The following is a 136,307-nucleotide window of genomic DNA, read 5'->3' as shown; positions in this document are numbered from 1 at the left end:
TAAGAAAAAAAAACACTTTGGTCGAATTTCTTATATTATTATGTCAAACTCTCCAATATGTGCTGTATTTTCATGTGAGTTTATAAGTAGATGCGATTAATATTTAAAAACTACTCGTAATATATATAATTTATATGATTAGAGAATTTACACATATTTTTGTCTATAGAAAAAACTATTATCTAAAGGATCATATATATATATACATATCATTGCTTGTATTTATTTAATAAAAATTTTGAACTTATGTCTCTGTTTAAAATGAGTTATATTTTTTAGTGGGGTCGAAGGAGCGAATCCCTTGTAATATCTTGGGCCAAAGCTCAAACTGCAACTTAGAGAGGCCCTTACGTTCATATTATCTTCGGTTTTAATTTTAAACTCTCGTTTATGATTTATGTACAAAATCTTATAATTAAGACGGGAGGCAGTATTTAATATCCAACTGTATTTTTTTTTTCACAAAAATCATATTGACAAAAATAAAAAATACCCTACAAAATCGACCCCGGGAGGGTAACGGCGTATGTTTATTTCCGATTAAGTTCTGCAGCCTCTCGCCGCCCACCACGTGCACGGTCCTGGTTATCCTCCCGACGCCCTGTCCCTTTTCCTCCTCTTTTGACCAATTCAGCGATCAAGAGAGGAAATTTAAGTGGTCCTTATTTTCGCTTAAAATACAATATTTCTATCTACTGCATCCCTCCTACAATTCTGGCCGATATACCCACACAATCATTAGGTATCACATATCACCTTTTATTCTTAACGTGAGAATTACTTAAATAGTATGACTTATTATTCTCAAATCATAAATAATGTGACTTATTTTTAAACTTCATGTAGTACATGATATTCATACTATCTGCAGTCCGTGAATAGTATAATTTTTTTAAAAAAACTTTCCGCATTTTTTATTCGTCATAAATAATACAACTAATTTTTTTATATTTATGTATAAAATATGGGCAAGCATTGTATTTTTTTAAAAATAGAAAGCGAAAAGGAAAAGTCCTAAAAGAATGCTATATATATATATATGTGTATGTAAGTGTAACGACTATAACTCTTGACAAATGCTATATTCACTGAATGTAAATACTTTTCTTAATCCTCGTTAGTACACTGGTCTCATATGAAATCAATAGATTTTGCAATGAATGAGGCTAGGGCCTAGGGCCCGGCCCAGCACAAAGAGAAGAATTTCACCAAATAACCAAATCTTTTCGTGGTGCTGTGAATTATGTGCGTATTTAGTCATTCATCATGGTTGAATGTCTGAAGGAAATGGGGGTACCTTACCTGACAAGTGACAATTATTTGTCTTTTACTGTATATTATATAGTTGATCTGCGGGAGTGGGAAGGCTGCCTTTTTATATGGGCTTTCCGTTGTGGGCCTCGAGTTCAGCCATAACGGAGGTATTTGGGCCCCACTAGAGGTTGGTTGGAAGTGGCAGGTGGTGGGCCCTGGGTCCAACTCTGGCTAAAACTTAGACCCTTCAAACCAATCAAGAATCCTATGCTGCCTATGCTCTAGCCTTTAGCAACCAAAATCACCTCCCCGGATTGCAATGCAATATTGATTGCACTGATGCTGTTTGGTGGGCTTACGAAGAAAGGCATGATGGATATATCAGAGAGACTATATTACCCTTTATATGCTGAATTTCCATTAATTAAAATAAAATTTAAATTAGAACTTAATTTATTCTCAGTTATAGCATTCATCGCTAGCTTGTTAATTGAGGGGCAAGTGAGGGATATCTTCTAAAACATAGAACAGGCAAAGTTTCCTAAACTCACTTTTCTAGTATATCGTCCACCCAACGCTGTAAACAGAGTTCCTCTCATAGTTATTTGTTGCTTCTTTTTTTTTTGGTTATCTCTCATTTTCTGTTCGTGCGATGTATTTGTTGCATCACTTTAATTTAGTTTATAGTAGTCTAAATTCTGTGTGAATATTTGACTAATTCAACCCTGTCTCTCCTCTGTTTTATTTGCTTACAATATATAACCAACAACATTCATCAACAAATATATGATTCTAGTTCCTGCTTGTCATTCCATGCATAAGAAGGAGATCTTTAAGAAAAATATGAAGGCATATAGACCATATAAATAATAAATGCAACACAAGTGATGCACACACAAAAATATCAAATATATAGAGTATCCACATTCCAAAAGCGATCGAGCACTCATCAGTTTTAGACTCTCTTAATATATACCACCCCCGGGAAAAAGTTCCTTTTAATTCACTGGAATGTGTGGGAATCCAATCATGAGGTTTCTTGAGAGTTGAGATTCAGCAATTAATTATAACATGAGCTTTGTTAATCACTTCAGTTATCAACCCTTTAACCTGGAACAGTTCGGTGTATAGCTGTTGAGTAACTTTAAAAAATATGAGAATATTTTTTAAAAAAAATAAAAGATGCGATATAGTGTTGGGAAAAGAGGGGATATGGCGGCTCATAAAGGGAAAGGACCACATGTGATTAATGTTAAAATAATCCAACATCCTAGGAAACCCCAATATTCATGTTTTGCCAAACAACATTAATCTAATTTCTTTGTCCTCTCAAAGGTAGGACACTCCTCCACTACGCTCCACCGTCCACATGACCCTCCTCTCATAGGTCCGTTGTCAGCTTCCTAAACAAACCCAACCCAAATACTGCAACACTTCTCCCTTTAGTTCTGTCACCCACATATATATCTGTGTATATATTGCCCACCCTTTACATTTTAATTATTTTACTAAATCATCATCACCCATTTATTAATTGTGTTAATAAACGTTATAATAGCTAGCATTATTACTGTGGGCCATTTGTATTTGGCAGAATCAGAATCTGATGACATACTGTTACTGTGTTCCATTCCTTGAATGCAAACAAAGGGAACTAAACTGATATTGTACTCCACACACATATATATTATAGTTGTGAGAGAGAAATTACGAAACCCTAGCTAGTGGGTGTGTGAAATTGTGCATGTGAGATCATGGATTCCAGATAGATAGTTCATAGTTGTGTGTTTGCGTGTGAATGAAAGAGATTGAGATGTAGGAGCCTATTCTTGTTGGTACAAAAATATAGCCTCTTGCCATCCCAATATTTATGGCTCTCCTGGATCCACTGGATCTGCAATCATTGTACCGTCTAGATTCTTTCTTTCTTTTCATAAAATGCACTTCACTGTTCATCACCACGTCTTGATCGCGATCCTTCTCATGCATGCTCGTACACTGTTTCCCTTGTGTTTGAAAAATTGAGAGCCTCACATCAGAAAAATCACTGCAATTAACGTGTGGGTGTGTTCTAGTAAAAGCCTTATGGTGTCAGTTACCACTCTTGAGAGAATTTAATTGACTGTTACCTCTTTGGGTTGCGTCCAGTACTTGTTGAAATATATAAAGCCACTCTTGATTTTTCGAGTTATTCTCCCCACTCATCATTTACTCTTCTGCTTAGGTATAGGTTTTTATTTCTGTTTATCTTCTGCTTTTTGCAGTAACGGCTCATTTAATGCTGGTGACTTGCCTCAATTATTTTTTATGTGTGACAGAGTAAGCTTTAAGGAGAATATCCATAGACACGACTCAAACCAAGTTTTATTCGAATTTTTCGCAGGTGTTTTTCAACAATTTCTCTTTTCACTATATAGATGATCTCTCTTATAGGTGTTTTTAGAAAAATGATCATGACATCGAACCGAGTTAGCCAGAATAAATACAGACCTATTAGTCTGTTATGGGAGTTCATATATACATCTGCATAAAAAAATAAACAAGAAAAAGATATGAGCTGTACAAGGTGCAGAAACCTTTTACTGATGTTTCCTGTTTTTTTTTTTTTTTTTCGACATGATCTAGACTGTGTCCTTGGCTAAATAAATTTAAAAAAAAATTCTGAGCTGTGTGAGGGTATCTTCTTCGCTCTTCCCAATCAAAACTGGTCAGTTGGGAGAAAGTAGCTGTCATCAGTGGAGTCCACCATTTCAGTTTCTTCCTAACTTCTGATCATAAACCTTCACTTCTTAGCAAGTGGCCTCGTCCTTTATATATTATTGTTCTCACAGCGTTTTTGGCCTATTACTCCCCTTGATAAGCGTGCCACCTCCACTTTATAATTTATATATATGAAGTTTGAGAGATGACTGGTTACTTCTGAATAATACTATTTTTGTTTGCATTACAAAATAGATCTCATATTTAATAAGAGCGGAAATAGTATGGTTTTTCAAACATTTTTAAACAATTTTCAGCGCAAATATTTTTAAATATAAACAAAGAACAACATAAAAAAAGATTTATTTCTTTAAAAAAAAGTTTAGAAAGGGTAAAAAAAAAAATTAAAAGATCCAAAGTGATCACAATCACCAACGCTCTTTGAATTGTAATTTTCATTGAGGAAGTTGGGGACACCCTTGGCACAGGTATTGTCATGTTCATGTGCCAACCTATCATGTCTCAGATCGATATTTTATAAACTGTCTAGATTATGACCACTTACAGTTCAACTTGAACCATATGCTTTATTTCACTGTTATATATCAGACCGAGAAATAAAGGTTTGAGATAAACTGCAGATAGTAATAGTATTCTCCTTTCTTCAATTTCTTTTCCGAGACATCGACACAAACGTATGATGCTCAGTAATAAAAATTTATGTATATTTGAGAGGTCTCATGATGTCTCATACAATATTATTTAAAAATTAGTAGTAGGAGATGTGTCTGTGGTTGATAGCACTCAAACATAAATTAAATGAGCATAGAAGTTTTATGTAGCAATAAGGTTTTTACAATATTTGATCGACTTTACAGATAGAATATACCCTTACGATAATAAAAACAAGTGTGTTTGTCTTATTGATATCAAACACACAAAGCACGCAACAATTGACCATTCGTTCCCTGGACCCATGCAATAGCATATTTCCAATTTTAATTATTAATGCATGCATGGCCTTTTCTAACACATCAAATATCTAATAATAATAATAGTAATAATAATACACACTAAAGAGGAGTAACTGCTTACAATAAATTAAAAAGTACTCCTCCGATCCTTAATATAGGACCCAATTGTTGAGTTGGTTTTGGTCCTAAATATAAGACCCATTTCTCATATTTATCAATTTTCTCTAAATTACACCTATGGATACTCCATCAACCATAATCAAGTAGAAGATAGAGAGGAGTATTAAGAAAGATGATTATGGTATTTTAGGAAAAACATGTCACAATTTTTATAATTAACTAACTTACCTAACTTCCTTAATCTAATCAAATTAGTTAAATGGGTCCTATATTAAAGACCGGAGGAGTAATATTTTTGTTCAAATCAGTTGATAGATTCCATTTCATGCATGTTACTACTATGTATTTATTAACCGTATTTTTTTCTTGTAATTTTTGTAATTAATTACGCGCATTGGGATTGATTAATTAATGCACGAGGAATCTTTCCCTTCAGAACTTGAAAGGTTACCTAAAGTTTTGGTAATTACCTTTTTGATGAATCAAAAGCAAACTACGCTTTTAAGCGTTTACATCAGCGCATGAAAGACTCATAAGAAAATCAGGAGGTGAACTGAAGCAAACAAATCCTTCGGCAGCTTCCGGGGCTCTCTTTGCAAGACAATCCGGCCCTTATGTAGGATTTTCAATTTCGAAATAGAATATCATAATAATTTTATAAAACATGATAAAGAATTTCTAACCCCCCGCCAATTTGATGAACTGAAATCTGAATAGTAAATATCTTATTATTAATCTTTTTATACTTTCAAATATATATTTTTTAAAAAAATTATTATGCAAGTTCTTATACTTTCACGTGATTTTTAATCATTTTCTAACCTTATCTTTTTTCTTTTTATCATTTCCTTATGGTCTCATTTGAATTTTTAATAAGGTTCCATAATCTCAAGTAACTGATAAAAAATACTACAAAGACCTCATTAAAAATTAAGTGAAACTTAAAAAAACAACAAGATACTAATCAAAATGAGGAGACACTATAAAAAAAATTATTATTATTATTTTTCAAATGAGCTAATTTGCATCCATTGTTTCATGTAGATATCATGTTCATGCTATTTGGGTTGGCAAAAAATATCAGGCGAATTAAATTTCACTTGCAAGTTGCAATCAATCGTGAATACTAAATAGTACTACCTCTGGTCCTAAATAAGAGCTAGTTAACTAATTTGAGTAGATTAAGAAAATAAGTTAAGTCAGTTATTTATAATAAATAAATATTGTCTTTCCTAAAATATCCTTACTATCAAGTGTATTGACTAGAACTATCATTATTAGAAGGATTATCTTGGAAAAAAAATCCATCAACATAAGAGGCAAAGTGGATTGGGGTCTTATATTTATGACCAAAATAAAAATCAAATTATAGATCTTATATTAAAAATCAGAGGTAGTATTATGTTTGCTAATCATATATCCAGAGTTATCGTCACCATTCATAAATGCACATGCAAGCGTGTGTGAGGCACAGGAGAATATGTAATCTTCCCAACTACTCAGGAAAAAAATAAATTAAATGACACTTCTCTATTTCTTAATGTAGGACCAAATTAACTAATTTGAATGATGTTAGTTACATTGGTTAATATGATATGTTAGTTAAATTGTCACTGTTTCTTTCAATTCCTGCACCTTGTTCTCTATTGCTACCTCCTTGGAATCACACTACTCTGATACCAGAGTTATAGGTTCCACCAAGTATGATCCACAAAATAGAGCAATACAACCGAATATACACAGAAAAAATAGGTAAATACTGAGATTTTGATATTAATGGCAAAATGGCTGAATCAATGTTACAAGGACCCTCATTGATTTAGATCAAAATCCTATTCCCTAATATAATTGAAATAGCATAATAGAAGAACCAACCAAGCCGAAGCAAGGCCCAACTGGTCTCCTGGGAGAACCAATCCTCACCAAGTGTTTCACTCTTTCACACTAAAACATCATACCCCCCAAAAGAAAGCCTTTTGCCTAATATAAGTTAACAAAAGAGATCTACTACGATGTCACAATCTATAGCCCCCTACTTTTCAATCATCTAACTTTAATGTCTCTTGACTTTCCTTTTATAGGTTTGGCTAAAAACATTAACTCTATCAGTGTGCCTAAAAGAACACGACACCCTAGTAATGGTGTACTTATTATGATTGATAGGGTGCAACAAAATATACAGATTCCATCTTCTGGGTCTTCTAAAATTATTTGAAACCCTAATTCTTCCATCTCCTGATCCAGTAATTCTTCAACACCAAATTCTTTATTTGCACCATCAAATTCTTCAATAAATGCAATTACTATGAGAAAGCCACCGAGAATGTCTAGATGCAGGACTTGAATAGGTTCGTCTTCATCCATGGTTGTCTCATTTGGACTTATTCCATGAATGTCTATTTCAGACGTTTCAACTGTTCCTTCACTTGTTTTATCTGTGCTTGTTTCAACTGTTCATTTGCTTGTTTCATTTATGTTCGTTTCAGCTGTTCCGTCACTTGTTTCTTCTGACTCTTCTGTGCTCGTTTTAGCTATTCCTTCACTTGTTTCATCTGCCCTCATTTTAGCTATTCTGTCACTTGCTTCTTCTAACTCTTCTGTGCTCATTTTAGCTATTCCTTCACTTGTTTCATCTGCGCTCGTTTCAGCTGTTCCTTCACTTGTTTCCTCTGACTCTTTAGTTATTGTATCAATAACCGGGTCTTGAGAAGCCTCCTAGCCATCTAGCAAATTCCCATAACTATGGTACCTGTGTCTATATCAGAAACAATAGTCTGGATGGGCCCTAATACATGTGGTCATGTGCTTACATATGCAGCACCAATCCATATCCTGCTTCCAGGTTTCATGTTACCAAAAATTTGTTGACAAAAGAAAGAGTTCCAAGAACCACTCTTTAAGTAAAGACAAAAAAAAAAGCCATAAAGAATGACCCTTTCAAACCAAATATTGTAATGCAGAAGTAGATACATGTAATGGGTATTGATGAAAATGAAAAAGATGACTAAATACTTGTTTTTAGGGAAACATTCAAATTTCTCCCTCTCTATATATATCTGTATATAGCTATCGCAAAGAATGCACATAATGTATGTTTTATATATTCTCTCTTGTATCCAGACCCAATCAACTGTCAGGGAAACCGATCGGGTCTTGGAGAAGATCATAGGATTGTAGCGAGAAGACAAGAGAAGAGAAGACTTCAACCGATTAAAGAAGCTAGAGGATATATTATGAAAAAATGAATTGAGTCTGTTCTTTAGTCTATCATTACTGTCATATCCAAACCCAATCAAATTTAGGGAAGATGTAAAGAACAATGCAAAATGTTTAACATACTGATTGGATCTTGGAGAGTTGTAGAGGCTGAGCGAGAACAAAAGAAGACTTAACCACTTGAAGAAACTCGAGCATATATTGTAAAAAAAATGAATTGAAAGCCGGCACCATATAAATAAGAAAAGACACGTGACATAGAATGACAGCTACAATGACAAATGACAATAATGGCCGATGATAAATCACAGGATTTGGAATTTCTAGGCTCTTCCATGACATTGGAAGGGACTAGGGTTTTGATTTGGTTGGAGAAAAAAACACACACCAACAAGCAAATAAAACAATGACCACCAGAGTATTATCATAATGAGAAAACGACCAATATTCTTGCTTTCGTTTCTGATGATTACCAAGAGATTGCTCTTCTGGAGACATGTTGCTAGTAGCCAAATTCTCTTTTTCCTTAGGTAATTTAAGTCGCCATTTCATAGATGCGCCATATTTCTTTCTAATATTCTCTCTCATTAATTGCATCCTTCTCATTGTGAGATAGCTAAAAAAATGCCAACTTAAATATATATATAAAAAAAAACCTCACAATGTCTCTAGAGACTTACATCTTGACCAATTTTATGAACATCATAAGAAATTTTTCTCATTTTAAACTTATTTGTAAATGTTTATGAAGCCAAAATATTTCCCATCAATGCCCATATGCCTAATTGTAGAGAGAAGACCTTTGAAGCATCTAGAGGATCCTTGATGTAGCAATCGAATCTATTACCAAATATGATAATATTACTCAATAGTTTTGGTTTCCAATTTTCTTCCAAGAGATTGTTGTATAATCTTAGATGACAATGTGGCATGAAGAACAACCAAGAGATTCCAAAACTTGGATCTTCCTAGTCCAAGTAAAATCTTTTTTTCATTAATATTGCAAGACTAAGTTGCAAATTATTTGGTGGTATTTCATCCGATTCAATACTACCTATACCATAAATTACCATTTGCATCCTTGACTCTGATACCAAAAACCAACGAATATGTTCAGAAATAGGAGAACTTTGTACCTCGTCTCGAAAATCATGATAGAATTGAGAGCTCTCGAGTTCATTAATAAATTTGTTCATTTTCTACTTCAATAATGCTTTTTTTCTATCACAATCATCTTGTAGACTTGTAGGAGTCCATGATTCTACTTTTTCATTGAAAAAAGTTCAAAAATATTCATCAATGTTGACCTTTTTAGTTGATGTTGCCATGGCTTGATTTAATTTGTTTGAGTTGTTTCTGGCAGCTGGCTACAAGAATTAACAAAGCGCTAAAACAATCATAAAAACAAGCCATCCCTATATTACCTATCTCAATATTCGTTAACATTTCATTTCAGATAATATCAACAGTCATAATTATCTAGATAATTAAATTACTAGAATCTTGATAGTTAAAGTAGTAAACAGTCATCCGAAGCTCATTATAATATGAAGATATGAATAATCACTTTAATTTAATATAATTGGAAGGAAAATAAAAGTAAAGCATATAGATAGATGTATGAAGAGATAAATAAATTAGCTTGACACAGTGAGGGAGAATAACTTACCGGGTTTGGAAGATAAAAGAGAGAGGAGGGATAAGCTAACAGTTACGAAATGAGTTACACAATGAATAGGGGGAGCTTATATATATGTGGATAGGGATATCCTGGAAATACAAAATATTTATATCCTATCCATTTAAGATATATTAATTATCATAATCTCTCTACTATCTCAATCAATGAGATACTCCATCTCATAAAGTAATAAGATTTTAAATACATTTAAATCTTTATCAAATATTTACAATATCTTCCTTCCCAGCATATATTTACGATATTGAATAATAGCTTAAATTCTAATTTAATTCATAAACATGATTTAAATTTAAACACATTAAACTAGATCACATAATTGAAGATTATTTGGATAATATAAATTAAATCTTTATTTAACTAGTATTATACTTAATTAAGTAAATAACCTTATTACCTTGGCCGATCAATTAAATTTAATTGAAACTGGCGTCACAATTTACAAAATGAGATTAGGTATATATTGCTCTTTCACCGGTCAGAGTTTATGTGACATCTTGAGGGTGGGGGCGAAAAAATACATCTTGAGAATTATGTTAAAAGAATTTCTCACAATTTACAAAATATTTAACCTGTGGTTGAAGATGAAGAATTCAAAAAATATAACGGATGAAAAGAGCCAGTCAACAAGTGTTAAATAGATTTTCAATAGATGTTAAGATGTCAAATGGTATGTGGATCAATAAAACAACAGGAATCAAACTTAAAACTGATTATCATATAAAAAATAACAAGATAGTGTCAAAAATAGATGCTAAAGGTATAAGATAAAATACAGCTTAAATATCGGAGAGACTCCTTTTCCCGATAGATACAAAACCAAACATGCATATGAAGATATTTTTCATATAAGGTGTAAAATAGTAAACACGCAAATCAAATTAAAGATTGATTATTAATTAAAATGAATTTATCATTATAATATCACACAAATAATTAATGTAAGAAACATATCAGGAAAAAACGATTGAGATATAGGGAAATTCAGTTTTTGATCCTGCTAGTTTAGGTAAAAGCAAGGTTTGTTTCTTAAGGATTTCGTCTCTTAAGTTTAAAATTGTTAAATCATTATTATTTTTGTTCTATTTATGAGTCATTTTTAACATGTTTTATCTTAAATCTCACTAATTTTGTATTAAGATTCAATAATTTTTTAATTATACATTAGTCTAGTCCTTATAAGAAACACATTTTAAGTTTATAAAATTTTCCAGAGCCAGGCACTCAGAATTGGGCTCTATGGATCGGCCCAAACAATGACCCACATACCACATAATACTAGTAGATATGCACTCCACATAAATGACATGCTCACATCCAAACTACAGAACGATGAGCTTTACAAGAAATATGATAGGCTCTGTTTGGGTGCTCCAAAACCGTGGTTTCAGAAATACTTTTCCGCAAAACGAGATAACCTCCTCCACATATTTACTTCGTAATTCGTAAAAGCACTTCTGAAACCATGGTTTGGTTTTTATCCAAACACTCCAATGATATTTACATCATGTACCCGTCAACGCCTCAACATCTCAACTTCTGTAGAAGTCTGATTGGGACTCCTTGCCAAATGAGGCCCAAAATGTGAATGCCCCTCGTTGAAGTGTCTTCGCCGGATACGGTCACGCGGAAAAGAGGGCTAGCTGATGATTTGTTCTGCTCTTTGACTAAGCGCTTTTGTTTTTCACCTCAGCTGGAAAGTAATTATTAGAAGATCGAATAGATTTGATGCATTTGCATAAGGCTTAAATGTTCCAAACCAAACCATGCCCCAGACTCTTGCCTTTTAGATACTTGCCCACAACAACCGGAGGACCTTCTTCGTGCTGATAAATTAGGAAGTACATTATTAGATTACTTAAATGTAATTTTGTTTATTGGGCTTTAATCCCTCCCTTTTACCAAATAAAAAAAACTATGGCCTAGACTAATTTAGGACCCGAAGGTGATTTGTTCTTTTCTGGACCAAAAATTGAATGGGCTTTAGTCAATCCAACCGTAATAAAACACGGGTCTTATCTATAATTTCTAGGGGGTCACTGCCCATAGCTGTGACCAAGAGATTTCATCATTGAAACCAATGCTCTTTTTCAAGTTAAAATAAACCCAATTTGCATATTTTCCAAACAGGTTTTCTTAAAGCTGAGAACCCAGAGATAGTGATTATCAATTCATACAAGAATTACATTCTTTAAGTAGCTCAACCAACCAGGATCAATGATATGGTTTCTTTGACTGATAAATGGCAAAAGCCTGATGGGAGCTGGATAAAATGTAATGTTGATGGGGCAGTTCATTTGTCCTCTAGTAAAGCTGCTTGTGGAGGGGTTATGAGAAATAGCAATGGGGAATAGGTTGCGGGCTTCTCAAAATTTTTGGGAATATGTACTTCTGCAGAAGTTGAGGAATGGGCGATTTTGATGGGAATGAGGACAGCCAGGGACCTTGGCTTCTGTGACATTATTATAGAGTCTAATTCAAAGGAGTTGATTGATAGATTTAACCATCATCATCCAGATCTGACATGTCTATCTTCGATTTGGAAATTGATAAGCGACATGAGAAGCAAGAACTGGAATCTATATGCCCATTATATACACAGAGAGGCAAACAGAGTTGCCATAACATTGATGATCCCTCAATGTGCATGTTAGTGTTTTTGTTTTTTGTTTTTGCCTCATTAAGGTTTAGTTTCATGAAAATCTGAAATTCAATATGCAAGTAATATTCAAGATAGTTCATGGGAGGAATTGTAGTAGGAAAAAATGTAATAAGAGGTCAGGGAAGATGGAGGTAAAGATGTAGTATAAAGTTTAAGTGCCATAAACGTACCTTATGTGGGATCTTGGAGCGTAGGGACTTAAAGAATTGCAAGACACTGTAGAATGTAGGAGCAAATGCATGAGGTCAAGGAAAGATAAAAAAATTATAGAGCGAGCAAAAACTTGGAGAAACTAAACCATATTGAATCGAGACGACTAAAACTACTTGAGAGAAGGAGGTAAAAGGATAGTGTATAACGTAAACTTATCTCGGATCTTGGAGCGGACAGGCTTAAAGAGTCACATGACACTATAGAACATAGGAGTGAATGTATGAGGTCAGGGAAAGATAAAAAAATTGCAAAGCCAAGAAGAGTGAAAATTTAGAGAAACTAAAACCATATTGAATCAAGAAGATTGAAACTACTTGAGAGATGGAAGTGAAAGAGTAGTTTATAATGTAAACGTACCTCGGATCTTGGAGCAGATGGGCTTAAAGAATCGCAGGATACTGTCAAACGTAGGAGCGAATGCATGAGGTTAGGGAAAGATAAAAAATTATTCAAAATATAAGAAAGATTAAAACTGGCCTATGGGGTGTGGGATTTGGAATGGAGAATAGCGAAATTTAAAGAAACTAAAAAATATTTATAAAAAGAATCAAGAAGAGTGAACAGATTTAAAAAGGCTTTAATTTGTTTTAGGCTTGATATAGCTAGGTATTCAGAATTGGGTTCCATGGATCGGCCTAAACAATGAACCACATACCACAAAATACTAGTACATATGTAATCTGCATAAATGATATGCTCAAATAAAAAAGAAACCCTAGCTAGTGGATGTGTGTGCTCTTGCAAGGAATGGAAGTTGTAGTTGAAGACTTGCCTGAGGGAGATTGAGTCATTCAGGCTAAGCGAGTTGAATCTGCGAGTCTCCTGATACCACTTAGGGGTGTTAGCTGAGTCAGACCAAGCTAACATAGTATGATATCCAAGGCTTTAGTCCAGGTAAGACTACTTATTCTCAACTCATTAACGGGCCATGTTAGAACTCTCAGCTTTGAATACCAGATCTAGGATAATTGGAAAGATTGTCATTAAACACTCCTTCACATATCATGATCATATTTTATTTTTTGATACACAAGATCCTTTTAAAGAGGCAAGTGTAGAGCATACTTAGAATCTTTGGCGATAGAAGAAAGACATTATAAGTGAGGCTTTCAGAAGAAGAGAGAAATTTAGAGAGAACTCATGAGGAAAACACACTAGTATTATACAAGGAAGTTGATACAACTCCTTCTACTTCTAACTGATGGTAGAGTAGGGTTTATATAGAGGCTCGGTGCCATTATATGACAAAGTCCTAATAGTAGATATCATTATGACGTGTAGGTGTTATAATGATTTGTTATTTAATAATCACATCCATCCTAATAATGACACAACTACCAACTACTCTGATAATAACAACTACTTTACTTATTACAAGAAGACAAAATAGACTACAGGACGAATTACTTTAATAAAATAAAAGTAGATAGCGATATAAAGTAGTTTTCTGGCGGGTCCCCCTTATCTTCAGAGTGACACAAAAGGAGATTTTCTGATGATGGTATTCCCTAGTCTTTGTAGACAGGTTCATGATACCTTCTGGATCAGGGTCATCTGAGTCATAGTGTCTCCTTGTGCAATAGAATTCTTCGAGTTCTGCGAGCCGGGTCTCATCATCATCTTAGTTAGGATCCTGGGATTCTCCTACAAGGAATAGAAGCTGTGGTTGAAGACTTGGCTGAGGGAGATGGAGTCCTTCAGGCTAAGTGAGTTGAATCTGTGAGTCTCCTTTATAAAGGTCTTGGGAGGCTTCTGTTGGTAGAGGGACTTGTGTCCTATTTGGTGGAGGTCTAACAGTACTCATGATGAAATCTCTATGGAATTCTTCAAATATTATGCTGCTGGTTGGTGGTGAATTTAGAGGGAAAGGTCCAAGAGAAAGACATGAAGTGTCTTCCCCCATATCAGGTTGATTAAGTGCAGTTAATGTCTTCCCTATTTTTTCCATTAATAATCTTTCTTTTCTTGGCTATGAGGGAGTGGTGACCTAGAGAAGCAGACGGTTGTCTGTGTAAAGCCTTTGGGTAGCACCTATACCATAGTTTCTGAACAAAGTGTATAAATAGAAAAAAAAATTTCTTTTGTTTGGGAGATGGTAGCCGTCATCAATGGAGTCCACCATTTCAGTTTCTTCCTAACTTCTGATCATAAACCTTCACTTCCTAGCAAGTGGCCTCGTCCTTTAATTTATATATTATTGTTCTCATAGCGTTTTTGGCCTACTTTACTTGATAAGTGTGCCAACTCCATTGTATGCATATGAAATTTGAGAGGTGAGAGGTTGCTTCTGAATAATACTACTTCTGGTTTGCACTACAAAATAGATATTATATTTAATACGACTAAAAGTAGTATGGTTTTTTAAGCATTTTTAAGCACTTTTCAGTGCAAATATTTTTAAATATAAACAAAGAGCAACATAAAAAAAAGATTTATTTCTTTGAAAAATAAAGTTTAGAAAGGGTAAAAAAAATTAAAAGATCCAAAGTGATCACAATCACCAACGCTCTTTGAATTGTAATTTTCATTGAGGAAGTTGGGGACACCCTTGACACAGGTATTGTCATGTTCATGTGCCAATCCATCATGTCTCAGATCGATCAGGTGGTTTATTTATTTTTATTATTGTTCTTTTTGCAATATTATATAAACTGTCCAGATTATGACCACTTACAGTTCATCTTGAACCATATACTTTATTTTAGTGTTATATATCAGACCGAGAAATAAAGGTTTGAGATAAACTGCAAATGGTATTCTTCTCTTCAACTTCTTTCCCCAGGCATCGACGACACAAACGTATGGCGTACAATAATACAAATTTATGTATATTTGAGGAGTCTCATGATGAAGGAGGAGAGGAAATACGCAAGAATATAGGGAAGTGGGTACGGTGTCGTTTTCAAGGGAAAGAGATAATCAGAAGAGCAACCGAAGGAGGAAAGACGTCAGCCAACAGACACTGATTACTGATATAAAGGGGGGAGGCAGTGACCGTTAACAAAGAGCTCATAAATAGCTCTAAACCCTCTGGGCCCGATCCTCCCTCCACACTTGCACAGCCCCTGTTATGGGGTTTGAGAAGTGGTGAAGGACAAAGGGTGAGAGAGTGAGAGTGACTTGGGTGCCTCACTTGAATCATGTGTTGTCATTTAAAGCATTTAGTTACAGGCGAACATCATCACCGGCCTCTCCTGTCCCTTAAATATTAGGGTCCAATGGCCCCCGCCCCCTCCTCCAAGCTTCAATCATCCACTCACCCTTATTTTTCTCTGTTTTAAAATATAAAAAAATAGTATTAAGAAAATCAAAGTTTTACATAGTACAGTTTGTTAAAGCATAAATGGAATTGTTAAGAAACATGATCAGAAAAGAAGATAAAGATACAACATTCACAAACATGCGAGAGAACTTTTTAAGTAGTGATAAAAATTTTCTGCCAAATTACAGCAGATGGCTAAGAAGGATTGGTAGGAACCAAATGAAAAGGCCTCTAAACACATGTGACAATACCTATTCACCAGTCAATTATATATGTGTTCCTCTTGGCCAAAAGAACAAGACACACGCACTCCCTCTAATTAATAACTATTCACCAGTTGGGTTTGCACAGACAGACACTGTTAAACATTAAATGCAAACACTTATATTGGTAAGAATTCAAATTTTAATTCATTACATTACAAGATACTAGCATCTTCTATGTGTTTTGCATGTGTTCACACGAATTGCGTTAACTAGTTTTCTTACGGTTCCATCAATGTTTTGTTCGACATAAGCTATATAATGTGATCTGGGAACTCCTCCTAATAACTAATTAACTGATAAGAGTATAATTGGAATTGAAAGACGGACAACGATTGCCTTGAGTCGAAGCGGGCAATTTTTTGTACGAAAAAAAAAAATCGGTGGATTTTAACTTTTGGGGTGGAGTTTTGATTGGACTGAAACGGGCTAATTCTCATTTTGGGCTGAACTTGCAATTTTGAGGCCCAATTTTTTCTGTATATTACAAACCCACAAACATCAATTTTTCCTTTTTGGTTAGATCGGAACAGTTTAATTTTGTTACCCAAAAAAAAAAAAAGACCCCCAAGAACATTGAAAGCTATGCCAATGAAAATGTGCCGTGTGTCCCAAAATCTTGAGTTTGTGTAACTCTCATTCAGCTGGTTACAGAATATGTTTAGTCATATATAAATATCATAATTACAAACAAGTTGTGCAAGGAGTTTTTGTGATTTGATATGACTCGAAAAAAATAGCAAAGGCTTTCTAGAAGGTTAATTAGTTCACTGATCAATGTGCAGCCATGTACATATGAAAGGGTAGAGTCCAAGATTCCGTTTCCAGTGAGAGTGACAGGCAGATATATTAGAAGATATTTATATAAAAGTGATGATTTGTGGGCTAATTAAATTAATCTGACTTGGCAACGATTATCCACAAACATGGGCACTATGACTTATTCTATAATCATAATTAATTATTTAACGCAATTAATAAGAAAGTGACATGCTAGCTCTTGTTCGGCTTAGCTGCAATGCCCAGCCCTCTCCTTCATTCTATTTCTGCCTCGTCTCACGTCACCGACTTTTCACCCCCATCTGTTGTTTTCTTTCTTTAAAAAAAAAAAAATACTACCTCCGTTGTTAATTATAAAATCTTATTTATAGTTTATAAATAAGGTTTTATACATAGAACCGGAGATAGTAACTATTTTCTTTACCGATTCATTGGCTATTGATAGAGTATCACCCATTCTAGTCCTTATGCTATCATTGGTTCATAAACACAAGAGTTAGATAATTAATTTAAAATTTTTTAAAAAATTAGTTAAATTTGTCATTTATAATAAATAGGTATTAGGTTTTCTAAAATACATTTGCTAATAATGTGAATTAGAACTATTTTAATGAAATATCTTAACATTTGCAATTAATAGACATATTTTGAGAAGAAAATTATAAATTTTAAAAACAAAGTGATTAAGGTCTTATATTTATAATTAAAATAAAAATTTTAGCTACTTCTCATATCAAAGACTAAAAATAGTAATAATGACTTCTAGCATGTTTTATAATACAATGTGTCTTAACGCGAAACATTAATTTATCTTTAACTAAGGGGGTATTTAGATGGAAATCAAACTATAGTTTCAAAAGTGTTTTTACAGTTTACGAAGTAAATATGTGAAAAAGCTTACCTCGTTTTGCAGAAAAGTGCTTTTAAAAAGCAATTCTGAGGGTTGCCAAACATCCTATAAGTATAAAACCATAATTAATTAATTAAATTATTATAACTGATGAATTTCATTGGGGATAACTTTGATTTTTACATTAAATAATTAATTTTAACTGATTTTGTTAATTGATGTAAATCTATAATAAGTATTGGAATGAGTATTATTTAATACTTCTATAAATGAATATGGAAAACGAACATATCTAAACTTCTATGAATGTAAGAAGAAAAAAGTACTCCTCTGATCCTTAATAGAAGGTCTATTTAACTAATTTGATTGGATTAAAAAAATTAGGTAAGTTAGTTAATTATGAAAAATGTGACACGTTTTTTCTAAAATACTATAATCATCTTTCTTAATACCTCATCTTCCTCTTCTACTTGATTATGATTGAGGGAGTATTCATAGGGGTAATTTAGAGAAAATTGATAAATATAATAAATGGGTTTTATAGTTAGGACCAAAACTAACTTAACAATTAGGTCTTATATTAAGGATCGGAGGAGTATTTTTCTTCCTGAACAAACATATTTATTTATTTATTTATCTTTCTCATTTTCCTGAAATCCGTCGTCGCATCAAAACAGCTAGTAAACTTGAAACTCGAAAAGCGCCCAAAGATGGCTGGCTCGGCTAGCTAACTTAGAACAAAATTTCCTAGCATCAAGCTTAATTAAAGTGACTTTGATTATTAGACACATTGATGGGTATAACATATTTACATTTAATTTCCTTCAAAATCACAAGAAGAAAAACAGTTAGGGTAGTACAAGTCAGATTTATAAATCAAGATATCTAGAGATATACTATTCAGAAATTTATATATTATAAAAAAGTATGAGTTATATTTTAAGTTCACGCAATACACCGAAAATGTCTTAGTTTAAATCAATTCACACACCTAAAACTATGAAATTATATGTTAACTATAATATAGCCCAGGAAATTAAAAGATATATAGATAAATAGTTTAGATAACGAAATAATTTATTTTACATATATATATATATGTATAGCTGAACGTGTAATATGTTTTTACGCTACTAATTACAAAGTCAATTGACACTGCTTGTCCAAGAAATGCAAAACCATGACCTTGTCAAATAATTGATGTTTTCGGTCTCACCAACTCTACAAGAAAAATTCACCACTTCTGCATATGCTTCAGTATTACCTAACCAAAATTATTAATAATTAAGAGCCAACCAGAAGTCCAGAAGACATATTCTAAACCCAGGAAAAAATTATAAAATATAGATTGGCGACTCCGTAATTTACAATTTGATTTTTTTTTTTACGGACATTGAATGATATAGAAGACATGTCTAGTTATTTTCAATCTTATTCATTCTGCATTAATTATAATTACAATATTTCTATAATATATTTATTAATTCAATGTTTTATTTGTAAGTTTTTATGAATATTTTATTCATATTGGTGTGTTTGTTTTATTATTTATATTCTTTAATTTTTCAAATATTTGATACTCATTGGTTAACATTTTTTTTTTTCAACATCCGTCGAAGTGATTCCCGTAACACACCTGCTTATTATACTATATTATATTACCTCGGTTCTAATTATAAAGCTACTTGACTAATATGAGGAGATTAAGGACAGAAGTTAAGTTAGTTATTTGTAATAAATAGATGTTGTTTTTCTAAAATATCTTTACTAATCAAGTGTATTAGTTAAAACTGTCATTGTTAGAAAGACTACCTTAGAAAAAAAATATAAATATGAGAGACAAAGGGCGTGTTTGGATTGGCGTTGAACAAAACTGACTTCTAGTCTAACTAATTTTTGTAACTAAAATTAGAGTAAAAGTCAATTAGTGTAATGCGATTTATGTTTAGATAGACGCTTATAAAAAGTCAGTTGGAAAAGTTAAAAGTTGTTTAGATGATTAATAGAAAAGTAAGTTTAGTTGTAAAATGACTAAAAAAGACATTGACTTTATTGAATAGTAATGTTTGATATTTTATGTTTTTAACGTGATAATAGTTTAAAAAATATCTAAAATTATTATGATAAAAAAAAATATTTTATTTGTGAGATTATAAAATAAAATATTTGCTACTGAGAAAAATTTAAAAACACATTGTAGATAATTAATTAAATAGATATAATGAACAAATTAAAAAATAATAAATAATATAAATGTATTGCTTGGTGTTGGTAAGAAAGCAAAATAAATGTATTGGCCTACACAGGGATCGCGACAAGGGACATGAAGGTAAAACAATTAGTGGGTCCTACTCACTGCAATGCAGTTGAAGGCAAAAGTTAGAAAAAGTTTCATTGAGTAAAAGTCAGTTTGAAACGGTAATGGAACAAAACGCTATCCCAAACAATCTTTTTTTTGAAACAACTCTCTAACCCAGGTTTCACGCTTTCCAAGATGCGTTTCGCAGGCTAAACGGTAATCCAAATATAGTCAAACTGGATTGGGTCTTATATTTAGAATCAAAATAAAAATTAAACAAGATTTTATATTAAGGATTGAAAGTAGTATTATATCGGCTGGTAAAACAAATATGGGTTTTTTTTTATATCTGAAACAAATATTACCATTGTTAGTTTTTTTTTTTCAGACCAGTTAAAAAACTTTAAAAACCGGTTAAAAGTTTTCGAACGTTAGGATGATTATTGGCGATTAAAAAAAAATCAAATGAAAAAAGGAAAGCCAGTTAAAAATTTTCGAACGTTCAGATAATTATTGGTTTTTATTTCTATAATTTTATAATTGTTTGGTATGGGTTTAATAGTTTTGATTTTTAGTTTCTATACTTAAAATCAAATCAAATTCTTATAAATATATAGGGATCCAAATTAACAATTTGAAAATATAGGAGCCAAAATTAAAATTGCATCAAACAACAAGAAATAACAAAATATCAACTCAAAAAATATTATATATTATATTCTGGCTTTATAATGGATAAGGGCTGGTTGACCAAAAAGGAAAAGGAATATTGGGAATTAGTTCTTTTCACTTTGATGCCATTATCTCCGTCTCGTTAATTTTTATTTTCTTATTCGTTCTTCATGATCAGCCGAAATATTTAATTAGAAATTTTACCTAATTAAATTAGAACTTAATTTATTTCTATAATTACTTTCAGGTGTTCTTAATACTTTAGCTGTCACCGTCGTGTCAATATTTTATTGCTGTTGTGGGTTCCTTCTTGTTTTTAAGATTATAATTTATACAGAAATATGAACTGAATTTAAATATATTGTCATGAATCATGATAAACTCGTCTCAGTCCGAATTATTTGGAACAGGAAAATCAAAGAACATTCCTGCTAGTGGAAAAACTAGCTGGATAGAAGATACATATTTTAATCTCCTTTTACATTTTGAACTATCACGTTATATTTTAAAAATAGAACTAGTAAAAATGAAGAAGACATGGAGATAAATATCATCATCGCACGTAATTAATATGCAATTTTTAACAAATTAAACAGATCATATTTCCATGGTAGTATTATATATGAAAATAGAATAGAAACATTTAATTATCGTTCATAACAGTACTAATATTTTTTTTTTTGCCCACTCATGACATCACTAATATAAACATATGAAAATTTTAAAATTCTACATATATAAGGTTTTAAATATTTCCTGAACGGTCTTGTACGAAGAAATATCATTTTACGTAGTCGAATTGAAATTGATCAGGAAAAAGGAGGATTTCTAGAAAGTTAAATGAGCCTAGCTAGTTTGCTGAGGTGGAAGAGTATATAACAAGCATTTGTCAACTATATGTTTGAAAAAATTATAAAAAAGATCATGCAGTTTATAAATTACAAATAACGTGATTCAATTTATTTATAACTACAACAAATTTGTATTCAATTTTTTATTTTCTAGCCAAAAAAATTTTAGTATTCAGATGATTCAATTGGATGTTTAAAGATTTTATTCGAAGGTCAAACATTTAAAAGTTCTTTTAGCTTTAGCATGGTAAGAAAATTAAAAGTAAAGTCATTATAATGAGATGAAAAGGTTAATAGTCTTTCATGAATCACAGATTAATTTGAACGAGTTAAACAGGTTAACTAACCATATATTTTTTAAAGTTGTTTGTGCATAAACACAGATTTTCTTTTCTTAGTTATTCTTATAAAGATTTATGGGGACATAAATTGAATTGGTAATGCTTACCCACAGATATGTGGGTATTGCCTGTTGTTTCTTCTCAGCCATTAGTTTTTGTAGTTAAGAAAATGGCATGCTTTCGTAAAGAAAGAAAAAGAAAACAAAATGAAAATGAAAATGAAAATGAAAATGACATGCTAGCTCTTGTTTGGCAAGTAGAATACGATATACACAGTCACACGCTCGTTCTATTTTTTGCTCAATTATTTTTTTTTGTTGAGCAGATATTTTTGGCTCAATATTAATTGTCACCTAGGTTATGCTTTATTTATTTACTTACTTTGATTTAAATTATGATTTGCTGATATATAGCTTAAACTGTGAATAATTGATCTCGTGATAGTCTTATAACTAAATATATAGTCAGGTCCTGTTTGACATAGCTTTCAAAATTATTTATAAGCACGTTTTATATAAGTCAAGACAAAATTTCTTTTATAGACTTATCTCGTACTACCTCCGGTCCTAATTATAAGAGCTAGTTGACTAATTTGAGAAGATTAAAGAAAAAAGTTAAGTTACTTATTTGTCATAAATAGGTACTGTTTTTCCTAAAATATCCTTGCTAATCAAGTGTATTGACTAGAACTACCATTGTTAGAAGAACTATCTTAGAAAAAATATATATAAATATTAGAGACAAAGTAGATTTGGGTCTTATATTTTGGATCAAAATAAAAGTCAAACGAAATCTTATATTAAAGACCGGAGGTAGTATTTCTTAAATTATAATTAAAAAGTTGCTTATAAGTTGTTACAAATAGATCCCTAGGTAGAGGTCTCTATCGTGAAAGAGCCGAAAGAGATTCTGCAAAAGAGTCTCAAATTATCTGAATTGGTGTAAGTAATTAAATGGAGAACTAAGATTTCCCTCAAAAAATTTATGTCCACCTAGCTTTCAATATTTCCAGGGAATTAAGAGATGTAAAATCCCATGACTCATCCACTAATAATATTTGATAATATCAAATAGTACTAGCTCTAATAATTAGGACCGGAGGTAGTAGTAGATTAGAAAACATACATTTGATATACTCCTCCGATCCTTAATATAAGACCCACTTAACTAATTTGATTAGATTAAGGAAGTTAGGTAAGTTAGTTAGTCATAAGAAATGTGACACATTTTTCCTAAAACATCATAATCATTTTTCTTAATACCCCCTCTCCCTCTTCTATTTGATTATAGTTGAGGGAGTATCCATAGAGGTAATTTTGAGAAAATTAATAAATATAAGAAATGAGTTTTATATTTAGGACCAAAACCAATTCAACAATTAGGTCCTATATTAAGGACCGGAGGAGTATTTATGTAATAATAATTATAATCATGAATAAATAATTTGTGTGAAAATCGAAATCGATCAACAAGAAAAATACCCGTACTAGATGTAATTTGAGAATTTTGAAAAGTCTGGTTCCTGAAGTTGTTATTGTTGGTCTTCAAGAATCTATACGAGTTCTAAGGGAAAAAATTTGCTCTGGCTAATTGGAGACTAGCTAATAATTTATACATATCTACACGTGCGCACTTCAGAAATAATATATATGTTCAACAGTGAAATTCCACATTCAAAGATATTTCAAATAAATATGTTTTATGAGGTTTGACTTGAATAGATAAGAAAAAGGCACTCAATTTGGATGAAGTATATCCTTTGATAATTTAAGTTCAATTATTTCGAAGGGATAAATACGTAATATATTTGAATTTATAAATCCAACTTCTGAGATATATGAAAAGACCACGGGCAAAAAAACAAAAGATATATACGAATGTGCAGACAGTCCAAAGACACTTCTATTGTTAAATAGCCTGCCATTGTCATACTGATGTTGAAATACATATATAGAAAAATTAAATATATATTTGTGAATTTATCTGGTTCATCACACATGAATATATTTACTAAAAATACGAAGTTAATTGAATTTGCTCACACAATTAAGAGATGTAAAATCCCATGACTCAGTCGTATCATTAAATTAGCAATGTGTCACCAACTCTAAACGAAAACTTCACCCATCATTTATGCTCAATAATCACCTAACCCAAGTAATTAATATTAGAGACCCAACCAGAAGACTTATTCTAAACCTAGGCTGAAACATTATGAATTGGTGGTGGTTTTATGATTTTAAATCTGAACATTTTTCCTCATTGTTCATATCAGAAAAATTGTCATATTTTAATTTGGTATTGAACATTGATATCAAGAGAATTTTTTTCCAAAAAAAAAAAAAGAGAGCTTGCCTTTCTATCAGCACACGAACTTAGTTATTGTACGTAGAATAATTAATAATGCTCTCACTTAGGTGCGATAATTAAAAACTATACCATCTTCTTGTAAAAAAAATGGATCGTCATTTGGATATCCACCTTCTTGTTTTAAATCATTTTAATAAAATTCATTATACTCCTCTTTTCCTTAACGTGAGACTTAATTCACTAATTTACGTAGAGTAAATATGTTAATTAAATTAGTTAATATGATCTATATTTTCTAAAATATCCTAACTCTCTTTTTTAATTCTGTTCTTTTTTCTCCTACTTGATTATTATTAAAAAAATATTAATACAGTTAATTTGAAGAAAAAAATTGATAAACATGTAAAAATATTTTTATATAAACCAATATTAACTCCTCAGTTAAGTTCCACGTTAAGGAACAGAGGAATGAGAAAAAAAGTATCTTCTATCCATCGGCTGTTCTTCGCTGGTATTCATTCAGACGGAAAAACTCAGTCGGTGAATCACATGCATGCAAATTAATTGAAAGACAGCAACAATCTACACACACATGTATAAAGATGAATATTGATTAATTAATTAATATGAAATATGTGTGAAAAAGAAGAAGCTTCAAGAAGCGTCGATTACGCTGATGATGAGACACAGATTTGCATGTGCGTTCAACTACCAAACCGACACACAGTGGATTACAGGTCCAATCTTCAGACAAAGCCATATCCAGCTTGTACACTCTAGCTATGTTCATTTGATGATTATTATCGTCATCATCATTATTCTATACAGCGCATCCAGGCTGCTGCTTCTTCTTCTTCTTCTTATCTTGCAAGCATCAGCATGTATAGTTGAATTTAAGAATATAAATGTTCATATCCTATGGGCTTTATGTTTTTATTTTCTCCGGGTTTCGTCTTGTTTTCTCTCTCTGCTGCTTTTTTTATTTCTGAAGCCATTCTTATTCTTTCGTCATCAAAGCATGCTATACATTTTCTTATTATCAAATCAACAAACTCTTGTCGTCATTATATTTACCAAATATATATTCATATGGCCTAATTCTATTCAAGAAGAAATGACACAAGTTTTGAAATTAGAATGAAAATATGTTTAAATATTTTGGGCGGATTTCATCATGATTAAATTGCTCATTGTCCACGGGGCATAAACCTATTGCCAGATTCTTCAGTCTACGATATAATCAATTAATGTAAACAGAAGATCTAGTTAAGGATATCTCTCTTAAAGATATTTCTTTTCTTCTTCTTTTTTCGCGTGCATATTTTCATTCCAATTTCTTTTTAAACGAAATATATTATCTAACCTCTTTTGCTAGGACGTGCACGTATGTCTAATTTTAACAAACATGTAAAAAAGTTGTATGATTTGCTTTCTATTTTTAAAAGCAAAATCATAAGTTTTGAATTAAAAATAAATAAGATATCAGCATAAATTGAACAAAATACAGAAATATATATATATATATATATATATATGATTAGTTAAGAAAAGAAGAAAACTTTGGGATATAATTCTGGCAAAGAAAAGGGACATTCTAGCTTGGTGGCTTTGGGCAATTGACATTCTAACTTCCAGCATTACTATTACTATTACTAGTAAAAACTTAATGCACGTAGATCTTGACACGGTGACAGCTAAAGTATCAAGAACACGTGAAAGTAATTATATATAGTAATGAGTTGGATAACTTCTACATGTAAACTAAACAGGACTAGTGTTTCATGATTAACTAGTCCAAGATTCCCCAAGATCTGTGTTCACACCCACTTTCTCACACCTCCCAAAGATGCTGATTCACCCTTGAATTTTCACACTCAAAATTATTTTGATTTAAGACCAGATCAAGTAGATATCCTATCCACTCAGCGCAACGTCCTTTTATTAACTATTGTTTTTCTATAAATATGTCACCAAATAATCTGGGTCCTACACGGCATCTCTAACGTAAGTCTTCGGTCAACAAAGCCCACCTTCGTCCTCCCTTCTCTTCATATATATATATATATACACGCCTGAACCTCCCCACCTGTATCCTCTCTCATTCCAACATTTCATATTTCATTATATGTACACAAATAATACACACAGATCTTTAATTTCAATCACTCGGCTTCAGTGAGGTATAGCTAGAGATAGATATATGGGAAATTGTTGCAGAAAGACGTCGGCTGTGGACTGGGACGGCGACGACTGGGGATCGTTGAGGTCGTCGACGAGATCAAGCAAGGTGTTTGATGAAGTTCATGCATGGAGCGAGGTCGACGAAGTGGTCGTGCCGGAGAAGAAGCAGCTTCTGGGAGGGATGGGAGCTTCGTCGTCGTCTAATAATGGGAAAGTGACGATAAAGATGTCGAAGAAGGAGCTTGAGGAATTAATGGGACTTATGGGGAAGAAGGAGAGAGAAGGAAGAGCTTTAGCAGAACAAGTTCTGGTCCGCTTGTTAAGCGCTAGAGATCATCATCATGTTTCTGATCACCATAGGCCTTGGAGGCCTGTTCTGCAGAGTATTCCTGAGCTTGACTAATGTTAATCAAATGGCTTCTTCTCTGTTGTACAAAATTACAGTCAAAGCCATGAAAAAAATCCCTTCATTTTATTCATTTTTTATGCCAGGTTTACTTTCATCTCGCGTTTTCGTGTATGTCATTGTAACTTGGAATGGACATGTGCAGTGGTTATATGCTTAATATTTGTACCAGCTGGTTCACTTTGATTCATTTCTTTATCATCTTATTATCTCCCATCTTCTCACCCTAATTGCGACTGTTCATTCCATCTAAATGCTAAAACCAACTCGCTCACCGAAGGGATGTAGTTTTTTTGGTAGGGACGTGTATTCTCTTATTTGGAAGCAATCCTCACGCAGTACCTTTCCAATAGAATTTGAATATTTGTTCACCACGTTATGAGAGACTAGCCTCTTCTACTATATCTAACCTCCGTTGATTGAAGCGACGCCCTTTACTGCAGAAGCGCAACTGATTCAGACACACTTGGATTTCGCCTCTATTACCCTGCCTCGCCGGCGGCGGAAGCTTCTTTGCTAGGAATGCGGATTGCCCTTTTTAGAACCCACAATTATTAATCAAACAAACCTTAGCTTTATCGTCACTAGGAAAGTATCCTATATAATATCGCTGCCTTTAATATTCCTTATGCGACCCTTTTCCTTCCAGCAGCCATGATGTCCACTATAATCTGAATTCTGAGAGTTTTCGATAACTATTTTTCTCTTCTACAAGGTTTCCTTATTAAAGTTGTTTAATTTGGATATGTAATCTTGTTATTTCTATATAATCCATGCTACTTCTTTTGAGACAGGTTTCGTCAATTGCAGTTTTGTTTTCTCTTAATAATATATTTGCATCCCATCGGTTTTGAGCGTTGGTGTTCTTAGATTTAGACTTTATTTATGTGACACGCAGACCCTTTGCAACAGCCAGATTAAAGTTCATGGTCCGTTGAAGCCCCGTTTGGTTTGAAGATTTTCAATGGAATGAATACGGGAAATGGAGATGAGGAGATGAAAAGACGATGTTTGGCATGCATGAGGAAAGAAATAGAATTGTTTAATGAGTCATGTTTAGTGTAAGAGATAGAAGAAGTGAATGGAAAAATTAGGGCAAAATAAATAAAATCCTATGAAGCAACTTTGTCAGACCTGCTAATCCAGTTGCTGTGATTAACTATGGTTGGAAGAATTTTACTGCAGCTGCTACAAAGGTGAAATGTGGTGTGAGGATACAAAGTTCGGATAGCCCAACTATTTGGATGCAACCACCGAAAAAGTTGGATTAAAGTAAATGTGGATGGTGCCGTGTCAAACACCTCCAAAAAATTAAAGCTGGTTGTGGGGGGAAGTATTAGAGACCATTATGGAAATTGGATAGTGGGTTTCTCTCTTCAGCTAGGATCGTGCAGTGTTTTGGAGGCCGAAACTTGGCTGTTTCCAAGGGCTTGAAGTTGGCATGGGATTTCGGATTTAAGCATACTATTCTTGAATCTCATGCAAAGAATCTAATTGATTCTCTTAATCAGGAAAATTCCAATCAGTATTGCAGCCTTCTGATGATGCAGATACTTGAGATATTGAAGTTCGACTGGGAAGTAAAGCTCTGCTATATTCCTACGAATGCAAATGAAGTAGCTGGTAAATTAGCTAAACGAGGGATATCAATTTCCTCCTAGTTTGATACGTGTCTGAGCAGCCGGAGAATCCTTGTGGATAAGGATTGTTTGGGGGTTAATCCCAACCTAGTCTAGACTTTTCTGTTGGGCTAAGCCCTCCTTTTGTATGGTTTATGTAGGACCCAAAAGAAAAAGGAAAACTGATATAGGATCATGGGTCGTCTTGTGCACAAATGGCCCATTAAAATACAAAAGAAGCCCGTTGCTTTATATAAATCCAGACTGACAAAATCCCCGAATTCAATTTGAATCCGTCAAGTCCAGTTTTTTGTTTGTTCTGTTTTGACGAAAAGTTCAGACGCTATACAAAAAACAAGCAAAAGAAAATTAAAGTGACAGGAAATTTCATCTGGGGCAGACAGAATGATCAAAGAGGCGTTAGTCTCTCTCTCTGTTTTTTTTCTTTTTTCAAATGGGATGATTTGTGTCTTCCACAAGCTTCTAGGGAAGCTAACTAGATAATAATAATAATAATAGAAGCTCAGAATCATGGAATTCTTACCTAAAAATTGTAAAATAACTTAGAGTTATTTTATTTTCAATTATTTTCAATTTTTAAAGATTTTTTTCTCAAATAAAGCCAAGCCAAATCAAAGCCAATTGAATGGCTCTGTGTTAATCAGTGGTTTTTGCTCACTTTAATTAAAATAGCAAATTCAAACTTTTCTTGGCACTATCCGTTTAAATTTGGTGCATATTAAAGTCAAAATGCTTCAAATTTTGTCAGCAAGAGAATAAGGCGGGGGAATATATGCTATGAGCGGAGCATTTGCAGAATTTCGTAAAGACAAAAATAGGCTGTGCTAATGTCAAGTGTGAAGGGACAAAAGGAGGAGAAAGAACTTGTGCTGACCATTACTAAATTTTGATATGCTTTGCCTGAATTTTACGTAATTTTGACCAAGGAATTTTACGTAATCTATCATCATAGCATAGGAATAGGAATTATGCTTTCTGCAATCTTTACAACATTAATTAAGAATTGTACATTTGATTTTGAAAATAAAGTTGTTGAGATTCTGCTTCCTCTTGGCCCCTTTAATTTCATCCAAAGCATACGTTTAAAAAAAAGAATAATAAAACAACACTTGTCCAATTAAATCAATATCATGGGGTCCATAACCATTGTTCCTTTTTAATTAACAATATCATTCCACGTACAAAGAATAAATGCAAATGCCCCGACGCATCAATGCATATAAGAATTATAAATAGCTAGTTCATGCATATTAAAAAAAATAGTTATTTGTAAATAACATATGTTAACTGTTTTTTAAAAAATAATCCTTATTTTAATTATTTACATTAAAATACCTTTTCTGACCAAAAAAAAAAAGGTTAAAGTATACTTTTAGTTCTTTAATTTTATACAAGATTTTATTTTGGTCCCTTAACTCTAAAAAGTGTACTTTTAGTTCATTAACCCCGGAATTGTTAGTCTTAAATAATGATTTTTTATAATAATCATGATTGTTTTGAATATTAAACCTAATATGTTAGTATTTAGTAATTTTTTATTTAAATAATAATTTTTTATAATAATCATGATTGTTTTGAATATTAAATTTCATATATTAGTATTTAGTAATTTTATCAGTGTTTAGGAGCTCAGTAGCATCATTATTTGTTAACAATTTTAGGGTTATAAGACTAAAATTGTACTTTTTAAAGTTAAGAGACCAAGATAAAATCATATATGAAGTTAAAGGACTAAAAGTATACTTTAACCAACAAATTATTTATATTAAAAACTACTCATAATGTGCAGTCAATAAGAGTAGTTAAAAAAAAGAGAATAAATGCAAGAAAATAAAGAAGATTAAAATTTTATGCTTAAGATAAAAAAACATATCAATTAACTATATTATAAAAATGTTAACTAAGACAGGACAAATTAATTAATTGTTACTGCTTAATTGTATTATATTTTATGATAAAAACATATAGATAAATTATGTATAGTTTTTATGAACACTGTCCATCGACAAATTCATTCATCATTTTTAGGAGAGAATTCCAGCATCATCAACTACACTGCGCTCTTAGTATGAGATTTCATGAGAAAACTTGCTTCTCCGTTGAAAAATGATTAGTAATTAAAGTTTTATGTAAATAGATTTAATTGACGCAAGCATAAGCAATACAAATAGTCCAAAGTGAAGCAGCCAAATCCAATCAGTGCTTTGACTTCATGATTTCGACTCATCACTGACCTAGAAAAATTCATTCCACACTTCGAATTTGAGAAAACTTGATCTTGAGGAGGACTTTATTGTGGCATCTCAGCCCTGGTACATCATAATTCTGTTCGAGAATTTAAAAAAAAAAAACATCATGTTAAAAGAATTACCTCCAATTAATCTTGATAATGCTTAAATATAATCTATTAAAGATTAAACAATCATGTTAAAAAGGAGGGGAGAGAGAGCTGCTCACCCTTTTTATGAGTAAAACCGTTAATCTTAATCCAAATTTTGAATAGCCCAAATTCAATTTATTTTTTATGGTTAAATAACGTTTTAATTTTTAATAAAAAAATATTTTTTTCATTTCATCACATTTTCAAAATCTTTTTACCTCATTTCTTGTTATTTTGAACTTTAAAGTGTCAGCTGCCTTTTTTAAAATTTTGTATATTCGAAGTTATTTTTAAGTACTCCTCTGGTCTTTAATATAGGACCCAATTATTGAGTTGATTTTTGTCCTAAATATAAGACCCATTTCTTATATTTATCAATTTTCTCTAAATTACCCATATGGATACTCCATCAACCATAATCAAGTGGAAGAGGAAGATGGGATATTAAGAAAGATGATTACGGTGTTTTAGGAAAAACGTGTCACATTTCTTATAATTAACTAACTTACCTAACTTCTTTAATCTAATCAAATTAGTTAAATGGGTCTTATATTAAGAACCGGAAGAATATGTTCTTTTATAAAAGTGAGATTGTACTAATGAGTAATATGAGAACCGAAAGAACAATACTTTTGTGAGAGATGAAAACACAGTATTTTTGTGATAAGTAGTATGAAAATGAAAAGAAAAATACTTAAAATCAAGTTATTTATATTTATTTTGTCAATTTTTTTAATCACATATATTAATACATTTTATTATTTTTTATATGTATATTTATAATTAAATGATAATATTTAAAAGGAAGCTGTACGACTACATGTTATTAGAGAATTTATATATATATTTATAAGGAGATCGATGAAAGCGCTATTAAAAAATAATAATAATGCGAAGTAACAGTGGAGGGAAGTCTTCTAGAACAAGCAAGTCAGCAACGGATGGAGACTCTGACGCCGGGAATCGCCGTTGGCACAACTTTCCTATTAGTTACCGCCAAAACGGAAAACGAAAACGAAAACGAAAACGAAAACCCGTTTTGCAATTTACAAATGTGCAGTTGTTTCACTGTTTGACTTTCAAAAGCCTTGAAACGTGCGCTACACGTACGAGTCTCTTCAAGCGTGCTACGCCCGCGTGCAAAATAATCGCTGGCATACGGCGGTAGTAGTTTCCTGTATCGCTGAAAGGTGTTAATGGCGTTAATGCGGTAGCGCAGCTCCTATCTGAGTTCCAATTTTCATGGTGGGGTCTACCCTCTCTGTCTCTCAATCTGTGAAGAGACAGCTATTACTGAGCCTGCCATAGTCCCTACCAACTTTGAAACCTCTCATTCATGGCTTCTCCGTGTCCAGTCTCTTCCTTTTTCCCTTCTTTTCTTTCCTCCTTATTCACCCACTTCTAAGTTCTAACTCCTCTTCAATGCCATATACATTTTCGCAGGCCTTTGGTTTGTGGTACCTACTCTTTGCCTTTGCATTAACTTGCTGAGTTGTTTGGTTTCCCTAACTGGGTGTTGTAAAGTGGTGGGCTTGAAGGAAATGGTGTTGCTTAAACTTGCTCTTAATCACTTCATTCTTGTACAGCTGTTTCTTCTGGCTACTGGTAAGTGCTTTACGCTTGATCGCAGACTTTGTTGCTGGGTTTTCTTCAAATTCTTGTGATCTGTAAGATTTCTGAAGTGTCCGACTATTGTTGCGCTGCTGTATGCTGGCGAAAATCTAAGAGACGTGTTTTTGTTTTTGTTGGGAAAATTAGTGGATCTTCGTTTTTAAATTTTCTTTGGAGGACTCAGCATGAGTGTGGGTTGGGAGATAGGAGATACTTCAGGAAATATCATTTATTTCGAGTTACTTGAGTTGAACTCTACTCACTTGCATTTTTGAATCTTTGTTGAGTTTTAATTTCTGGATTCAGCTTTTCTTTGCTATCATCTAATGTTGAATATGGTAAAGTGGGATTGTTAAGAAGTAAGCAGAGTTAGGGTTTGGAACATTGTTTTCCCTACAGTAGAGAAAACTTCTTTGTCAATAGCTTCTGCTGGCTGACGTTGTAGTTATCCATGCTCGCATAATTTAAGTTGGGAACTAGTTTCCATTAAAATAAGCTATACAAATACGTAACATTTAGAGCGCTAAAAATTTGAAATGAAAACTATCACTTTAGTATGTGGCTTTCTCAATTAAGCGCTTAGTGCGGGGAGTTCATCTTCCGGAGTACCAGCCAAATTACTAAATGGCAGAGCCAGGGCCATGTGTTTGAAAATTTAACATGGATTACCTGAGCGCACTCCTTTTACTATAAAACTTCTCTAGTAGATCAACTAGCGCCTCTATTTTAATGGTGGCTTTTACCTATTCTGGACTTTGAATGTGGACTGTTTAGCCTTATCATTCGTTGTGATCCTGGTCCTCTGCTTCAGCTCAGTGAACTAGCATTCTGTTTCATACTTCTCATCTAAAAAGATATTGTGTCAATTATATTGAAGCATTGTGTTTTCTGCTGTTTGAGATATCTCTTTGATTGGGTTTGCACTGGAATGCCACATGAACCATTGGAACAGAAAAACCAAATTATCTGGAACATTTTATCTGCGAGCATTATTCACAAATGAGTTGATGACGTGCATCTCTGCTGAAAAGACTAATAGCTATGATTTAATTTTAGTGAAATTTGCGTGTCCCTTTGCCTCTGAGCTATGTTCTGATGCCCTCTTGTTTGCAAAATCCAGCATTTGATTCGTGGCTTGTATTATTTTGTAACTCTAAGATGACAGAAATATAAACATATATGAATCTTTACAGATAAGTTTATGATTCTATGTATGTTATTTTTCCTGCCAATTTGTCCTTGAGGATCAGAGAAAAAAGAGATTCCTTTTTTTTTTTCTTGCTCATGTTTGGTACAGGTGCCCATGAGCTGCATCGGAGTATCTTAGATGGCCATCAAGATCCTATAGAAATGGATAGTCATGTGGGTTCCATGATCCCTGAAATCCCTCCTCTGGGTGCTCCGCAGCCTCTTCTCCCTCTCCTTGCACCTTCACCATTAGTTCCGTTCACCAATACCTCAACCCCAAAGTTATCAGGTTCTCCTCTAAATTGTGAAGTTGTATTTTGGTATTTTAAGGCTTGAATGGAAATATCTGTTACATCTTGGATTTGATTATCTCTCTCTTGTCGTCTTTGTGTGTGACTGCCTGTTACAGGGTTTTGCCCTTTGAACTTCACTGCTTCTGAAAGCTTGATGAGCGTGACAGCAATTGATTGCTTGGAAAGTTTTGCACCATTGGTAGCTAATGTAATATGTTGTCCCCAGCTGGAAGCCACTCTCTCTATTCTCATTGGGCAATCTAGCAAGCATACAGACATGCTTGCCTTGAACAGGAGACTTGCTAAATATTGCCTATCAGATGCAAAGCAGATTTTGACTGCCCAAGGTGCCAAACATAGTCTGACACAGATGTGTTCAATTCATTCTTTAAATCTCACTGAAGCATCTTGCCCGGTCAAAGACGTAAATGAGTTTCATGACATAGTGGACACTTCTAAGCTTCTTCTTGCTTGTGAGAAAATTGATCCTATTAAAGAATGCTGTGATCAGACTTGTCAGAATGCTGTATTAGAAGCAGCTACAAAAATTGCATCAAAAGGATCTGATCTCTTGGGCTTAGATGGGCCACACGTCCTACCTGAGCACTCAACTCGGATCAATGATTGTAGAAGTATTGTACTTCGATGGCTTGCTAGTGAGCTTGACCCTTCTAATGCTAAGAAAATTCTCAGAGGAATATCTAATTGCAATGTTAACAAAGGTGAGTTAGAATAGAATGTTGCATCATGTTGATGCACTAAAGATTATATAGATTTTGAGTTGGGGGTGGATTCCCCAAACAAAAGATGTAATCAGTATGTGATTGACTCTAAACTTATGAGGTCAGCTTTTAGAGAAAGATTATCTCTGGAAAAAATATGGTTCGAGTATTTTTGGGACGTCATCATCCACTTGTGCATGTCAATTGTTTTGCTTCTACTGGTTGTCTTTTCCTATCTTCTCTAAGCACATGTATAATATTCATCATGTTTGTGATTTTGGTGGATACTGGCTGGCTTGTTAAATAGTTTCAAATGGTGTTATTGCTGCCTTTAATGTCATTATGAATCATGAATGCTACTGTATGGAGAGTTTAGCCCTTTGTGGTACTGAATTCCTTCACTCAGATCTTATATTATCTTCTGCCTCAGTTTGCCCTCTGGTTTTGCCTGATGTAAGACACGTCGCCAAGGCTTGTGGAGATGGGATAAAAAACAAGACAGCCTGCTGTGACTCCATGGGAGTGTACGTGTCTCACCTGCAAAGGCAGAGCTTCATCACAAACTTACAAGCTTTGGATTGTGCAGAGACTTTGGCCATGAAACTAAAAAAATCAAATATTGCTGAAGATGTTTATAGCCTCTGCCGTGTTAGTCTCAAGGATTTCTCCCTTCAAGGTTAGTTTTAATTCTCTGATTCTGTTGACTGGCGAAATGGAAAGACTTAATTCTCATGCTTATGTGTGTATATTTTAATCTAATTTTCCTATTTTTTTCTTTTCATCCTACCAATTCAACATCATGCGGAAGTCAACCATGTGGATGTTTCAGTTAATACTCAAGGTACCGTATTCAAATTACGATGCATTGTTACAAATAATATCTTAGCGTCTTGTTATTTCAAGGGAATGGGTTTGCCTGAGCTTAAGTCAAAATGCATTTTAGACTTGCTGACTTGTTAGAAAAGATATTGAAGTGTTCATTATTGTACAGTTGTGTATAGAGTTCTATGCCCATGTGACTTGCTTCGTTTTTTCTTCAAACAGAGGCTGGTTGTCTGCTGCCTAGCTTGCCTTCAGATTTAACATTAGATACGACCGGGATTAGCTTCAATTGTGATCTAAATGACAATATTCCGGCACCTTGGCCCTCTACATCTCAATTGGCGACTTCAGCATGCAATAAGAGTATGTTTAACATGTTGAAAGCACGGATGATTTTAAGTAGCAAACCTTTTTTTGGTTGGTTTTATTCCCCTTAAGAGAGGGGGTGAAGAGCAGACACGGAGTTGTTTTCTTGGAGAGGTTCTAATTATTTCACGACTTTTTAGAGGAGCTATAAATATTTCATAACTTTCTGGAATATAATTATTTACTAACGTTCTGGAGGATTTCTGATTATTTTAAAACTTTTAGTATCCATTTTCTGCAATTTGTTTTATTTATTGTGTTAACATTTAATTTTAATTTTTTGGATCTACAGCTGTCAACATTCCTGCCCTGCCTGCAGCAGCAAATGGCCAAAGCTGTAAGAGCACCTTGCAATGAGTTATTTATTCCGTAATCTAATGGAAGTCCTTACACATAGCTTATAGCTTATGCTGAAACATATGCTTGTTTGGAGTCCTGAGTAATAACCTCTTATAGTCAGATATATATAGACCTTAAAGGAAATATAGAGTAGATTGGGAATTGTAAGCTGGCTTGCTCACAGTGGTCTAAATTCACAGTTTGGTCCTCGGAAGATAGTGCTAATTTGATGTTGTCCCTGTAACGATGATGTACTGATAAGTCCTTGATTTCCTTGATTTTGAGGTCAATAATCTTTTGGTGAGCTAACAAAATGACTAAATAGAACCCAAATGACTCAATTGCGCATTTTCTCAGGAACTAAACTTATAAGTGATGATTTAAGCCTTTTAATGAAGACCAGATCTTTGTTACAGATGTATTTTGGTGGTCTTCTTCTTCTTGCTTTTCCCCCTCATGCCTGCTTAACTTCGTTTGGTGTTTTCGCAGGCCTCCAAAGTGATTATGTGCTGTTTCCTATGCTTTTCGCTTTCTCCCTTCTCCTCATGACACGTGGCTAATTACAAGGGCATCCTTGCTTAATGCAGCCTTCTTAGTCCTTCGAGTACAGTTATTTCTGGGTGAGTGTTAATCCAAAAGGTTAATTGTCATCCAAGTCTGACGGGTTTTGGTAGTAGAATATTAGTCTGCTGGGGAGAGAGATCTGTTTCTGATATTGTTAATTCATGATTCTTGCATGCTTGTGTAATAAAACTGTGTATAGGAAACTTAGGGAATTATAGGTTATACGGTAACTTGTTGAGATTGAGACGCAAACCTGTGACCATCTATTAAGTATTATTGTCATCTTGTGAAGTGCAATATCTCAATGAGGTTACAAATTTTTTCGTCTCCCTGAATTTGATCTAACTTCCCTAAGGACACATGAGATGCTTAAAGTTTTCTAAGTGTATTGGTTATTGAAGTTGGATCATGTTCACTTAAGCTTTCAGAGAGAATGACTCGGCAGAATAGTCCTCTCTCTCAATGCTTAGACTGGAGGTGTTCTAGGATTACGTTCAGGTTAAATTCTCATTCTCTCCTCAATGTGCACTCTTCCACGTAGGCTCAATGAATGTAAGATTTTGCTGTAAGTGCTACCTAGAAGAAAGAAACTCGTGTTTTATGGATTGTTTGTGGAGAAGTGTGAATTTCTTAATTGATGAAATCTCTTTGGGGGGCCAAATGTATTCATTACCTTTAAGAAGTTAACCGACCTACATGTGTTAATAAAGGGGGGCTCTTGCAGGATTTAGTTGGCCGACCAAATACATTTGTGAAATTGTGGATAGCATTGCAATTACTTTACTGAATTAAAAGCGTCCATCTGTCTCCAGCTACTGATGTACGCATTTAATGCAGACGAGTGGTCACTGTTTCTTGTTGCAGAGACTTTATTTTGGATTTCATTTTATAAAACAGAACTGTTGAATTTGATATTCAAATTTCAAATTCGTTTCTTTTTTCAAGGTCATGTATTCATTTCATGATTTCAGGATTCAAGTCTTGCCTTTTTACCCAAATCATAAGATTACTTTACTCTGTTACACACAGAGCAGTAATGTCTCAGGCCGAAAAAAGTGATGGGGCATTTGATATGTTACTTTCATGCAAGGATGCTTGAATTTCTCATTATATTTCTAGGATCTGGCCAATCTACACGAGTAGGATGATACCTAAAGGGACAATAGCAACAATAATACCGTAGCACATCACCACTTTTGGGCTTTAATCATATGAATCAACGCAAAATCTCATCACAAATCATCTTTAATAAACTGATGACATGTGGCCAATAACTCAATTAGCAAGCATGATAACAAAAAATAAATCCAGGAGATTAATCTCAATGACTTTAATATATATATCAAAAAATGAGGGGAATAATTACACCCTCTTGTTTTGATTAAATACCAAAGTGAAAATTCTAATGTGCATGAGTTTCTGATTCTCTCTAAATTCTTATCGGGCATCACTATTGCAAGTTTTTTCTTGACATTCTTGACTTGGGTTTCAAAAGACTAAAGAAAAAGTGCGTTACACGCACCATGTTTTTAATTTCATGAATTACAGCAAGCATAGCATGTGGTGATATATCAGTTGAACAGAGGAGGAGCTTTTATAACACAGACTTGTCTTCCTCTTGCTCCAAAGAACCTTTTCCATGATTTCAAGTGCCGCGCAATTCTCTTCCTCATCTTCCTCATTCTACTCCCAATCTTGACTTTGATCTTTGAGATTCCGACTCCCAAACATGACGAAGTCTTTCTCTGAGCATCTGCTTGCTCCAACGCTTTGTAAATCAAGAACTGGGCTCTTCTGTGAATTATCTCTTCTGGGTCTTCCTTCTCCATCTTGGAATAAGCCAATGACTTCTTCAGCAAAATGGCCATATTCTGATAAAACAGACAGGAAAATGATGTGAGGATGTACAAATGAAAACCACTTTGACAGTAATATTTATAGCAGAGTATGAGCTCTCTCACATTGTTATACAATTTGTCCTGCTACTACTTCTAAGTATTTTAATGAATAAGAAAATAAATAAAATATTATGAAATAAAACAATAAAATTTTATGCTAAATGTATATTTAATTTTCCACCGATGTGAGTATTAAACACTTCCACCAAATAGAAACTTCCTTAGAAAACAAAGGCTTCAGAAGAGCCTGCATTTCTTGTCCTGAAGGAAAAGGAAAGTTTAAAGCTTAGCTATTGTGGATATTTATAATTTCACACATGAAAGTGACAAGTTGGACATCATCTGCGTAAGCTTGGATTGAGAAACTGTCTCAGGCAGAGGATTTAGGTCCACAAACTTGGGGTCACATAATTTATTTGGTTAAATTAAAGTATATTGCATGCAAGGTGGCTTCAAATAAACGGGATTGCTAATTTATTACATGAACAATATTGCTAATTTAAACGAAGTTATGTTGACCCCAATAATTGCAGTTTATTTATTGTACTTGCTTATTTTATGCACAACTATTTGCATGAAGGTGGGATATAGAGGCAGCTGTGCTAATAAATGTGGTATGGATGGCCCTGCGTGTAGTATGATATATCACTTTCATAGGCAGAAGCATTCACTTGAGGCAGCTTTGGTAACTACACCTTTGTGAGAGGAATTTTTTGCCGTTAAGAGGTCGAAGGCATTTTTAACGCCTGGTTTTTTTTAAATTTTTTTAAAATAAAATTGATTATTTTGAATACATTATAATCATTCAATTAATGTAATCGTTTTTAAAACACAATTTAATCGATTTACTAACATGGGAAAAAAATGATCGGTTTACATTTTTGACCCCTTAAATTATTTAAATTAGTTAAACAACTATTTTTTTTAATCATAAATTGAACTAGTCTCATGTAGTTTGAACAATAATAATTTATTTAAAAAATTGTTTCCTTTTTTTTTTTTTTTTGCCCCAGTAGGTGTTATTCCCATCTGTTAATTTTAATCTAATTGTACCTCCTCTCACTCTCAACTGCAATAATTATAAGACAACTTTAACAAAAATGTCTTCGTAGAATTCAAGTGACGAGAAAAAACACTGAGAAAATACATGAAATAGAGTTAGCATAAAGAGATTTATCAGTGTGTCGAGGTCCTGACTACTAAAATCCCTCAAACTTCTATCAGCTCAATTTTATTGAGCCATCTATACACCGAAACCTTTGCGAGTATGAATAATAAGAGTAATACTAGTAATTTTATATAGGTGCAGAAGCGAATAATTGTTCTCAAAATGCAGACTTATGGCCAAATTAACACAATCATCGTCAGAATTCGTAACAGATTCCTTCTTCAATCTTTCCATGCTAACTTCTACATTAATCTGGATCAATGATTAATAATTTAAGAAGAATTATTACCTCCTCCCCATCATAAATGGCTTTTCCAGCATTCATTCAGTTGACAAAAAAAAAAAAAAAAAAAATCATTTACGCCCGCAATTGCTTTCCTTTCTAATTTAATTTTTTTGATACATACAACAAACAGCACACTACAAACCAGAGAAAGCATTAGACATTTGAAGAGTGTCCTCCTGAATGGCATCATATCCCATGAGATTCCACCTAAAGGGACGATATTGCGCATCCGATTTAACAATCAAAACAATCGGCTCCCTCTCTATATCATCTATGTGAAAATCATAAAGCCTGCCCAGAAACTTACGGAAAACATGCAAGGTTGCTACCACTTTCGTACAAACTGCCAGCTCCTCGAGAGAGGTGCAAGGCAACAACTTTAGCTCGAAGAATTTTTTTCCCCATTAGTGCAAAAATTCCTCTGCCTACGGGTGATCTAACCCCTTGGTAAATCAGAAACTTTTGACGTTCAACCTTTGAAAACCAGATACAATATGTAGGAGTGGATTGAATTCGCCGCTTGCTAGGAGGTTGCTTGCCTAAAATTTTTTGGGGGGGGGGGGGAATATAAGAAAGATAGTGTGAGATGACTGATAGAGCTTCCCTGTGGCCCATTAGGCCTTTTCCATGTACCATATCATTTCTTGCTTCCCAAGTGACATAAATAATACCAAAATCCCTTAGCAATGAAATCTAGTGTCACTCTGATAATTGAATTTCGAGTCACACCCTGCTCTACCTTCGGGCCACAGATTCGACAATTACATTTGGGAAGAACGTTCGCACATGTGCTTACTTCCCGTCAAGGATGCTTGGGTGCTCTAGCCAAAACCTTGGTCCAATGATATCACAGTGTTCTACAATGACTTTTCTATGACTCTCACAAGACTCTTCATTCTCTTGATGCTTGAGAAACTTGCCTCTCTCGCTCCAGAAAACTGAGGATCCTTGTCTGAACATTATAGGCAAACTACTATAGTCAATTTCCAATTCCTCAAGTCTTTTCTGCAATTGAGCCCCCTTCAAACTATTCTGGGATTCTTTCTTGCTTTTCCCCAAAGCAACAAGCTTCCAAAAACAAGAGTTATACTGATTGTTGATGTGGCAGTCCACTTGCCTCCACGAAAGATAGTCACGAAGAATCTCTCTTGATGGATAGCACACCGCTCTTCCATCAAAAGAAGGAGGGTACTTCAATTCTTTTTCCTTAAAAAAGTCTTTCCACTTCATTACATACATAGATGTGAAGAATGAAACTATAGCAGAAACAACTTTACTAGCTCTCCTTTGATATAGAAAGTACTTTGTTTGAAAATAAAGCTATACTCATCACTAACCCCGTAGGCAAATACTACATCCGGCTGAAACTCTTCTAACACGGCCATCGCACATAGGTTCATTAAATTAAGAGCTCTTGCATCATTCGGCTTCATGAATTCATGTGTTTCAGAAAACTTGTGGAAGTGACACCCATCAATTCTGACCACAATCCATGTGAATGGCATCAACTTAGCGTCAAATTCAAAGGACTTTACATACTCTGATTTTACATTATCAATCTCCTCCACAAACCCACCAAGCTCCTTTACTAGCGTACTCATATCATTCCAAAATCTTCTACTAGCAATCTTCTTTGAATGCACCGTAATGATCTTTCTCCTTGGTCTCTTGATGGGATCACCATTCGCCTTGTACTTCACAATATCTTCCACTACAGTTTTTGCAACAAACGAGCCTTGGCGAAATATAGGCTCAAGGGCAGCATAGTTGAGATTGAACTCATCATACAGGAGATCATTTTTGTCATGTTTCTCAGCACCCTCCAAAAAATTTTGTGCCTGCTTTTCAGTCATTCCCCGTTTGACAAGACGCCAAAAGCATTGATCATATTGATTCTTAACATGACAGATATTTTGCCTCCACAAAAGGTATGCCTGAAGGACTTCAATGGATGCACAACTTATAACCCTTCCATGGAAGGAAGGAGGGTACTTTAACTCCCGTTGCGGGAAGAACTCACTCCACTTTCTTACGTACGCAGATGCAAAGAAAGATGTGATTATGGATAAAACTTTACTAGCTCGCCTTTCATGGAATTTGGAGCTCTTCTTGAAGACAAAGCTGAACTCATCACTGAACCCATATGCTAGAACAATGTCTGCATACTCTTGAAGCACCGAAACAGCACAGGAATTCATCAATTGCAGAGCTTTCTCATCACATGGTTTCTCAAAATCATGAATTTTGGAAAGCCTTTCAAAGTTACGACCATTGATCCAAACAACAATGAGATTAGGAAACACCACCTCATCCTCAACTTCAAATGACTTCACATACTCATATTTACTGTTTGCCATTAAACAGAAATATTGCTTTCTTCACTCAAGACATTTATCAAACACCTTATGGGCGAGTTCGAAAGGGGCAAGAGTCCAGGTAACGATAAGAAATCAATCGCAGATGGGCAAAATTCTTGGGATATATCTTACTTTAGCAAATTACCAAAGAAGCAAAGAAGGTCCAGAGAATAGAATTAATTTGAGCTTCAATACATGGGCAAGGCTGAAGAAATGAAGACAAACAGCAACTCTTCAAAGTTTAACCTGAAAACATGAAAGAAAGAAGTGTGGCTTCAATAAATGGGGATCCAGAACACTTCACCAATCTACTGCTTGGTCTCTAAAAGTTTAGAGAAACATAGGCTTATGAAGCGTGATCAAAACCGAGAGTCATCACCGCCATTTCCACATATACATTCTTCACTCAGATGATTGACAAAATCAAATCATACAGTGAGAAGGATAAGAAATCTGAGAAGGGGCAGAGTTTCACAAACTACATAGATTCCCATTCCTCAAATCATCACTGTTAATGGAGAAAATCTGAGAAGGATAAGCAAGGAAGGAAACACACCTGAGCGAAGAATGCTTGACGACGAGTTGATTGCGAGACCAGGCCCGTGGGGACGCACACAAAGACGCCGCAAGAAAGACGACCATCGTGGTCTGCTGACTGGAAGCACCAATCTGAGGTAGAGCGGAGGTCGACTGGAAGGAGAGGCCTGATTCGAATTCGACTTTCGCGCAGTCGATAACGAAGAAGAAAGTTTGGCGCGCGAGGGCAAGGGGCACAGGCGGAAAATGACTTTTCTCCTCCAATTCTCTCCGTCCGTTGATTGAAAATTTGGGAAAACTACTTTTTCTCTCTCATCCAAAAAAAAAAATGATTCCTTTTCCTTAAGCTTATTTTTGTTCTTGATTTTCTCCCCATGGTTCATTAATTAAAAAAATGATTTTTGAATTTTTGCAATTTGTGTGTGCTATTTATTGATTTTCTTTTTCTTACTCTTGTTATTTTCCTTTACTCTTATTTTTTAAATTGATATTGCTAATTCCTTTCATTTATTTCTTTGGATGTAAAGGAAATAAATATGACATGAAATATAAGAAATTAATATATTCTCCACGTTCCTCGGAAGCTGAATCATAAGCCGGCGAGGTGTACACCGAATTGCCAATTCATAACAACCCATCACAAATTCTGTTTCGTCGGTGAAGTTTCAGTTAATTTCCCATCGCTGAGCCACGGACGCAAGCTGAAGAAGTGTATATAGAAAGCGAATCAATAAGCAATCAAGAATAGAATCTTTCACCGTTTCCTTGATCCGGGTTGATTAATCTCCGGTGAACCCCATTTCTCCCGAATGTCCCTGCGTTGCTCCATAATCAACATGTGAGTATTACTTGCTAACTGCATTTATCTATCGTCGGTACAATCTTTTCTTTCTCTGGCATTTGTAAAGAGCAGCAGCGGGAGGCACGCACATTATTTCCTTTTTCCCTTATTTCCGGCACGCACATTTTGAATCACAATTATGCATAGCACCATGGTATCTTCTGTTTCTTGAACTTTTACACGTATCAGCCATGCAATTTCACGATACATAATGTGTTGCTATGCTACATATTACAGTAATTTCTTTTCATATGGTTGAGAATACAGTCTTGGACATGCTCGATTCCCGTGTTCTTGCATGCTATCTTTTACTGTTTTTCCCGATTCTTTATATTGTATCCTCTGTTACTTTCCCCATTCTATTAGTTAACTTTCCTAAACAGGTAGTTTCTCCCACATTTTTATTTACTGTTGCTAATAGTACCATCTTGTTGCTGCAAAGGTAATTCTATCAGAAAAACATGGAATTTACTTAGCTTTGGCCAATAAATTCAGAACGTAAAGATTCAAATCATAGGAATGTGCCTTTCCAATAGCTGTCCTGAACGGCTGAACCTGCTTGTATTAAGTAAATCATGGTCCATTTCTAAATATCAGTCAGTGATAATTTGAGTTGTAAAATTGAAGTAGTCATTTTGTTTTCGACCTTTGTAAGTCTTGCCATACATGATTTCCAAATTGAGTCTAATTCTGGCCAAAGAAAATTTGTTTGTCCAAATGAGGCATTTATCTGAGGAGGTAAAATTATGGTTTCCTTTCCTCAAAAGTTGTTTTGTGAGAGCTCATAGACACAATTTTTGGCTAACTTTAGTTGACACTACTCATTCTCCTTATTGTAGCAGAGTCTGTGAACCAAGCAAAATCCTGCAGCCACTGGGGGGAATCAGTTCCTGGAACTAGCAGAGTTGGTAAGCACAGAGATGTGATCATGTTCTACTGTAGTACTTTACTAAATCTAAGTATGATTTTCTTATCAGGTTCTAGCGCAATCAATTTCCTTGTCTTATTAACCATTAATTTATGTAATCAGCTTATTTATGGAATTTATTGAAAACGTAGCAGAAATTTATAAGTTTTACATGCATTTATTGCTTGAAATGAAAGACGACATTAGGCAGTGTATGCTGAACATTTTTGAGCAAGATAGACACAGATGCACTGGCACAGAGAATAATGGACGCTAAAAGTGGTAGCATAAAAGACCTTTTTTATTAACTTCATGTTTGTATGCATATGCCATGTAAATTTCCATAAAACTTGCCTCAACCTGTTTTCAAAAATAGATTGAGGACTAAAATGTTGAAGTCTCTTATGTAGTTAATATCTTCTTGTTCATAGTCAAAATATGGAAAGAGATATGCTCTTTAATGCATATGATTGTGGTAACAAGCTACACGTTGGACTGATATTTCCAAATGTTGATTGCTGACTCAATTATTTTGAATCATGATCATTAATTGACCTTATCCAGCAAAATATTGTGAATATCTGGTTCTCATATCCACTTGATTCAATGTTGTTGAAATGATTTTCCCTCACTTGATCAATCGTTTAACTATTATAACTATGGTTAAAGAACTGGTCTCTGATAGGCTTGGCATGAGCCTATATTTGCAGGCTCTTATCTTATCATGCCTTGGCCATGCACATTACGGCTGTATGCAGTATGCAGACCTTGTTTTAGAGATATGAAACAAATTCCAGTGCTTTCTCTTAACTGCTTAGGCTTTCTAGTTGCATTGGTTCTTTGGTATGCTATATAAGCCTTTTTGACCAGCTGGCCTATAGTTTGATCCTTGCACCCTCACTCTCGTACATAAATTAAGTTTCAACATAACGTGAAAATGGGCCTGTGCAATGCCTTTGCTGCAAGCTCAAAGGAGTGAAGGAATTCCGCTTAAGGGTGCTTGTGAGAGAATAATGATAGAACCAGCAACATACTTGGGCTCTCTCACAGCCAACATTTTTGGGTTGGATTCTAGAGTATTCTAAAAGCATAATTGTGAATTGTAACTCCTTGGTAGGTTTTTCTCTGGCATCAAGCATCCTCTACTATGAATAGTCACTGGTTGAGAGTCTAGGGGTTTTGCACTGCGGTTACTTCCTAGGTTTTCACTTCCCCTTTCTTCTGCGATCTGCTTTAGGGTACTTGATGCTGATATGACGGCTGAGTGATCAATGATCTTTCAACAGCATAAAAATTAAGAGATTCGTAGTTCAAGCGTCTCTTATTTTATACCATTTTTATTTGGTAAGACGATTTGGTATTTTCTTTGTTGTACTTACAGAAGTTGCAAATTTACAATGAATGAGATTTCCTGGAGATCTGGTGTTCTTGTTTATGTCTTTAACTATGATAATTAACTCTTGGAGCTATTTAGAGAAACCCTATGAATATTATGGGAAATTTTATCTTGAATATCTGCATCTCTAAGAGAATGCTCAATGAAGTCATTGAATGGGGTACCTCTTGATGAATAACCTATCCAAGGATTTGGTTGTTGATAGAGTACAATAGCATTTTGCGATCTTTATAACCAACCTCAACTAGTAGGATAAGGCTTATTGCTGTTGCTGCTACTACTGTTGTATTCACACTCCAAGAAATTTTTGCAAATAATACATCATTAAAATTTTATTTACTACTCCCTTGTATTTATTTTTCTTTTAAATAAAATTGTGATGCAATGCATGTCATGTTTATGTCTGATGCAAATACAGTCTGCATCTTCTCTTATTCTTGTCCTCAAAAAGAGAAATAACAAAATAAGAAATCCCTAATGTCTATGCTTATGTTTGGAGGCTGGAATCAAAAGAGCTGTTATTGTTATTGATGTTTGTGTTGTTTGTTACTAACATCAATGAAATTAATATATGAATGCTGTTGTTGCTGTAGATTTTATTTTAATTATCTATTTCATTGTCTGGTTATCTCTCTCTCTATTTAAAAATCTCCATGGCTCCACTTTTCATTCATTTGGTAAGCTTCACCGAAATGTTGTCATTTGAATACAACTTTCTTTTTGTGGTTTCTTTGATCTCATGTTCTGAAATTTGGTGGTTGTGCGGGATCTTTCTGTGGCAGGCTTTAAGTATTTATTGCATTGTGAACCTATTGATACAAGACACCAGCCAAGAAATGCTGCTATTGATTCCATTGTGATTATAAGGCACATTAGATTGTTCATAGCTATCTTACCTTGTTGTTGAAGCTCTTCAGAGATAATATAATTGAATCAGACCTTATCTTGAGATGTAATTAAAGATCATAGTGGCCTTGCTCAAGTCAGACTTCTTTGTTTAAATCATCATTTCTTTAATTTGTCCTATCTCTTAAGATGAAATTGTGATACTGATGAACACGCAGGCAGGGCAGGGAACTCTCTCCCTAAAGCTAGTTATTGAGGTGGGAGAATCACCTTGCCAAGTATCCTGTAAAACATCCCATACTACTAAATGTAGAACTTGTGCATCCCATATTACCTTGGTTTCCATCAATTGATCACCCTCCGAGAGCTGGTTCCTCAACAACTACATTTTGCAATACTTCATTCAACTTCCTTGTTGGTCAAAACCCTTCGCAGGGAGCCTTTTTTAAAGTCGCCGACCATTTACTTTAATACCAGTTAATGGACACTGGTGGTGTGAGAACTCTCCCATATATCAAGGTGAAAGGACCAATCCACTAAACTCCACTGAACATCTCATCTTAATTTGATGCTTAGAATTTTCACATTACCTTCGTTTCCGTCATATGCCAATGCCTTTTTGAGCTGAAATGTGATATCTTGTCTCATTAAAAATTATGACTGCTGAGTGTTGAACTTTGTTATAGTCATTTGAGTCTACTCTTTATCACCTTTCCCATATTACTGACAGCACTAATTTGAGCCTTGGTGATGCAGCTCGTTTCTTTGTTACATGTGTAGCCTGGCAACTTTCTTGTAGATCTGCTGTATCTGTGCTATAGAAGATATTTTTTGTGTGGCTGTGATTCATGCCAGAAGTGCTACAGATAAATATGCACAATCAAAAATTGAGTTCTTGAGATACCATTGACCCAATCTCTTTAAACAGATTGATGGTTAATTTGCAAGGTGGACAAAGAAACTCCTCAAAAGATGAGAGGAACTTGAGGGATTGCATGATGATCATTGGGATACTGGTAACTTAGGCTAAAGCATAGACTCAAGATTTTTTGTTGAGCATTGATCGTTTTAGGTACTAGATATTGTGATTCATAAATCATTATGGCGGGGTGTGTGTGTGTGTGTTTTAATGTAAATTTGGTTCCATATTCTAATTATTACAAAATTGTGTTCTGATTTTTATTAAAACCTGTTTGCTGCATTTTCATGTGGCTCGTGCGACAATACACTCTGTGCACCTTTGTGCTAGGAGTGTGCTAGGAGTGTGCGACACATGATTAATAACTATGCCACCCCAAACCCCTCACCCCAACCAAAAATAAGTCTGCACAGCATAACCACTAGTTGAATTTAAACTATTTAAGTGCTGCTACTTTCTTTGAGAATGAACTAAAATAGAAGATCACCAAAATCATTGTTCTGCTTCATAGCTTTATATGTGCTTTATTTGATGTCGAAACCACTAGTTGCTTGAGCAACAGTTTGTTGATTTTTGCATAATATTGATGGGTAATAGAAATTGAATTATTCTGCTGTTTATTTTCTTTAACTATCCGCTCATAGTTTAAGCCTTATCTTAGCTACATGCCTATATTGGTTAACATATTTGCAAGAAATATGAAAACTTTATTCTGTCATTCACTGAGAGTAAGCTGAGGAATCTCAAATATTTTTTTTACGAATTAAGATACACTGACGGTGTTACTTTTTCTATTTTTTTATTGCACTATGCTTGTCATGGCTAATCTTGCTTCACTTCACTACAAATTGGGCAAGAAAAGGACTGATGAAGGTCCTTGAAAACCTTCTGCTGCTTATCACCCCTTCCTTAATTGCATTGTGATCCCTGTTACTTCATTTTTTTTTTTTTTGGCTTGCTTCTTCAAATTGAGTTACTATAATGTCATCTATAGCATCACAGTTTTTTATTCTTCAACTTTCATAGTTGTTCGGGAAATTTACTTAAAAGGCCCAACGCAATTTATGTATTTTACCGTTTTGGCACCATCTTAGTTATTCAAACAAACGGTACATGCCTTCGTGATTTTCTTCCCAGAAAAACATAAAGTAATATCTTATGGTAATTTCATGATTTGCAGGAAGATTTTTTCATCGACCTGTCTTAACATCTAATTCTGGAAGATGTACCAACAAAACCAAGGACCAGGCTCTTCAAATCCATCGAGTGTTCCAGCGAAGCGGAAACGTGGGCGACCCCGCAAAGAAGGAAGCACAGTTCAGGCAGACATCACGCCTGTAAGAAGTGTCCCTGACAATGTGATCATTCCCACCCAAACAGCGGGCACAACTGGTTGTGCCAATGAGGAAATGCTAGGGAAGGTGGTTACTGGTGTCATTGAGGGTTGTTTTGGTGGTGGGTACCTCCTTAATGTTCGGATAGGAGACTCTCCAACCTATTTACGAGGTGTCGTATTTCAACCAGGGCAATATGTTCCTGTTACTCCTGAAAATGATGTGGCTCCTCATCTTGAAATGATGCAAAGGAAAGATTTTCCAATTCCAGTTCTTAACCCACAGGCTCAGATGCAAAGTTCTATTCCCCCATCAGGTCAAGGTAGCAAACAACCCGTTGAGTCGCAACCTCTGGTGCCTATCTCTAAAGACCAAGTACTTCCGACTGACATCCATTCTGGAGCCTCAGTTTCACTCGAGAATCAATCTGCGTCTGTTCTAGTACCCGTGACTAACATTCCAACAAGTGACTCATCCATTCCCGCGGGAGGAATAGCACAGGCTTTATCAGATCCTGGGCATGGGAGTCAATCTGCATCAATCATGAAGATGGAGTGTGACAAAATTGTTGAACAGAATGCGAACAAACTTAATACATGCAGACAGGTACCAGAAACCGGTGCAGATGGGGGAACAGAAAAGGATTCTAAGCCAACAGCTGAAGACACCCACTTGCTTCCAGTGATTGAAAACATTGACAAGGAGCTGCAAACTGGACAGCAGGCTGGAAGTTCTGTCCAGCTGAATGAACAGGTACAGGATTTACCAAAGGCTTCAAACGTTGAACTCAACCTAATGCCTGCACCTGCTGGGCTTGAGCCCATACAATCTGAGGAGATTGAGGATGAACCAAAGAACTTTAATGTTGAAGTCAGCCAAACTCTTGTGTCTGCTGTACCTGAACCCATGCAAACTGAACGGATTCAGGATGAATCTAAGAGCTTCAATATTGAAGTCAACCAACTGCCTGTATCTGCTGAACCTGAAGCAATGCAATCTCAACAGATTCATGAAGAACCAAAGAACGCGAATATGGAACTCAACAAAATGCCTGTATCTGCTGATCGTGAAAACGTTCAGTCTGTTGACAAGCTTGAGGATAAACCTGACTCTCGAAAGCCTGTAATTGGAAGAGATGCTGTCCCATCCGACTCCAGATTTGGCTCTGAAGGATCCGGTTTGCCAGAGAACAGTGATTCCCAGAGCCATGGTCATACACGTGAGACTACTAAGGAAGATGACGTTCAACCTTCAGGTGAGACTTAAGTCGGTGGAACCTGAAAACCCCATTGGACCGCACATTGTCTGAAAACTATGGCTGAAAATGATCGAAGACAATTGGCATTGTAAGGAAAACAGAAGTGTGAGCCCGGAATAAATCACTAATGCTTGTACCCTGATAGTGTTAGTGGTATGGAGTAGGCATTTAGCTTTAGTTTCATAGTTATTATCAAATCTCTTGTACAGTTGGCTTATCATTTGGTTTACTCAGTTTTGACTTCCATGTTGGAAGACTTCGCGTTTTTTAATTTTCCTTCCCCGGTGATGTTTGCTGTTTCTTGTTGGTTTTTCTTGTCAGAGGAAAACGTACGATGTTTTGGATCAATGACTGATCTATAGATGATAGGACTTAAGAAGTGAGAACAGTCGAGATATGCATTGTTTCCCAAGTTGGATGATGTTTTGATAGGATCTCTCTCGTATAGAATTGTTAAGGAATGAATGCTAAGATAAGTAGGCTGCTATCGATAAAATTTATGGAAGTTTATGAGATACGTATCATGAAAAATTTTCTTTACCAAAAATTTTACTTGCCATTTCCTTTTACATCTTATCTTCGTTAAAAATATTCAACCCTATCTGTCCTACTTTTGTTAAATCAAAACCCATTCAATTTTTTTAATCTCCTCCCTTACTACAACCAAATAAAGGGACAACATCCCCACGGATCACGCGGATCTAAAATGGAGATCGTGCCTCCCGTGTCTTTTCTCTTGTTAAGGAACCTAGCTGATCGACCCATTTATTCCCAATACGTGCTCAGCCCAATCCATTTACCGCATACACAGCTGACTGAGGTTCGCGGTAGCATCTGAGGATCCAAGCGCGCAGTCCAGTCCTCAACGACCCGATGCAGGTAAGCAAAGCTAATCGAAGTAACGAAAACAAACATCTACGTTATAACACAATTCCCAAAGCATCCCTATCACCTCAGAGGTCAACGACAGAAAGCAATTCTTTTCCACCCCAATTCCGTACACTCATCTAGCGCAGGAGGCATGTCCACGCGTCGAATAAACTATCATTGGAAAACCAACATTCAGAAGCAGAGTTTGTTAGGCATCTAAAAGCCGGGCTTCCAGTCTAACATGCTGCTTTGTTATGCGCAAAATCATTATTAGAACATCCGCAGGTTGGCAAATAATTTTTGATGGATACAACTGGAGATGGCATATTAATTCTGATAACAAAGGAAAGAAGGGAAAGATAAGTCGGTTTTACACCGAGACACGAAAAGTTTTGGGGCAACAGCAGTAACCAACTCCTCAAGATTACAAAGAGAGAACAGGGGAGGGGGTGTTCTCAAATCTCAACTATATCCTAGCTGCTGCTGTTGCTGTGGTGGTTGGTAATTGGTGTACCCTGCAGGATAGCTTCCATACATGTTAGGATCCTGTGCGGTAGCAGGAGCATATCCATAGTTCTCGTACCCCTGAGCATATCCGTAATACCCACCAGCAGCACCATTCCACTGGTTTGGATCTGGCTGAGTCTGAAGATTTATGCATTGGTCAGAATCAGACAGGCATTTATGCTTAAGACACTGCGGAATAATGAAAGAAGAAATTTTGTTACCGGTTTGTTTGAAGGACTCCGGCCCCAAGAGAGACGAACATTCTGCCCACCCAATACTGTTCCATTTAATGTCCTCAGTGCCTCTTCTGCACAGCTCCTGATGCATGAAAATTCAAGACAGAGATGGTAAGGCTATATACATGGAATCAACGTTGCTAGACAACTTTCAGAAGCAAATTTCCACCTGTCAGCAAACTGAACAAACCCACATCGTTTGCCTGCGGGAATCTTAACATGTACTAACTCGCCATATTGGCCAAAAACTTGCCTAAGATGATCATCCGTTACATTAGGATCCAAATTCCCAACAAAAATCTGCAGTTCAAAAATTAGGTCACAAGGATGCAGGGAAGAAAGTAAAAATTCCATATTGCAAAGTAGTACGCACAGTTGTATTATTTGGATCATTCTCGTTCTGTGCCACTGGAGGATTCTGATATGAAGCTGCATGATAAGAGCAGACATAAAGTAAAAAGATGAATTGCATAAACGGGGGAAGGAAGCAGACATTGAGAAACACCATGATCAAAGAAAATTGATGAATACATCTAGTCACAATAAATACCATGCAAACTTACAAGTCATAATAATAACAAATAATTCCTAAAGAAACACAATCCTCAGCGTGCATGCAGAGCAATTGAGAAGAAACAAACAAAATAATCAGCTCCATATACGCCACAATTCATAGGAAACCAAAAATAGTTAATCAGCATTAAATAAGCATAGAATATTAGCCATTAACTAATCAAACCATAAAATAATTATCCAAATTAACTCGAAAAGAGTAATCTCAATAGGTATATCTGGTATAAAGACAGCAAGGCAAGATCTTTGGCGCTATTAGAATTTGAATTATTGGGGATAAATATGCCGTGAGGAAAAGTCACCTCCCAAATCAAACATTAAGACATGAATAAGGGAATGGGAGAAACATAATTCAGTTTATACAACACAACGCCACTACAAATCATTGATTGACCTTGCCTTCACATCTCTCAGACTTTCCACAGTAGACAGAGATAAAAACAGATTAAATTGGCTCATATAGATTGGCGAGAAGACAGCCGTGAAATGTTTGCGCAGACAAGAAATTGACGAGTGGAAATAGTAAACAGCAATATAAGCAAGCTTAAATTGCACGCTGCTGTGCTACAAATTGTAAGGGCAGAATGGCAACGGAACCTAAAAATAAAGAAAAATATAAAATCGCTTAATAAAAGAATCAATAGCCACTCTGCAAGATATTTGGAGCAATTCCACTCCGTCTGCAATAGCACTAAACAAATAAGTTATTTTCTCATGGACTGAGGACCGGAAGCTGAAATCAATGTAACTTGAATGAAAAAGATGAGCAAATGGGGGGGGAAAAGGTACACAGCGTACAACAGGGGACTGCTGCAAAAGAAACTTAATGACGTAGTCCTTCTGGCAAGCTATTAGGAATGAAATTAAAGGAACAAAGATAAAGTGGCAGACTGAAAGAAAAAAAGTATCCAAAGAAACTTAATGATGTAGTCCTTCTGGCAAACTATTAGGAATGAAATTAAAGGAACAAAGATAAAGTGGCGGACTGAAAGAAAAAAACTATCCAGAGTAGCCGTGCACTGTAATTGGCTAGAACCAACGAGTTAAATGTGCTAAAAAGAATAACTCGAAAATTGCAGACGGGAAGAAAATGAGACCAAAAATAATGGGCAAGACATAAACGGGAACTGACCTACACAAGGCCATGCACTAAAATGGTAACCATTTCAGCTGATGAAATCAGTTCCAGGCTCCGAGATGACAGAGCCTCTCGACACCCTGCTTTGAGACAATAGGAGTTTTATAAGATTTTATAGTTTATAATTAAAGATCATTTACTTGGCCCAAATTTTTAAACGAAATTACAGGAAGAAATGATTGTGGACTGCATATCTTCAAGAGCGAAACTGAAATGGACCATAACTTAGCCCGTACATGACAGGAGAATTAAAACTGTAAAACCTTAATCAAACCCACGTAATGTCAAATAACTGCATGAAGAAGAGTCTACAACTATTAACATCAAAAGAAACCCAATTTAACATTCTATACAAGAGCATATATGGTACAGAAATTGGCAAAAGAAAAGGCCACACAGAAGACAATTTTGAAAGAGACGCACCTTTAGGCTGAGTGCCAGGGTTTTTGTTAGTGGCTGGTCCAATCCGCATGGGTCTCGTTGAACATAATACACCTTGCATCTCAGTCATAGCTCGCATTTGTTCATTTTCATCTCCAAACCTAACGAAACCATAACCCTTTGTCCTCCCAGTGAGTCTGTCTATCACAACTTTTGCACCTTTAACTGAGAGATACCTAGCCCGAAACGTCTCCTGCAGCATGTAATCTGTAACATCTGCAGCTAAATCTCCAACGAATATTGTGTAATCTGGAGTATCATCGTGCCGCTTCTCACCCGAGCTAAAAGATGCCCAGTTCAATCTAAAGGTTTGCCCACCATTCGGCATAATGGTTCCATTATATGATTGCAGCACTTTCTCAGCCGCCGCGCGTGTGAAAAACTCAATAAACCCATAACCTTCAGATTGATTAGTTTGCTTGTTTCTAATAACTTTCACCGAGCCTACCTGCAGGGAAATTCTCTTCGATCAGCAATTTTTAAAAAAAGGCCGCCACGTTTCCACACATTGCAGGGATAAATAATTATTCGCCCAAAATTAATTTGTTATTTAACATCAAGTTAAACAGCGGGTACTAAAAAAATTCCTAGGAGGTTCGTCTCTCATCTAGCAGCAGAAAAAGCCAGGATCTAAACAAGGGAAAACCGTAATCTTGCAGCTAAACCCGCACGGCAGGCGCTGGAAAACTATAAGAAGCCTACCTGATAAAAAGGCGGAGAATCCTTACCTCCGCTACGCATCAATGATATCATACTCTACCGAAAAGCGACGACCAATTTCGCGGCAACTTTAATAGAGAAACAAAAAAAAAAAAAGAAACAAAAGAGAAGGAGGAAAGGATTTTACCTCGCCAGTGTGAGCAAAACAAGAGTACAGATAGCTCTCGTCCATCCAGAACTGCAAATCACCGATCCAAAGAGTACGGACCTCATCCGCGCTTGCGGGTTGGACGGCTTGAGTCGTCGGCGGTGGAACGACCGACTGTGGCGGTGGTTGAACAGAGGGTGCCCACATCGGTGGCGCCTGAGCCTGCGGTGGCATCATCATGTAGGGATGTTGCTGCTGCGGGTATTGCTGAGGAGGCTGTTGGCCCATGGTTGGGGGAGCCATGCCAGGACCAGGCTGCATCATCTTGACTTCAGAGAAGGTGAAGATAGAAGAAGGAAAGGAATTAGGGCAAAACAGAGACTGCAGAAGCGTCTTTTTATGGACAGGGGCTCAACCCCCAAAGGTAACCCTAAAACGTAAAGGCTCCCAAGGTTGGGAATCGGCAGACGTAACCGAAGGGGCCGAATGGAACCAACTAGCTCCGCCCCTTTCCTTCTCTTTATATATAGGGTTGAGAGTTGATATGTAAAAGATAAAATATCAATAATTTAACCATAATTAATAAAATAAAATAATTAAAAGGGAGACGAGATATATATATACTCCTCCGGTCCTAATTATAAGACCCAATTGACTTATTTGAAGAGATTAAGGAAGTAAGTTAAGTTGGTTATTTATAATAAATAAGTGTTGTCATTCCTAAAATATCCTTGCTAATTAAGTATATTGGCTAAAACTATCATTATTAGAAGGATTATCTTGGAAAAAAATGCATAAATATAAGAGACAAAATGGATTGGGTCTTATAATTAGGACCAAATAAAAAGTCAAATTGGGTCTTATAATAAGGACCGGAGGAGTATATATATAAATAATTAAAATGTCATTCTGTGATAAATTATAAATAAAACACGGATATAGTAGTAGACATAGATATAGATTTAAAATTTCTGGTAAAATATATAATTAGAAATTATTTTAAAATATACTTAATATTCTTTAACTGTTGTTTAAAATGAAGGGGGGGGGGGGAAGCGATTATCTTATAGTAAGGTGAAGATATTTTGTAAGATGATGGTATTTCGCCCAAACTGCAGCAAGTTGTAGAATTTACCTTCTTTTTCTGGCCAAAAAAATTACCTTTTTTTAACGGAAAAACAACATATTTATACTTCATCGTCTATGTTTATGGGCCCAGAGTTGGCTAAAAGAATTAAAAAACATCACGATAAAAAGTCCTTTCAAGTAAGAAAATACAGTTGTGGATACATAACTCGTTTATATTAGAAACAACTACAAGCATCCTAATGATTGGATGAATTTAATTTTCGAAAGAATGAATTAATAATAGTTATTTGTGAGGAAAATAAAAATAAGATGCAGATATTAATTGAAACAATTTAAAACTTTAATATGTTTTTGAGACTTCGATTTTACTTTTTTTTTTTTATTTTTAGTAGAAACCAGGTGGTATCTCCTAACTGATAGTTAGAGACTAATCCTCTCAAAACATAAAGATCACTGAAATGGGTTTTGTCTCTCCCAACAAAATCTTTTTCATACACATGGTTTGGTTCGAACCCAACATATCATGTTTAAAGAGACAATTACTAACAGCCCAGTATCATCAGTGTAATCAAACCTGTGTCCTTCCCTCATAAAAAAAGTTTTATGCGATTAAATTAAATTATAAAATAAACCGTAAGACTTGACTTTATTAATTCACTCTTTTAGAGCTTGACTATCATTCTCCTGTGTGATCTATATACATAAGTATATATAACTCTGTCTTCTCAGACTTATCAGTTAGATGCAGATCTGAAACGATTCATTGAAGATGAATAAAAATAATTTTTAATATTATTTATTTCCGGTGGTAAAATTGGGATTGTAGGCTTCGGTGGTAGATTCGCGTTGGACATGATTCCAGACCGAACACGGCCACGTGCCCTGCATTGGTGCCAAAATCAACGGTGGATATTATTCTGCGTCTGTTCGATCAATTGGCGGTCTCATGATTTTGATCTGGCCGTTGCGTATCATTTATTTACGCATCAATGAGATGACACTTCTGTTTGACTTTAAAAGAGAATAAACATCATGTTGTAGTCTTATTTCAATCCTGATCTTTAGCTTTGAGACTGAAATCGTGTCCACAGTCAATTCTTCTTTTCACACCATCATATGGTACTCTTACTATGCAAGAACTAATTAGAAAGTTATATTAGTCCTATATATAGGACTTATTTCATATATTTATTAATTTATTTTTAAATTAATTCTATTAATATTTTCCTAATAATAATCAAGTAGAAGATAGAAGAAAGATATTTAGAATGTTTTAGAGAAAAAAATACCATGTTAACTAATTTAACTAATATTTTTAATCTATTTAAATTAATTAACTAAATCTTATATTAAAGTTTACATGGGTATCATTTTTTAAAACTAAACAGTAATTCAGTTCACCCGCCTCATATGAACCGAAGGCCTTCTAAGATTTATATGCAAACAGACTAGATAGTAAATTTTTCTTTTTTTTCTCAAATTAGCAAAAAAAGTTATAATAGCACCAAATTTTTAAAAATACCTAATAACCTCCAAATTATTCATTATGTATAATAACATTTAAAAATTATTTTTTTTTTGGTACAAATGAGAGGGGCAAAATAACTAATTAGCGAGTGAGAACGGCTAGTTCTCTCAACAAAAAATTGCACACCTCACATTTGAATGAAATTTCATATTCAAATCCGATGTTGAAATGCTAAACTTATAGTTCCAAAGGAAATTTCATCATGCTATGAATTTGAGAAAACACAAGGCTATGGATTTACTAACCCTATATTTGGTACGAGGGAATTGGAGAGAAACAGAGAAAAAAAATTAATAAGCTCGATTTAAAAAATTAAAAAAGCAGAGTTATAAAATTTTAAATAAAAAAAAGATACAAGATAAAAAAATAAAAAAATAAATTGAAAAATTTTAATTTTATTTGTTTAATTTTTTAAACAGAAGTCATTAAAATGTTATCTAACCCCCCTCTCTTCCATTTTTCTCATACTAAACGTCCTCCAGTAGTATAAGTAAACCCTGCATCTACCAAATTTATTTACTTACTATATACCTATGCTGGCAACTTGCCAACTTGTGGTTCAAATTGAGGCCACAACCTCCCGGCAGAAAAAAAAGAATAGAGGCCATAACGCCCCCAACTTGGCAACCCACCCTAACAAAAGGCAAAGCCAACCGCCTTACCTTTTCTGACATCCATCCAAATATCATATCTAGCAGCCAAACACACAATACCAATATCAGAATTCAGAACCCTTCTTCCATGGAGCTGCCATCCCCTCTCCATCCTCTTCCCTGGCAATACCTTTTCCCTCCTCACCTCCTCCTTCCACACAACCTCATCCCTCCAAACTATGTTCACTGGACCCAAACGCCAGAATCTCACATTTTCTCTGCTGACATCCCTGGTACACATATACATATATACACACACACACACAAATGTCTTCCTTCACCCTTTTTCACAATTTTTTTTTTCCTGTGTTTGGCTCCTCGCATTAATTTGTTTGGTTATTTTGCGTGTGTTAGGTGTGAGGAAAGAAGAACTGAGAGTGGAGGTTGAAGATTCGAGGTACCTCATAATCAGAACTGAAGAAGCAGAGGAATCCACAGAGGCTCCTGCGAGGAAGTTCATGAGGAAGTTCAGGCTTCCAGCTAGGGTTGACCTCGAAGCCATCTCTGCAGGATATGAAAATGGAGTCTTGACCGTTACGGTTCCCAGATCTTTGAGGAGAGGCTTCTTTATTGACCCTTCTGCTGTGCCTGAGACAATGGAAGTTCTTGCTAGGGCTGCTTGATGAATTCCCAATACTTTGCTTCTTCTTTGTTCATATATTTCTGGGGAAAATCAGCAGCCTCTGAATTTGGATATTTTATCTGCTCACTGTTATTTACAGAAGTGACATTTAGTTTAAGTCCTCGTTTTATTGGCTTATCTGATTATTTCAAATTCGAAGCTTTCTTAGTTTTTTTTTTTTAATAATTTTTGATAACTGGGTGAGGGAAAATGGAAGAAAACCTATAACATCCATTGGTAGTTCTTTGCCAATCAGTGATCACTTTCTTTTTCAAGCCGTCAGAAAAATAAGAATGGATAAGAAATCTGATTTCCAAACATAACCTTCACGCCAAAGTAAAAGACCTTCCACGTAGATGCAGATATTTTGGCCGGCGATCCCGGTAGTTAATACTTTTGCTTTGTGTGTGTGGAAAGGAAGAAGCCTCCGCTGGCCAAAAAAGGAAAAAAGGGAGGCAGCCTCCAAATATTAATTATGACACAAAGGATATAAAATATTATCATGTGCCAGTTGCGTGACGACATTGACTTTGCCCGAGAATCACAAGATTTTTCGGTTGATCTAATACGATGAGACTTTTCCCATCTGATGGCTTGACGACGAAGATCGAAGAATGGTAGTCTTTCAGTTAAGAGGCACCACTTTCTTTTCTCCGATTTACAACAAAAGGCAGCAACTTAATAGGACTTGAAGATAGGGAATTTGTAACGTTTTTACAACATTTTTCTTTAGTTTCCATCTAAACATCCTAAACAAATCAAAACAAGAAATTATGAAGCTTAAATTCGCCTTAATATCAATATGTCAACAAGAAATGGGGGGGTGGGTCCAGAGAATAGTTGCGACTACAACACAATCACACACACATATATATAACATTTCTTTTTTAGTTGAATATTCAAGAATTGTGTCAGTTAACAAACGAGTAACAATGTTTCTGATCAGGAAATCAGCTGGATACCCCAATCATTGAACCCACGAGATGTGCAACGAATAAATCAGAGTAAGACGAAGGTTTGTTTCCTTGGAAATATCCAACCTTTGCACACTCTATTTGGGCATCATAACTACACTTTAGGCATTTGTTATCAGTTTGAGAATCCCAGCAGCCTCCTTCAATCTCCTCTCTCTATTCTCTCTTATTACTGCACTAGGAGCTCTGCCATTTCTGCAGTTAAGCAGATAGATCAGATCAGATCAGGAGTATAATCCAAGTTCCCTGTTAGTTCTATCTCATCTAACTTTTGAAGAGCCAGAGGGTTTGTTTTTAACAAATTTCAGTTTTTTTCAAACAAAAAACGTAACACCAATTATTATGAATTATTTTTAAAAAGGTTCTTTGTAGTTTATGCTGTACTTCTACTGAAAAATCTCACTGTAAATTTTGCTTTTTCCTGTAGACTGTAGCCCAGTTCTGACCTTTTCTCGTAGATTCCCTTCCGTGTAAGCTCCTCAACAAGAGCATGCAGTCGTTTTACAAGAGCAGGTAACTTGCGTAACGATTCAACACCTTTAGGAGTTGAAGATATCTTCATCAAAAGTTCCGAAGCAATAAAGTAACTGTCCTCCTTATTCCTGGGGAGAATTTAAAAGGTTAAAACTTAAATTGTATGGAACAACTAGCAAGACAACAATGCTCTTGTCAACTTTTAACGTTAGCCCCTACTAGAGTGTGACACATACCTCAGTAATTCCCAGAGGATTGTCTGCATGGAACCGTTGCTTTGGATCAGCAATTCAAGTAGGTGAGGGTAGCGGGCTAGATTTCGGAGAGTTGACAGAGCATGCTTAAGAACCTCCTGATCAGGTATACTTCGGCTTACTGAGCGAATAAGCGTCAGCAACTTGTCAATAGCCCCTGCGGCGACAAGTTCTTCACAACATTTCTGGGAATGTTCCGTAGCCATGTCTGCGACGAAGATTGAAATAATATAAGGTAGAGATAACTTCTTAATTATGCCAGATTGTCTGTAATGTTTAGTTAAACAATCTCATACGATAGAAAGACAGTAATAAAGCTTGCCTCTAAATTCTAAACGGCAACTTTGCACATAGTATGCCAATGGGAATCAGACAACATACTTGGAGCAACTTAACGTCGTGTTTGTAAAAGACCACTGCTATTTTAATATTTGTAGTTCAAAGACAAAATCCAGGAAAAAGTTTAGGTTATTTGGTTACAAGAGGCAAGATACTCCAAAACTGATCTGAACATCTCATGCTTCTATAAAGAGCTTGATCTAATAAAAACAAATTAAATATTGTTATTCTTACCCAACGTTGCACAAGTATGAAGGATGCCACTGACACTCTTCATATGAAGCAGCTCTGAAAGCGCCAGGAGAAGTCTGTTTATGAGACGCTTGCTATCGTCCACATTTCTGGCAGACTTCTTTACCCTCAAGCGCAAGTCTCGCAGCTGCTCTCTTGACTCCTTCCGAGCAAGGTAACCTTTCCAGTGGGACTAGAAAATATAGAAGTTATTAAAAAGAATAAACTAGATATTGATGAAAATAGGACAATGTTTACAAGCGTCATCACCTGCACCATCACAATATCAGTCCCTTATTTTGGGATAAGTACAATCCAATCATGGATTATAGGGGCTTCCCCATAAATGTCATCTCAAGTATTTCAAAATGAATTATGAAGCTAACTCGAAATACCAAGAGCAGGTGCATGGTTGCATCAATCAACTTATAATAGAAATCCGGCATAGTTAATGAAGGCGATCAGATTACCGTACTTGAATGACAATAACATGGTGTCTGCGAACAGTTGCCATTCGCCTAGCAATCCACCCCCGAGTACACGATTGGATTATAACTACAGACTTTGTTCTTAACTTGTGTAGCAAGACACCCCTCCACCACCGCTGCAATTTCAGAACAGAACACAGATATAGTTCCAGTTGAAAACTAGAGTAACCAGCTGATCTTAAAATGCAACCACTTGGAACCATTGCGCGTTGACGAGATGCACCCCCTGCATTACGACAACATGCCGGAATCATATAGTAAGAAAATGTTAATGCACAATTAAAATCGTGCAAATGATAGCTAAAGAGAAGATTTAGAAGGGTATACGCAGAAACGCCTATGGATTACCCAAGAGTCTATTTCGTGATAAATGCCCCCTAATAAAACGCTGAATCTGCAGCACTGCATCTTTCCGACAATTGAGAGCCTTCTGGTACTTCAGACTAAGAATGACGGTCTGGATCTTCATTGCAGCGCCTCTTTGGCACATGAAGTCCCTTCTCGCCAGCCAAGCGCGGCAATGCCTCTGGATTCATTCAAAGCACACCATAAAAATCTAGAATAAAACTTCAAAATATAAGAACAAACTTCGTCGATTGATTTGGATTAGAGACATGAATGAGGGCAAAGCAAACTAAAAGTTTCACTGAGCCATTACAAACCAATTACGATGTAAATAGCAGTTCTACTTGAACCCATTGGTCAGTATATAATCTGCCTTAGTAAGGGAATAAGTCAATAACCCATCATTTTCTTTTCCGTGTAGTGGAAGGTCAAGCAAAAAAGAAAAGTAAATTTTAGCAATAGAACGATTGTCGGGTCTTACTTGAATTGAAACGATGCGACTTCTACGTGCATAAGCTTCCTTCCGTGCAATCCATGCACGTGTGAACGATTGAATGACAATGGCTGCCTTAAATGCCATTTTGAAGTGTTGAAAAGTCTTTACACTAGCAGACATTCGAAAATAACATTGGATTTTCAGAACAGCTTGAATCTGATTCAAATATATTCTTCTTAACCGCCACCTACGAAAGCTGCTTTGAATTATTGTCGCACAGAAGTGCCTCTGAGTAAACTTGCAGCACATATACCTCTTCCAAGCAAGCTGAATCCTGATGGCCGCTTTCGTTTGAAGTTCAAACATAACCTTTTGTGAGTACAAATACGAAGCTTTCTCTTGCTGCTCAAGCATGTGATTATATCTAGATCGTGCCATCCAACCACGAACAAATTTCTGAACAGTAGTGGCAGCAGCCACTGGATCTGAAGCCGTCAATTGAGGAAGTATACTGCATTCCTGCTGATGCCTCCAAGAGAGCCAACTCCGCACTGCTTGCTGGATAAGCAATGCGGACCTCTTTAGCTTCAAGAAAGAGTGCCTTTGAACGAAAAACATGGCATCTCTCCTATGTGTTTCTGGTCTCTTGTGTATCGCTGTTCAAATGAACAAGCAAAACATGCCATGAGTACTTGACGAAATTACTCACAAATGTTCAAGAGACAGCTAATTCGCAGCATACCACATGAAAAATTTTGACCTTGGACGAAGGAGAACGATGACTCCTGCCTCACTTCTAGCCAAGCTCGGAAAACAGTTTGCAAAAGAGAGACAGCATTATGCATTTTAAGAAACGTGCGACGAGCAACCAATCTTCTGAAACGTGATTGTATTGTTATTGCAGCGGTTTCTGGAATCATTACACAACAATTATCGATATGGAAGACGTATCGTCAGCACTAGTTCTACAAGCATTATATTACTTACAATGTAATAATGAGCTACAATATGTGGCAAAAACTATCATATACAATCACAGCTGCTGAAGTTGGAGAAGGACCAAGTGATACGAATAATATTTTGTCAACGTAAAATTATCAAGTTCAATAATTAGTGAGCCAATAGAGAAAACATAGATGCTCATTAGCCTTGCCAATAGGCTACCTTATCTATTGTAATTGTTGCCAGTTAGAAATTGATGGGTGATGGACTAAGGCTGTGTTTGTGAAAGTGTTTGTATGCCTCCATTTGCGGTTGAATGAGCAAATATGCGGTGGATAAAATTTGTGGTGTTTGCATTAATGATTTGGCAATTTAACTTTTGTATAAAAAGCCACTGTAAGTCAAAAGTAAAAATTTGGTACTTATAGCTTTCGGCTTTTGAAAATTAGACAGAGAAAGTTAAAAAAATGCTGAGTCCCACTTTTAAGAAATTTACTACTCTCTTCACTGTAAGCTTTAAATAATTAATTTGCAGATAACAAAAAAATTAATTAAAATTAATTGAAAGTAATAAATAAGCTATAAATGCATTCCCTCCTGTTCATAATATAAGTCATTTTAACTAATTCGTTAAATGACTTATATTTTGGACCAAGTCATTCTTCTAGAAGTGATTTATATTATAGATTAGAGAGAATGCTTTTGATTTCAAATATATCTTTATAACAAATAAAATAAAGGATAAAAGAAAATATATGAGGAAATGTAAATGAGAGTATAACATATGAGAGAGAATAAAATATATATTATTTAATAAAATTTATGTTTTTTTTTTGTTATTTTATAACTAAACTTACTTTTTCAATAATAATCCAAATAACTCCATTTTTGTAAACTGACTTATTTACAAAAATCAATCCAAACACAAATCATATTATCCAATCTAACTTTTACCTCATCAAAACAGGCTTAAGTCTTGCTTCTCTAACTACGTATGAGTAATTTTAAGGGGAGAAAAGGGAAGCTGATCCATTTGCTAAGAAAGCAAGATATGCAATTCCTTCAAGGGAAAGGAGATGCATGTAGCGCTGCAGAACAAGAAAAAAGACTGAGCAAATCGCATGAGTTACCTTTTCTGACGTTGGCGCTGCTTTCAATGGGTCTACACGCAGCCGGTTTCATATAAGATTTCTGATTTCTTTCAGCCATGAGTTGCCACCAAGCCTGGATGGCCTTGAATTTTTTTGCAGCATCTATCTTAATAGATGAGCGGGCATCAATCAAGGATAAATTTGTGTGTGTGTGTGTATGAAAAGAAGGAAATTATGAAGTTAATATCATTTTCATCAATAACATCATAACGTTCTCGTTAAAAATTTTAAGATAATGCTCATTTCTGGCCTAATATGCTCAGAATTGACATTTTTCCATCAAACTACTGATAAAAAATGAGACATCACAATGCCGTTTACCCAACTGCAAATCCAGTTACCATGAAAGAACCACACTATGGGCTACCTTTGAATCCTACGCAAACCCGTAGACAAGTACAATATGTTTTCAAGATATCACCCATTTAGGGTTCACGGACCTGCTTTCATTTTTCACTGGTATAAAATCTTCTCACTTCTCTTAACACTAAAGCACATGATTCCAACTTATAAAGAGAAACAAACGGCCGTGAGACGAGTGTAGAAAGTGGTACTAAGTTTGTGAATGGTGACTCGGTTGTTAATAAGATGTCAGCCAAAGCAATGCAAATTTACTGCATGTATGAAAATCAAATTCATTAATGTATAATTAATTATTAAACGACTTGCATAAATGACCAAACTCTGAACCACTAGCGAGTCAACAGTGAAACCTTCGTTGTCATGCACATCAGAAGCGTCCGGCTTGTGTGCTGCTCCAGTATTAGAAAGACACTGCTCCATCCTCAAATGTTTCCGGTACAGACTTTGGCAATCACAACCAAGGAGCTTATGGAAATTTAATTGATCCTAGAAAGAAAGAGAGAGATGTTTTTACGCCATTTCCCTAGTATGACAATAGCAGTATGTGAATGCCATCCAAGTTCATTTTACCACATTTTTCTTGACAAATAATTGCCTTGCAAGGAAAACCAACAATATCACTACACTTCGATCACTGGAAGCGCCGTTATATTCGAGTAGGTCGCTTATTTGAAGTACCTGCAGAATAACATGCCAAGCGTTACTGTTACCAATGTAATATGTAATAAAATGAGATATTTGTAATTTTGTATTGAAGTCACTTCTTGGCTTCCACAAAAAGAGATCTCTTTTCAACTTTAGTTATTTCAGAATTTTAGTGTTGTTTTCGCCACTACACAAAAATAAGTGATCTGTTAAATTCTTGCGACCCTCGGACGCTGCCAAGAAAATAGTCGAACTCTCCAGAAGAGACATTTTCACCACTCAGGATATTTACCTCCGGAAAATTTCCTAATAATGTTGTCAACCTCTGTGATAATATAAAATTGTACACTGCATCTGAATAATCGTTGACAGACATTATTGATTCCTTGCCACTCTTTGGATCGACTTCCTGTGGGGGAAAAAGGGGAAAAAAACTAAAGCTACTGGTTTTAAATAATGACGTTTCGGCACGAATCTCAAGAAGAATAAGATTCACTACCTTCATTAAACAGGAACTATGAAATTCTTTCTGGAAATAATAATCAAGTAAGCACCAGATAGCTTTTCCATCAACTAATGAATCAAAATTGTCAACCCCACAATCATAATTTGCACAAACTGCCTGGAATAGAGAAAGCAACATGATCATATAAACAATATAAGGAAATATATTTTCAACATATGCCTCCATGAAACGCATCGGCCAAAGCTCGAGCGAAGAAAGGAAATTACGAGTAGTGCTTAGCCTGGCAGTAACAGCAGGGAATACACTGTAATGAAATGACGCTGCAAGGTACAACTCCGCAAATTGTATGCATCTAAGTACGGTAAATCTAACAAATTTACAAGAGATAAATACTCTGAAACTGTGAATCAATACAAGCAGTTAAACAAATACAAGACAAACATTATGTTTGAAAATCTTACGGCCATGCAGCGCATCAACCTTTTCAAGCCAGCTTTGGATAGTAACTTTTATGTAACGAATATAACTTACAAGTTTCTTGCAAGACAACGGAAAATATTACACGAAGATGGTAATTGGTATGAAATGCAAAAGAGTACTAAAAGTAAACAAAGCATTACGGATTGCTCAACATTCTTAATTCCGCAGGAAATTTTCTGAACCAAATGTGAAAGTATCATTGACGTAGTACCTGAATCCAATTCAAAAGCAATTCCAATGAACTTGAATTTGCATTGTTAATGGCATTCTGTAATATGCCCAAAAAAAAAAAGAAAAAAGAAGTTAAGGCTTAAGTATCATAGACGTTTTTTCTTAAGAAAATATTAGAATCAATGCATTTATTCACTTATAAATTAAAGCAGGAAACTAATTTAAAATGGGACGTACCACACCAAGTCCTCGAATTTTACCAATTTCCTCTAGTAAACATGATTTATCAACCAGAAGAGGTAGCTGCAAATACATTGACATGGGACGTTAGTTAGATTGCTATCCAGCACAAAATCTAATAATAACCAGATCCTAAATCAACAAGGTTGCAGCAATATTATAAATTTAAAAAAGGTGTGTCACCTGCAAATGAACAAAGATATTCCACAGCAACGAGAGAACAAGTTCTTTGTCTCCATTGGCAACGTCCTCTGCTTCAATCATCATGTTATCCTCATCGTGTAGCAAAACACCAGCTTTCTTAAGGTATTGTAGCGCAAGGCCACAGTTGGCCAAGTTCTTCTTATAAGTGTCTGAGGGAACTACGATTTTCTGTCCACATAGTGACGCATCAAATTCATAATCAGTTGCAATATCGAAACACATAGCACTTAAAGTACCAAACATGCTAATATTATTTCCACACACATATAACCAACCGTGAGGATGGAAGAATCATGCTGCAAAAGCTGTATAGCTCTACAGAGCTTTAATCCATCTTGGAGATCTACAAATAAATCTCTGACCTTGAAATCATACTCGACCAGTGGCCCCTGCAAAATTACAAAGAAGCCGGATAGTAACTCCTTTCCATAAGCTATCCTGATGCAATTCCTCCTCATCACCAACGTAATGGAAGTTAAAATAAACGTTACCATCAAAAAGATTTTAAAATAAATCAAGGCATCAAAAGTTACCCATAGGAAAGCATAAGCTCACATAAATGAGCCATTGAGCTCTGATTGAATATGTCATAAACCACTTACCTGTTGATGAGATACTTTGTAACCTATTATTACTAAATGAGCCAGAAGATTTCCTTCTCCGTGCATTACCTCTGACGATAGGAATTCTAGTTTGAAACCGAGAGGAGAGAAAAGTTAAATGGCAGTTATTTTGAAAACATTGACAAAAGTAGAAGTAGGACTGATACATAGACAAAGATTTACCACTGATGACCTGACCACTTGATTTAATCCAAGAATCTGCTTTAAACAACAAAGGGGAACCCCCATCCAATCCATCGATACCATACTTAAGTGAAAGGCAGCTCTGAGATTTAATTCTATCCAGAGTAAGCACAATCAATAATATTCTCTTTAAAATCACATTCCCCAAATTCTCATAGTACCCTGGCCTGTATAGGCCGTCAACCATCTTGTTATAAGCATATGCTTTTGCCAAACCCGCATGTGAAAAAAATTGCTTGTCAATAACCATTTTCAAAAACGTGATTTCTTGTTCGGAATCATCATCCCCGTTAGGCACCAAGGAGTCACCACCAAAAATTATATATAATCCAATCCGGAGCCAAATGGGATTATAAGACATTAGAATTCTTGTGGCTTTATTTTTCAATCCGAGATCTGTCACTATGGGGCAATGTGGCTTCAACTTTAACCTGCCTTCATCGATATTCTGGCAAATAAATCATAAAAATTTGGAACAAAATTCAATTAGTCCCATAGCGATTAGGTCCTGTGAAAAGCACAAGTGTTCTACAAATTAAGATCCGTTTCTAATCAATTGTGAACTGCACGGTATTCAAATCGGATCAACTATGAAGTGTGTTTCATGCACTATGCAGTAGTTATTAGCTCGGTCTCTCTCTTATGCCAAACAACATGGCTAATGCATTATCCATAACAGTTAACATGCCCTCAATATCCTACAACAACCACAAGCCTTGTCCCGCTGGGTGGGGGCCCTCAACATCCTAAGCCCTCTAAAATCCAAAAGTGAATGACTTAGTATAAAATAAAAATGTGCCAGAACTCCAGAACTGACTGAGTTATGGCTTCTATGTATATTTTTAAAACTAAAATATTAAAGCCGTTATTCAGATGACCTAATTCACTGAAAATTCACAGTAATTAAAGGAAAAGAGAAGAAGAAAAGATTATTCTGTCTAAAAATTCATGCCAAGTCAATGGAGGACCAAAACAAACCTTGGTGACTTGATTCATAACTTCAAAAATTTCTTTACAACTTCCCAAGTTCAGATAAATTCTCATTCGCTGCTTCAAATCATCGAAACTGCAGACATCCTCCAGAGATTCCCTCAAGTGCGAAAACATAGAATTTGGCAACTCCAAGGGCGTATTTTCATTACCAACATTGTCCTCTGCCCGCGACCAAATCTTCCTCTGCCTCTTCGGAGTACGCCAGGCTTTATCGACCCCAATGGAAATCCCAGGACCGCTATCCCTCTTGCCCTTCGTAGCCTCCGCTTCAGAATGCTTATCCCCCATCCGAATACCGCCGATGGACAAGTTACATCCGCACGTAGCAGGGTTTTCGAACAAAAAATTAAGCCAAACAGTGATAGACTTGGCTAAAGATTTAAGAGACTGTTCTTTCTTGATTTGAGCTTTTCTCGAGGATTGAGACTGCTCAAGTTCAAATGCCTTGAGTTTCCTGGCTGCCGCGGCGGACTTCTTTGTTCGAGCTGAAGATGGTGGAGCGACAGACGGCCGGCGACGGAACGCTGACGAGTGCGGCGTTTGCTTGGAGGCAGTGAAGAACTTCTGACAAGGGGATTGGAAGTTGAGGTTGTAAGAGGGACGTTTCGGAGTTTTGAAATTGGATATGTCCTTGAAGATCGAAGATGACGAAACATGCGGTGATGGACAAGGAGGTTCATCGCCGTCCATCCTTTATCTCGATTACGTTTGGGATTTGAGTGGCTTTTCCTGAGAAAGTGTTCGAGGGAATGGAGTTTCTTGCAGTGTTGTCGGAAACTGGAAGAGAACGGCACTGCCGGAGTCGGAAGAGTTCGGTTTTGAATTTGAAATGTGACGGAGAGCGCGCAATATGATGGGGGCCTGAGACCTGAGCAGTGGATGACACGTGACTTGGCGGCTTTTCCCCCCATTTTTTTTTCCCACTTTTGCAAAGAAAAATAAACGTCCCTGTGATGAAATGTATTATAGGCAATTTTTTAATTATGATTTATGCAATACAAGATAATTATATGAGAAAAATTTTACTTCAATTTATATAAAACGTGCTCATTAATACTTAGGAACATGATTCTAATCGAGTCTTTAATCTTTTGACCATTGAAGTTGACCACCTTTTTTTTTCAAATCAAAATTTTAATAATATCGATTATTTTGATTTATTATGGTCTACTTGAAATGATTTATAAATAGCTTTTTAATCATAATTTATAAAATATGAAGTAAGTATATAAGATAAATTTTGTCTTAATTTATATAAAATATATTTATAAGTAATTTCAAATGTGATGTCAAACGGGACCTTATATTATTCAAATAATAATATTTGTTTTAACAGTAATTGAAAAAATCAGGCCAGGTGAGAAAAATCTCATGTAGCTCGTATTAATGTATACTTGTTTAGTCTTTGAAGTTCCAACAACTGACCGATTTATGTATTATCTGAACTGGCTTACTTAGATTTCTTCCATATTTAGATCAGAATTATAAAGGACAAATCTTTTATGATATCAGACGGGGTTATATATGCTGCGATTCATATTCATAAACTGTGGTCAAGTTGAAGCTCAAAAAAGGATTAATGTAGAGCAAGTTGATAACACAAGCCGATACAAGGAAACAGATGGGAATTGGCTCTTTAATCCGTGAATGAAGAGAATAACGCCACACTTTTCTGGTATCAAACCATCCAGAAGTGAAAGTTAATTATATCAGGCTTCGACCCTTCCAGATCAAGGGGGTGTTTGGCAACTTTTAAAATCACTTTTGAAAAGTGTTTTTTTGTAAAACGAGATAAACTCCTCCACATATTTATTTCGTAAACTATAAAAACACTTTTAAAACCATAGTTTGATTTCCATCCAAACACTCCCAAGTTAAAAAGGACCATGAATGGCAAAATGATCAAAATTACCAACTCTCTCTCTTATTTCCATCACATTAGATTCACCTTCCTTGGTTGTTGCTTTTTATAAACTGTCTGTTTGAACTTTTTTTCTTGTACTCCGATGAGCATAAGATGTGCTTGCTAGAAGTTACTCATCACCCTTCTGTAATCATTTTCTATTTCTGCCCTTTCTTTCTTTTTTTTTTTTGCCAACATATATAGTATAAGGATAATGTCAAATCTAATTGATAATTTGTCAGCTCATAACCCTATGAGTGAGTAGTTTGAATTAAATTCAGATATAGTGCTTGCTTTGGCATAAAAAGCATTTGAGCCTGGTGGACTTCCTTCTATACATTGCCCAAGAAGGTAGATTTCAGACAGACAGAGAGAGAAGCTTAATTTGGAAGATGAAGTGTGCTGTGATTCTAACACGTATCCTTACTATAATATGGCTATATACTGAATATGTGGAACTCTGCTGATTCAGTGGGGTTGGAACAAAAGAACTTGCTTTGGTTTAGGAGCTCCTTGGCATATTATATATATAGGGCCAGTTCCTTAGCTATCACATTGTGCTGGTAGTGTTATTGAAAGGAGAGGGTAAGCATTGGATATATGGGTATGACGACGTACAGTAGAATTTGAGTTCTATAACTTGTCTTTTTGCTGCTCTCTGGTGTTTGATTAAGGTTAGACCGAAAGGAAATGGCAATTAATTAAAACCTGTGACCTATGGTAGTGATCCTGTGATTTTGGAAGAAGCCTGTGTGCTGTTATGTGGATCTCGCCTGATTGCGATTCTAATGTTTAATAATGTTTCCTTGGTTTTTGTGTTTGTTAGTTGTTGTTTCTGTTATCTGTTTTGTAAGAGTTAAATACATAATATTTAAAAATTAAGAAAATTAGTTAGATTGGTTATGTATAAAAAAAAAAGTGTTAATATTATTGTTGGTCCTTACATTTTGCCTTCATTTTGGTTTTAATCCTTGAAGTTTGAGGTCAATGTTTTTGGTCCCTCAAGTTTATTCTGTTTACAACCGTTAGTCTTTATAGTTTGAAAAGAATTTGAAATTGATGTTAACGGTGTTAAGTTCGCCTACATGTCACTGACGTCGTTTAAATTGTTGATGTTAACTGCTGACTGGGCAAGCTCATTTGCTGATGTGGATATGCGACTTCCATTTAAAAAGAAAAAAAGAAAAAACCAAAATGCCTTAATGCCGTCGTCATCTTCTTCGTTGGGGGCGGCACCATCTTCTCTAATGTCTATGTCAACGCCAATTTCGTCAAGCTCCTCTAGCTCCCCAGGAAGATGACGTCGTCCCTTGCTCACTGAAGAGAATCATGAACAGCATCCCCTGGTCTTTTGCTGCGTCATGTGTTTAAGCTCTGATGAAGATAATTCCACAGTGTCTCTCTTCTCTCTCTAAACAAGTTGACGGTGTCCACTCCAGGAGGAAGATGATGAACAGTGGGCCCTTATCATGGGCGTATTCAAGATATACATTGCTTTCTTCATGTATTTCTTTTTTTTCTTGTTGCTTCCTTTTATAATTTTTGGTGGTATTAACTTGGGTTTCCGTGACATTAAGCTATGTTTCTTCTTGTTTTTTGTTTTTTTGGGATTACATCAAACTATGTTTCTCGGTAATATATGTTGTGTGGGCCACTTGTCGCAAAAGTTCTGCGTCAAAGGTTTCATAATGAGCACATCAACTCGAGCTGGTGCCTTCATTTACTCTTACTGTGTGTAGGTTGGTGCATGTGTTTTGGGGCTCTTAGAGCAATATGCATTTTCTGATTCGAAATCAACAAATTTTCAGACATGAGGTTGATTTCAAGCAGTTGATAGCAAGAGGGACTGGTAAAGAATAATTAACTATAATGAACTAAATATCATGGAAGTTGGGTTTCATATGGACGTATTGGAGAGTTGAGTTTTTTTCATTTTCCCTTTCAGCAGGGATAATTTCTTAATATACTCCTTCAAACATTAGTTGCTTCCATGATCTTCTATATGTTTCTATTTCTTAAAAACGTTCCTGTTTGGAAAATGAAAGGTTTAAATTTTCTTATGGCTCTCTATGTGGGAATCTTAGAGCTACTTCCTCACCCCAACATCCTCTTGTCCCGTCGGCATCTCTTGTTCAGGATGATGAACAGTAGCTGCTCCAACCCATCCTCTCCTCCTCACCAAGACAATGAAGAGTGACTGAAGAGAAGCACCCAATTGGTGGGAATCCACTTATCGATTTCTCAACTTGTGTTAAAGCTGGCAATGACTCCACTGTTCTTTTGCTTCAACCTTCATCCAGAGCTGCGACGGCGTGTAGAGAGGAGAACAGCCACCGTTTTCTTCAGGCTAGCTACCACGGTGTTTCGGCTTTAATTTTTTTAATAAAAAAAATACATATCCAGGTCCGTCTTGCCCAGTCAGCAGTCAACATTAGCAATTTAAACGACATTAGTAACATATAAGCAAACTTAACACCGTTACTATCAATTTTAAGTCAACTTAACACCGTTAGTATCAATTTTAAGTCGTTTTCAAACTATAAGGACTAATAGTTATAAACGAAGTAAACTTGAGAAACCAAAAACACTAACTTTAAACTTTAGAGACTAAAACCAAAATGAAAACAAAGTATAAGGACCAATAATGATATTGGCCCAAAAAAAATATGCAATGATTTTTCTAAAACATCTCATTTAATCTTTTGCATTAAAACTACTTCTATTGATGAAAACCTTCTATTGTATAATTAAGGGAGAGATATTTTGAGAAAAAAATTATAAATTTAGGAGAGAGAGTAAATAATTAAAGTCTTGTATTTAAGAATAAAGTAAACTTTAGCTAACCTTTACCTTTACCATTAGAGGGAATACGAATTTAAAATACTAAATATATGTTGTCAAATTAAAAGAACAACTGATTAATGTAATGTTACGTACTATTCATCTTGATATCTGTCCAATTGGTAGAAGTGCACCCCAATTTAGTGCTTGTTTGGTAACTAATTAAGGTGATATTGTAAATTCAAAGTAATTTCTTAAAGTTTTGACCAAAAATCAACTAATAAACACACACACACACACGGAGGTTTGGTGAATTTAGTATTGCAAATTTTGAACTGACAAGGTTGTCGTAGCTAGGCAGCTTGAAATCAAATATTATTTTCTAGAAATAATTTTTTCATGCTTTCAAGTTTGAAAGAGTTAGCGTTATGAAGTGCGTTGAAGGGCCAAAAAAAAAAGAAAAAAGAAGGGAATGCAAGTTAGCTAACTCATCCGATGCTCTAGTTGAGTCCCTTTTGACTGGTAAGAATATAATCTGTTAAATAGTTCAGATTAAGAAGCTTTAATAATTACCGAGGGTTTGTTTAGTAAATAAAAAATTGGCATATTAAGAAGTAGATATATGAGATTACAGCATGAAGAGGTCATCCGAAAGGCAAGAGAAGGGCAGCTGAATGTCAGGGAGCAAGTGCAATATCCCTTCTGGTACGGATAGCTAACTGTCCCACCTAGCTCGTTGCGTTGGACTTCCCCAGAAGCATGTCAAATTTAATATTCTTTCAATATTTATAATATAAGACTTATTTAATTATTTTAATTAAATTAAAAAAGTTAGATAAGTTAATTAATTATAAAAAATATAAAATATTTTTTTTAAAACACTATAATCATTTTTTTAATATTCTCTTTCTCTCACTTACTTAATTATAGTTAAGAGAGTATCCATAAGAACAATTTAGAAAAAATTAATAAATATGATAAATAAATCTTATATTTAGAATAAAAATTGACTTAATAATTAAGTCCTATATTAAAAATCAGAGTAGTATATTATAAGGTGCCATAACGTTCAGTTATAATAGCAAGTTTTGGCATAAAAAATGATAAAATATTTCAACTCCTTACTTGTAATTGAAGCTTTTTAATAATTATTTTTTTCTTTAAAATCTCTAAATAATTCTCTCTCTCTTATTAAATCAACAGACAAGTTTATTACAATCTAGCTAATAACTTGGGACTTAGTAATTGAATTCATATTAGCAAAAATAATTTTTATACTAATTGATTTTCGTAAACTAGTTTGGAGTAGAAATTAATTAGTATAATGTAATTTATATTTGGGTATATTTTTATAAAAAAAAATCAGTTTGATATAAAGTTGTTTGGATAATAATCCTCCAATCCTTAATATATAACATAATTTGAGAGTTGATGTTAATCTTATATTTAAGACTTATTTCATATGTTTATTAATTTTTCTCTAAATTACATTCACCTATGAAGTAGGAGGATAGAGAGGGAGAGAATCAAGAAAGATGATTAGGATGTCTGAAAAAGAATATATCATATTAACTAGTTTAACTAATATTCTAAATCCATTCAAATTAGGAAATTATGTCTTATATTAAATACCAGAAAAGCATGACTTTTGGCTTAGAAATCATTTTGCTCAAAAATCAATCTAAACATAAATATCATTCTGGGATTTGAATGAATTTTTTTTTACAAAAAAAATTCAAGTGAGTTGGGTCCCAATAACTCACTATGGTTGGTACATACTTCCAAACTCGAAGGACATTTGCAAAAATACTTTAGATTACCCTACCAACAAGGTCTTCATATCTTTAGGGTGATTCAAACTTATAACCTTCTAAGTTATAAGCTGAATTCTTATTAATCAGATCAACTTGTTCATGATTCTAATTAACTTCTTTCTTCTCAGCATGGCTTTTCTACTTCTTCAATTTGATGCCGAACATGTAGCCTTAAACTTGGATCTTATCTTCTTTTTTGACCAGCATTGGATCTTATCAATATAAGAGTAAAAAGCCTAACAAGATAGCCCAGTGCATAACCAAAACTAAGAAAGTTGCTCAGATGGGGTGTTTGGACACCATGAAAAATACTTCTCAGGAATTTTGTAAATCGAGATAAATTCCTCCACATATTTACTTTGTATACCGTAAAAACACTTTTAAAACTATAGTCTATCCAAACATCCCTTCAATCATGTAGATATGAAAACGGAGACGATGTCCTACTCCTTATCCTGCCAGTTGCATACGTGAAGCATCTTCCATCTCCATAAATGCTTTCACGGACAACTACATCCCACAGAATGCACAAAGGCCAAATTCAAAATCAACAACTCATCGTATCATCATGCGTGTCGTATATTTAAATATTAGTAATATTAATCTTCAAACGTCAAAAAATATGTATCCTTGTTTATGAAAATTCTGAGATCATATTGAAATTTACGACCAAATTTCACCCAAAAGTCAGTGTGGGCCCATAAATATTACACATTGTTAGAGGTTTTTTTGGGTTATATATGTGTGTGTTTGTTCTCTTTAAGAAACTGAGGTAAATTAAATTAAAATAATTTTGGGGAGACTCAATTTAAAACTTGAAGTTAACAGGAAACCGAGAGGCAGTTGTGCGACAACAAAGCATACGGGGCGAATGGAGGGACACTAATCTGCATGGCTCCCGAAAAGGGGTGTTGAAAGGAATTACGCCAAGAAAAAATTGTTCTAAAATCTTAAGAAAAGAACATAATTATTAAAAAATCATAATAACAATAGAGGAATATATAATAACCAGTTTTAATACAGGAAATAATAATTTCTGATTTGTCATTATGAATATTTGATAATTATTTTTTCTCATGACACTTAATTATAATTCTCCCTTGCATCAAAGCGAGTTTTAATATGGAACAATGACGTGATGCTGATATAACACTAGAAAAGCAATGACTTGTAGTATTATATGTTTATCTCTTTGGTGAAAGCAAGTGATTCGTGTTGTATTATTATTGAATTCAAATTTAATAATCGATAGGTCAAACAAAATGTCTAAAATCTACATCACATGTTTATCAATTTTTTTTGAATTAATCATATTGATGTTCCCTCAATAATAATCAAATATAAGAGCAGAGAAAATTAAAAAAGTTAATTAGGGTGTTTCAAAAAGAATATATCATATTAACTAATCTAATTTAATGTTAACTAAATTTTTTTAACAAGAAAATTTAGATAAGTTAAATCTTGAGAGTACACCAAAGATAGGACATACTTCCAAATTCAAAAAGCGCTCACAAAAACATTACCAGCAAGGTTCTTACGTCTTCGGGGGATTTAAACTTATAACCTTATGAGTTATAAGCTGACTCATTATCAATTAAACCAACTTATTCTTGATTTTAATTGACTTCTTGCTCTCGACGTGGCTTTTCTACTTCTCAATCTGATGCCAAGCATATAGCCTTAAACTTGGATCTTATCAACGTAAGAGTAAAAAGCCTCACAAGATAGCCCAATGAATAACCAAAAACAAGAGAGTTACACCAACAGGAGTTGGATCAAGTGGTAAGCAGCTTGATACCGCTTAAGTGAAATTTTGAGTTCGAGCCTTAGCGTATGCAGAAATTCCTGTTGGGAGACTCACCCACCACAGCCAGGTGGGTGAGTTTGTTTAATTTTTATTTTTATTCTAAATATAAGATCTCAATCTATTTTGTCTCTTATATTTATCTTTTCTTTTTCAAGTTAGTCCTTGTAATAATAATAGGTCTAGCCAATATATTTGATCAACAATGATATTTTAAGAAAAATAACATCTATTTATTACAAATAACTAACATAACTAATTTTTTTAATCTATTCAAATTAGTCAACCAACTCTTATATTAAAAACAGGAGGTAGTATTAGTAAATTCCATCAATGCATAACCTATATTTTTAATTAACGCACCACCATCAATTTTATCTTCAAACTTCAAAAAATATGTATCCATGTTTATGAAAATTCTGAGATCATATTGAAATTTAAGACAAAATTTCATCCAAAAGTCAGCATGGGCCCATAAATATTACACATTGTTAGAGGTTTTTTTGTTATGTATATATGTGTGTTTTCTTTTTAATAAACTGAAATAAATTAAATTAAAATAATTTTGGGGAGAATCAATTTAAAGCTTGAGGTTAACAGGAAAAGGCAAGTTGTGCGACATTGAAGCATACCGGGGCGAATGCAGGGACACTAATCTACATGGCTCCCGAAAAGAGTTGTTTAAAGGAATTACACCAGGGAAAAATTATTCTTAAATCTTAAGAAAATAATATAATTACTAAAAATTTTTTAATAACAATAAAGTAACATATAATAACAAGTTTTAATACAGAAAATGATAGCTTTTCACTTATTATTAGGATTTTTTGGTGGTTATTTTCTTTTCATGACGCTTAATTGTAATTTTACCTTAGATCAAAACACGTGAGTCTTAATGTGGAACAATGACATGATGCTGGTATGATGCTAAAAAAGCAATAACTCGTAGTATTTTACATTTATGTTTTCGGTGTAATTTAATGATTTTAAAACCGGACAGTCAGACTGGTCTGGCCGGTGATCGGAGGACCCTTCGGCTCGTCTTGTGTGGTTCAGCCGTTTAGCTAGTTCAGTCGTCTTGGGCCGCTTCAAGCTGGCTGTTAGGCTGGTAGCCGGAGTTGACCCAGAAGCCGCAGCAATTTTTCAAAAACCAAACGGCCAAATTATATCACACAAAATGCTGAAGAAAAATCGAAGTCCATCCCCAAAAAGCCCCCCTCAATCCCCAGTCTGTGTCATTGTCTCTTGTTCACTATTTAGTCTAGCCTTTCTTGCTCTCGACGTTCGACAGAAAGTGAGAAACTGAGAATTCAGAAGCTGCGTTCCCCCATTTCAACAGTCGCTCTCTCACTCGACTGTGAATGTGAATACACAATACGTTGCTGCTGCAATTTCAACCTTCCATCGCTTACTCATGCAGACGTAGTACGCCGTCGAAATTACTACCTCATGCTTCAAGCCTTGTCGTGCGACTCCTCCATTGTTCTCTGCTTTCAAGATAATGAGTAATGAGTTTTAGACTTGCAAGTAAGGTGAAGGGTGAACTATGAATATGAAGGATCGAGTATTAACGTAGAAAGAGAAAGTTAGTGATATTATATATATATATATATATATTTTGCCTTTGGTGGGTTGCACTGAATTGTGAACCGAGAGGGACCACCCATTAACATTTCTGCTATTAATTTAAAAAGAAGACCAACGGTGAATTGAGGGTGAGGTACCATCATAGTTTTTCTCTAATTTTATATTTATTTTTAATATTTATATAATTATATAAGTGTATAATATTATTTTTTATTTAATTATTATGTTACCGGTCCGATCATCAGTCTAACTAGTCTGACTGTATGAACCACAACCCATTAATCTTTTCAGTTATATATCTGATTCGGTTTTTAAAACATTGGATGTAAGCAAATGACTCGTATTGTATTATTATTGTATTCAAATTTGATCATTGATGGGTCAAACACAGTGGTATAACCAAAGTTCTTTTCTCAATTCCACTAGCCAAATCCAAAATGGAGGCCATTCACGCTCAGCCTGATCACATGATGAACACTCAATGTAAATCTGATCACGTGTGCGTCCAATTGCCGCCCCCCTTCCGCTAATCTGGCATGTGCACAGTGGAACCACGCCCCATGCTATTTAATACTACGTACTGCCGCCGGGTCCATTGATAGGGACTCGTTCATACTTATTTGGGCTAATAAAAATAATTATTGTTTTAACTGGTCTTTGCAAATTAAAATTGCGATAAAAATCAATTAGTATATAATTTATGTTCTGATATATTTTAATAAAAAATAGACAAAAATTTATTTGAATATTATATTAAAAAGTCAGTTTCTGGTGATTTAAATTTAGAAAAAAAAGTCAAAATTGAGAAGTTCGAAAAAAGCAGAATCCTAAAAAATAGTTTTGAATTCCAAAATTTCAAATTAATATTGTTCACTACACTTTAATAATAATTGACAATATTTGAAAAGCAAATGATAACATATTTTTGTAATCGTTGCTGATTTAAGATTTTGAAATCTACAGTTTTTTTTTGTTGAGATTTTTCAAAGAAAAAACTGTTTGAACCTCAAAATAGCTTTTTGGGGAAAAAAATCATTTACCTTTAGAATCACACCAAATACTACCTCTAGTCCTTAATATAAAAGTTAGTTAACTAATGTGAGTAAGTTAGAAAAATTAGTTAAGTTAGTTATTTATAATACTCCTCCGGTCCTAAATATAAGACTCTTTTTGTAGTGTAAATTACACTACACAAATGGTTTTATATTTAGGATCGGAAGGAGTAAATATGTGATCTTTCTTAAAATACTATCGCTAGTCAAGTGCATTAATAGAACTACTAGATGAGAACCACCTTAAAAAATTAATAAATATGAAAAATAAAATATATTGAGGTCTTCTATTTAAAATCAAATTAAAACTCAAACTAATTTTTATATTAACTACCGGAAGTAGTGTCAATTTGGACTTAAATTTGCCTTTCGAATTGAAAAGGTGAGTTTTAGCATTGAAAAGACCATGCCAAGTATAGTCTTTAAATGCTGGTAGAAAATTAAGATGAGGATAAATATAATGACAATTCTTCATTTTTATAAGATGCATGCCACTATCAAATTTAATGTAACTTTCAGAATTTTTATTCACACGAACTTCAAATTTAATGGTGCTTAGATTTTAATTAAAAAAAATTCTTGAAATTTAAAATTCTAAATAAGAATTACTACAAAAATATGTTGCCATTTATTTTTTTAAATGTAGTTAATTATTATTAAGGCATAATAAATAAGATTGATTTAGAATTTTAAAATTCAAGAGATATTATTTTGGGATTTTTCCTTTAATTAACTAGATATGATTTTTTCTTTATTTTCTTGGTGCGTTGTGTATCTCTTTATTTTATCACTATTTTTAATTATATTTTTATTCTATATATATATTTTAATTTTCAACTTAAAATCTTGTTTCAACTTAGTATATTTTTGGGTGAAAAAGATGTTGCTAGGTTGTTATTTATCAACGGCACCATTACACAGAAAATAATATACGAGTACTAATTATTGAAATAAATGAAAAAAGAAAAATGCTGTAGTAGAGGAAGAGTAAAATGCACCTCACCAACCAAAGCTGCTAGTTTCGCGTCGTAGAATCTTAGTTGGGAACTCGGGAAGAAAAAGGCGGGAGCCTTTGCGGTAAAAACTGAAAACAAGGCTTTTTTCCACTTACTTTCCACTTAAACCCCCGTTTCATACCGACCTCGCGCATATATCATTCTTTTCTCTCTCTTTCACTTAACTGCTTGGACTGTCTGGTAGACTCGTCCCTCGCTCTCAGAGGAGTAGCTCTGTTCGTTCATTGTCATTGTCTTCGTCTTCTGGGCGGAGAAATGAGGATTGTGCCGCTTGCCTCACCCTTCATGGAGATTGGAGTTCTCCTCTCCGACTGGTGGGACGAGATCAACGACTCTTCTGGATGGCAGGACGCCATTTTCTACTTCCTCTGTGCTGCTTATGCTCTCGTTTCCTCCGTAGCTCTGGTTCCTGACGCACTCTCTCTCTCTCTCTCTACTGCTGTATATTTGTGCTTGAGTCGCCATGATTCTGGATTTTCCTTAGCTGTTCTTGTGATTGTTGATTGGTTTTGAGCTCGAGTTGTAATCTTCTGAATAGGAATTTCAGAGTGTTAGATGTTTTCGTTCGTTTTGTTTTTGTTTAGCTAAGCTATCTGGAGCGGTAGGTTTGCATCTACGTTCTTTATTGATTAATGTACTTGTCTATCGACCTTCATTGAAGATTTCAAGCTGAATTTCAACTTGATTTCTACTGTAGTTGTTTGAAAGTCTTGCATTCTTTTGTAAACATTACTTTAATCAGTTGCTTTAAGCCTTGCTAAATAACGTATGAATGTGCTGAACTTAGACAACTACAAGTATGGTTCCTTGTAGCCCGGGTTTCGTTTTTTATCTATCCATCCAGAACTGTGCCTTCGTCCTTGATTCTGGATTTTTCATGCAATTCTCACAATTGCTGGTTGATTTTGAAATGATTGCTTGAGAAGTACTAGTATGACTAGAATTTCATTATGTTTTTCTTAACTCTTTTTTCCCTATCTAGCTTAAGCTAAGGAGAATAGTAGGTTCGTGTCGACACTCTGATTGATATGTGTCTAGGGACAGTAATAGATGATTTCGAAGCTTTATCAACTTGCTTGTTCATTTTTTGAATTTCAGTCTGCAGTGTCCCGTGATTACTTGATTCCAGTTTATACTTCTCCGAAAATTTATTGTTCAATTAATTGTTTATGCTGTATATGAAGGATAAGTGTGCTGGACTTGACTGTGACCGTTGTTTTTCACGCTAGACCAGTTGCCCCTTTGCCTTTCTTTTATGGGGCAACGGGATTAAAAACTTATGCTGTCTTGGTGGTTTTAATACGATGCAGATTCAATTGATAAGAATTGAATTAAGAGTGCCTGAATATGGTTGGACAACACAAAAGATTTTTCATTTGATGAACTTCATTGTCAATGGAGGTGAGGTGTCGTTTAGAGTCTTGGTCCTTGAAGAATCTCTGATATTATGTGTTTGTTTGGGCGTTTTACTCCTGTCTTGTCATTTTCATATTGCAGTACGCGCCGTTGTGTTTGGATTTCACCATCAAGTTTTTCTGTTGCATCCGAAGGTTGGCTTTGCATCTATGACGTTCTTATAGTTGCTAATTTGATACAGAACTCTGACTAAGATGGTAAAGCTTGAGCGCTCACAGAGTGGTTGCATTTTGTATCAGGTATTGGTTTTTGTGCTATTGGATCTGCCCGGACTGCTGTTTTTTTCAACATATACTCTTCTTGTCCTTTTCTGGGCAGAAATTTATCACCAGGCAAGTCAGTTGTTTTTTTTAAATCCTACTGTTGTTGATTACGACTTTTGCTATCATCAACAAGAGCCTCACTTTTGTTAATAATCTAAATCCCCCTCTAAAAGCTACTATTACATATATTGGCGTGTCCACAGAAAGTTGTTTTCCGGTTCATCCTTCTTAGGATTGGGAAATTCTAATTTTTTTATACAACACATAATCAGGCAAGGAGTTTACCAACTGATAGGCTCAGGATATTTTATATCGCAATAAATGGCGCCATATATTTTATCCAGGTAATTATCTCATATTCTTTCACTCTTCACACAAAGTTATTGTCTAGAGTCTGTAGCCATGAGCTCGATATATCACTATTCTTGGTGTGTTTCATTTTCTTCATGTTCACCTCAATACTTTTTTGTCAACAATAATGACTTCCCCACTGCAACATAGGATCCATATTCCATACTACTAAACAGTTCCAAGACAAGACATTTCCTGGTGCCCGAAAGTTTCTTGAAATATGATTATAAGGGAATTAGGGGGAATATGTATGTCTTACATGTGTGCCTTATGTTCAACTATGTTTATTGCATTTTGAAGTATTTGGCATTTTAGCAGCCTACTGTGTTTTGGGTGGTAATATGTCTTACTGGTTTTTAGTTCCTGCTTGATTCATGTCAAGCTAGGCATGAATCTCTGTATTGTTGGTGGGGCAGAGAGGAACATGCTCTTTGATCTGTAACATGGGAAATAATTGTAATAACCATTTCCTGTTATTCAGATTTGTGTTTGGATATACCTCTGGATAGACGAAAATAGAGTGGTGGAAATTGTTGGAAAGATATTTATTGCAGGTAAGCTTTCTTCTATTAATTCAACTACAGTTTTGTGTTTTCTTCTGATTCGCAAGCTTGAGAATGAGTTTTCCTCCCTTGAAATGATCTTGGCAATAACATAGACCTTTCTAATGGGGTTTGCTTTTCTTGTGCTCAGTTGTATCATTTATGGCTGCATTAGGCTTCTTGCTCTATGGTGGAAGGTGAGGCTTCACTTTGGCTGAAATGTTATGGACTATGAAGTAGTTTTGATGTCTCATCAATTCCATTAACTAACTCATCCTTCGTCGTTATTGTGGGCGGACTTTCCAATATCTGCCTGTTATATGTTAATTGTTTATAGATTATTTTTCATGCTGAAGCGCTTTCCTATTGAATCTAAAGGGAGAAGGAAGAAGCTTCATGAGGTATGTGCACTTCTTTCTAAGTACATCTGATAGAAGTTGTTGAGAAAAATTAAAAAAAAAAAAAAGAATTGATCGTCTAAATGCCCGTATTTTTCTTTGTCTGCCAAAGGCTAGTGCATAGTATTTCATGCGGCCATATAGGAAATGAAATGAAAAGTAATTCAAGCTACTAGCAATTCCCCCACCCCTTTTTTCATATGGTTATCAGAACTGTCAGTTTCTTGGTTTAACTATACACTGACTTACGGTTTTGCTGTCACGTCATAAATTAATTTTAATTTAGTCCCAAGTTCCAGGTGACAAAAATCAGGTCCACGACTTGTTTAAAACTAGTTTTTATCCTGTATTTGGCTGCTGACCTGCCTTAGCATTCCTATCGCAGCCACACTCTGCTTCTCTCTTACCACCATTATTGGAAAGAAAACTTTCTCAATTTGAGTTTAGAACCACACGCACAGAAGAAAATAGGGCATATTGAACCTGCGTGATATTTGATTGCATGGCACGTGTGGATATGTGTGAAGTGGGCATGTATATTTTTGGTTATCAAAATACCTTGGGCGTTTCTTCTCCCTTTTTTAATAACTGAATGCTTGCTCCAAACACTCATGCAAGAGTCAGCAGTTTTAGCGGGGAGCACCTCACAATGTCATGTTCGCATTGGTTAGTTTCTTTCTTTACAAAAAGGATTTCAAATTTTGACAACTAAAGACCTTCAATTGTGCTCGCAAATATTAAAAGTAGTCATGAAAAAAAGCTAACAATGTATTTTCAGGGTTGTGCTCTTGATCTTCCTGTCTCATGATGATACTCTGTCACCAGTCATTTTTCTTCATTGACAGGTGTAGAGGACAAATAGCGTTAACTTTTACACTTTCTCTGTTGGTTTGTCTTTGCCTTGTTTGTGTCGTAGCTTTGCGTTTTGGACATTCAAATTATTTTCCTATAAAAGGCTTTCAAGCGAATTGATAGAAATGACTTGTATTGCATTGCCATGATCTTTATTTGTACTACAAATGTTATCATTTTTAACGGGCTTAATCTTGTTCTTATTCTTAAATAGAAAAAGAAATCCATTTTTATTTTTAGTTCAATATAAGATCATACGAGTCAAGTTCTATATCATCGTCCATTTCAACAGAAAAGGTCTCTAATGATACTTCTCTGGACCAGACATTAGGACCGGACTTGCATGATCCTTTTGATTTTCTTGTGTCCCCAACGTTGAACAAGAGAAATAGCGATAGAGATTGTAGATATCAATAATAGTGGTTTGATAAAACGCGGGCTTTGTGCTGCAGGTCGGATCTGTCACTGTCATATGTTTCACCTGCTTTTTGATCCGATGCATAATGGTAACTTCTGACTGTAACATTATAATGATCATATATATACATATACATATTTTGAGTTTGCTTCTGACTTATAAGAATCAAGGGAACATCTCAGAGTTTACTATGAGAACTGAAGTTGCTGGTTTAAAATTAGTGTCATGAAGTCCATTGTTCGTCTTCATATATTCTATTCTTATTATGTTTAAACCTTCAAGCACACTCTTCCATTGGTGATTCAAAACACTTCTGGCAATACGCATGCAGGTCTTTCTATCTGCATTTGATACAGATGCATCTCTAGACGTTTTGAATCATCCCATTCTGGACTTGATCTACTACCTGGTATTATTCTGCTAAGCACTCCTTTTTTGTTAATTACCACCGCCATTTTTTGTTGATATTGACATCTGGGAATTTATCTCTCACGTACAGCTGGTTGAGATCCTGCCTTCAGCTTTAGTCCTCTTCATCCTTCGCAAATTGCCCCCCAAGAGAATATCAGCCCAATATCACCCTATCCGTTAACCATATTGCATCCTGGATCTTATTCTATTCTTTTGCCATTTGGTTATGATTTTAATGATTCTCTAGCTCTGGTCCCAAAAAAAAAAAAGAGGTTCTGTGGTTAGATGCCGCTGAAGCTTCGCAGGAGAAGCAGATGCAGACAAACTGTCCAGCCAAAGTTCTATGGAAATATTGATACGTTGTGGGTGCAGTCTTCTGACATGTGTAATGTACAGCGATGCCGCTTGGAAATGATAGTTTTGGTTCATTTTGTTAGGCATTTCTTTTTTCTTCGAGGAGGGATTTTTTAACCGGGAGTAAGAAGGTAGGGTGGGGGACTTGGGGTGAAGGAAAATAGGTGTAGGTTGTTTTCAGAGTTATAATACCAAGTGGTAACCTGGAACTGGAAGTTAATGATGCATCCATTCTTTTCCCGTTTATGCTTGCATATAGTTACATTTATTGCTTGCTAAACTTACCGTAAATGGTACATGTATTAGAGTTAATAATGCCCGTGTGCATCAATGTATATCATGCTTCAACGAAGAGACAAATAACATTTACTAGTCTTGCTATCAAAGAGAATTTATTTTCAAATTAAAACCTTTTTTTAATTAAAAAAGGACATATTTCATCTATAGTTGATTTCTCTCTTTGAATCTTCCAATACATTAATCACTCATAATTCAACAGTTGAATGAACCAAAGAATCATGTTATATGGAGTAGTAAGATGTTGCATTGTTTTATGTCTACGTCTCACATAATGTGCACCTATATATTTGCGTTTTGCTCTTTTTGTTCTGTGAAATACTTTAAATTCTTCACCAACTTCGTACGTTCCGTGGAGAATGGAGATAATCTTCTCAAGCAGTAGAAAGCTGTTGAAACAACAATATCATCAATGGAATGAAAATTACCAGAAATCATTGAATAGAATATGACAAATAAGAATTGACAATCGGAGAAGGATAGATCACACATGATGGAAATAGATATACAAATTGAGCAGGCATATTATGTGTTCCCACATCACAGTTCAACTGTATTTTAAGCACATATAATTGCACCTTCACGCGCGCGCCCAAAAAGAATTCTTTTTCGGTGACCCCACACTTGTAGCCCAAAGGACATCGCCCTTCAAAGCTTACCTTTGTTCTTACCGCCCTTGATTCTGAAGAATGTTTGCGCGTAAAGCAACTAGGCAAAAACACGTATGCAAAGCGTAAATAAGCACGAGTCTCCTAGAAAACCAATGGACCCATACCCATGTAATGAAGCTTGGAATTTGATAGACCAGAGCTATAAAAGGATAATTAGCAAAATACAGGAAGGAGGAAAATCACTTTTTGTTCGTCAGAACGTTGACAGGGAGATTCCTACTATTTTGGAAGAATACGTAAAGAACTAGTACTGCTCTTAATTATAAGATCTCATTTATATTTATTACTTCGATTTTAATTATAAGATCTTGTTTGTAGTTTACAAATAAAATAATACTGTTATAGTCTTATAGGGTCGCTGAGTCAAGGACTATGCAGGGGTTAGGTGTGGGGGTTAGGTTGGGGACTGTGAGAATTGCTTTTAGGCATTTTACCCGTTGATTTCTCTAGGAACGTAGGTCTTCTTCCTTCTTTTTTTTTTTTTTTTTGTGTGAACAAAAGGGTTTAGGTAGATCTTCTTCTGTAAGTGCGACAAGGAGAGCTCTACCCTCTAGAATACCAGATTTGGGATGGAAGAACATCATTCATCATTTTATCTTTTTCAGGTCTTTTGTCTTAAGTGTTAGCTATGTGTGTGAACTTGATGCACGCTGACCCCCTTTGTTCATTAGGAGAGGCAATTTGAATCAGTCTGAAAGTGCAGTGTTGTTTTATATTGCTCCCTGGTTTGGGTTCTAACAGAACTTCAATGCAAAACATAGAAATCTCAACGGGCGGAAAAAAAAAACACCCCCCCCCCCCCCCCCCGGGCTACGAACCTCCATGGTAAGCTTGGGGAGAGGCATCCCCCCTTAACTTAGTGGAGGAAACTTCTCTTGACAAGACACCTTGGCGCAAAAATGCACCATCTTCTAAATTAGGAGCTTTTTTTTTTTTTTTGTGGTAAAGAGACAACATATATTAATACGTCTACCACATAACGTAGCCCAATCCCACAAAAGGTGGTAAGGAAAACAGCCTAAATAAACACTCCAGAGTAAGAACACCCAACATGAAAAAGACTCTGCGGCTTCAGATGAAAATCAATGGAGGACAATCCTTAAATTAAAGCCACTAGAGAGCCGTCTTTTAACTAGGAGCCTTTTCTTCATGATTAACTTATTATTAAATTATTGTGACCTTTTTTTCCCCTTAATCAATGTAAATCAATTGATATAAAATATAAACCATCGACTACACACCTTAACTCGTAATAATAATTAACAAAAACGTTAAAAAGTGGGGGGAACAAAGAAATTGCCGACATCTATATTTTACAAGATAAACCAATTCTCTGTTCAATTGCTATTTCCACAGCTAAATTACCGTCAGCTCCCCATTGGTTGGGCTTTTTCAGAAGCCTATTCAATCGCGGTGCATTTCTTCTGCAGCTGGGGGAGCAAATCTGACGTTAGCTGGCCGTGCCACAACAACATTCTCATCTGCGAATAATGCTTTGATGAATGCTGGGGTTTTAAGAGGCCGGCGACCAGTCATCCGAGGATAGACATCTTCAAGAAAATAATACGCATGGCCAGCAATCATTCCCTGAAATGTGATTTCATGGTCGTCATTAGATATTTCAGTTTCACAATAATTTTTCCTTCAGTTTCAAGTTCTGCTACTAAAATTGATAAACTTTGTTATAACAATCAATCGTATATTGAGTTGTAAGAAATATTCTCATGCCATATTTCTAGGAGAGAAGTGTGTGTACGTGTGAAGTATCACTATGATAGTAGTTTCAGAGATTAGTAAACACACCAGTAAATCCACCCAGGCACTAGCACCAACAAGGACAGAAAATCCCAAGAGAACCTGTAAAAAATTTTAAGGACAGGTTGCCTCAATAATGAAACAGTTGGTTTAAGCATAAAGCATTAATCATATAAACATGTTCAACAATATAACAACAGCAGAGTTTACACACCCAAGGAAGGTAAGCAGCTGTGAAAGTAAAGAGGCCAAGGAAACTCATATGAATAAAGGGATTTTGTTTGCTCCAGACGTAAACCTGAAAATTAAGAGAAGTTAAAATTTTCAAACATTAGAAGGGTTAACATGAAGTCTCAACTACAAAAATATAAGGAAATGTTGCTGACCATCATGAATGTCAATGAGTTGCTCAGGAATATAATCTTTGCAAATGAGGCTGCCAAATAAGGTATCATCCCACCAACAAGAACAATTCCAGTCAACACAGTGGCGCCAAATAAGAGCATATAAAGGAAATCGGCAGTTCGCCCCCTGAATGAGTTCTCCTCTAGAAGCTTGCAGTATCGAGCAAGAAAAAACATATGAAACAAGAAATCCAAGTCTGCCATTCAAATGAAGATACACCAGGTCAAGCATGATAAGATGTGATATCTAAAATATATAGTCTAACTATCAAATAATATGAAGCATATATAAGTCAATAATATGACGGCTTTACCAGTATTACGCTCCTTAAAAGTGCACATCATACATAAGCAAAATAAACAAGCGTAAGAATTTTGCTATGATCAGTTCAATGAAATAAAACAGAGTAACTCTTATTTAACTAGAAGGATTCAAGGCAAACGGGCTGGGTGTCATGTCGTACAGGAAAGTCAGGGATATGTCATGAAGTCAAGTTAGAAGCTAGAATTGATAATCAGCATCCGCGATATTTACATAGCAAAATTTGTCTGACTCTTCAACTACAACTTCATTTAGCTTGAAATTGTGCTACACCCAAAAAGGCAGACAATCTTTTACTCACTCGCTCTCAGGTCAAAATTCAATTTGATTTACCAGAATTGAATTGCAATCAACCATAAATACAAATGCAATGCCAAAAACAGAGGTGGCAATAAAGTTAGATGTTTTTCCTCGACCACGTAGAAACGTGGACAAAATTTGTGTGGCAGCACAGATATCTCGACCTTGACCCATCATCAGCCATCTCACTGGTTACCTTTGAGCTCGCCACTAATGGTTGGATATCTTCCCCAACCTAACCCATTATCCCACATAAACCTCGGGAAACGATAACAGAATGCAGTCATTATGAAGCTAAAAAAAGCATCCAAATGCTGAGATAAATTAGAACTTAAATTGAACTACCTACAAAATCAACCCGCCAATTTCAACTAGTAACAGTTTTATAAAATATGAAAGGCAAGAATTACCCATTTTCCGGAAGTACAAGAAATTAGTAATGAGACGCCAGAACTGATATTGCTTAACCACCAGTCTTGGATTCAAGTACAAATGATACGGAGATATTATCTGCATAGCCATTAGAAAAAAATAACATCCATCACGTCAATTAAACTTTCCAAATTGCAAATCAACACGAACTAATCAGATCACACAACCAATTGGCCAATATCCGATCCAATTAATAATTTTAAAATTATTAAAATGTTGCAAGCCAATAAATGATTGTGTTGCCAGACTTTGAAACAACACCAACTTCAAAAGGAAACAATCAAGGCGGCGCATTTCAAGCAGTAAATTACGAACCCTTAAAGCATCGGGTAAAAATTCCAAACCCTTGTTTACGACGAATGAGAAAAGCATCAAACTAGAGAAAAGAGATAATAAAAGACGTACATCAAGAGAACAGCCGACAGTAGTGACAATAGCTGCGGTGAGATACGAACGCGTAATTAGAGGCATCTGCTTATACCATTCCTCGACTGCTTGAGCCATTCCGTTCTTCCCCTAATTTCAGCCTAGAATGATTGCGCCAACGAATATGAAAGCTTCGAGAAGCTTCTTGTGCAGAATCAGAGAGCTGCTATAAGAATCGGAAGGAGAAAATCGCCGAAGAACCAAGGGAATGGAAGCGAGCGCACCGGACGTTCAGAAGAGAGAGAGAGAGTGTGTTCTTTTCTGTTCTGGACTTTTCCTTGGGAAAAGATCTCCTGGTTCTTCGAAAAATCGAGATGACAAAAGCAAGCGAATCGAGGAGCGCGTGCAATGTCACGTACCAATCAGATTATTCTTCTTCGGTTTCTCATTTTTGGCTGGAAAATGGGCCAGTAGGTCTGGGTAGCCTCAAAATTATAAAAGCCCATCTCCGTTGTCGGGTCCAATACAAGCCCACATGTTCACAGATCCAAAAGTCTTAATGGATTGTACAAAATTCAATTACCGGTTTTGATAACACCGGAGGTTAGGTCTAGCGAAAAGAGTTAGTCTCCTATAATGTGGTGAACCAATGTTTAAATTTCCATTATAAGAGGTGCTCACATTTAATGCCTGATACTGTCTCGAATAAGATTGTCTCCAATAGTAAGATGCCTATGCTTTAGCCAAAAAAAAAAATTACCGGTTTTGACTGGAAATTATTCAAATTCAAATTAAAGACAGAAAAGAAGTATCAAAATCAATACGTCAATACTTTTAACATATAAAACGGTTTTTTTTGCCATGATAAAATGGGTTATTTATATAAACGAGAACATGTTTAATTAAAAAAAAATTAAACCATATCTAACTCAGATATTAAAAGCAGAGTAAAATGTAATATAGGTAAAAATTGATGATTCAAACTCTTATTGTATCAATCGAAAACGATGAAAAATAGTATTAAAAAAAACGATGAAAAATACATAATATACATGTCTACATGTCTAGTTTGCACTGCATGTTCATTTTTTAAAAAAAAAATTGATTATTTGTTCATTTAATTAGTCGGTCTCTACAATTTCAACGATTTAATTCTAGAAAATTTCAAAATATATAAAAATTAATTAATTAAATGGTTAAAACTTGATGGACTGAGTTTTAGTGAGTTATATTTAATGATTGAGTTACACGTATTAGAGTTAAAACTATGTGAAGTATTTTGACGGAAAAAAACTATCTGAAGTAAATAATTATTTTTTTAGTTCAAGTGGTATATAGAGATGTGAAATTCTGGCAATAAAAAAAATAGAGATATGAAATTGTTATCGGTTTTTAAAATAAAAAAAATAGAAAAAGGTTAAAACCACTGTCGTACATCGACCGCACATCTATATCACGTACTGCCTTCCTGTATTAATTATAAAAGCCAGTTGATTAATTTGAAGAAATTAAGAAAGTAAGTTGTATTAGTTATTTATCTTAAATATGTGTTGTCTTTCCTAAAATATCCTTACTAATCAAGTATATTGACTAGAACTATTATTGTTAGAAAAGCTATTTTAGAAAAAAATATATAAATATGAGAGACAAAATAAATTAGGGTTTTATATTTAAGATCAAAATAAAAATCAAACAGAGTCAAGGATAATAACAAAAGGTTCTGGTTAACGGGCTCACCAGTGACATGTACGCGTGCCTGCAGGAGATTTTTGTTTCTCCGAACACCGAGGATCAAAACCCAGATCTTCTTCGCTTCCATCGTCTCTCCTGAAAAACCCTAGTTGGGCTTATACCTCGAACTTAATCCCTATCTCCAACAATGTTTGTAGTCTGTCGACTTCGCCAAGCCTACCCCAAGCGCCATTATTCCACAATCCTATGTCCGGACTCATCCAAGCCTCTCTCCTCCATCGAGAAATCCAGAGCCGCTCTCAGTCTTATCAAGACTGAGAAGAATCCGGAACGCATCCTCGAGATTTGCCGTGCTGCTTCACTTACTCCCTTGACTCACATCGATCGCGTTACTTTCTCCCACGCTATTTCCAAGCTCTCCAAGTTTAATCACTTCGAGGGAATCCGTCAATTCCTTGAGGAGTTGAAGACGCGACCTGACCTGAGGAATGAGCGGTATGTGTCGCACGCGATTGTTCTGTATGGCCAAGCTGACATGCTTGACCATGCCATTCGTAGTTTCAAGGAAATGGATCAATTGGGCATTCGTCGGTCGGCTAAATCGCTAAATGCTCTTCTCTTCGCTGGTATTCTGGCCAAGAACTATAAGGAGGTAAGCCGAATTTATCTTGAGTTCCCTAGGATGTATGAAGTAGAGCCGAACCTTGATACCTATAATACAGTAATTAAGGCTTTCTGCGAGTCGGGTTCGTCTAGTTCTGTGTATTCCGTATTGGCCGAGATGGATAGGAAGTCTGTTAGCCCAAATGCGACTACTTTCAACACATGGATTGCGGGATTTTACAAGGAGGAGAAGTTTGAAGAGGTCGGGAAGGTGTTGGACTTGATGAAGAAGCATGGCATTAAACCGGGTCTAAACACCTATAATATTAGGATTCAGAGTCTCTGTAAATTGAAGAGGTCATCGGAGGCAAAGGCTTTGCTTAATGGAATGATATCCATGGGTAGGAAGCCGAATTCAGTTACTTACTCTCAATTGATTCATGGATTATGTAGAGACGGCCACTTCGAGGAAGCAAAGAAATTGTTTGAGGACATGAAAAAGAGAGGTTTCAAGCCGGATAGCAACTGTTATTTTACTTTGGTTTATTTCTTGTGCCAATGTGGAGATTTTGAAACTGCTTTACTGATTGCCAAAGAGAGCATGGGAAAGGATTGGATTCCTGTGTTTTCGACGATGAAAAAACTTGTGAATGGGCTGGTCAGTATTTCGAAGGTTGATGAAGCTAAAGATCTTGTCAAGCAAATCAAGGAGAAATTTACGGGAAGCAGTGATAAATGGAATGAAATTGAAGCTGCATTGCCTCAGTAATGAACATCTAGGATAGTATAAATATTTGGTTGTTCAGACGGAATCCTGGAAGATTAATTATCAGAGGAAAGTTAGCAGAAATTACTTCATGTTCCGGTCAAGGGTAAGTTCTTTCGGTCATTTCGACTGCTGAATATCAACCAATCTGCTTCTTGTGAAAGATTTATATCTGGACTGGTTAGCTGAGAAATAATCGGTCCCATCATTAGTTTCATTGTTCTCTCTGACACTTGGATTATTGCTATAAGTCCATGTTAAATGGTATTCTTCCAATTCAGTTTTGTATACTTCTCTTTGCTGATCTTATATGGTTTTCCATATTTCTGGAAATAAACGTGGATAGTTTTCTCTGAGTTTCTGTTACCTCCACAAATTGATCTCTAATTCATCGTTTAGTTTCTTGCGTAAGCGCTTGGACAATCTCTTTGATGCATGTCAAAACTTAATAGGAGGAATATATAAATGGTTAGGAATGAATGGATCCATTCTCCTTGAACGATGATAAAGGGATGTTCCTTGTACTAGCAGTGCATGTAAGGTGTTATTTATCAGTCACATTTTCAGATAAATGAAAGTCACATGCTTGAAAATGGTTGAGTTCTTGCTGGATTTTGTAGCTCAAGTTCTCTTGGGAGTATAGTTTATGAATAATAAGAGGGGAGCAATGGCTGTTTGAAACAGTCTCAGGAAAAAGGATTTGAATAACGCTGGGGCTGAGTTCTTGAACACCGAGATACTTGTTTTCATGGTTTAGGGAACATTTAATTGGGTTGATTAGCCCTTGAGGAATGATTTAATTTTTATTTTTTTTATTTGACCTTGTTCGCGGTTGGAAGACTTTCCTTTAGGAGAGTTGATTAGCCCTTTTTTAGTTCTTTTTCACTCATCAACCAGGATTTTACGACTCCTTAAATACCATGAAGAATCACTTTTTTTTAATTATATTTTAAAAGACTATTATTTCACATATTACCTGCACATCTAATCCAAATGGGGTAACATTTCGAAAAAATTTAACGTAGGTCATCTGAACTAGAGTTAATTCGGGGTTTTCTTAGAAGACAAAATGATACTGAACTAGAAAAGAATTAATTACAAGTAGAAGACACAGGACAAGCAAATTCGGGGTCCTTACTCTTTAGTAATATATCTATGGGTGGTGACACATTGTACAAGAAGGGTTAGGCATGTAATTCTAATTTACAATTTTAGGCAAAATTTTGAGAAAGATGCATTTATTAAATTTGATGGATGGAGAATGGAGCCTTGTCATTTTAAAAACCCTTACCTAATCCGAGAGCGAATTAGAACATAGCGGCATGCTCGTTGCTCGATCATGAAGTTACAGGTTAAGTGGTTTTGTAAACAAACAAGAATTATAATTTTCCAACGGAGCCGTGTGGTGAGCGCAGAGCGAAATCCTTTTTTTATTCTTATTATACGTGCTTCAATTAAAAATTGAACAGCTGACAGCAGCAAGAGAGAAAATTTCAGATTATTGGATTTAAATTTCACTCTATTAATAAACAACATTACGTCCGTCATGACCGTGTGCAGTGAAGCAGCCCAACGCACGATTTCTCGAAGTATTATACAGTGAACAATTGGTACAGACTCTATGGTCCCTAAATTTCTTTCACGTAGCTAGCTGGATGGAGCAACTAAGCTAACTTTGATGCGATAGCAGATCTTTGTGCTCCATATGCCGCAGTTGATGCTACTGTGGTTGAAGCTACTAACCAACTGCAGCAGTTAAAAAATCACAACTTCAGCATCTAGTAATACTTGCTAGGATTACAAGCACAACCAAGCCAAAATTCTGGCCTCAATAATTACCTCAGATAAGTAATGTACGATTGAGTTTCTTGGGTTCCAAACTCTGGTTGCAGAAGAGCTGCAGCAACTAATAATAACTGCAACACTGTATTAACCTGTACACATTCATAGCTAAAATCAAAACTTCAGAAATGCTCTCTATGTTGATATCCTAATTTATGCTTTATATGCAGTACCATTTTTTAGTCTTCTTACGTTTGGAACAAGGGATGGGGGTAGGTATTTAAACTAGTAATTCAACCCAAGACAACCACAGACTTGTAACAATAATGACAGACAAGGATTTTCTCTGCACCCATTGAGGGACAAGTTTGGCTTGTAATGGTTCCAGTTATCTATTACACCATGGGTTCAGATGCATTGCCGACAATGTTGCATTTTATGGGTATGCTAATATGTATGCATCAGTCACCAAATCACGTACTGATACCAAGCTCCGATAGTCAATCTACCTAATATCTGGATCTGGCAGGGAATCCAGTTTGATAAGCAGGTGATGACGACTAGTATTATATAATCTTCTCCCTACCTAACGTCCAAAGATACTGTACAATAAACTAAAACATCCAAAATGCTTACCTTGCTAATAAAGAGTGGCTCAACCTTTTGACGACCAGTCCCATCAAGGTTAAAGAAATCAAACCAGCTTTTCCACTGAGAGAAGCAGAACATAAATAAGCTTTCCATGAGAAAATTATACAGTACACAATCTCTCAAGGTAAATGGAAAACTTGAGAACCACGCTGTTCTTACCTTCCAACCCAAGCTGCTCCCTCTTAAATATATTGCCCCCCCAACAAGCAAGACATCTCGGAACACAAGTAGTCCAACAAGTCCAGCTTCAAGTGTAAAAACCAAAAAGCATAGTTCAACAATATATCAAGGGATACAGAGTAATGCGTTTTTCTCATAGCTCAACAGATGAAAAATATAACAATCACTTCAATGAAAACCAAAAACACCCATCGTGCCCTTCCAGTTGCCAAAACCATTAAGCCAAAGCAACATATAATTAATAGAAAATATAATCTAGTACAACGCCTTGCCAGTGCAGAACATTGAAAAATCTCAAGTTAAAATCAAATAAAATGATGAATTAGCTGAGATAATATAGAACTTTCATTATTTAAAATTTAAAATACAACAACTGAACTATCTGCAATGTGCTTATTTGTAGCTAAGCAGGCTGGATGACTTTTTACAGTGAAATATAGACAAACTATGCGTCACTACCAGAGAGACATTTCAATTTTTTTCAATTGTTTACAAGGTTGTCGTCTCAGTTTGCAATCATGGCCCAATACTATACTATAAACACGTAAGCAGTCAACGTGTTAAGCTGAATAATCCCTTTTTAAAAAAAAAAAAACAGAAGGAAATTTGACAGAAGCTAAAAACAACTTACGATGCAATAGATCTTGATGCACCATTGCAATCGCAACACAACCAATTAGTACCTGCACCATATATTGAAGATAAATAATCATCACGGAAAATAGAGCCCGTAGCTTGGTTCGATCATCCAAAAAATTAGTAACGTCAGATGTGAAATGCCACTGCACTCGGAAGGAGAGAATATATTTTGTACCTTGTCCGCAAGAGGATCGAGATAGGAACCCACCACAGAATCTATTTTCATCTTCCTAGCCAGATATCCATCCAGCTGGAATGTATGAGAAGAGAAAGACGTTTAGTACGTAATTTCTATTCTATAGGGAGTGGGTTGCTTCAATACCAATAAAAATTTTTAGAAAAAGTTTATTTTTTATACCCAATCAGTTGCTCCAGAGATGGCTAATCCAATCATCGATGAAGCATAAAACTCGTTTGTGATCATCCTGCACAAAATTACCACAGAAACTAGAGCATCATTAAACAAGCAATAAACAGTAAACAAAAGTTCGGCAAATCCTACTGATGCAATTAGGGCCTCTTTTTGTCATAACTTATTCGTAAACAAAATAAGTATCAACATTTCATTACCGAAGGCTTAGTGAATCTGCTTAGTATCAACATTTCATTTCACTAATGAACACAAGAAAAAGCAAATTTTCAATAAAGCCTACAAGAGACAAAAGCAATCACCAAAGCTTCTGTCATCTGCTGACAGTCAATTCAGTCGTCTCCCTGTGAAGTATTAGTGAATCTTCTACATTAATGAGCTCAGGGTTACGTTTATTCCTATATCTTTGAGTACAAGAAAGTATCACCATCCCCCCCCCAAAAAAAAAATAATTTCACATTTCTATCAACCAGAAACCGGACTTCAGAGTGTAACAAATCGCAAGAAATGAAAAGAAAACACAAAAGAATCGTACTACCCTTTCACCAAAGAGGGGAAAGGGCGGGGGCTGAACGTACCATCCGAGAACGGGACCAGAAATCAATCGACTGAAGGAGATCAAGTTTGGCGCATTGACGAAACTGTCCACAAGGCCGTGCTCACAAGACTCCTTCGAATTGGAATCAATCCGATCCAACAATCTGAGAGGAAAACGGGTTCTAGACCGAAGTAAATTCAGATTCAAATTCAACGCTTCAACCCTTCGTCGAACGAAGCCATTTCCTTGCAGGTACAGAGGAGTGGCGGACTGAGAGAGCTTCCAAGGTGGGCAAGCGAGGAAGAGAGGACCTTGCTGAAATGGGACAATCCATTTGGAGAGATGAGGAAATAATATGTGAGGACCATTATTGGAAGGCAATCGGAATAGTGGGTGAGAAGGAGAAGCACACCGCGAGAATGAGGAAGCGGTTGTGGTCGATAACGTCAGAAAAGATCGACTTTTGGTGTTAGTGTTATTAGTTATAAGCTTAAGGGACCTGAAGAGTACCATCGTCGAGGCATTCTTGGAAATGCAACACAGAAATTGGCAGCTCCGATTCTCCGAAGAGCGAAGGCTCTTCTTGTACGTGAAATTAGGTTTTGAAGGGGTTTAGACTTTTGGGAAGCAGGAGGACGACACGTGTGATGTTGTCGTTTGCCCAAGTGGGCGAGGCGGCTTCGGGCTGGTGTCGTCGGTCACAGCGACCCGGGTTTCGCGCTGAGAGTTTATCAAACGCATTGTTGTCAGCGGGATCATCTAAATACACTCATTTGCTTTTTTGTTTTTTCCTTCCCAACGAAAATACACTCATTTTTTGAAAGATTAAAAGTAAAATGGAGATTTTTACTTTCCTTTGGGTCAAAGGATTAAAATGGAGACTAAGGGCCTGTTTGGATGCATAATTAAGAGTCTTTTTAAAAATAATTTATAAGTAATTTTTTAATTGTGATTTACAGAATATAAAATTAGTATGTAAGAATGATTTTGTTTTGACTTATATAAAACATATTTATGAGTGATTTTAGGCCCTATTTGGCAGCACGATATAAATAACTTATAAACACATTTTACGTAAGCTAAGACAAAATTCTCTTTACATATTTACCTCGTACTTCGTAAATTACGATTAAAAAGTTACTTATAAGTCATTTCAAATGTGTCCTAAAACCTTTTCGTAGAAAGTATTCCCCTTTGATAGGGTGGAGATTATTGAAGAGTCAAGACCAGATTCATATATTTTTAATCTATGACGCAGGAATGCATGGAGTATAATAAATTATTGACAAAAAAAGATTGCATGATGTGATGTGGATATTGAATCAACGTGCACTAGAATGCTTACAAAATAAACTACGCGCGAGGAATAATATATTGATGGGGGTTAAAACTTAAGATCTAGTTTAAAAAATAGCTAGAAAAACAGTGATTTTGATTTAATGATTACTTTACTCCAAACAATCCAACCTTTATCCACATATCTTATTATCTATAATCTATAATTAATTAATAGAATAACTGGACATAACTATATTTTCTTGCTTTGTAATTTGGGGGGGCACAACTAAATTAACTAACAACCTTGCTCTCCTGTATATTAACATCTCATAAGCATCAAATTAAACATGAAACAACCCAACAACTAAAAATTGGGATCCATTTTTGGCAACCAACGAATTAAACACAGATGTCAAACCCAATTTTGAGTCGAATAAAATCTAACCCTAGCCCTAACATGACCTTATTACAGCAGATTTTCATGATCTCCAAACCTATTAACATATATATCAGCAGATATCTTAATCACCATCCTGTGGTTGCCTGATTTGATACATATATAGCTTTTAATCAAGAGGGCTTGTGCGTAGCACCAAAGAGAGCAAGAATTTAGGGTTTCAACAGGGTGAGACACCAGAAGAGAACAAAGAAAATGGATTGTTTCCCATGCTGCAATAAGCAAGTTGAAACGGTTCCTTTGAGCAAAAGCCAAATGGACTATGCACCGTCCAGGAAATCCACGTTGAAATCTTTTTTAGGGGCTCTCTCTTCCAAAACAGGTACAAAAAAATTACTCGGTCGTTTTTAATTGCCTACAAATTTCTATGCAGAAGACACGATAACATTACTTACGTCCGTGAAGTTCTTTATCGTCCTGAAAATTGTTTAATAAAAGATTTGATCAAGTAATACGAGATTAAAAATGTGCAACTTATCAAAGTTTTGTATCGCTGCCCTCACAGAATAGCAGGTTATGGCCTTTGATTAATTAAATTTGAATCATATATGCTCTGCAATATTTGGATTCGCCCAGCTAATTTTAAAGATGTTCAAACTCCTATCCCCAGTATATTAGAGAATAGAAAAGGAAAAACAAGAGGAATGATTGAAGTAAACTTGTACAAATGGAAAATATTTGATGATATTTGGAGATATATATATATATAACTAAATATAAATCATGCAATGCCTGAAATGCAGGTAGCAGCAGGCAAAGACACATTACAGCTGAGATACGAAAATATGGAACAGCCAAGAACAATGCCCGAGTCTTCACAGTTCAAGAACTCGCCTCTGCAACTGACAACTTCAGTTCTGACTGTTTGATCGGTGAAGGTGGTTTTGGCAATGTCTACAAAGGATATATACAAAGCATTAATCAAGTCTCTCTCTCTCTCTCTCTCTAACACTTAAATATATATGTCAACAAGACTGACCATGATTCTTACTATTTGCACTATAATACTACCGGTCCTTGATATAAAAGCTTGTTTGACTTTTATTTTGGTTCTAAATATAAGATCCTAATCCATTTTGTCTCTCATATTTATCAATTTTTTTCAAAATAATTATTGTAATAATGGTAGTTGTAGCCAATACACTTGATTAGTAAGGATATGTTAAGAAAAACAATACCTATTTATTATAACTTAACTAGCTTTTGTAATCTATTTAAATTAGTCAACTAACTCTTATATTAGAGATCGGGGTTAATATATACAGTTCTAATAACCAGACATATGCACGCATATTATAGTTTGACAAGCAAAGTTGTACAGTGGGTTTACGTGAATGTTGGAATTTTTACAGGCTGTGGCCGTGAAGCGACTGGACAGGAATAAATTGCAAGGAAGTAGAGAATTCTTTTCAGAAGTTGTAACGTTGAGTTTGGTGAAGCACCCAAACCTCGTCAAGCTCATAGGTTATTGTGTTGAAGGAGATCAACGGATGTTAGTTTATGAATTGATGTCCAAGGGCAGCCTCGAAAGCCACCTTCTAGGTAACATATATACATATAACTACGATACCCAGAAAAAAGTCGTCTTCATTAACAACACACACATTATTAACTGATGGCATACATATTGGTCAGATTTAGGACCAGATAAGGAGGGACTGGATTGGGCAACGAGAATGAAAATAGCAGAAGGAGCAGCGAGAGGATTGGAGTATCTGCATGAAGAAGCAGATCCACCGATAATATACAGAGACTTGAAGGCATCGAACATATTGTTGGATGAGAACTTCAATGCGAAGCTGTCAGATTTTGGGCTGGCAAAGATGGGACCAACAGAAGAAGGGAAGGATCACGTGTCGACGAGGGTGATGGGAACATTTGGGTATTGTTCTCCAGAGTATGCTTTGACGGGGCGTGTCACTACAAAGTCAGATGTTTATAGTTTTGGAGTAGTGTTAATGGAGATCATCACTGGAAGAAGAGTGTATGACACTGCTAGAGCAGAAGAAGAGCAAAACCTTATTGACTGGGTATGAATCTAATCTTGCAACATCTTTTGAACTGAACTAAATTCATGTTAAGGGAAATAGATATCACTTTGGTGGGAACTATATATATACATATAGGAACTGATTTTATTATTATCATGTATCTATCTCTCTCCTTACTTCACATGAAGTTGTTTTAGAAAGTACAGTTAATTTTATGAACAATCAACTAATTGATCTAATATTAAGGTGAGATTGAATGGAATTGAATTACCTAGGTATTATTAGATTTTGTTGATGAAAGTGACTAAACAGGTATGAAAGATAATGTTCTCAAAAATACAAAAATCCATACATAGCTGGACATTTATAAGTAGTTCTTGTCATTTGCTTAATTTTGAATTTTTTATTATATTCTTCCAGAGGGAGAAACATTGGGCAGTCTACTTTTTTTTTTTTTAAAAAAAAAAAACCTGTCTTGTAATATTCTGAGATCCAAATTATTGTGTTATTCAATTTAAAAAGTATATAAAGTCTTACATCGTTTCACTTTTATCTGTTTGAGCATGATGATTTAATTCTAAAGCTGTTGCCTCACATGCCTATCCATCATATAATGTCTTACATAACACCAGACCAATCACCCACATTAAATGAAAATCAACATCCAAAAACATCACTGTGCAAAGAAATCAATGTACTACTTTTCATCAATCATGAATAGTACAACTAATTTCTCAAACTCTATGCAATACGCGGGACCCACTCGTAGTTATTGTGAAATTTTGACAAAGGAGAAATTTGAGGCTGTAAACATAGGGTTAATGTTGCAGGCACAGCCACTGCTAGAGGACAGAGAGAAGTTCACATTAATGGCAGATCCATTGCTGAAAGGTAACTTCCCAGTGAAGGGACTGTTTAAAGCACTTGCAGTGGCAGCCATGTGTCTGCAGGAAGAAGCAGACACAAGACCATTGATGAGTGATGTAGTAACAGCGCTTCAGCACATAACACTCCCAGTAAATGGTGAAGAAGATGAACTTAACAAAGGAGAATCTGTAAAAGTTGCAGGCCATGTTGAATCATTTAGGGTTGGAAGCTCACGTGTAGACAGTCAACAATATCAAACAAGGGTTGGAAGTTCAAGCGTAGGCCGTCAACAACATCACAGAGTGGGAAGTTCAAGTATAGGCCATCAAAACCATCACAGGGCTGGAAGTTCAAGTGCAGGCCATCAAAACCATCACAGGGTTGGAAGTTCAAGTGTGGGCCATCAACAACATCACAGGGTTGGGAGTTCAAGTGTAGATCAACAAAATCAACAATTGTAGCAACATCATTCAACATGGGGGATTCAAAAAGGAAAAAAAATTGATGCACACTGAATTAAAAAAAGAATGTGTTGCAGAGATCAGCGTGCTTAGTTGTATCGTAGTTTTTCTGTTTATACAATATCTAATAAATTAGTCTTTTGTTGATGATCAGTGGGTTCAAATTATTTAGGTTTGTTTCCGTACTTCTCTTGTTTTGATTAACGCCATGTCCTAAAGAAACTTGGAGCAAATCCTTCTGATGTGTACGATCTAAAGAATAGAGAACAAGAGAAGAGTAACGAAAGCCAAATTGATATGTAAAATCCTCAGTCTTGTTGGCAACAATATCCACAACAGTCTCCAACACTGGTTTTAGATTAAAACCACGAGAAAATTACAGGGGAAAATACCAACTACCTTTGCTTAATTACTGTCACAGATATCTTGTGAGTTTCATTAGATACCAAAGAGAGATATGATATCAATATCATCATGTCATATAACACAATCCTTGCAGTCTCCGAAGTTGTTGATATCAGTACTGAGGATCCTGTAGCTGAATCCTGGGATTCTGTCTAGATGATGGGTCTCTGCTACTTCTGAAACAGAACAGATCTTTGGGAGGAACCCACTAGAGAACTTTCGCTTCTTCCTCTTCCAGGTCATTAGCGACACCCAGAAACTGGGTCTGCAGCTAGAAAATCCTCTTGCAGAAACCTGGTCCACAGCTTGTGCACGAGGTTGTTGTCTTTGGAACAACAACCTCGTCTCTCTAACTCGAACATGGTGAAGTATTCAATTTCCTTCCTCACCAGAGATCCTACAGTGCCCCTGGTACCTATCGCCGCGGGAGGAGGAGTCCCCATTTAAGCATCTCTGAATTTTGTTTGCCTATGGCTCTGCTTTTATAGCGCATCATCGTTTTTTGTTCTTTGCTTTTGTTAAATAGTATTCTGGTTTGTTGTTTTTTTAGGATTTTGGGAATATGTTTTTGTGATTGTCCATAAAAGAAGGTTATAGACCAAAAAAAAAAACGTTCTGTGATGATGGGCCCAATTTGGAGCATCACGCCCAGCTCATCTTTTAATATTATTAAGGAAAGCATGAAATTTCCAATCATGATTGGAATTTTTTTAAAAAAGTAAAAGGAAAAAGAGAAGGAAAGAAAAAGCGACATGATCATGAAATTCCTCCTGGTTTCTGCAATGAATGAAACCTCATTCACTTTATGCGCCCTTTTGACTTCTCAGGTCATATATTGCTTATTTTGCACACAAGTCGTTTGATTGATCCTAGATTCACATTTCACAGTACACAATCACCAAACTTCATTTAAAATAAAATTGCATTCACAAGTTTGTTATCAAAATTTATAATAAAGACAAACAACTATGTATTAATGTTAAAAAAGCATTTTAAATAACATGCATTATGTGTATTCATTAAACAACTAGGCTAACAAGTTCAATAAAAGGCTCAAGTACGTTTTTAGTCCTTTAACTTCACACAAGATTTTACTTTGGTCATTTAATCTTAAAAAGTAAACCTTTAGTCCTCTAACCCTAAAAGTGCTAACAAAAAATGATAATATTGAGCTCCTGAATGCTGATAGAATATTATTAAATGCTAACATATTAAATTTAATATTCAAAATAACTATAATTGTTGCAAAAAATCATCATTTACGACTAACAATTTTAGGGTTAAAGAACTAAAAATATATTTTTTAAAGTTAAGAGACTAAACTGAAACTTTACATAAAATTAAACGACCAAATGTAAACTTTAGCCTTCAGTGAAAATAAATCAGCGTGCACTTATCAATAAAATGGAAAAATTTTTAAATGTTTGGAAGCGCTGAGTTTTGTGTCTGGTGATGTAATGTGTGTTGGGGTCAAAATTAAATGTCCACCTTTCATGCCTGATGCCGTGGATAAAAGGAAGAGGGAAGAGATGAGGTCGGTGCTTTTAAGGCATGGGGTCCCTTGTGTTCCTCTCCTGTTCATATGTCTACCGTCATTATTTTAATTTAAAAATGATCCTTCTCCGGTTCTTATTATAAGACCCAATTTGACTTTTTATTTGGTCCTAATTATAAGACTCAATCCATTTTGTCTCTTATATTTATGCATTTTTTTCCAAGATAATCCTTCTAATAATGATAGTTTTAGCCAATATACTTAATTAGCAAGGATATTTTAGGAATAACAACACTTATTTATTATAAATAACCAACTTAACTTGCTTCCTTAATCTCCTCAAATAAGTCAATTGGGTCTTATAATTAGGACCGGAGGAGTATTTGAAAGAGGACATGATGCATTATTTTTCATGAAGGCCAACTTTTTGCACGTTCATTCATCCTTAGTCACTGAAATGATGTTGAGAATTGGAAGTAATTGAATAGGAAACTCCCATTATTGAAGTCAGGGAATTCAATAGTTAGGAGATTCAAATAAGTTACCATGTCGGATGATTTTGAAAATCTCAGCTTCCCCCAGCAATGTACTGATCCTAAAATTATATAAATAAATGGATCTTGTAACTCCTAATTTTTGTCAGAACCTTATAATTCAACAATACCAAACACTTCTTTTAAGACTTTCTTAAGCGTGGAATTGTAAGTTTAAATTCTCCATTAAAAAAATACAAGTGTGTAGATTGTGACAATATATATAAGTATAAATACAAACACGAAAAGAGGTATAGATAATCCAAACAGAGTCACAAGATGGTATGGCATGTGAAAACTGAACTTTGCTGGGAACATGAATTGCCCAAATTCACTGTCTATAGCACAGAATCTCAAAACAAGAGGTTTTAATTTGTGAAGTCACAGGGCACATGTGCTTTTGGTTGCCAACGATTGAAAGATGCTGATCAACTCTTTTTCCACATAACCTTTGTCAGTATCAAAAGGGAAAAGCTTTGATTTTATTTACTCTATAATATGCTGTCAAGATAGAGCCTAATAGACTATCATACCCCAACCAATTTCATCGGCATTGTGGAACTGGTATGCCTTAAATCAGGCTAGACTTCGAAGTCCAGCTACTCCAAAAACCTTTGAAGAATTCAGCTTTGCAAGACCATAACAGAAGGATAAAGGCTTCGGGTGTGTTTGGAATTGGAGACTTCTAAACTGACTTCTCTATTAGAAAAAGTTAAAAAAAAAATGACTTGAAATACATGTTTGGATAGGTTATAGAAATAAATAGGCTTATGCTCTAAAAGTTTTTTTTTCAAAATTAAAAATTAATAAAATCTTTTTTTTTTGCTGAGTAATGAAATCATTTTTTAAAAATATTATATTTGTATTATATTTTTATCCATTAAATATTTTTAAATTTTTAAATTTTTTAATAATAAATTAATTCTTTATTTCCAATAATTTTATTTTTAATATTTCTTTTACAATTGTCACATTATATACATTTAATATTACATATGTATTACTTAATAAAATTTATGTTGTTTTTACTCATTTTACATCTAAATTGATTATTTTTAATTAATCATCCAAACAAATTTTGGTTTCCCAAAGTAACTTTTTTATAAAATCAATCCAAATATAAGTCACATTACACTATTTGACTTTTATCCAATCTCATTTTTATAAAAATCAGATTAAAAAAATACTTTTATCGTTACTAATCCGAACGCACCCTTCATGTGGTGGTGTTATTGGGAATGAACAGGAAATTTGCATTAAACGATTTACCACTGAGCTTGTGAATATCATTTGCAGAATTGAGAGGTGTGGGCTCGCGATAGAATGAGGCTGATGATCATTAGCGATTCTGCTCAGGCAATTAATTTAGTGTTTGTTTAGAACTACTTATATTAAATGCTTATAAAGATGTTTACATAAAGTCGAGACTTCACAAACTTGTACCCATAAATCACGAATAAAGAACTGATTTTCCAAACAAGATAATGGAGCAGTGCTTCCCTGGGAAACCACGATCAATGAAATTACGTAACTTTTAGCTTTGGACTGAAACTATGACTATTTTTTTTTCCCCCCCGTATACATCATCTTCCATCCAACAGTATACTTTTCACATGTTACTTGGTAGGAGAAAAAAATTCACGAGTTACAAACTTGACCTCAGTATAACTGCGGAAACAAATAGACTACTCAATTTCTATATCATAAATCAATGAAGATACATATATTAGTCCGCCTCAAAATTGGATATCCACAGTAACTCTCTCAACATAAACATGTTCCCTCTCTTTCTGTTTATAGCACTCTCGTCCTCTGTCTTTTGTTTTTGTTTTTGGGTTTCCGAATTTATATGTATAAATGTAAGGAGGAAGTAAACAAATTATTGAATGGTGGGGAGATGGCACACATACCCCAATCTTCGATGTGAGGCAAGAGCATGTTGCAGAGCAACATTGACGTTAGCTCCATCCCGGTACAAGGAATCATACAACTGACGCACAAATTGTGACAGTTCTTCCTCATCATCCTCCCAGAAGCACAAATTGCGGTCCAAGTTTTTCTCGTTGTCGATGTCCTCCCAATCACTTAAAGGACTTGCGGGTTCGTTCTCATCTTCTGCATCATCCTCTCCGATTTCAAACTTGCCATTTTCCAACACATTCACCTCCCAACCAGCACCATCAAGGGACGTAATCTGAGGCTCCTTGGGTTCACTTGACGGACATATAACAGCTTTGGCACCATTGTCCAGAAAGGCCTTAATAAGAGCCCGAGTAGGTCCAAGCGTCCCCGTGCATATTATGATCCTGTCTCTCCATGCTCCAACCTTGGTTAATCAAGAACATCAATACAATAACAGAGATGAGACCAAATTATCCATTGATATGATATGATTAAATATGATGCGGAAAATGCAGTTCTACAGTGAAATCATACTTCACGAGATCTTTCATGAATTAACAGTAATATTATTGCTCTTCTTCAGACGAAACATCATTATTCGCTCTTTTTTTGATGTAAAAGTTAGCAGTTTCTCCCCGCATTTCCGGTGCAGTATCCAATGAAAAAAAGGGTTGAATAGGAAATCAACACGCCATAGTTGTTACGGTAATTTCAATTGGTGGGGCACAGTGGAATTGTAATTAAATTAGAGGAATTGTTCAAATTCTGCAAGTCGTTTAAAAAAAAAAGAAATCCTTGGAACGTATCTGGTCTTTGTAAAGTGTTGTCTCCTATATCTACACCAACATAAGGTGTGCTGGCAATTCAAATAACCCCACAAGAAAGAGTGAAGTTGGCAAAGCCATATCAAGCCATAAATAAGAGGGCCTGGTGCAATACAATGCAATAATTATTGGCGGTTATTTATCCAGTACTTAATGCAGTGAATTGAAGTAACTCCTGTAGAATACAGCCACTAATCTCATACCTCATTCAAAACATGATTAAAGAAAATGGATGGCAGCAAATAAGACGGCAATGTCTAATAGTTTGGGTGAAGCTCCGGAAAATTCAGAGAGGGAAAGATTGCAAATCAAATCAAATGGAAGCAAAGCACCTACCATCAATCGAACATCATCAGGTGTTACATGCACAGAGGGGACAGTCCTACGGAACATGTACGATGCAATTTCTTCGTCATCTTCCATAACCTACAAAAGGATTTGGATCAATTTCATCTAAGATTATTTATTCAAATAAAAAAAAACATGTAAATATTAAGGGGAAGAAGGCATACTATGGTTTGACGGCCTAAATAACGATGGACAATGCCTCCGATTTGGAAATAAGGCTTGAAAGCAACTAAATCGGAAACAGTAGAGATATTGGCAAGGAGAGATGCACCCTTTCTGCGATGGCTCCTCATTGTTGACAATAAACTGACTTTTACACTCTGGAGAAATTTCTCAGCCAGCTCTCCAGGTTCAGCCACCACAAATACATCATTGTGCCAACTGAATAGACACCAATATCATGCCTCCATCCACATAGAGAAAAATAATAGGAGCCAACGAAAATAAATCCACAATATAAAGGAGCAAGTACCTCATAATTAAGCCATTTGAGTCATTCTGAAGAGCCAAATGTATAACACCCACTTGTGGAGAGTTCTGCAGTTTCTCATGCAACAATCGGACTGGCAGAGAAAGCTGTCTAAGGCCTCTAGGAGACATTGGAGGCGAAGCAACTGCCTTTCCTGGTTGACCATCTAAACTTAAAGGTGGGACCAGATCAATTCGTCCAATCCTTTGACCAATATCAGGACTATATACATGTGGACTTGACGGAAAGCTTCCAAACAGAGGTGACGCAAATGGCGTCGGCAATGTGTTCCTGGCACGGTCTTCACATTCCCAGACAAACCCTGCATAAGGGATAATCGTATCGCATTACGAGCACAAAATGATTCAAGCACCCGGGCATGGTGCACCGCTCTGCCAGAATCTGGACTTTGTGAAGCTTCAACAAGTAGTACATTACGTCTCCACCCCAAAGTGGGGCCACTAGAACCTGGTCAAGGAGAATAGGAGAGTTCTCTAATTTTAATTAGGGATCGCCAGAAGTAAAATACTACACTAAGCAAATCGACAACTTATCAGCAACAATACCCTCTTTTGACTCTTCTGTTTTCCCTTTAAATTTAAGATTCTCTGACCACTTCTCTTCATGTTGGAAAGGCAGAAGCAGTCTCTCACAGGCATTTTGAAATTCATGATTATTCTTTAGGATATATTCATCAACTGCAACTTCCACCTTCTTCCAAACTGTTGGATCTGTCTCATCCAGCTCCATATCACAACGTTCGTCAACTGGAACAAGCCAGAAAACACTGATCAGAGCTCAGGAGTCAAAATTCTTTCCAAAAAATAGCTACTTGCCAAGGATACTTCCCTAGAAAGTAAGGAAAAGAAAAGTAAACAATTTTAGAAAAGAGCACATTACTTAACTTATCTAATCAGAATTAGTTATGTGAAAATGAGAGATTCTTTCCTTTTCACTCTCTAAAACTCACATCATACCTGGATTAAAACGAAAATATTGTATCTCAGGAATCATAGGTAGCAATGTACTTAAGGCTTCCTCTACTCGATCAACAGAGCATGCACTCTCAATCAACACCTGCCCTGTATCTAGATACCGCCAACCACCTTTTCGCAACTGCAGCAGCATCAAAATATAATATTAAATTATGTAGTAAATTAAAAGCCTCGTAATCTAACAACATATAACAAAAAATGAAAATTACTGATATGTGGTGGGCAGCGCTATCATTACCATCAAAGACCTTGATCTTTTTCCAAATACAGAACATACAGTTAATGCTTTCAGGACGATAGTACCCATATAAAAAATCATGCTCTGAAATTTCTTTGCAGAATTGACACAGAGAAGAGCAATTACCTTTGTAGGAACAGAACCACACCCTATTGAAACTAAACAGTCAATTTTTGTGTCAGGCCACAAAAGTTGTGCTTCTCTGATGGCAAAAATTGTAGGATTGTTTGCCACTATTGCACCATCTTGCCAGCGGTTGACATCTTAAGGAATATAGCAGGACAAAAAGAAAAAGCGTAAAAAATTGTTAAAGAAAAAGAAAAAAAAAATTAAAGCTCTAAATGCAAGAAACTCAGTGCTGAGAATGGCAGGGCAATAGTACCATCTGAGAAGTCATCAAGATAATAAGGGGCAGCAGATGAGGCTCTGATAGCTTGCCACACTTGATGCTTACAACTTCCAATAAAAGCACTGCGCTTGTTGCCAAATTGAGCACCTGTTGTAGGTGACCCTATTACATTGGCCCCTGGACTCTCTGCACTTGCAAGAGGCACCTCTGGTGTTCCAGCAGTATACTGATTGCATATAGCAAATCAGAGGAAGAAAGAGAACCAGATTGCAACAATATAATACATTAACAACCGGGAAGAAATAAGATTTTACAGCCTTGTTTTTTGGCCAAGAAGATTTTACATCCATTCAACAATATAACACAAGAAACTGGGCCTCACCTGATAATTACGAAATATAAAAGGCTGTGCAGGCATCGTGCTCACCAAGGTTGATACAACAAAAACTTTAGGCACGTTTTTTACAGCAGAGTCTATCATTAGATCTCCATCTTCATCAGCACACATTTCCTTTAACAGCCTTTCAAACTGATCTGCACTGTGCTGCAAGACAATAAGTCATGATGTCTCCTCTTAGGCACAGAATAGCATACATCTCTTTGTAAAATAGCCACTAGCTTTTTCTTTTTTCCCTTTTTTTTCCTTGGGGGGTGTTGGTTAAGAATGTTTTACTTTTTATATGTTTCAAAGCATAAGCTATCCAGCCAAAAAGGATTGGCATTCTAAAGCAAGGTTTTTTATTAGACAACCAAGCAAAATAGGGAATCCACATCATTAAAGCATCATCTAAAGTATCTCATTTCTTCTCAGAATTCCAACCACAAGCTTCTGAGAAATGTAGGAAATGCTAAAAGCTGCAATACTAATAGACTTTGCAAAAATGCAGCAATCCAGAAGAAAGAGTTCCATACTTTTGATCCGTGCACAACAACTCTAAAACTCTGAGATGAAGTCTTATAAAGTAGATCTAACTTCTCTCTCCAAGTTGCAGCTTCATTATCCTTGGGCATAGGTTCAGCAAAGACAAGCTTGCCTGATCCAAAAAGTCATTCACACATTCAATCTACTTTTTTTTTTGGAAAATGAACAATTTGATTACAATAAAAATAATTAGTACACGCCATTCCTCAGCAGCACTCTCACCAAGATTTTTGTATATATCTTCGCATTCTTCCAAAGTCATTAGTTTGATCCCAAGAGCAACAGCTAGCATCCCACCAGTTGATGTGCCACATATTAAATCAAACAGCTCATGTATTCGCTTTCCAGTTCCCTTTTCAATTTCCTTCAGAATTTGCACAGTTGCTAAACCTTTCATTCCACCCCCATCCATTGATAGTATGCGAAGTCCTTGCTTTGCCACCTGCCTCCCTCTTATTGCGCGCCGAAGGTTTTCATTTTCTCCTACAAAACACAGCACGAAGAAATATGAACATTATTCAGGTTTTTCTGCCAGCATTCACTAATCACATTAAAAGTTAAAATATGATGCAAATTATATCAAACAAAAGAAAGGGGGGGGGGGGAAAAAGAGGACACAAATCTAGGGACAAACCAAGAATTGCCAAAGCACGAGCTGCAGCTTTACTCACACGAGGATCAGTACCAACTGTCAGACGCAGGAGAAGCTCTCGCAAGCTTTCAGAAGTAACGAGAATACGCCGATTCTCCAAACAGAAGGCCAAATTCCCAATAGCCAACAAAGCAAGCCTTTGTACCTAGAGATGATAGAAAGAGGGTCCTTAACAATACAAGGCAACCAATCAAATCAAGCCAAAACAGATTAGTAGCTTGCCTCTGGATCTTTTCGGGCACATAAACATTTTAATGACCTCAATACATCTTTGGTCAACATCTTCTCAGCCACAGTATCGGATATAAATGCCAGCTTCACCACAAGTTGCAATACAGACATCACCTCTTCCCGACCCATAGATTTGAGAACTGATTCTATAGGTTGCATAACATCAGCTTTTATAAGTTGCAGTGCAACAGGAATATCTGAGGCAAGAGCAGAAAGAGCAGAGCAAGCTTGCTCAACCTGCGTAAAACAAAATAAAGAATTAGCACAACTGCCTAGGATAGAAAATCAAATAAATGCAATATGACATCTAGATCCATTAAACTTACCACATGACGGTTGTCACTACTGATCATGCTAATAAGCTGCCGCACTGCATTCTCATCTTTACCAACAAACACTCTATTTCCTTCATCTTGCATTATCTTTGCAAGTGCAGAGGCTAGCAAAGGGTGATGACAAGAAGAAAATCGGAATATGAGAGAGAAGAAGGCACTCAGCTTATGCCTAGATGCAATAAAATAGGAACTGTTTTCCATCTGCATTTACCATAAAAAGCACATTTCACTGAATATTTTACTTGTTCAGAAGAATAATGGCAATAAATCCTCATGTTAGTTTGTCATATACTACCTCTATTTGCACATTCACTGATCTTAAATATTCATCCGCCTCGATCCTAATATTTGCAAGAGAAAGGTGGCGAAGTTTGTGGAGGGGTAAAATTTCAGGAAGAAACTCAAGAGGATTTCCAAATAGCCTAAGGACTTGTAGTTCGGCCATAGCCCTGCCATAAATATAGGATAAAAATCAGAACAAAATAACACATGGAGTCCAAACTAATCAATACGAGGTTGCTTAATAGAACAACCTGAAGTCTAGAAGAGGTCGAACAAGCCTGTTGTGTTCCAGTGACAATTCCACCAACTGAACACACTGTCTCAGCTCCACTGCTAAAAAATGCTATAAAAATCATATAATGTTTTCAAGAAACATTTATCTTATGACACCAGCAGCTAAAAGATCGATTTGTTTGCATCTGAATGCTCATCATATTTAATAAAAAAACATGTAAATAATACGGCCTCTCCAAGTAAGACAAAAGACTATCATTCTTACGAGTTAGCGTTCAAGACATGAAAACTCACCAGGTACTGACACAAGCATGTTGTTGTTAACTCTGAGCACTCGTAAACTTTTCAGATCACCAAGCTCAGGAGGCAAAAATGTCAGCTTGTTGCTGTCAAGATAAAGTTTCTCAAGCTGTGACAATTGGGTAAGCTCTACCGGAAATACCTGTACATGAGTAATGCATTTAATGATTTAATAATACCCCTGATGCAACTCAATAAAGTCTCAATTCCAAGTTCCAACTAAAAATAGAAACCCAATTGCTTCTTAAACATTCAAGGAGGGTGGAAGGGGCGGGGGATCAAAACCACACAATTTCTTTCAGTTGTGGCTACCCCAGAAATGTTAAGAAAGAGAGTAACATTATCAATTCCTAACATTTTAGCATTATGCTTCATAACACACCAACAATTCGGGAGTTAAAAAATTCAAAAGCCAGAAGTTTTAGCGCTATTAAGCACTTATCCATCCTGGATCTCCAATTCCTTAACACGACATACACACAAGACACAGAAATGAAGCAAGAAAAAGGTTTTTTTTTTTCCTTTTTGCAAATTGCAAAGGTCTACTATTGCCATTGTCTACAAGTTAAACTTTTAAACACGGACACATAAATGGTCCGAAGGAAAACAGAAATCAGAGGTGCATAAAAGAATGGATATAGCAAGAAAGTCGCAAAAATAACATGAAAACTCGAAACTCCTCCTAAGCTAATAACACTCACCGACAAGTTACAGCCGCATATACTGAGCACAGAGATACTCTTCCAATGGTCACCACAACCTGCAACCCCCTCTCCGATAGTGGGCATTAAGGGAGACAAATTGGACCGTATCAAGCGTGTCAATACTCCAATCCCATCGCTCTGTTGCCCGGAGCCAATAGCCTTGGTCATTGTGATAGCCTTCAGAGGCTCCCGTCTCTTCACCACCTTCATATCCAAATCCACATTCTCATCATCGACGGGCTTCAATTCAACCACCACGGAATCTTGTGGCATCGGCAGAGCCACCATGAGCTGCGATTGGAGCTTCAGAGCCACCTGATCGTCATCCTCCGATGCGGACCAATCCAGGTCAATACGAAACCCGAGTTCCTGTTCCTGAGAGAGTGTTGAGGAAGAGGAAGAATGTGACGAAGCAGACGACGAACGAGATATGGATGAGTTATGGCCAAGAATTTCCGCAGGTTCCTCGGTGCCATAGTTGAGCGTGAGACGGAAGATCTCCGAGGGTCTCTTCCAGCCCAATCCCCAAGACATTATGATCAAGGATCAGCTGCAATGTGAACGAAAGGTTGGGAATTGACCTGGAAGCAGCATTCGGAATCTACGAGGATCCGATCATTGTTGACGGGTCGGATTGGGAAAAAAAAATTGAATTACGAAAAAGAGAATGAGGAATATGATTGTCAATTAGGGCTCAGAAATTAAAGGTGGGGCTTCAATGCGGATTGAAATGCAGAGGCGGACAAAAAGGTTGAAGTTTTGATGATGAACTGGGAAAGAGAGAGAGACTGAAACTGAAGAAACTAACCGACGCTGTTTTCCATTTTATTCAAAATTCCTTTTTTTTCGCCCTCTAGATGGAGTTGGTGGTCAGTTGCCCGGCGCAACTGCGAGTCGTGTTTTCGCGGGGAGCATTTAGAGATGCAGCGGAACGCAGTGTCGTTTATACAAGGCCGACGGGGTCGTCGTCCTTCATAATTTCCTTTTTTTTTTTTTGGGTGAATCGTACTTCATAGCAAATTGACAGAGAAACCCAACACGTTTTCAATTTTCATATCACAAATGTTGTCCAAATCATTTAGAAAGAAAAAATAAAATGATCCCAATTATAGAATTAACTTCAATCTAATGCCATTGATAAGATTAAATCTACAATTTGGCTTCTGAAACATATGTGTATTTTCATCTTTCATCATTTGAATCCGTTTCCTTCCACAAAATAAACTTTTTAATTCACTAATTCATATACATAGAAAGTCAATCCCTTGGATGTGTATTTTAAAAAAAGGAGTTGATGACAAATTGAAAATATAAAAAATTACAAAGTTTGAATTGTTCATTGATGTTGGGTCTTGTGGCCTAACAATACCAAATTCTCTTCTTTTTTAAGTTTGAAATTGTGAGATTGAATGAACAAGTATATAATTAGTATGCAAGTTACGACAATAAAGAATTACTCATTTATCTATGGCCAAAGAAAAGAATGGCTCCTTTATGGAAAGTAACAAATTCAATTACTATAACATTTTTAATTTATAAATTCACATATATCATGAACTAGGTTATACATTAATCTAGTTAAAATGTTGAATTGGCTTATCTTGAGGGTTATGAGGTTTTTTTCCTCCCGTTCTCTCATTCTCAAATTTTGCCTCAAATTTTGCCTCTTAATATATTCATCTTGTGACTTATAAAGGAACGCTTCGACCATAATCATGTGATTTTCTATTAAGGGGTGTTTGATAACCTTAAAAGTGTTTTTAAAAAATATTTTTCTACAAAATAAAACAAAACCCTTCACATATTTATTTTATAAATTATAAAAGCACTTTTGAAATCATATATCAAACACCCCCTAAATACATATCTCTTGGTCACGCTTGCACCATAAAAGCCAACTGCTGGGGTCAGAAGTTGTTGTGCCATGATCAAGGTCTTGTTATTTTTGTCTTTTTTAATTATTATTTGGAATTACTCCGACTTCCTAGTACAGGACATTGCATTATTATTTTCGTAAAGAAAGCTCATTTTGGGGGGGCAATGTCGGTATACTAGTCTGTCTGACTCTTCTCAAAATGACGAGTTTGAATTAGAATTGGCAAGTCAATCAAACCAATGTTGCCCCCCATATCAATCCATATAATAATCAAAAATATATTCCCAAGTTATTTAAAAAAATGGTACAATTATTTATCAAATTCACAAATCCCAAAAAAAAACATTAATTATTACTTATTAAAAAGTTTGATCAGTTTCATTTTTGTGGGAACTCTTATAAAACTACCTGTTTGGCTTCGTTAGTCAAATCACAGTTTGATTAACATGAGTTTAAACACCACAAATGTTGAAGTCAAGAAATTCTCAGCTTTGGTTTTGAAAAAGCAAAGAACTAGTCTGCCTTGATATATAGTTCTTAACTTGGTCTCTGTATTTTCTATAAACCATCTCCACCTAAAACAATTCCAGCTTGCATAATTTAAGCAATTCGCATTAGTTTAGAAAGACTTGGAAAAGCTGGCAAGGTTAGCCTCTATGGTGAGATAGCAGTAACTGGACTATGATGTTTCAGAACTTAAATGCAGGTACCATCATGTTAATGTTGTGAAAAAGAAAAACTTCAAAAAGAAAAGTCCAAAGCTTCAAGAGCCAAAGTCTTGTCAATAGTCTTGCAACTTAATTGTACAAAAGTTCTCCGTAAATGGAAGGTTACAGATTCGATCTCGTTGGTAATCTTAATCTGTTAGTACCTGCCCTTCAAATTTAAAAAGAGCCAATGCCTCAAGTAGCGCTCATGGTGTGAATCTAATGACTAAGCTGCCTAGGCACACACAAGCAGCCATCCACAAAATAGAGGCAAAATTGAAGCCTTAAGAATAGTCTAAAATGGCGGAGGAGATAAGTTCATACGCACCTAAGTAAGTCCAACCCAGATTTGGCAAAATATAAATAAGGCTAAATGCAGGATTACCAGCAAAAATAGCAGCTAAATAAACATATACCTAATGGATTGACTGACTCCAATAGTATGGCCAGACAAGAAGTTCATCAAGATCCAAAGTCATTCTTGAATATAACAGCTAAAAGCAGGAGGCTTTACTGCTCAATACAAATTACTACCTAGATGAAATTACGTACTCATGCATCGAAACTCTTTGCCGCTGAATTGAAAATACTTCTTAACTCCTCCTTCACTCCGTTATCTGCGAATACAAACTCAACAGAATTCTTTGACAGCTCAAACATTTCTTTCTTTCCAAGCCCTATGTTACAGCCACACCAAGCAAACAGTCAGTAGAGTGACATTGTTTGAAATCATTTAGTTGCAACAGAAACGCATAACTTACCAAACGTAGAAGCAGCAATTCTGTATTCATCAGAGAGACTGGTAGAGAACACACCAGTATCATCAGTACACAGGACTACAGGGTGGTTTGCGTTATACAAATCAGCTGCATCAGCAGAGGCATCATGTTAAGAAAGGCTATTTAGAGGTTATCCATTAAAACAAATGAAGTTCTGACTGCATGAACTGATAGCAGATTAGCTCATATGTAAACGGCAGCATTTTATGTTTATGGTTTGACCTCGAGTCTTTTAAGAGAACCAAAATTGTCAACTCCTTGAGAAAGAAAGCAAGCAAGAAAGTGGATAAAAACAGAATGGATAAACAGATTGTTTTGGTAGGTTCTTTGAGCTTACGCAAGCACACAAAAAATACCAGTAATGATTATGTTTAAAAATATTTAGAATATATTTTATAAAATCATTATCTTTACCTCAGCCTAGCCTCTGGTTTTATTGAAACTAATTTTCATCCTTCAGACTACATTTTGTAAGAGGTAATCTGATTTATTATGGCAAAACTTATTTTGTTATTTACCACACATAACGGCACCAATTATCTCCTAGAAGCGAGTCTGGTGACACAAATGTATCATTTTTATACCCTTGTAATGTGACAGTGAAAAGTGAATTTCTACACCAGCAACATAAAGTCAAAACTTCTTAGATAACATTTCCAATTCCCAAAACGTATGTCTGACTTTTGTAGAATGAACTCTTCCAAAATCATTTATCAAGTGATTCTGGCTATATCTGATAGTAATTCCAAACACACTGGTAAAATTGAAAAGTCAGTAGTTTCCTTTATTAATTCAAAATTAAAGATCATCATCTTCCGATATAAACCAAGTTAACCTACCAAAATGGTGAACATCTAATGATCGAACAGAGTCTGTCCTTAGGTTTGAAGTCAAACAGATCTCAACCTGAAATAGAAAAGATGCAACAAGTAATGAACACCGAAGTGGCAGTGTTACAAAAGGCTTTGAAAATTAGCAAAAGCACAAATTGAATGATCAGTAAACAGGCAGTCACAGTTTCCCATTTCTTAAAAAAAAAAAAAATTAGGCTTTGAACATCGGACAAAAATTAAGAGTCTGCAAAACCTCTAAACGGATTATCTACAAGAAACTTCTGAAATTTGACAATTTAACCAATAGTATACAATAATATTTTTCCGTGTTCCCAAACAAGTCACAATATACCACTACTTAACTTCACTTGTGATGAACTAAAAAATGTAGCAAAATCTAACCGGAATGTTGTAGGATTTTAGTTTTTCCCAGTCTTCCTCATCCAAGAAAATAGCATGTCCAATCCTTTGGGGATGGAAGTTAAGCATGTCCCTTATCTCCTTCGCATTAGGTACCTAAAAACACTAAGTCGGGAAAAAATGAAGGAGTCAGGTAAACTTCAATAATACTAGGCGAAAGCTAAAGATGAGCGCACCTCTCCACAGTGGAGGGTTATGTGAAGACCTTGTTCTCGAGCATATTTCAATGCTGGCAAATATGTAATCCTGCAACAATATACGGAGTTTTGAGCTTAATCATTTCAAAAGATAAGAGTTATCCTCTAGAGTCAAGGTTGAGATTGGCTACCATTCACCAACAACTGGATTTCCAGATAGGTCTATTCCAACCACCCCTAAATGCCTCATTTCCAGAGCAAGGGAGACCTAAAGCGAGAAGAAAAATGGAGTCTATTAATACCCCCAAAAGACTCAACATTTGCTCAGATATCTCAGAGTTTCAGCTTACAGTTTCCTTTGCTGCCTCAGTTGTCTCCCGTCGGTCAATGCTCAGCAGAAGCCTAACAACGATTCTTTTTCTAGTATTTAGATTATACTTATGATTTGTTGCTGGGGCTAGCAAATTTACAAGTCCTTCAGAATTCACATTGTCAGGCATGAAATCCACATCAACTGAGCTGACAGCTCTCAGACCTTTCAGCACAGCTTCAACATAGGAGCGTTTGGTCATTCCAATCGAATCATTAGCCTGAATGGAATTCATAAAACATTTACCTTCATCAAATAAATTCAACGGATATGAGTACAGCTCAAATTCAGAATGGAGCTCCTTGCATTACCTTTGGAGTAGTTCTCAACTCCAGATACACAACATTCTCTGCTGCAAAATCTTCAATAACCTGCATTTGATGATACTTACATGAATGCAAAGGCAATAAATTTGGCATTATAATTTATACAGTAAACAAACAGCCATACTTCTTTGGTGATTCTTGTAACTGCCATGTGATCAGTTGTGATAAGGTGGATTAGGTCAAACAACTCGAATACTTCCCCTAATGAACGATCCTCTGTATTTACAAAGCCATAAACAACACCGGCATTGTGTCGTTTAACATCAATAAGCAAATAAGGATCACTGAAAGTGAAGTCAGGTAACAAATAAACAGCAAGAAGATTAGGACCTCCCTAACAGAAGATTTGAAAAAATTTTATGTTTAGGAAAAAAAATTCTAATGAGGAGTAAATTTCCAGCAGAACATTGGTACTAAGAAACACAATCAAAAGGTTCACCTTTTTATTATCTTTTTAACTGCCTTCAGGTGGTAGCAACTATAGGGCACAGATTCTTGCACATATAAAACTGTTTTAAAAAAATACTATGAATTCCCTGACAGAAAACAACTTAGACGATGGCAGAGTCTGATAAATAGATGGTGAAAAAGAGGCAGACGTATTAGCACTTAGTAAGCTAACAATTTGCTACAGACCTACTTATCTTTAGTACTTTAATACTAATGGGTGCATCAATGAGTCCCAAAAATAAGAAATTAGTCCTTCCTTATTTCTCAGACTAATTGATGCGCTCAGTAAAGCTGCATCGGCCAGAGGACAATCCACGTATGAAATTGTTAGTTTATCCAGCACTCTCTTAATTTTCCAGTTTTTCCCTTTTGTCAGAAAATAAACAGACAAGTGAACAAGAAAAAGAACAATGGTTGGGCATACTTCTGAGGATGACATGTTCAAGTTCGGAGAATTTTATGAGACCATTCTCGCCTAGAGCTCGAGCAAGTTCTCTGCGAAATGAGGAAGAAAGAAAAATTGAACCCAGGCAACTAAGGAGTTGATGAAAATTGAAAGAAATGAAAAAAAGAAAGAAACTTACAGAAGCGTGGAGTGCCTAATGGATCCATTGAGGTGAGCATGCAATTCCACCTTTGGCATTGAGACCCACCACTCCATCTCTCTTCTTTTCTTCTCTTCCTCTCACAAATTTTCTCACTGGGTAGACAGATTCTTCAATGTCTTGTATTGACCTGAACTACAGATTACAGAATGGGCGCTAGAGGATGGGTTTGCTTATATGCATAGGGGTCGCGCAAACGGAAAGCTAAAAGTCTATGCCGTCCAGAGCCCAACTTACTCGTGGAAAATGAACCTTTTTTCCCCTTTTTTCTTTTCAAGAAATCAATGACCCTGAAGTCAAACTTTACAAAATCAAAATAAAGATTTTCTTTTGTGGAAACTAGTCGACCCCCACTATTGTTCTTTTACTGAGCCCACCAAAAATAAAACAAGTTGGATTAAAGAAAAACAAATAAATTCATGAAATTAAGAAAAGTGCCATACATGTTTTGTATACAATATCAAGTTTTGGTAATATTTTGATGATTTTAAAAATTGACATATTGATGGATGAAGCATTTGGGTGGGAAACAGGGATGAGTTGAGGAATGACTTGTGGATGTGACAAGGCTTTGTGTTGAAACCAAAGTTGTCCGTATCACAAGTTGAAGGCACTATTTCAACAAATAGTTTGTCCAACAATAACATCGAAGAACTTTACTTTGCACCTTCTTTGTTTTTGTTCACTTCATGCTGATTGATTGATTGGACCCCCACCTCAAGTTGCTTCCTTCTCGTTACCTTTTCACTTTTTTGACCCCTTTTTCTGTCTAATTGTTTTTTCATTTAACAGCTATTTGTGTCTCTCTTAGGATGACTAATTTCATACTTGTTTTTCTCACTTTCAAGTCCACAAATGCTATTGGCCAAAAACAAAAGTCCATATATGCTTGAGTTTCTCTTTTCATCCATCTAACTTTCCTAGCTCTCTCTCAATTGAGTGCTTCTCTCACGGATCTATTTGTGGATGAGCAGTTCTACAAATTTGTGTTCTTTTTCAGAAAGAAGGGTCAACCATGTATTGAAATTGCATCCCATGTTACGTCACCTGCCATTCTTTTCCGCACCTTTTATTTGCACACCTTTGATTTTACTTTAGTTTGTCATGTAACCCTATTTTTAGGAAGGGTTTTATGAAGCGATCTTTCCCCAGGTACATGTTTAAAGTATGAATTAATCACACAATTCACAATTCACTTACCTATGAAGTTGAGCAAAGACTTTCTAAATCCGTAGTTAAAAATCATATCTGTTTTACATCTTATCTCCTTTAAAACAAACAAGACAAAAAGTATAAGATCTATGGAACAGTTTAATATAGGACAAACAATTCACTGATACAATAAAGTTAGATATATATTTTCTCTGGGTTTTCTAAAACAGAAACGTGAAGATGATACATGAAGTTGGGAAGCCGGAAAAGATATATCAGAATAATAGAAGCGGGTGTTAGGTATAGGCAGGAGAACGGTATGTTTGATGTTTTTGCTAGGGTTAGTGGATAGCGTATGGGAATGGTTAATTGAAAACCGGAAGGCAAGGGGGGGAAGATCTTTGCATGGATTCGGGGTTTGGGATTGGGACAAAGGAGTCTCCGAGAATCTGACACAGGTTAACGTAAGCAACAAGGGACACTGCATGTGACTCACCCCGGCCCCCCCCCCCTCTGTGTGTTTGCTTCCTTGCAATGTCTTTCTCCGATCCAGGATGTCCCAAGATTCGCTCAATCTCCTCGTGGTCCTTTGTGATCCTCGGTTTGGTAAAAACCCATCACCCCTCACAATACCAACAAAAAGTTCTATTGCACCACGTTCATGTACTTGGCTCGGTCAATATCATGTAAAACAGATTGTCAGCCAAAAGACAAAAAAGCAATCATTTAAATTTCAAAACAGATTGAAAAAAGACATTTAGTATTATTTTCCAAGCAAATCCAATACCATAATCTAACAATTTGATACCACCTCCGGTGATTAATATAAAAATTTATTTAACATTTAATTTGGTTCTAAATATAAAATCTTAACTTATTTTGTCTCTTATATTTATCTATTTTTTTAAGATAGTCCTTCTAGTAATTGCACGTATTAAATGATATATCAAATGGTTATTGTAGCTAATACACATGATTATTAAGGATTTTATATTTAGAAGCGGAGGAGTATAATTTCATTTATAGTGTATTAAGAACTCCTGATGTTGTTTTTTGGTCATATCCAGAATCTTATTTGGGGTTGAGGGTGCCAGATGCATTATTTATGGTGATCAAGGAGCAGCATTGTATGCTACTTTACCCTTTAAAATAGTATAGTCTAAACACCCTGGTTTTTGTTTGATCTTAGTAAAATCTTAATTTAGTTTGTCTTCCAATTTCATAACATTTTGCTCAAATGACCTTATTAGTTGCGAATATTAAATGGGGATTCTATCAATAGAGGTGGTAATGATAAAATGGTGTATCATATCCCCAGTATTTAGATATGTATATGAATATAAATATATTCTAAACGTTGTTTCATAGATTTTCCTTTCTGGCATAGGTTTTTTTTTCATGCAAGAAAATTTAGGTGAGTTGGGTTTCAAAAGCTTATCAAAGTTAAGACATGCTTTAAAACTCAAAGAGCACTTACAAATTTACTTATAGATCACCTGCTAACAAGGTCATCACACCGGCAAAGCAATTCAAATTCACAACCTTGTGGTTTGTGAGCCAACTTCTTATTAATTAAACCAATTCTTCTTAGTTGTCTTGGCATTTTGTTTTTGGTAAAAAAACAAAAGTCTAGGTGAGTTGGATCCTAAAAGATCACCAGAGCTGAGACATACCTCCTGGCTCAGAGAATATTTATAAATTGCCTATCAATAAAGTCTTTATATCAATAGCAGGATTAGAACTCATGACATTATGGGTTATGAGTTAACCATTTACCAATTGGACCAACCTTGGTGGCCTAATTGTTTCATAGAGTTTAGATCTGATACTGACAGGAGGTATTCCTAACGCGATTTGTTAGGAAAATAATGTAGACTTGAGATGGGCCAATACTAACGAGCCCAGTTGAAGAATGGCCTGGAATGCACAAGGCCCAGTTTAGTTCACATTTCAAACTGTTTTTCTCTCTGGCCTTTTTGGGCCTCAATGTCTCATCGTTCTCGGGTTACATAAACTTTTTCGACTAAAAAAGAGCCAGACGCTTCATATCATATTTTTTGTTTTCTTTTTGGGCCATATTATCTCTTTGTTTGAATCAGCCTCTAAGATATATATATATATATATATATAAATTAAATCATGGTAATATTTTTATATTAGAAGTATAAAATACTATTTGGTAATTTTTTATGGATTCATTTTTCTGTCTGTACTCGCTAAGCATGCAAATGTGGAATAGGCATTAAATTCTTACCATAATGGATCCACCTACTTCATTTAACTCATCCTCTGAAATCATTAATGCTACGGATCTGAATCAAATTTACGGGGTCCATGAAGATTAACAAAGGGATTTTAAATTTAAATTAAAATATTTAAATTTCTTCATTCAATATCTATGAGACAATAATATCTTCCTATAACGTTGTTACAGTTAATGGTGATAATAGGGCGGTGCCCGGCTTCTGCAAGGCGCGCTCTCTCTCTAATCTCCTGCCCCATGCTCGGAATTTATGTACTAAGGTTGCATTTTCAAGCGTTGCTTACTGAAAGTAAGTTACTCATTCGGTTTTTTAATATAGGACTTAATTATTGAGTTGATTTTGATCTAAATATAAGACTCATTTCTTATATTTATCGATTTTTTCTAAATTACTCCTATAGACACTTTCAGCCATAATCAAGTAGAAGAGAAAGATGTGGTATTAAGAAAGATAATTATGATATTTTAGGAAAAATGTGTCACATTTCTTATAATTAATAACTTACCCAATTTCTTAATCAGATCCAATTAGTTAAATAAGTTTTATATTAAAGAGCGGAAGAGTATTATGTTTTTTTATATAAAAATAATTATTATGTTTTGCGTTGTGAGTTGGCGTGTATAGTGCGCGCGCTGCCATCTTGTGGGAACCAAGTTATATATATGTGTGTCTATACTGTTTTATTACTCCCTCCATCCCTTATTATATTATAAAAAATCTTTAGTTAAAAATACTACCTCCGTTCCTAATTATAAGACCTTACAGAACCGGAGATAATAATAAATATATAAGATATATTTATAAGCACATATTTTTTAATTATATTTTTTTGGTAAAGAGGGCATATAAGATATAATGAGTAAAAATTTATTGTAGAGAAATAATAAGTAATATATATTTAATGGGATAAAAGTAGAAATTATTAGTCTAAAATTTCACACAGAAAAGATTTGTTTATTATAGTTACCGATATCACTATATAAGAGAGATTATTTTCTATAAAAAGTTACGGAGGGGATATAATATAATTGGCTATATATATATATATATATATATATATATATATCGGGTCATGCATCACTTTCGTGGAAACATGCTCCCTCTTGTCCTTACACGAGCTTTTCTAAAAGAAATTTTTAGTTCTTTTTACATATAAAGCTTGAAAATAAGGCTTTGATACAAATTAAAGAAGGGAATGGATTTTGTTTTCATTTTTTTCGCCGGGGGGAACGGATTTAATTATGTTGGACTTTGAGATCTACGTAATTTGACGAAGAATAACTAGCCAGCTAATTTCCCATTAAATGTCGTACACCCAACTCCCCAAGTTCCAGGCTAGTTTTCTTTTTCTTTTGTTTTTTTTTAAAGGTCACATCCTTCACGAAAATTAGTTTTTTTCCGGTGAAGTGCTTCAAGAAAATTAATTTGCACCGTGCCGCACTTTCTCTACAAAAATTTTTAATTCGATTTCTTTAGCAAATTTAAGTGTCGTGATAATAATTCTCTTTTCTTTTCCCCTCCTGTATCTGGTATCCTAAACCAACTCTTATGTCACGGGAAACTCAATAAGTTTAGACTAATCTGGATTTGAGGCATGATAAAAACTACTACCTCCGGTTTTTAATATAAGACCCTGTTTGACTTTTGTTTTGGTCATAAATATAAGATTTCAATCCACTTTGGTTCTTATATTTACTTAATTTTTTTCAAGATAGTCCTTCTAATCACTATAGTTCTAGTCAATACACTTGATTAGTAAGGATATTTTAGAAAAGACAATACCTATTTAGGACAAATAAGTAACTCACCTTACTTTTTTAATCTCCTCAAATTAGTCAACTAGCTCTTATAATTAGGACTGGAGGTAGTATTAAAGTTAATACTTCGGCCTCTTAGAGTACTGTGTTCTCAAGTTTTAAAGTTGAGACTTGATTAAATTAGAATGACTCCTGTTAGTGAATTCAACCCTTCAAGATAACTCTCTCTTCCTCTCTTTTTTAACAGGCTATTAATCTGCTTTACCATATTTCCCTCTGTTCTTTCATCTCATGCATATGTGTCACCCGCCCTTTCGCCTTCACAAGTCACCATCCCTCTTGCCATCGCTTTCCTTCTTTCAATAAATAATGCGTAGTACAAAGGAAATTTGACGACAGCCATTCATTGTATGTGGTTCTATATATGCTAGCCAGGTTGTTCATGGACGACAAGGGCAAAGATCCGAAGACGCGTTGGTCTAAAACATAATAATACTACCTCCGATCTTTAATACTCTTCCGATCCTAATTATAAGACCCAATTAACTTATTTGAGGAGATTAAGGAAGTAAGTTAAGTTGGTTATTTATAATAAATAAGTGTTGTCATTCCTAAAATATCCTTGCTAATTAAGTATATTGGCTTAAACTATCATTCTTAGAAGGATTATCTTGGAAAAAAATACATAAATATAAGAGACAAAATAGATTAGGATCTTATAATTAGGACCAAATAAAAAGTCAAATTGGGTCTTATAATAAGGACCGGAGGAGTATAAGACTTTGTTTAACTCTTATATTGGTCCTAAATATAAGATCCCAGTCTATTTTGTTCCTCATATTTACTCGATTTTTTCTAAGATAGTTCCTCTGATAATTATAATTTTAGCCAACGCACTTGATTAGTAAGGATATTTTAGAAAAAACAACACATATTTGTTACAAATAACTAACTCAACTTATTTTCTTAACTTTCTCAAATTAGTCAACTAGTTTTTATAATTAGAATTGGGTGTAGTATAATATTACCTATAATCCTAAATATAAAATTTATAGTTCGTAGTGTAAATTAGATCTTATATTTAGTATTTATATATAATCTTTATTATTATTAGTTTTATTACTCATTCGATCCTGAATACAAGATTCTTATACTATTCTTAACAAAAATAAGACATAATTTTACCAAAAAATAACAAGGTTGAAGATTATAACCTCATAAAAAATACGCAAAGAACATTACTTGTAATTTAATTTGATAATATTTGAATCTGACTGAGTAATATGAGACTTTGGACATTGATACTGAATATTATATAATTGTACAAAATGTAAATAAAAAAAGATCGATTCAGCCTCTTGTTTTTATATTTTTAAAAAATATTATCAACAGCTCTGCGTGTGATGGGAGGAGAGATGAATCCATGTGGGTATGAAGATTAAAGCAGCCATTTGCTGAAGATGGGTGAGCAATAACTTCACGTCCATCTACCCCATGAAGTACTAATTATTATTGCTATTTGATTCCACCCGTTATTAATGCCCTCCTTTCTTATCACCCTCCAATACCTACCACGAAATCCGCCATTTTTTAATTTAATTTTCTCTTTTCCAAAAAAACCTTAAAAAAGTCTGCGCAAAATAATCCTAAAACATATTTGTGTTTTTGGTAGTGTCGGCCTTTTTGTCCCTCATTTATTTTTCCTAAATAATGTCGTAGCTGCCGCTTGCTCTCACTCGAGCAAAACTTTAATTTCCAGGCAATTAATCCCCCAACATATTAATAGAGTAATTCATTGGCAGGCAAAATAAATATGAGTAATTAATACTCATCTTTAGTATATCACTTTACTTGATTACTCCCTCCGTTCCTTATTATAAGAGACAAATAACCGAAGTACGCTGATCAAAAAAACAGTTAAAATTAGTTAAGAACAATTAATGTGTAAAAGTATAACTTTTTTTCAAAAATGCACTCATTAATAAGGAGAGAGAGCATGAGAGAGAATAATTAAATTATTAAAAGAAAGAGAAGTGGGAGGGAGAGAGAGTGTGAGTTGGAGATAATAAATATGGGTAAAATAGTAAATCAACACAAAAAAGTAGAGACAACTTATAAGTGTCTCTTATATATAGGAACATGCCATAAGCATCAAATGTCTCTTATAATAAGGAACGGAGGGAGTATTATATATATATATATATATGAGTAGTTTTGGGGTGCCTATAATAACCATTGATAGGCAAAATCAGAGGTTGAAAATTATAGATTATTCATCATTGTGAGAATTCTTGTTAACGTGCGGTAGTATTCAATATTGAAGACAATTTTCAGGTAAAAAAAAAATATTGAAGACAATCCTTTTTATTGTACACAGAATTAAAAGATTGGATCAGATTTTAATATCCGTAGTCTCAAATTGTTGATTTTAACTTCTATATATAGTTTCATAATTTTTTTTAGTCTAACAAATAGTCTTTACATTTTTAAAAAGTTTATTGTGTTTTGATTTCTATACTTAAACTTAGATCAAATTTTTATGAAATTATAGAGGCAAAAAAATAGTACTCCCTGGATCCTAAATATAAGACTTTTATACACACTAGTATAATAATATTATATTTAGGACTGGAGGAACATAAAACTAGAAGAATCAAAGCAAAAATTGAATAAAAATGTAAGGAGAACAATAATATTAACCCAAATAAATATATTGACATGAAGTGTTTGAATTGGATAGAGGATAAACGAGATGGTGCTCATGCGAGTAGCTAAGAATTGAATTTCTCTATAGATCTATGCTAAACGTTAAACACGCAGGGACCCTGACCCACATTTATAGACAGCAATAAGCCCTCCGATCAGTGGGCGTCCCACTTCCTTGGATCGTCGTCCATTCGCTCTGAACCTCTCGTTCCCTTTTGCCGAATGAAGGAATTAATCGTCTTTGTTTTTTTTTTTTTGTAAAAAAGTTACTTGTTCCATTGAGACTCTTATTGAAAACAACATCAACCAAAAAATAGGAGAAATCAGTACGCACTTATCGTCCAGCTTGCAACTTTAAAAACACATCAACCAGAGAACAAAAACAAGGAATCAGTACACAGTTGTCGTCGAGCTTGCAGCTTTTGTTTTTTTTTTTTGTTGACAGGGAAAATTACATTAAAACAATTAAAAGTTATAATATTTTAATTCAAGGCACCTAAAATTTTAAAATCTCAAAAAAAAAAATGATGCCTGATTGAGTATTTTATAAATATAGTTAAATGATAAATATGTCCTTGTATCAAAAAGTTATGAACAAGTTGTAAACGGCTAATAACAAGTATTAAACAAGAAATGATAAGAAATAGATTGACAATAATAAAATAATTTATTAACAGGTTATAAACTGATAATGATAAATATTAAATAGTTAATAACAAAAAATATACCAATAATAATAAATTTGGTATGATGACATTTTAATTATTTGACTATATTTATAAAACATTACATCAAACACCAATTTCTTCTTTAGAATTTTAAATCCTTAGATATTGGAATTGAAATATTATAATTTTCAATTTCAGGAAATTTTCTCTTTTAAAAGTTGCAGGCTAGACGATAAGCGTGTACTGATGTCTCCTTTTTTTTTATTTTATTGATGTTATTTTAAAGCCAGTATGAAAATTGTAAAAATGATGCATATGCGAATGTGTCCAAATCCAATTCGCAATCAAAAAGCAGTGTTGGAGAAAGTCATCTCACACATACTTTATGTCACTAACAACGTCGCTGGCAACAAAGGAAAAATGTTACCGACAACGTCACAGCACAATAGTAATGGTACTTGTCGTTTCATGTACTAACTCCTATTTTTAATATAAAATCCTATTTGATTTTTGTTTTGATCTTAAATATAAAATTTCAATCCGCTTTGTTTTTTATATTTATATTTTTTTTTTAAAATAACCCTTCTAATAATAAGAGTTCTAGTCAATACACTTGATTAATAAGGATATTTTAGGAAAGACAACACCTATTTAAAACAAATAACTAACTCAACTGACTTCCTTAATCTCCTCAAATTAATCAACTGACTCTTATAATTAAGAGAGGAGGCAGTAACTTAAATACATACGCGCAGAAGAAGCACCGTCACAAAATTTCATATAACCAATACAGATTTTAATTACAAGTTTAAATTATTTCAACGCTCCCAATTCTAACAAAATCATTCCGTACACACCCAATTGGTTAATTAACTAATGGACCATAAACTTTGAAACTGAGCTAAAATAAAACCCAACATTCTTCCAACAAGAACATTGTCTGAGAAAAATCACATGCGAAGCAGGGAAACTTTTCTCTTTTTTTCAGATCTTGCTTCAAAGTGACATCCAAATTTTAGAGCGAAGAATAATACAACAATCTATCATATTTCAATCCTGTAGTTCTTTCTCATACATCAATAAGTTTTAATTTAAGCTCACCATGATCAGAGCAGAAGACTTTTGAATAATAAATTGACCGAGGCACACCCCATTTATGATTTATCTCTAAATTGACCTGGGCAGTATGACAGCTTTGAGGGGGTTCTTCATCACGACCGTGAAAGCAAAAGTTTCTGTCGGGTCGGGTGGGAAATTCGGAGCCGGCAACCACTTGAAAGTATGCACCATCCTTGCCAGCAGTAAGCTTATATGCAACGTCCCCAGCGTCCATGCCGGACAAATCCTCCGTCCGATTCCGAAAGGCATCATCTTTACCCCTTTCGTCCCCGTTATGTCCACGTCCACCCCGTCACCGGCTAAGAATCTCTCCGGTCGGAACTCATCCGGATTGTCCCACATACTCGGATCCTCCGTCAACCACGCCGTGTAAAACTCCACGCTGGCATCTGCTGGGATCGTGTACCCTCCGAGCTCCGTCTCAGTGGTTGCTGCGTGCGACAGCACGAAATGGCTGGGTGGGTGTCGCCGGAATGTCTCCTTCACCAGTGCGGTGATATACGGCATTTTCTCCACGTCACTCTCCATAACGACACCGTTTTTCCCCACACAGTCCACGATCTCCTTGTACAGTTTCTCCTGAATCCCCTGGTCCGTCACCAAATGGAACAGAGCCCATTCCAAAGCCGTCGCGCTTGTGTCCGTCCCGGCGCTGATAACCTCCGACACTAACGTCACCAGCTCCTCCTCCCCGAGCCTGCCTCGACTAGGAACATCCAACCCGAAGAGCGAGTCCACGTAAGCAGCGCCGATCGGACTCACCATCTCAGAATTCTCGTTAATCTCCCCGTTGCTCTCTACGTAAACTTTTCTGCTTCTTATCAGTGGGGCTATAAGATCCACTTGCGTTTTCCTGAGCTTTTTCGCTTCTTTCACTTCACGAGTAAACAGGGGAGTTAGAACCGGTAAAAAATCTGGAAGCTTCGGAAGGGTGATGATCATAACGTCTTTCAAAATGCTTTCTATTCTTCTGATTCGTTTCTCAGTGATTTTGGCTCCGAAGCAGAGACATATGAGAATGCTACAAATCGTTAGTCTACAGTTGCTCAACACCTCGACGAACCCGTTTTCACGGGCTTCAGCTTCCATCCTCCCCATGTGAGCCTCCACCGCCCATTTCCTTATCCAAGCACACTGCTTGACCCTCAACGGCGTTATCATCTCCGACACCATGTTCCGCCGCAGCGTCCTCCAGAGAGGGCCGTACTCTGCAGAGTTGATGGCGCATTTCCCCATGCTGAAGATGAGCCGGATCGGCGAGTCAGCTGGTCGGCTCGCGAACAGAGGGCCTCGCTGTACGAGAGCTTCGTGGATAAGATCGGGGCTAGTAACGATGATCAAAGTACGTTGGCCCATTTGCATGGTGAAGATTGGGCCATACTTTTTCCTTAAATCGCGCACTACGTAGATGAAGTGACGGCGTTGGAGGATGACTTGGAAGAGGTTTCCGACGAGAGGCCACCCGGGTGGTCCTGGCGGGAGGTTTTTAGGGCCGCCACCAGTGGTGGACCAGCGGCGCCACCAGTAACGGAGGAAGAGGAAAGCTGAGAGGAGCAGGAGAACGTCTACTAGCTCCATCATTTTTGGAAAGGCAGAGCTGCCTTGCCAGGGGTTGATGAAAGGACGAAGGCAAATTGCTATCAGATAGCAAGGGGGCTTACGGCTTTTATAATGAAACGATGATTTCCCATTGGCCAGAATGCTTGTTTAGTCAAACAGTGGGCTTTTTTTTTTTTTTTGGTGAAACTGGGTTATAAAATTATAAATGCATACTGAGGCCAATGTCTCCCTGACTTCTCTTTCCACTTCCTCTTTCTTTAGTATTGGATTAAGGGTGTGTTTGGGTGACACCCCAAATCATGGTTTGGGACCCCAAACCATGGTTTGGGGTGTCACCCACCCAAACACCCCCTCTAAAAACCAAAACCATGGTTTTGGGTCAAAACCATGGTTTGGACTCCAAAACCATGGTTTTGGAAAAAGCAAAATTTTTTTGCTTTTGGAGAAAAAAGGGAGAGTGTGAGAGCCTATATGATATGTATCTTGTTAATTTTTTTTATAAACATATTTTTTGATAAACATATTTAATCTTATATTTTATAAATATATATACACATTAATTATTTATTAATTATATTATTTTATGTATTATTAATTATGTTGGTAAAAAATATATTATTAACAATTTTATTCCTTCAAATTAAAATATATCATAAAATCTATTTTTTCTGTAATTATTATATTAACTCATGTCTTTTTTTTAGTAATTTGTATATATAGAAAGTGCTTCTGATAACAACTATCCAAACACTCTCACTTCTCAGAATCACTTTTTTACAAAATCTATTCTTCACAGAATCTATTCTCCCTAGAATCTATTCTCCAGAATCACTTTTCCAAACCACGGTTTGGTTTCATCCAAACACACCCTAACTCTAAAAACAGTTGAGATTTAAAATTAAGTAAAAATATTATGATAATATTAAATATAATAAAAATTTATCATTTTAAACTAGTTATATCAGATTGCAACAGTATCTACTATTTATTATTTATTATTTTAATAATATTCTTATAAAATAAATATCTGCTGTTAAAATTTGATCTAACAATAAAAACATTAAGTGAAGAGGTATGAGCTATTGTGAATTGCTCCTAATAAATGCTTTTCATCTTTCTTGTGTCTTTGTATTTTTTTGGCCAACCATCTTTCACTGGAAAAAAATAAATTAGTAACAAAATTCAGTGATGAAATTGGTTGTTGCTAAACAGAATTAATGACAAAATTTTTTGGTCATTAATTATATCATCACTAATTATTTTGGGGTTAGTCAAAGAAAAGGGAAGTTATGTGGAGAGTTAAATCTTGAGGCTCAAAGAGTTTATTCTATTAAAACACGGCCTCAGCTGTGTGTGTTCATTTTGTCAAACTAGGTTTGGTATTTGATTATACAAAACTTAAAACTGTGTTGAACGTTTTTTTTTTTTTTTACCAGCATGTGTTGAGCGTTGATATTACACTGTGCTATATCAAAGCAAGAGAGAATGCGAGGGTAGCCAACCACTAATATCATTAAAAGCGTTTGGTTCGCCCAAAAACAGAAACGTATTCAATAATTTCATATGAGAAAAAAAATAATACTCCTCCGGTCCTTATTATAAGACCCCATTTGACTTTTTATTTGATCCTAATTATAAGACCCCAATCCATTTTGTCTCTTATATTTATGCATTTTTTTCCAAGATAATCCTTCTAATAATGATAGTTTTAGCCAATATACTTAATTAGCAAAGATATTTTAGGAATGACAACACTTATTTATTATAAATAACCAACTTAACTTACTTCCTTAATCTCCTCAAATAAGTCAATTAGATCTTATAATTAGGACCGGAGGAGTACCTCCGAACTAATTTAACTTTTAATTTAGTCTTGAATAAAAAATTTAAATTTATTTTGTCTATTATATTTATTTATTTTTTCTAATGTAATTCATACAATAGCTGAACATGTTAAAAGTTTCATCAAATGAGAATTTTAGTTAATACAAATGATTAATAAAGATATTTTAAATAAAACCATACATATTTATTATAAATAACTAACTTATTTAATTTTTTTAATTTATTTAAATTAATCAATTAGTTCTTATACTGAGAACAACAAACAAGTAATACTATAGTTACAGGACACGTCCGGACAGCCGGATGCACAGCAAGCACATTCATGAACGGAAAGTTAATTTTTCAGCATTAACTTAAATTTAAGTTCTTTATAATTTTATACGGTTTGTTTTTTTGATACAGTTTCATTAAATTATTATTTTTTTGTTCTAATAAAGTTATATTTATTTTCATTGTTTTGATAGATGTTAGAAAATTTTGTCTTTGATTATTCTAAAATTCAAGTTCTTGTTCAGTTGACTAAAGACTGGGAATTAATGTGCACAAGAACTTATATTAAGATATCCTGTACATGTAATTTAATTTAATAAATTGAAATTATGTATAAATTGGCACAACGTACAAAGTCTGGTGATTGTCGCTCTCACTCATCCGACATTTCATTTCACCATAAACTGACTGACAAATTAAAGTTAACAATTTTTATGTAAATGTATAATTTTATTTTTTATTTATTATTATACTGATTTTGTTTTTAAGAATATAGCGTATATTAAATAAAAATAAAGTTAAAGAGTTGTTAGATTATAAAAAAATTAATAAAACTTGAGATTTTTTTTAGTATATATGAAACATGTTAAAAGTTACTTATAATAAATAACAAGAACTAGGGAGTAATTGAGAAAGGATATCAGTATTCAGTATGTCACCTTAGAAGAGGATGTGAACTTCGCCCTTAATCTTTCTCCGCTTGCTCATTCTTTAAATATTATTATAAATGAGGTCTTATAATTAAAAATAAAGATAGATTAATAAACAATAATATCAACTTTAGTTGTATAATCTCCTTCATGAATATAGTTAATTTTTTATTAAAAAATGAAGATAGGAATAGTGATACGGATAGCAGTCCATTCAACCACCAGGAAATGCTGATTTTGGTCGTATTTGTTCTTCTTTTTTTTTCCTGGCCAGAGTTATTAGTATTTGGTGTGTGGGGCTAGTTGTCACCCGCATGCTAATATTGTCACATGCGTGAAGGGAAAACCGTTTGGTAGTAACATTAAAATGGTGGGAACTATTTTTATCCTTTGGGGGAAAAAAACTAAAATACCCTAAAAAATATTAAATGACAAATTAAGGTAGATAAATTTCAAAATCTCAAATCAGACTTTTTGCATCATTTTAGAATTTTGAAATATTGTAAAATAATAACATTGTCCTTATTCCCAGTAACTACTTTTACATAGATATTGACTATTTTTGTTTTCAAAGGTTTGATAACTACTTTTGTATAATTATTAACTATATAAAAGTAGTAAATAACTAAACGAAAAGTAGTCACTAGATCTCCAACAACACTCAATGTATTTTTTAATTTTTGAAACAATAGTAGTCAAAAGCAAATTAGAGTAGTCAATAGCTAAACAAGAATAGTCACTAAATTTTTAAAGATAAAAGTAGTCAATCGCAATACTAGAGCAGTCAATAGTTGGAGAAGAGTAGTCATATGAATTCCAAAAACAAATGTAGTCAATAACTAAAAAAATTAGTCAATACACAAGAAAGAATTGTTACTAGAGCTCCAACAACCGTTTACCAAAACTCCGGTGGCAGGCCCTGGGCGTCGAAACTCCGGTGGCCGAAACTGGCTAAGGGTGTTGATGTGGCAATATTTTAAAAAAAATAGTGACGGATACTTATATAATTTCACAAGATTTGTAAATTCCCAAATAGTACTAGGAGACTAAATTCGGATTTTAAAATTCACCCATACTGATTTGTCATTTAGCAACTTTTGTGATATTTTATTGTCTTTTTCTCAATTTTTAATTTGATTTTTTCCTTTTAATTAAATACTCTAATTTTACTCTGTTGGCACCATACGTAGCTTCTGTAACTTTGCTTTATTAGTATCATTAGCCTCTATATAAAAACTAATTATGGTTATAGAGCAAGACAATAGTATTTAGGAGAAAAAATACATGGGTATCAAATAAAAAATTAGAGAAAACTATAGGTAGTTGTAAAATGATTCCCTTAAAATGGTTATAATAATTATAAAAACATATACTGTACCTATATTGTTGGTCACATAATTAGTGAAGAAATTAAAGCAAGTAGGTGGGTGGTGGGGGGTTAGGTTGGCCCCAGCATGGAAGGGAAAGGGGAGTTGCACTTCATTTATTTAAAAAAAAAAAAAGAAGCCAGTTTCGACATTTTTATATATGAATATATATTTAATTAAGACCCACGTAACGGCGTAATAAAGACTTCAATTCTTGAATACAGTCGTATTTCCATAAGCATGCATATCACG

General features: G+C 35.1%; 16 protein-coding genes across 23 annotated transcripts; 7 read left to right on the top strand and 9 right to left on the bottom strand.

Moving 5' to 3' along the window:
• Positions 1-26,576: 26,576 nt before the first annotated feature.
• On the top strand, positions 26,577-27,251 carry LOC114725447 (uncharacterized). The gene has a single exon (XM_028911961.1). The coding sequence runs from the start codon at positions 26,667-26,669 to the stop codon at positions 27,048-27,050; it is 384 nt and encodes a 127-aa protein (XP_028767794.1). The 5' UTR covers positions 26,577-26,666; the 3' UTR covers positions 27,051-27,251.
• Positions 27,252-32,313: 5,062 nt separating this feature from the next.
• On the top strand, positions 32,314-37,305 carry LOC114725504 (uncharacterized GPI-anchored protein At1g61900). Its single transcript, XM_028912023.1, has 10 exons — positions 32,314-32,427; positions 32,517-32,530; positions 32,598-32,678; positions 33,982-34,161; positions 34,282-34,887; positions 35,318-35,563; positions 35,696-35,728; positions 35,932-36,072; positions 36,368-36,412; positions 36,904-37,305. Exons 3-10 carry the CDS (start codon positions 32,615-32,617, stop codon positions 36,972-36,974), a joined length of 1,386 nt encoding a protein of 461 aa, XP_028767856.1. The 5' UTR covers positions 32,314-32,427; positions 32,517-32,530; positions 32,598-32,614; the 3' UTR covers positions 36,975-37,305.
• Positions 37,306-40,633: 3,328 nt separating this feature from the next.
• Positions 40,634-43,458, bottom strand: LOC114725501 (tRNA(His) guanylyltransferase 1-like). Its single transcript, XM_028912016.1, is given in 3 exon segments — positions 40,634-41,628; positions 41,631-42,933; positions 43,244-43,458. Coding segments are annotated over 2 exon segments (1,563 nt in total). The 5' UTR covers positions 42,688-42,933; positions 43,244-43,458; the 3' UTR covers positions 40,634-41,122.
• A 403-nt stretch (positions 43,459-43,861) lies between these two features.
• On the top strand, positions 43,862-51,170 carry LOC114725502 (uncharacterized). 5 transcript variants are annotated; one of them, XM_028912019.1, is made up of 4 exons: positions 43,862-44,062; positions 44,908-44,973; positions 48,143-48,230; positions 49,314-51,170. In XM_028912019.1, the coding sequence occupies exon 4, from the start codon at positions 49,357-49,359 to the stop codon at positions 50,731-50,733; it is 1,377 nt and encodes a 458-aa protein (XP_028767852.1). In that variant the 5' UTR covers positions 43,862-44,062; positions 44,908-44,973; positions 48,143-48,230; positions 49,314-49,356; the 3' UTR covers positions 50,734-51,170. The 5 variants fall into 5 exon arrangements, with proteins under 5 accessions (XP_028767852.1, XP_028767850.1, XP_028767851.1 ...); XM_028912017.1 differs by lacking the exon at positions 48,143-48,230 and having other exon boundaries at positions 43,863-44,062; XM_028912018.1 differs by lacking the exon at positions 48,143-48,230 and having other exon boundaries at positions 43,863-44,062; positions 44,905-44,973.
• A 654-nt stretch (positions 51,171-51,824) lies between these two features.
• Positions 51,825-55,774, bottom strand: LOC114725503 (polyadenylate-binding protein RBP45). Its single transcript, XM_028912022.1, has 6 exons — positions 55,338-55,774; positions 54,473-54,938; positions 52,712-52,767; positions 52,508-52,638; positions 52,324-52,420; positions 51,825-52,240 (listed from the first exon to the last, which is right to left on the bottom strand). Exons 1-6 carry the CDS (start codon positions 55,620-55,622, stop codon positions 52,058-52,060), a joined length of 1,218 nt encoding a protein of 405 aa, XP_028767855.1. The 5' UTR covers positions 55,623-55,774; the 3' UTR covers positions 51,825-52,057.
• A 2,740-nt stretch (positions 55,775-58,514) lies between these two features.
• LOC114725505 (15.4 kDa class V heat shock protein) lies at positions 58,515-59,358 on the top strand. The gene is made up of 2 exons (XM_028912024.1): positions 58,515-58,801; positions 58,923-59,358. The coding sequence occupies exons 1-2, from the start codon at positions 58,657-58,659 to the stop codon at positions 59,189-59,191; spliced, it is 414 nt and encodes a 137-aa protein (XP_028767857.1). The 5' UTR covers positions 58,515-58,656; the 3' UTR covers positions 59,192-59,358.
• Positions 59,359-59,951: 593 nt separating this feature from the next.
• On the bottom strand, positions 59,952-70,020 carry LOC114725450 (abnormal spindle-like microcephaly-associated protein homolog). Of its 3 annotated transcripts, none has more exons than XM_028911964.1 (20): positions 69,178-70,020; positions 68,179-68,647; positions 67,996-68,081; positions 67,669-67,782; positions 67,373-67,561; positions 67,187-67,252; positions 66,990-67,046; positions 66,332-66,454; positions 66,125-66,241; positions 65,761-65,865; positions 65,538-65,673; positions 64,804-64,926; positions 63,474-63,641; positions 62,777-63,387; positions 62,299-62,476; positions 61,938-62,176; positions 61,466-61,655; positions 60,875-61,100; positions 60,611-60,766; positions 59,952-60,359 (listed from the first exon to the last, which is right to left on the bottom strand). In XM_028911964.1, the coding sequence occupies exons 1-20, from the start codon at positions 69,880-69,882 to the stop codon at positions 60,266-60,268; spliced, it is 4,152 nt and encodes a 1,383-aa protein (XP_028767797.1). In that variant the 5' UTR covers positions 69,883-70,020; the 3' UTR covers positions 59,952-60,265. The 3 variants fall into 3 exon arrangements, with proteins under 3 accessions (XP_028767797.1, XP_028767796.1, XP_028767798.1); XM_028911963.1 differs by having other exon boundaries at positions 65,758-65,865; positions 69,178-70,019; XM_028911965.1 differs by having other exon boundaries at positions 63,492-63,641; positions 65,758-65,865; positions 69,178-70,019.
• An 11,304-nt stretch (positions 70,021-81,324) lies between these two features.
• Positions 81,325-86,398, top strand: LOC114725454 (tobamovirus multiplication protein 1). The gene is made up of 11 exons (XM_028911969.1): positions 81,325-81,554; positions 82,460-82,550; positions 82,647-82,699; positions 82,805-82,897; positions 83,101-83,172; positions 83,661-83,733; positions 83,873-83,918; positions 84,059-84,122; positions 85,424-85,477; positions 85,721-85,798; positions 85,889-86,398. Exons 1-11 carry the CDS (start codon positions 81,405-81,407, stop codon positions 85,979-85,981), a joined length of 867 nt encoding a protein of 288 aa, XP_028767802.1. The 5' UTR covers positions 81,325-81,404; the 3' UTR covers positions 85,982-86,398.
• A 1,904-nt stretch (positions 86,399-88,302) lies between these two features.
• Positions 88,303-91,032, bottom strand: LOC114725455 (derlin-2.2). Its single transcript, XM_028911970.1, has 6 exons — positions 90,741-91,032; positions 90,314-90,413; positions 89,264-89,478; positions 89,092-89,175; positions 88,926-88,979; positions 88,303-88,709 (listed from the first exon to the last, which is right to left on the bottom strand). The coding sequence occupies exons 1-6, from the start codon at positions 90,837-90,839 to the stop codon at positions 88,527-88,529; spliced, it is 735 nt and encodes a 244-aa protein (XP_028767803.1). The 5' UTR covers positions 90,840-91,032; the 3' UTR covers positions 88,303-88,526.
• Positions 91,033-92,515: 1,483 nt separating this feature from the next.
• LOC114725456 (pentatricopeptide repeat-containing protein At1g61870, mitochondrial-like) lies at positions 92,516-94,134 on the top strand. Its single transcript, XM_028911971.1, has one exon. The coding sequence runs from the start codon at positions 92,581-92,583 to the stop codon at positions 93,763-93,765; it is 1,185 nt and encodes a 394-aa protein (XP_028767804.1). The 5' UTR covers positions 92,516-92,580; the 3' UTR covers positions 93,766-94,134.
• A 1,109-nt stretch (positions 94,135-95,243) lies between these two features.
• On the bottom strand, positions 95,244-98,499 carry LOC114725513 (cardiolipin synthase (CMP-forming), mitochondrial). Its single transcript, XM_028912036.1, has 8 exons — positions 97,963-98,499; positions 97,373-97,439; positions 97,190-97,264; positions 97,007-97,058; positions 96,355-96,440; positions 96,181-96,255; positions 95,602-95,696; positions 95,244-95,508 (listed from the first exon to the last, which is right to left on the bottom strand). Exons 1-8 carry the CDS (start codon positions 98,433-98,435, stop codon positions 95,427-95,429), a joined length of 1,005 nt encoding a protein of 334 aa, XP_028767869.1. The 5' UTR covers positions 98,436-98,499; the 3' UTR covers positions 95,244-95,426.
• Positions 98,500-99,852: 1,353 nt separating this feature from the next.
• Positions 99,853-103,108, top strand: LOC114725499 (probable serine/threonine-protein kinase PBL23). The gene is made up of 5 exons (XM_028912015.1): positions 99,853-99,979; positions 100,401-100,582; positions 101,010-101,199; positions 101,293-101,687; positions 102,479-103,108. Exons 1-5 carry the CDS (start codon positions 99,853-99,855, stop codon positions 102,974-102,976), a joined length of 1,392 nt encoding a protein of 463 aa, XP_028767848.1. The 3' UTR covers positions 102,977-103,108.
• Positions 103,109-103,254: 146 nt separating this feature from the next.
• On the bottom strand, positions 103,255-103,850 carry LOC114725515 (uncharacterized). Its single transcript, XM_028912038.1, is given in 2 exon segments — positions 103,255-103,726; positions 103,729-103,850. Coding segments are annotated over 2 exon segments (369 nt in total). The 5' UTR covers positions 103,825-103,850; the 3' UTR covers positions 103,255-103,453.
• A 3,165-nt stretch (positions 103,851-107,015) lies between these two features.
• Positions 107,016-115,061, bottom strand: LOC114725463 (phospholipase A I-like). The gene is given in 19 exon segments (XM_028911978.1): positions 107,016-107,735; positions 108,472-108,561; positions 108,648-108,864; positions 108,956-109,238; positions 109,241-109,420; positions 109,519-109,719; positions 109,930-110,068; positions 110,312-110,448; positions 110,568-110,760; positions 110,917-111,078; positions 111,447-111,568; positions 111,679-111,939; positions 112,091-112,253; positions 112,331-112,576; positions 112,666-112,875; positions 112,970-113,123; positions 113,208-113,286; positions 113,485-113,632; positions 114,192-115,061. Coding segments are annotated over 19 exon segments (3,969 nt in total). The 5' UTR covers positions 114,729-115,061; the 3' UTR covers positions 107,016-107,288.
• Positions 115,062-117,158: 2,097 nt separating this feature from the next.
• On the bottom strand, positions 117,159-124,144 carry LOC114725465 (adenosine deaminase-like protein). Of its 2 annotated transcripts, XM_028911980.1 has the most exons (11): positions 120,677-120,882; positions 120,517-120,587; positions 119,767-119,858; positions 119,628-119,687; positions 119,297-119,536; positions 119,138-119,214; positions 118,986-119,055; positions 118,792-118,905; positions 118,396-118,462; positions 117,539-117,643; positions 117,159-117,454 (listed from the first exon to the last, which is right to left on the bottom strand). In XM_028911980.1, exons 1-11 carry the CDS (start codon positions 120,751-120,753, stop codon positions 117,330-117,332), a joined length of 1,098 nt encoding a protein of 365 aa, XP_028767813.1. In that variant the 5' UTR covers positions 120,754-120,882; the 3' UTR covers positions 117,159-117,329. The 2 variants fall into 2 exon arrangements, with proteins under 2 accessions (XP_028767813.1, XP_028767814.1); XM_028911981.1 differs by lacking the exons at positions 120,517-120,587; positions 120,677-120,882 and adding an exon at positions 124,132-124,144 and having other exon boundaries at positions 119,767-119,856.
• Positions 124,145-130,203: 6,059 nt separating this feature from the next.
• LOC114725464 (cytochrome P450 77A2-like) lies at positions 130,204-131,954 on the bottom strand. The gene has a single exon (XM_028911979.1). The coding sequence runs from the start codon at positions 131,942-131,944 to the stop codon at positions 130,412-130,414; it is 1,533 nt and encodes a 510-aa protein (XP_028767812.1). The 5' UTR covers positions 131,945-131,954; the 3' UTR covers positions 130,204-130,411.
• Between the last annotated feature and the right edge of the window lie 4,353 nt (positions 131,955-136,307).

This window comes from Neltuma alba, unplaced genomic scaffold, assembly GCF_004799145.2.
Source record: "Neltuma alba isolate B1F8T4 unplaced genomic scaffold, ASM479914v2 tig00012254_pilon, whole genome shotgun sequence".
NCBI lineage: Eukaryota > Viridiplantae > Streptophyta > Magnoliopsida > Fabales > Fabaceae > Neltuma > Neltuma alba.
This window is presented reverse-complemented; position numbering and strand designations above follow the sequence as displayed.

Excerpts from the sequence above, each read along its gene's own strand:
- LOC114725513 (XM_028912036.1), bottom strand. The coding sequence starts at position 98,435 with ATGGTACTCTTCAGGTCCCTTAAGCTTATAACTAATAACACTAACACC. Across the intron at positions 97,059-97,189 it reads TCGATCCTCTTGCGGACAAG|GTACTAATTGGTTGTGTTGC; the intron begins GTACAAAATATA and ends TATATGGTGCAG. Across the intron at positions 95,509-95,601 it reads TCGTACATTACTTATCTGAG|TTGGTTAGTAGCTTCAACCA; the intron begins GTAATTATTGAG and ends TAACTGCTGCAG.
- LOC114725504 (XM_028912023.1), top strand. The coding sequence starts at position 32,615 with ATGGTGTTGCTTAAACTTGCTCTTAATCACTTCATTCTTGTACAGCTG. Across the intron at positions 34,888-35,317 it reads TAATTGCAATGTTAACAAAG|TTTGCCCTCTGGTTTTGCCT; the intron begins GTGAGTTAGAAT and ends CTTCTGCCTCAG. Across the intron at positions 35,729-35,931 it reads TGTTTCAGTTAATACTCAAG|AGGCTGGTTGTCTGCTGCCT; the intron begins GTACCGTATTCA and ends TTCTTCAAACAG.
- LOC114725499 (XM_028912015.1), top strand. The coding sequence starts at position 99,853 with ATGGATTGTTTCCCATGCTGCAATAAGCAAGTTGAAACGGTTCCTTTG. Across the intron at positions 99,980-100,400 it reads GGCTCTCTCTTCCAAAACAG|GTAGCAGCAGGCAAAGACAC; the intron begins GTACAAAAAAAT and ends CCTGAAATGCAG. Across the intron at positions 101,200-101,292 it reads CCTCGAAAGCCACCTTCTAG|ATTTAGGACCAGATAAGGAG; the intron begins GTAACATATATA and ends CATATTGGTCAG.
- LOC114725455 (XM_028911970.1), bottom strand. The coding sequence starts at position 90,839 with ATGGCTCAAGCAGTCGAGGAATGGTATAAGCAGATGCCTCTAATTACG. Across the intron at positions 89,479-90,313 it reads CTTGTACTTCCGGAAAATGG|ACTTGGATTTCTTGTTTCAT; the intron begins GTAATTCTTGCC and ends TTTGAATGGCAG. Across the intron at positions 88,980-89,091 it reads CAGCTGCTTACCTTCCTTGG|GTTCTCTTGGGATTTTCTGT; the intron begins GTGTGTAAACTC and ends AATTTTTTACAG.
- LOC114725450 (XM_028911963.1), bottom strand. The coding sequence starts at position 69,882 with ATGGACGGCGATGAACCTCCTTGTCCATCACCGCATGTTTCGTCATCT. Across the intron at positions 67,253-67,372 it reads ATATCTTTGTTCATTTGCAG|CTACCTCTTCTGGTTGATAA; the intron begins GTGACACACCTT and ends ATGTATTTGCAG. Across the intron at positions 61,656-61,937 it reads ACCATGTTATTGTCATTCAA|TCCCACTGGAAAGGTTACCT; the intron begins GTACGGTAATCT and ends TATATTTTCTAG.
- LOC114725502 (XM_028912019.1), top strand. The coding sequence starts at position 49,357 with ATGTACCAACAAAACCAAGGACCAGGCTCTTCAAATCCATCGAGTGTT.
- LOC114725454 (XM_028911969.1), top strand. The coding sequence starts at position 81,405 with ATGAGGATTGTGCCGCTTGCCTCACCCTTCATGGAGATTGGAGTTCTC. Across the intron at positions 82,898-83,100 it reads GGGCAGAAATTTATCACCAG|GCAAGGAGTTTACCAACTGA; the intron begins GCAAGTCAGTTG and ends ACACATAATCAG. Across the intron at positions 83,173-83,660 it reads GCGCCATATATTTTATCCAG|ATTTGTGTTTGGATATACCT; the intron begins GTAATTATCTCA and ends CCTGTTATTCAG.
- LOC114725447 (XM_028911961.1), top strand. The coding sequence starts at position 26,667 with ATGGGAAATTGTTGCAGAAAGACGTCGGCTGTGGACTGGGACGGCGAC.
- LOC114725464 (XM_028911979.1), bottom strand. The coding sequence starts at position 131,944 with ATGATGGAGCTAGTAGACGTTCTCCTGCTCCTCTCAGCTTTCCTCTTC.
- LOC114725456 (XM_028911971.1), top strand. The coding sequence starts at position 92,581 with ATGTTTGTAGTCTGTCGACTTCGCCAAGCCTACCCCAAGCGCCATTAT.
- LOC114725465 (XM_028911980.1), bottom strand. The coding sequence starts at position 120,753 with ATGGAGTGGTGGGTCTCAATGCCAAAGGTGGAATTGCATGCTCACCTC. Across the intron at positions 119,537-119,627 it reads AGTTGAGAACTACTCCAAAG|GCTAATGATTCGATTGGAAT; the intron begins GTAATGCAAGGA and ends AATTCCATTCAG. Across the intron at positions 119,215-119,296 it reads CTGAGGCAGCAAAGGAAACT|GTCTCCCTTGCTCTGGAAAT; the intron begins GTAAGCTGAAAC and ends TTCTCGCTTTAG.
- LOC114725503 (XM_028912022.1), bottom strand. The coding sequence starts at position 55,622 with ATGATGCAGCCTGGTCCTGGCATGGCTCCCCCAACCATGGGCCAACAG. Across the intron at positions 52,768-54,472 it reads CCCTGGCACTCAGCCTAAAG|CTTCATATCAGAATCCTCCA; the intron begins GTGCGTCTCTTT and ends CTTATCATGCAG. Across the intron at positions 52,421-52,507 it reads TTTGTTCAGTTTGCTGACAG|GAGCTGTGCAGAAGAGGCAC; the intron begins GTGGAAATTTGC and ends TTCATGCATCAG.
- LOC114725505 (XM_028912024.1), top strand. The coding sequence starts at position 58,657 with ATGGAGCTGCCATCCCCTCTCCATCCTCTTCCCTGGCAATACCTTTTC. Across the intron at positions 58,802-58,922 it reads TTTCTCTGCTGACATCCCTG|GTGTGAGGAAAGAAGAACTG; the intron begins GTACACATATAC and ends TGCGTGTGTTAG.